Genomic DNA, 139,743 nt, shown 5'->3' on the forward strand with positions numbered 1-139,743 from the left:
TTAATATACTTTGTGGCGTTGCAGGATCGCAAGGGCCAAAGCTCCCAGAAAAATATAAAGAACAACTCAAGGTAGGGATTTTTGATTAGTGAGGTAATGATGCTAATCTGTACACTGAAAAGACTGTTTAATTTCAGCTGTGCTGTAGGAAAGCAAACAGTTGCAACTCACTAGTACCTTATCAAGGCGAAAAAAAAAAAAAGGCCGCGCGTGGTGGCTCACGCCTGTAATCCCAACAGTTTGGGAGGCCGAGGCAGGAGGATTGCTTGAAGCCAGAGTTTGAGACCAGACATACCGAGACCCTGTCTTTACTAAAAATAAAATTGTCAAGTGTCGTGGCGTGCGCCTGTGGTCCGAGCTACTCAGGAGGGTGAGGTGGGAGGATCAATTAAGCCCAGGAGTTCGAGGCTGTAGTGAGCTATGATCGTGCCACTGCACTCCAGCCTGGGTAAAAGAGCGAGACCTTATCTCTGAAAAAAAACCAAAACGAACCAGGTTCGGCCTAATGCGGAGGGAAATCCGGAGCAATCCCCAAAGTCAACGTCTTGGAAAGGAACGCCCTGGGTCTCAGTACCCCGGGCCACGCGCGTCCTGCCGCTCGCTCTCGGGGCGCTCCCACCTGCATCGCCCTCATCCCCAGCCCCAGGCCGGATACTCAAGACCGAGGTCCAGGACCGCACCGACCAAGCCGCGGGCGATCCCTGGCGGCCAGCTACGGCCATTGACCGCTGGGAGCCAGAGGGGCGGGGCGCAGAGCGAGCGCGGGGCGGGGGTGTGGTCTTCTCGCGTGAATTGATGGCGTCATCGAAGCGACGGCCCGGAAGGAAGTCGCGTGCTGAGGGGTGTGACGGTTTTCTTGCTCGTGGGCTCGGACGAGTACGGAGCGCCTGCAGGGACAGCCTGGTACGCGGCCCCCGCCCCTTCGTGTGCGCGCTGGGCCTAGCTACCGCTCCGGGTCGGGGCTGACCCGTCACCTTCGGGAACCTCAGTCCCAGCAGCTTCTCTCCCTCAGCCGGCCCGCGCCTGGAGAGAGACAGAAACCCTTTTCTGTCGCGTCCTCTCCTTGCGAGCCGCAGGGGTACCGAGCGAAGGCTATTGGAGCCGCAGCCCCAGACCAGGGCGATTGACCCTCTCTCGGAACGGGGCGGGGAAGGGGCGCGAGTGACCTCGGGGAGGGAAGGGCACTGGCAGGAAAGGACGCAACTGCAGATCGGTAGCCGGAGGCCGCCACGGTAAAATAAGCGCCTCGCAGATGTCCGCGCCCCGGTGACGTTAGACCTGGGAGGCAGAATCCACGCCCTGCGCTCACGGGCCCACGCACGCACAGCTGAACTTTGCAGTCAGTCACGATAGTTCCAGATCATTCAGCGTTCAGGATCCAACTCCTCCGCGTCCTGGTGCCGGAACGCGGTTGGACCCAGGAGCCCAGAGGCTCGCAGTTTGGGACATTGCCTTTTTCTCTGACCACGGGCTTGGGGATCTGTCAGGTGCAAAGTGCCAAAGTATATGGGGGGGAGTGTGGCTTCAGGCTTGTTCAGAGCCCTGTCCTGTTTAGGGCCAAAGGAATAACTGGGAAGGTGGATGCGAGGCCGGCGAATCCTACCTTGAAACTCTGCTCGCCTGCTGGCTCTGCCACTGTAGCATCTGAAAGGAGTAAATAATGGTTTCGTTTGAAACTGCAGGCAATTAGAAGTGGGAGACTCTGACCAGAATTACATAGCCACAACTGCCTGTCATTTGGCATCCTCTGTAATTTGGGCCAAAGTACTGCAGCTGCCTCTCTTCCTACTTGTATGAAAGGTTCAATGACAGCACATTCGTGTTCACAGGAAGACAAGGCTGTGTTCTGAACCCTACCCAGCTGGCACGGGTTCTCCCTTGAGCAACGGCTGTATCCGGAGCCAGTGCTTCCTCAGTGCGGTGGGGGCTCTAATTTTACCCTTAAAGAAAGGCGAACGTTGACAGAGAACGAGGAGGAAGCGAGTTGTAGATCTAGCCTTGTGTTCACACGACACCAGGCTGGATATGAATCACTCGCAGGGAGCTCAGCTTGGTGAGGTCCTCTCGCTGTTGTGGGCTTTTCTCCTGCACGTTGGACCACACACGTTTTCCCGTGTCTTTTCCCTAGGATAAAGGCTCACTGATGGCTCAGTTGGGAGCAGTTGTGGCTGTGGCTTCCAGTTTCTTTTGTGCATCTCTCTTCTCAGCTGTGCACAAGATAGAAGAGGGACATATTGGGGTATATTACAGGTAAGGCAGAGACAGGGAGAAGCCGGCAACTTCCTGTTAAATAGCTCCCTTTCCTGGTCATTGCTTTCCTAGCAGATTCTGCTGAACATCTCTGTTTATATTTCCTTGAATAGGGGAGCCTTTCAGATGGAACTTTTTATGTCAGTAACCATGGGAAAGAGAATACACACACACACATATATATATATGTAAATTTAGAACTTCGCTTAGTAGTCTAAGATGATGCCATGGGTGGTGATTAATAAATGTGTATATAGATTTAGAGACAAAATCTAAAGGAAACTGGTGCTCCTCATTGATCATCCCGAAAATACTGTTTTCTCCTACATCCCTCTGGCAGTCTTAGCTCTACACTGCTAGGTTACCTTTACAAAAGCCAGCTGAGTCTCAGTTCTTGATGGCAACCTGAGAAGGTAGCCTACTGTGCTAATTTGGGATGCTCTTTTAAAATTAACATTTCAGCCAGCCTGGGTCACATAGTGAGACCCTGTCTCTAAAAAAAAAACAAAAAATAAAATTTTAATTGGCCGGCTGTGGTGTCACACACACGTAGTCCTAGCTACTCAGGAGGCTTAGGTGGGAGGATCACCTGAGCCCAGGAGATTGAGACCAGCCTGAGCAACATAGTGAGAGCCCATCTCTACAAAAAGTAAAAAATTAGCCGAGCATGGCGGCACGTGCCTGTAATCCCAGTTATTTGGGAGGCTGAGGTGGATCACTTGAGCCCAGAAGTTTGAGGCTGCAGTGAGCTATGATCACACCACTGCACTCCAGCCTGGGTGACAGAGCAAGACCCTGTCTCTAAAAATAAAATAATATTAACATTTCAAGAAAAATGAAACAGGCTGCAGGTTGACTTATGACAATCAAAGCAAGCCTTAGGATAGTGGTTCCTACAATAAAGGAGCCCATTATGTCACTGTTTATTTTATTGGTTTTTTTTTTTAATTCTTTGCATAATATAAAGCAAAGAAGCACTTATAAGTCTTGGGTTGCTTTCTTTTTAGTAACCTCCATGACCAAGTGTTCTGCTTTATGTCTTTATGAACTCTTCTTATATGTGCTGTTGTGATGCTTATTTCTGGATTGCTAACAGCAAGTTCTAAAACTCTGATTGGAATTCCTGTCTCCTTTAATTCTTTCTCCCCATCATCTGCTTACATGTTCCCCAAAGAGGCTTTTAACTTTATCATTTACATATAACTTGATTAGAAAGGTAACTCTATTGCCAAAACATATATTTCAATTATTTATAAAGTACTTCAAATTATTCTTTGGTTGGTCATGTTATTGGACTCCAGCATTAGTGCAGGTAGTTGATAACCATATTACTGGACTTAACTGCCCTAATGGATTGCCACAAGCCCAACAGATATGACAAAGTAAAACAGACTTCCTCTTATCTTTTTTTTTTTTTTTTTGAGACACAGTCTCACTGTGTTGCCCAGGCTGGAGTGCAGTGGTGCGATCTCGGTTCACTGCAACCTCCGCCTCCCGGGTTCAAGCAGTTCTCTGCCTCAGCCTCCCAAGTAGCTGGGATTACAGGCGCCTGCCACCATGCCTGGCTAATTTTTGTATTTTTAGTAGAGACGGGGTTTCACCATGTTGGCCAGGCTGGTCTTGAACTCCTGACCTCATAATCCACCCACCTCAGCCTCCCAAAGATTACAGGCGTGAGCCACCGCACCTGGCCAGACTTCGTCTTATCTAAGTATACCCATGGATTCTGCTGTCTTTTTTTTTTTTTTTTTTTAGACAGATTCTCACTTTGTTGCCCAAGCTGGAGTGCAGTGGCAGAATTATGGCTCACTACAGCCTCAACCTCCCAGGCTCAAGCAATTCTTACATCTCAGCCTCCCAAGTAGCTGGGACTGTAGGCATACGACCACCACACTTAGCTAATTTTTTTCCTTTTCTTTTTTTGTAGAGACGGGGTCTCAAACTCCTGAGCTCATGCAATCCTCTCACCTCAGCCCCCCAAAGCGCTGGGACTGCACTAGTGGATTCTGCTGTCTTTATTCCATTTAGCCTGTGTGCCTATTTTTCTCCTTGCAAAAGCATGAACAATGGTTTTATGTTTTACCATCAGGCTTCCTAGAATATTAGGATCTAGCTGAGAGGAAGAAAGGGATCTGTGGCCATGGCTCCAGCACATGTCACTCTCTATTATATGTTTATAGTGCTGAAGGGAAAGTTGACCCTCATGATATTGATCTAACAAAGCCTTCTTGCCAAACTGAAGCTGCCTCTCTCTTCCCCCTCCTCTGCAGAGGCGGTGCCCTGCTGACTTCGACCAGCGGCCCTGGTTTCCATCTCATGCTCCCTTTCATCACATCATATAAGTCTGTGCAGGTATGCTTGGCCTCTGTGGTATGGTTGGACAACTGCAAATTTGGGCTGTTAACTAGTGCATGATTTGAAATTATTTAGCCATTGGATGAGTAAAGTGCCATTCTAGAGAATGATACAAGGATAATATATATATTTTATATATATATATATAAAATGAGGCTGGGAATTATTCCTTCAAGATAAAGCCAGAGAAGAATCTGTTCTGAGTATATGGAAAGAAAAGTCAGGGTTTATGTGTATGTTTTAAATCACAAGCTACCATGTTAGATGGAAAGAAAACGTAGTAATTTTGCTGATTCTTACTTGCATTCAGAAATATGAACATAATTTTTGCAGCAAGTGGGGAGGAGTTAAACTAAGTGAGGGGAAGTGACATCTAAACTAGGAGTGAGGTTAGTTGTGGCAGATCTAAAGCCTGGCTAAGTTAGACTTGCCATCTCTGAAGTATGTCCAGCTAAGAAGAATAACAAGATTTTACACTTTACACTGACCCAGGAGAATGTCTTGGGATACCTGCTAGGCATTTTCCCTGTAAGTTTCGTGTGCTGTTTACCGGGCTTTGTGGCTTTCAAACTGCATTCAGGTACATTGTCTCATTTGAGTCTCGTAGTAATCCTGAGAATGGGCTGAGCATGTGCTAGGGTCTGAGACAGGTTAAATAAGTAATCTGCTGTTTCAAAACTAGTACAATAGCCCTCCCCCTTATCCACTATTTCACTTTCCACAGGCTCAGTTACCCACAATAAACCATGGTCTGAAAACAGGTGACTACAGTACAGTAAGATATTTTGAGAGAGACCACCTTCAAATAACTTTTATGACAGTATATTGTTATAATTGTTCTATTTTATTATTGTTGATCACTTACTGTACCTAATTTGTAAATTAAACTTTATCATAGGTATGTGTTATAGGGTTTGGTACTCTCCCCGGTTTCAAGCATCCACTGGGGGTCTTAGAACATAAAGCGGTGCCTACCATAAATAGAAGAGGTAGAAGCAAGTACAAGTCTTAAGATGCCCAATCCAGTTCACTAAACCATTGTTACTCAGCTTGTTCATGTGGTGGTTCACTTATAGTGAGGCTGGGGCAGGGGCCTTTGCTTGGCTTAGCAACCCTGTGAGGAAGTAGGATTAGGTGGGGTAATCATGTTTAATGAAGGCAATGCTCAACCCAAACAGTTATCCCAGGACAAAGGCATTTAGGATTCTGAAAAGTAAGTTACTTTGTCACTGCCCATCTTCTAGCACTTTATGTTTCCTCTGTTTCCAGACCACACTCCAGACAGATGAGGTGAAGAATGTACCTTGTGGGACTAGGTAAGGTACCCAAAATAAAGCTTTTAAGCCCAAATAAGTCAGAGAAAAGGCTGTCTGGCTGGCTGCAGGAAGAGACAGTGAAAAGGGAGGCACCCTTTCTTGGTTAATTCCCTGTTTCATAGCTCCCTAAATTGATTTGACCAGGTGATGGAGTGCAGTAGAGGAATCATAGAAGGTTCAGGAGGGGCTAGAATGCTGTATGTAATAAGGAGTTTGCACTTACTGTATTAGAAGTGAGGATCGGCCGGGTGCAGTGGCTCACACCTGTAATCCCAGCACTTTGGGAGGCCAAGGCAGGTGGATCACGAGGTCAGGAGATCGAGACCATCCTGGCCAACATGGTGAAACCCCGTCTCTATTAAAATACAAAAATTTAGCCGGGTGTGGTGGTGCACGCATGTAGTCCCAGCTACTCGGGAGGCTGAGGCAGGGTAATCACTTGAACCTGGGAGGCAGAGATTGCAGTGAGCCAAGATCACGCAATTGCACTCCAGCCTGGCGACAGAGCGAGACTCTGTCTTTAAAAAAAAAAAAAAAGAAGAAGAAGAAGAAGTGAGGATCACTATTCACAATAACAAAGACATGGAATCAACCCAAATGCCCATCAACGATAGACAGGATAAAGAAAATGTGCTACATATACACTATGGAATACTATGCAGCCATAAAAAGGAACAAGATCATGTCCTTTGCAGGGACATGGATGGAGCTGGAAGCCATTATCCTCAGCAAACTAATGCAGGAACAGAAAACCAAACACCACATGTTCTCACTTAGAAGTGGGAGCTGAATGATGAGAACACATGGACACATGGAGGGGAACAACACACACTGGGGCCTGTCAGTGGGTAGGGGGTGGGGAGAGGGAGAACATCAGAAAGAATAGCTAATAGATGCTGAGCTTAATACTTAGGTGATGGGATGATCTGAGCAGCAAACCACCATGGCACACATTTACCTATGTAACAAACCTGCATATCCTGCACACGTACCTCTGAACTTAAACACTGGAAAATAAAATAAAATTTTAATGTTAAAAACAAAGAAGTGAGGATGCACAAAGGTTTTTAGCAGATAAATGACCTGATACAAGAAGATAACTTTTGCATAACTAAAGAGAATGTCATAAAGGTAGGGGAGACCTTCAGGGCAAAGAGATCCGAAGAGAACACTGCTACAGCGGTCCCACTGGAAAGCAAAGAGAATTTAAACTGGGATAGAGTAACAATACCACAAAGAAACACTCTGACAAATCTGGAATTGGAACATTCCACAAGATCACAGGCCTGATCTCTTCACAAAGTGGTTGTATTTAGAGGGATGCTGGACTGGACAGAGACTTAAAAGAAACATAAACAGAAGCAAGGGTGAGCATTGATTAGAACCTGGTTCAAAATTAACAGCTATAACAGATACGACGGGAACTGTGTGAGTCCACTCAGGCTGCCATGACAGAGGACTACACACCAAAGGACTAAAATAATAGATATTTTCTCACCATTCTGAAGGCCCAAAGTCCAAGATCAGGGTAACAGCAGGGGTAGTTTTGGTGAGACCTCTCTTTCTGGCTTGCAGGTGACCACCTTTTTGTCATATCCTCACAAGGCCTTTCCTCTGTGTGTGCAAGAAGAGAGAAAAAGGTCTTTGGTGGATACCAGACCTTTTGGATCACAGCCCACCCTTATGACCTGTTTAACCTTAATTACCTTCTTAAAGGTCTAATCTCCAAATACAGTCACATTGGGGGTTAGGGCTTCAACATATGAATCTGGGGGCGAGGCATACACAGGTCAGTCCCTAACACAAACTGTTGGGGAAATCCAAATAAGGACTGGGTATTAGGTGATATTACAGAATTATTGCTAATTTTCTTAGGCTTGGGAATGATATCATGAGTGTGTAGGAGAATGATTATTCTTAGACAGTGCTCACCAAAGTAAAGGAGTAAAGTATCCTAACTGCAGCTTACTTTGAAATGTTCAGAAAAAAAAAGGTCAATAAATAAGGTAAAATGTTATCAGTGTTGAATTCAGGTGTCTGGATATGGATGTTAGTTGTACTATTCTTTCAGCTTCTCTATGTTCGAAATCTTTTTATAATATTTGAGGGCAAAGGGCGTGTGACACTAAAGTAATAGTGAAGACAGTTTAAGAAACATTGCTCATAACATTCCACAGTAACCTTCTAAGTTCTGAAAACTTCACCTTGACTCTCCTTAGTCTTTTCCGTGCAACTGATTAATCAAAAGGCATTGCTGATTCCAAAGATATGAGTTACTCTTTCGTACTGGTCCCCAAAAGTCTCACTTGTGTCTTTGTAGAGATGTTCCTAGGCAGTGTGATTTCTCAGGAGAGTATGTTGTTGCCATGAGCCCTGCAGAACCTCCCACTTGGAGATCCAAGCTGCCTTCCAACTTCCCATGAACTCTTCTACTCCTTTTCTGCCAAGCCCCATATCTTATGCCATCGTCCTGGGGGACTGCACCATATTCTAAGGCTTCCCAGTGACTTCTTGTCCATTCTCCTTCCAATAGTGGTGGTGTAATGATCTACTTTGACAGAATTGAAGTGGTGAACTTCCTGGTCCCGAACGCAGGTACGTCTTAACAGTTTATTCCCACCACCAGCTCACTTTCCCCAGCATGCCACTCCTGTGTCTGTTGTAGCACTTTGGAAAAGCAGAGCTGCTGTGTCTGAGGGCATTTTGAGTCTTGCCTTTTCTTATGTCAAGCCCTCTCCTTCCCTCTCAGTGTATGATATAGTGAAGAACTATACTGCCGACTATGACAAGGCCCTCATCTTCAACAAGATCCACCACGAACTGAACCAGTTCTGCAGTGTGCACACGCTTCAAGAGGTCTACATTGAGCTGTTTGGTAAGAAAGTCTCTCCTGAGCATGCCATGCTTAAGCAGGGTTCCTGGAACCCCGCGTCTCTCCACTGCCTAATGCCTGGCTGCCTGCAGGGTGTGATGGTCACTTATGGACAGGAAATGTTAAAGAATCTTGTGCTCAGGAGCTGGTCACAAAGGAGTTCCTGGAGAATGCTGATGGCAATGCAACAAGATCCTTAGAGGGCTGGAGCTTTGGGCACAGGGATCACAGTGGAGTAGAGTATTCACTTCTCGCCTCAATCAGAGGCTGGAATGGAAATGTGTTCCCACTGTCCCTAAACTATCATTCTATAATGAAGACAAGGTCCATTCTAGAAGAACCGCAGAGATTGTCTAGATCAGCATCCTCATTTTAAGATGAGGGTACCGTGACCCAAAGCAAGAAAGTCGCAGAGCCAGGTGCCAGTTAGTAGTGGGGCTGAAACAGGAGCCCTCCTCTCCTGGCTCTTACTTCAGCATTCTTCTCACCATGCCACACTGAACGGAGGGCCCCCAGGAATGGGTGATGAAAAAGACATGATTCGTAGTTAATTCTAGAAGTGAAATGAGAACCATAGCTCCTTCCAGTTCTCAGAACCTTTGTGATTATTTTTTTTTTACTCTGTACCTGTAGCAACGAATAGAAAAACACTTTAAACAAAAAGATTCCACATGCCTAAGTAGATATGTTTTGTCCTTTTTACCTTTTTCAAAGTAAAGGCAACCTGACTTAGCAGCAAAGGAAGGACACAGTTGGCTAACTGTTATAACTTGTTTGCAGTCAAGTATTCTGTTTAAACTCACTGCCAGAAATTCTCTAATAGCCAATGCCAAAAGTAAATGAATTTTTAACCAATAGTATAACTGTTCTTGACACTAGGACTGGAAAATGATTTTTCCCAGGAATCTTCATAAAAGGGACCCTGAGCAAGAACATTTTTCATAGCAGACAGGAGGTCTCATCCACATTGCCAGCAATCATAATTAAGCAAATTGCTTTTTGCACCATTTAAGATTTAGGAAATCATCCAAATTACTTTTAATGTTTCTGCAGTAGAAAATGAATCTAAATTCATTTTATAGGGTTTGTAGTCTTTTATCGGTTTTGGATTCACTGTGCTTTTAAGAAAAAGTTGGTAAATTTGCCACTGATTTTTCTTTTTAACCTCAAACTAATAGAATTTTATAAAATATTAATTTTCTGTAGCCACTGTCTTAGGACTTGTGACATTACATGAACATTTCAAAGCACTGAAAAAAGACAAGGATCCCTAATGTCCCTGAAGAGGAAATTAAAATACAAAGTTGTTTTTCATTAGAAAACTTATTACTTTCTTACAGCTAAACTTGGTAGCTTAGTGAAGTACAGCTGCTTGTATGGAGGAGCTGGGGAAATATATTTGCTTTGAAACTTTTTTATTTTTACATCTCAGTCTTGCTAGCAAGCACTACTTGGCTTAGAATCTGTCATATCCATAAAGGAGAAGCTCATGTCTCTAGTCCTGGCCCTTCAACTCAAAAGATTCTTCTATACTTTCCTTCTCCCAGGACTCTCATAACCCAGACTTTAAACATGAAGCTGCATAATTTTCATCACTTCTTACTCTGCCGCATCCTCTTTGCCCATGTTGTTAAAGTATTATCTAATACTTTGAAGTTTACCTGAAGAACCTCTTTGTGTGTACTTAGTAACACAACTTTTTTTCCTGTCCCAACACCTTTTAATACAGTTGAATGGATAGAAACATGGATACAAACACATGGATATAGGTATCACTGAAGCAGTGTGACATAAAATAATACCGATGTATACAACACTCCTCTGCAAATAGCAAACGTAAACTAAAAGATACACAACAGATCATTTTGTTTATCTCACTATCATTTATTAATCTATATGTCTCCCTCCCATGTATCCATGCAAGGAAGCAATACTAGCTGCCCTACTAGAGGGCAGCTCTCTTGGGTTACTTATTCAGACCCCATTTTCATTGGGATCTGTCCTACCCCCTCACTGCAATTTGGCTTTTCCTTCTTTGAATATAAAGTCTGACATGGGATGGCTCACCTATAGCTTCAGTGTGTTAAGTAAAGAAAGCTTTATGCAGATTCTGGCTTTTAATGGGTCTCCTCTGACAGTAGAAAGATTCAAACCACAGCCAATTCCAAGAACCCTTCTAAGAACAGAGACAGAGTCACTTCAAAGGATCTGACTTGCTATACCTAAATATAATTCACACTGCTTTTCTCTATGACACACCATAATATTTTGTCCAAAAATCTTGAAACATGTTATTAACTTTGAAGAAAGAATAAAACCAGCCACTTTAGAGACCAGAGACTCTCAAGCACTGATCTATTCATAAAGTTTCTACATAGCTGAAGAAGTTTGCATCAAATGGACAAAAAATAGTAAAGAAAACCTAAATACAGAAAAAATTAGAGAAAAATCCATCTCCTAGAAAGCAGGTCAAATGGACTCAGTTAAAGACCTCACTGCATGTAGGAGAATCAGTGGGAAGCAACATAAAGCCTTCTACTAGGACATAAATAGGAACCAGTCTATGTGATCAAGAAATTACTTTGTCTCCTGATCTACATGCTTGCCTCCAGTCTAGGGCTCAGAAAAAAGCCTGGTTATTTGAACTGGTTGTCAATCAAGGTCCCCTTCATTTTCACTTTCTTGGCTTCCCATTCAGCCAGCTCTTGCAGTCGCCTCTTGCTCATGCCTTTGCGCTCCAGCTGTTTTTCAATCACTTTGGCGTTCTGTGCGTACGAGTCAGCAACTTCCCTAGCCTCAATCTCCTCTTCCTCTTCATCAATGGTAGACACAGTGACAGAACTGAACTTGCCCATGTCTTTGGTCCGTTTGGTCATCATCACCTTTTTAGGAGGCTCTTGTTTCTGAGTATATATGTTCGTTTTCCCAAAGCCCTGGCCAAACTTGACTACTGCTCCATCCACAATGAAGGTAACGGGAGCATTCTTCGGCTGGGATTGGTAGAAGAGCAGCAGTCCACACTTTGCACATTTCTTTCTGTACTGTAGTTCAATGCCTTCAGGTCTCCGCAGATACATAGTCTCTTCGTCTTTTGTGTTACAAAACTTATGGGCATGTTTGGCGGCATCAATTACACGGGACCGGTCCCGGGGCCTCATGGGCAATTTCTCTAACTGACAGTCCAGCACTAGGACCACCTGGCCGCACAAACAGTAGTACACATGGAGGGGCTTCTCACCGTCGTCATATTCCTCCCGGTCCCGAGTGTCAGAGCAGACTACTGACCGAGACACTACTTTCGGCATGGTTTCCAGGAGCAACCAAAAAACTACGCCAAGAAGAGGGTCGCGCCGAAATGACGTCACGAGCGCGCCTTGCGCCTTTTCCCTGCGGCTACCTTAGTAATACGATTTAAATGGCATTTATCAACATTTCCATAACATATAAACATCAATATTACTAAAACAACTTGAAAAGTATTTCTTTCACATTTTTCCGGTAAGCTACTAGCCCAGGGCCACAGGTTTCCACCTTGACTGAGATATAATTTGGTCTGATGAATGACGTTATTAACTTATGGAGAACACGGGCCATTTAAAGTTTGGTTGGTATTCTACTTAAAATATGAAATGTAATATTTAGTTCTAGTTGTTAAATTGGTTGACCTCTAGCAGGTGTGAGGTGCCGACTTGATGGCATTTCTCCTTCGGTGCTCAGAGGCTTGTGAGAGCACATCCTGTATGTAGAAACGTTACCGTCCCTTGTTTACTGATAGTACTGTCTTAAAATCCTAATAATCAAGGCCCACCAGTTAAACAAGCTTGTTATTTTTGCTACTAGCCAGCTTCCATGGGCCTCCGTTTTGGCATCGTAAAGGACGGAGACTTTCCCTTCCTCAGAGGCTCTTATTTGAGCGCAGGTGACCACGAAAGGACCACTTAAAGCAGATGGCAGCTGACAGCAAAGGAGAGATGCAGTGTACAAGTCCCAGCCTGATTTCACTCGGTCTTTTTCTCTAAGCCCCTCCGGGATCTTGTCGAGGATCTCATGGGCAAAAGGCAAGGAAGAGGATTCTAAAACCTGAGAAGCCCAGGCCAGAGAAGGCAGATTTGGTGCTGCTGTTCTGAGATTGCAGCTGGAAAGGAAGGCGGGGTGGTGGGGGGGGGGGCGAGTCAGTTACGGCTGTTTCTACATTTGTCTGTGAAACAACTCCTGTGGATTCCATACAAAGAAATCAGGACCAAAGCAAACAGCACATCAAAAGCCTGGGGCTCGCTTCCAGAACTGTAAATTTTAATTTTCCTTTTGTGTTGTTTGATGGAGTTCCTAATAGAAACAGTCTTCCTTGGGGCTCTCCTTGACGTCAAAGTCTGTTTTTCTTTTAGAAACTTCTAAAATTACTAGATTTAATGTGCTCAGCTCTTTCCACAAAACCTAAATAGCCATTCCACCTTCTTTCTCCGTGGAAACTGTGAACCTTCCTTCTGTTTTGCTGCTATTGTCTAGGGAAAGGCTGCTGCCTCGCGCAAGAAATGTACTAGAATTGTTTGTTCTTCCTTTTTTTTCTTTTTAAGCTCTCACCCCCTGTAGGGCATGGTTAGTATTTTCAGAACAAAGGTTGAGTTTTATCTTGAGGCACAGAAAGAAAATGCCCTTGCGTTCACCATTTAGAGGGCTGCCTGCGCAGGCTGCTTCAGAAGTTGGGCAGGGGATCTTTAGATTTGTGGGCTTTGATAAGCACACTTCCTTGGGAAGGTACATTCTTGAGCTGGTGATTGAGCTTGCACTTTACCCTCATCCTGCCCTCCCTCATCTAGAAAGTGTAACAACTCCTTTTTCTCCATTTTTTCTTTATTCCAGATCAGATTGATGAAAATCTCAAACTGGCTTTGCAACAGGACCTGACCTCCATGGCCCCTGGGCTGGTCATTCAAGTAAGCATTGCTGCATGGGAGCAGCCCCTCTCTCTCTGACACTGCTTCCCCTCTCCCAAGGGATGTCCATTTTATTCAGGAAGATCAAGGCCCAGTGGGAGCTGCATGTGTCCCTCACTACCCTCACTTTCCCATCAGCTGCTGTTTTAATCTCTCTCCAGGCTGTGCGGGTAACAAAGCCCAACATACCAGAGGCAATCCGCAGAAACTACGAGTTGATGTGAGTATACCCTCCGCCTGGGCTGTGACCACCAGTGCCTCCCACCTCCCACCTCGTCCCATCCCAGAGGTAACCGAAGCTGCCAGGCTTCTCAGTTATCCCCTTTCTGGAGGATTTGCCACAGCCCACTGCACTGTAAGATTGGGCAGGCGAGTCAGGGCCACCACTGGGGCTCCCTGCCTGTGATTGAGAACCCCAGGATGATCCCTGTAAAGCAGCGATGTTTTGAAAAGGGCCAGGAGGCCTTGTTTGTGTTCAGTGATTCATGCCCAAGGTGGAGACAGGAGCAAGAGACCAGTAAGTGGACAGGCAGGTGTATTTTACTAAATTATGTTTTATTTCCCACAAATGAGTTATTTGGGAGGAGAAGAGCTATGTTACTGTCGACAACAGATCAGCTTTTACCTGGGCCATGGAACAGCCTTCCAGGAGGAGTAGGAAATGGGAGTTTGCCTCTCTTCAGCAGAAGAATTTGACTTTCATGGGGATAGTGAAGCTCCTGAGTTTTCCATAGCTGCCTCATGGCTTTTTCTTCTCTTCAGGGAAAGCGAGAAGACAAAGCTTCTCATTGCAGCCCAGAAACAGAAGGTGGTGGAAAAGGAAGCAGAGACAGAACGGAAAAAGGCGCTCATTGGTCTGAATGTGGTTCTGTGATCCCCCTTTCCAGGCAGAAGGGCTGGGGGTGGTGGGAAGATGCAAGGAGGCTGAGGCCTGGTGAGACCCCATGGTCCTCCAAACCACTTCCACAGCGCAGGTGTGGCAGGTGGACTCCCAGAAGCAAAGTTGAAATTGTCAGATCATGGCCAAGGGTAATGAGTTTTTTGAGTTTCCACTTACCTCTTAAATGAAAGAAGCCCCACCTGTTAATTCTTTTTTTTTTTTTTTCTTTTGAGATGGAGTCTTGCTCTGTCGCCCAGGCTAGAATGCAGTGGCACGATCTCAGCTTACTGCAGCCTCCGCCTCTCAGGTTCAAGTGATTCTCCTGTCTCAGCCTCCTGAGTAGCTGGGATTACAGCGGGTGCCAGCATACCTGGCTAATTTTTGTATTTTTAGTAGAGATGGGGTGTCACCATGTTGGCCAAGCTGGCCTCGAACACCTGACCTCATGATCTGCCCACCTCGGCCTCCCAAAGTGCTGGGATTACAGACGTGAGCCACCGTGCCCAGCCTGTTAATTCTTAATAATAATGGCTAACAATTAAGCACTTACTGTGAGCCACATACTTTTCTAACCACTTAATATGTGGGTTAAGTCAACCCTCACAACCACTGTTTGAGGTAGGTACTATATTATCCTTAACCTCATTTTATCGAACCAAAGCACAGAGGGGTAAAATACCATGCCCAAGGGCATATGTCAAGTAAGGGGTGGAACTGGGGTTCAAACCAAGGACACTGACTCTAGAAGCTATGTTCTAAGTCACTGCACTGTATTATCAACAACCAACCTGACCTGTCTACAGTGAAGGGCCAGGTAGAACCCTACTAGAATACTTCAGTCTTACAGAATATTCCTTTGGGAGAAGTTCCCTTATGAAGTTAGGGCTCATGCTTCCTATGTTGGGCCCAGGTCTCCTCGGTTACCATCTCACACTGATGGAAGGGGACTGTGCTCACTGGCATATCCCACTCTGCCCTTGTGTGTCCCCACAGCTGCCCTCTGGGGGCTCTCCAGCCAAGCTGGCCCACCAGGACACTCAGCTCGGGTGAAAGGTGAAATTAGTCAAACTCTGAAATGCCAGAACCGTAATCCTCACTATCATTTATTCAGAGGCAGAAAAAGTGGCCCAGGTGGCTGAGATCACCTACGGGCAGAAGGTGATGGAGAAGGAGACTGAGAAGAAGATTTCAGAAATTGAAGGTAAGCAGAAGGGGCAGTCATGCCTGAGTCCTCCTCAGACCCCGCCCTGTGGCCAGTGGGTCGGGGAGCCATTGTCTTTGCCCTTTAACCGTGCTCAAGGATGTCATGATCTCTGTGCAACAGCAGCTTTTCTCCATGTGGAGACTTGAGTTTTGAGGCGATTGTGGCCAGGCTAGCATCTGTTTTCTACTTCAGAGAGCATTTGTTCATTCAGCAAATGTGGCTGGAGTGCCAGTATGTGCCCAGGATTTTGTTAGGCATGAGAAAAAGGAAGTCCCGTAGACCCTGCTGTCTTGGAGTACCCAGGCTAGCAGGGCCTTGGAGCGGTGGGAGTGTACTCTCAGCAGTTGGCTCTCCCCCTTGCCTTAGCTACTTCTGCTCCAAAGTTGGTCAGCGCCACGGTTTTGGGCTCAAAGTCTGTTCTCCAGGTCTATGCAGATACTAAGCCAGGTTTGAAGAAGACAGATTTTCAGCACCTGTCAGACAGGAGCTGGAGAGAAAGGTTTTCTTTGCTGGCTTTTCTGAATATCATTCACCTTCTGTTCCTGCTCCTAACCCTGCACCTCCTTCCCACTGCCCACCTCTTCTTGGGGTGGCTTATTTCAAGCAAATTCCAAGGCACAACTGGGACCTCAAGGGCCAGCTTCAGGCTACAAAGTGTTATGTCTAATTATACTCATTATTGGGCCTGTCAGGCTTTGCAGGGGCCCATAGAAGAGCCAGTTAGGATTTCACAGATCAGTGGCTCCTCATTAGGGAGCTCTTAGCAAAGCAACACGTTTTTATTTCTCACAAATACATGTCATCAAGTGCTCAGGCCCGCTGAGGGGGCCCCACAGCAGCCATGGACTGCAGGTTCCTTCCACACGGGGTCACACTGCGGGCACTCAGTGAAAACCCACCCACAGACTGACCTTTCTCCAAGACATGTTGCTACATATATTACTCACATGAGGCTGGCCCGTTCCCAAGACAAGGAGGTAAATATCAAAAATTTTCTATCAGCTTGACAGAAAGCTAGTCTCAGAGCTGATTAGGGAAGAATATGGCTTGCACAGAGGAATTAAATAGGTCTTAATCCAAACACGTGTTGGTCTTGACCATGGCATGTAATTCTCTCTCAGAATCACACCAGCTTAATCACTGATAATTAGGACCTTTTTGAAATGATTGATGGAAATAAAAGGGAATTGAAGTTGGAGAGAGACTGAACTGTGTTATGTTCACGGCATTCAGTTTTAGGGTGGATCAACCTCTGGCCGTACTTAGAGCCACCTTTGAGCTTTCCTGCTTTTGCTGTGTAGCACAAGAGGGAGGAGTGGAGAGCTCTGGCCTAGAGCTTGAGGCAGGGTCCCACTGCTGTGCTTCACAGACATGGATCTCCAAAAGAAGTAAGACAGGAAGCGCTTCTGGCTAACACTGCTTTCTTCCGTAGTGCTGTCAACATGTATGTTTGGGCCATAGCCACAGACTTGCTGTCCTTGTCATAGGGAGATGCTTTCAAAACACTTTTTCATCTTAGGTGATCCTTACAACAACTTGTACAATAGGGGAAAATGCACGTAAAACACAGAGGAAAAAGCAGTCTCCCCCAAGTCACAGAGGCAATCGGGGCGAAGTTCCAGGGACCAGAACAGAGTCTTCCCATAGCCTCTGCACTTCCTACAAAGAACTCGGTTTTAGCACTTCACCAAGTTCACTGCACTCCTTCCCCCTCAGATGCTGCATTTCTGGCCCGGGAGAAGGCAAAGGCAGATGCTGAGTGCTACACTGCTATGAAAATAGCCGAAGCCAATAAGGTAAAGACCCCGCACAGCCTGATAAAAAGGAGTCTTTGGGTCTGGGTCTGTATTGCGGGAGAGTTTCCAGTGTTGAGTGCCTGCCACCACCCAAGGCCCTTCATGGGCAGAACTGAGGACGCCTGTGCTGTGTGGTCCAGGTACTTTCCTTCTCCTTGGACATGCCTTGACAGAAGTTTAGTTTAATTTTGTGTTAAACATGGAAACGTTTAACTTTTGCACCTCTGCTCCAAGATCTGAGATGACTGTCTCTTACAGAAATGTAACAATGAGACCACAAAAAGTAGGTAGGGGCATAAATATAGGAAAATTGAAGGGGCACCACCCCCCACCCTCTCTAATGTGGTTCAACCTAAGTCTTCCATACTTTTTTTTTTTTTAACAGCTGAAGCTAACCCCTGAATATCTGCAGCTGATGAAGTACAAGGCCATTGCTTCCAACAGCAAGATTTACTTTGGCAAAGACATTCCTAACATGTTCATGGACTCTGCGGGCAGTGTGAGCAAGCAGTTTGAGGGGCTAGTTGACAAGCTAAGCTTTGGCTTAGAAGATGAGCCCTTGGAGACGGCCACTAAGGAGAATTGAAAAAAACTTGATACAACTGCAAATGATACTTAAGCAGATCTTTATTTTTTAAGATGAATCAGAATGTTCCTCCCTCCCCCACTACCTTCTCTGACTGTCTTCCAGTTACTGTGGTGAAAAAGAAGAAATGAACTTAAATCCACTTCCTTTCCAGGGAAGGGAGGGTGGGGACTGATGATGGGGGGTTTTATTTCAGGTAAGCAGTTTATATGACTTCCAATAAGAGTTGTAAACCATGGGCTTGACCTTTGACCTGTAGACACTAATTTTATCCTTTAAGGCTGGCTTAATTAGGGATGCTATCATTAAGGAGAGGGAGAAATGTAGAGTGTTACTTCCAACTCATTTGATTTCCCTTACTTGGGAAAATGCATCCAGTGTTCTCACCTCTGCCTCCGAGGTGGGAGATGTCTGTGGGTGAGGCTCAGCAACTGAGCAAATATGTGCCTGTGAGTTTGCCAGTAGAGCTGTGAAGAAACAGCTGCAGAGAACGTTCAACCTTCCTGGCATTCTTGTCTGCATGTGTGTGAGTTATTTTAGAGGCGTGCTTTCTTGAGTCCTCATAAGGAAGTACTGGTGCTAGGTTTTGCAAGATTTTGTATACACTTTGCTCCTTGCCCTAGGGCTCAGAGTGGCGGTTTCTGACTACATTTCTAGAGTCAGAGCTTGATCACCACCACTCAATTATTTCAGCATCTTTTCACCTATCCTGTGATTTGTTTTTTTTTTTTTTTCTTCTCAAAAATTCTGTTCATTGGTTCCACTCAGCATCAAGAAGACAGGGACAAACAACTCAAGTGTCTTAACAGCTGCTGGAGTGGGATCCTTGTTATCTCTTAGCCACTGCAGGACCTGCCTGACAGGTTATGTGTGCACCTCGAGATGAAGTGTCTTTCTGTTATTGTAGAGATTCTGCAGTGAAGAGGTCTGACACCATGTGTGGAGGAGGAGGAACGATCGGTCAAGAGATGTCCTGGTCTTAATGCCTGTGGCTTGTGCTGGGAGTGGGTCTGACTTAGTGATAAAAGGACTCTATTCACTAAGTAGCCTGTGTTTTTAAATCCAGGGCTGCAGGCAGCAACACAAGTCAGGCTGAACATCCAGTCTCCAGAAACAGCTGTGTGGAGCAAGTCAGAGTTCATGCCCAAGTCCCCGGGTTGGAATGACTGTGCCAAAATCCATTCAAAGGGTTTTCTTTTTCATTACTAGGTCAGAACATTTTGAGTCACCTTGGGAGATTCAGGATGGGGAGAGCAAATTTGAACAAAAGGTTTTTCTTATATCCTGAGATTGAGGGGTAGGGGGTGTCCAACCTGTATAGCCCATGGGTTGTATCTAGAATTAAGTGGAGGGCAGCTCTCTGGAGTTAACTTGCGAGCATATTGGTGCCCTCCATGACCACCTCTGGCTTAGGACTCCAGCCCTGTTATGAGCTGAACCCCCCTCCAACTCCTGTACCCCTCTTCCCTAGGTGAATCTGTGAATGTCCTTTCTGGCAGCAATCCCTGCCTTCTTTTTGGGCCCATGCCCAGACTTCTGGTTTAAGGAATGGTCCCAGAGCTTGGGCCAGCTTGCTCAGGAGTTTTGGGAGCATTAAGCCTGCCTAGAAAGATACAGTGTTAGCTCCCCTTACTTGAAAGTTGCCCTTCTCTGTTCTGACTCCTGGGACTTCCGGTCCTGGGCACACTTTTTGCAGGCAACAAAATGTGCCTGGGAGTGATGGATTTTAATGTGCTCCACAGTCCTTTCAGAAGGTGGTCATTTCCCTTGGCTGGGCACGGTGGCTCACACCTGTAATCCCAGCACTTTGGGAGGCCAAGGCAGGCGGATCACCTGAGGTTAGGAGTTCGAGACCACCCTGGCCAACATGTGAAACCCTATCTCTACGAAAAATAGAAATATTAGCTGGGCATGGTGTCAGGCACCTGTAATCCCAGCTACTTGGGAGGCTGAGGCAGGAGAATTGCTTGAACTCGGGAGGCAGAGGTTGCAGTGAGCCAAGATCATGCCACTGCACTCTAGCTTGGGCGACAGCGAGCCTCCGTCTCAAGAAAAGAAGGTGGTCATTTCCCAAGACTAGCATAGGGAGTATCCATTTAAAATACATTCGTCTTCCTCCCATTTCCATGCTGTTAATCACTTGTTAGAGCAACACGACATGCCCAGCATCCCACTTCCCAAAAATGTCTACTCCTTCTACTCTGAGCTCTTGTTGCCTAGACCTCAGAAAACACCAGTTCACCACAGTAGAACCGGGAGCAGGGATAGCTCAGCTCTGAATAGCACACTTTGCTCAGGTCTTAACTTGAGGGCCTCTCCGGTACTAACATCCTGCGATAGCTTGTCCCATGACCACAGAAGAGCCTCAGTGGAGTCAAGTCCTGCTGCAGCTGCCCCGCCCCAAGTTTCTATCATTTCCTCTTTAAACAAAAAATATGTTATCCTACACATTAGTGTCAATCCAATGGTTGTCTCTTATCTGTCAAAATAGCAAAATCATGGAAATCAGCTGCTTTATTTGCATAGGACAACTAACCCATCTGTCTGTGTAACTTTGTTTTTATTTTAACTCTTACTAGAAAATCTGATCTTAAAACATTTGAATTCTAAACATGTAAAATGTGACAGCCTGCAATTTTGTAGACAGTGAAGTAATGGCTGCTATTTATAAATGGAACGTCTATCAAAATAAGTAACTGTTTATAAAATTCAGTTTTTGTAGGATTTTCCAAGGAAAAATCACCTTGGTTGAATGTTTCTCACTCATTAAACTTTGCAGAAGTGATTCATATTCAGTACTGTTTTTAATCACTTTTTAAAATATAAGGACCGAATGTTTGCAAGGAAACCAAAGTTTATTAATAATTTTTATATAACTAAAATAAAATAGATGTGGAGGGATCTGTGATTATATAAAAAGGGAGGGTTACTGAAAGAATTGTAGCAATATATTGATTCAGGAAAAGGAGCTGTTTTATAAATGATGATTCACTGTTCCTATGGTTCTATGTATCTTTCAAAACCGATAATATCTTTACTATTTAAAGAGTAAATAGTGAAAGTAAGATGGTCATACTTACTGACTTTATCTATTTAAGTTTGATGGAGATAAACTATATCTTGGCTAGTGGCTACTGTGTCTGTGAATGTAACCAGTACTTCTTTAAGCTCTATTCAGTAGGGTTCTAGCCACTGCTTTTTTGTTGTTTCTAGCCACTGTTTTTTTTTCTTGTTTCCTTATAAAAGAGGTAATAACCAATCATTTTGTGTTTGTATTTCTATTCCTTTCTATTTCTGCCTTTGTATAGACTGATGATTAGGTAGTCAAACTACTTCTACTTTCAAAGAGCCCCAAGGGCTTAATGACCCCATTTGTAACTGAGAAATGATTCTTGTTTTAGTAATCATTCTATAAATGATACTGCTGGATTGATTGCCGTGGGTTGATAGCTGGAGGAATTGTTTTGGACAATACTAACAGTCCCATGTGAATTTATGTCTTAGTTTTATTTGCAGTCTTGCTAAGTAAAATGAGTCTTTGTATCTACTTTTTTATTAAAGTGAAATTTAGCAATAGTTAATATTAGGTGACATAAAGAAATAAAACATCCCCGACTAGTGAGTTAAGTACAAGATCTCTCTAAAAATAAACTGAGATGAAAATCTATCCCCATTATCGATACAGAATTTGTGAACGTGGCATAATTCTTGGGTAGTGCTATAGAGATTTATCATTTTAAACAATTCACACACCACTGCAATTCTGCTCCAAAGGGCAAAGATATTTTCAAGTGAACCAAAATTCATTTTGATATCAGTTCAGTGGACGAACTCCCAGTCTTCACTCTGGAAAGCTGCCCAGCTTAGGGTTGCCAGATAAAACATAAGATACCTAGTTAAATATGAATTTCAACAATGTACAATTTTTAGTATAAGTACTATATGTCCTAAACACTGCATGAGACATACTCATACCAAAGTATTTGTTGTTTATGTGTAATTCATATTTAACTGGGTATCCTGTATTTTTACTTGTTAAGTCTGGCAACACTAGCCCAGGCTTTCTCAGGTTTTTTTTAACAGGGATCCCAAGCTTTTTCTATTGGTTTGAGAGCCTGCTACACAAATAATATGATCTTAACAATTGAATAGTTACATTAAGAGTGTAGTTACTGGAGTTAGACTGCCAAATTTCAAATCACTGCTCTACTACTTCTTAGGTGTGTGGTCCTGAATAAGTTTTTTGACCTCTCTAAGCCTCAGTTTCTTCATTAATAAAATGAGTTGCGTGGCTTATATGAAATAATGCATACGAAGGGCTTTCACACTGTTCCTTGCATGTATGTATTCAAAAACTTCAATCTGGAGAAACGGGCTAAAAAACAGACAGCTATTAAATGGGAACCACTAAGTAGAAAGCCAAACATGTGAAAAAAATGGAGTAAGATTACAAACGGGATAGCACATAGAAGAAGGGAATGACATTGCAATGCAGCAAACACAGTATTGAGGATACATACCTCTACAAAAATTTTGTGTAGAAAATAACCTGGTTTAAAGAAAGAAAAGAAAAGAAGCCAGGCACGGTGGTTCACACCTGTAATCCCAGCACTTTGGGAGGTTGAGGTGGGTGGATCACCTGAGGTCGGGAGTTCGAGACCAGCCTGACCAACATAGAGAAACCCCATCTCTACTAAAAATACAAAATTAACCGGGCATTGTGGCGCATGCCTGAAATCCCAGCTACTTGGGAGGCTAAGGCAGGAGAATTGCTTGAACCTGGGAAGTAGAGGTTGCAGTGAGCCAAAATCACACGACTGCACTCCAGCCTGGGCAACAAGAACAAAACTCTGTCTCAAAAAAAAAAAAAAAAAAAGGAAACAAAAGAATCTGATTTGGCCCTGTTGAGAGGAACTGTCCAGTTGTGGGCTCCAATTTTAAAAATGAAAAAAATTTGAAGAAGCTAGAAAGAAAATGTTAAAACCAAAAAGAAAAAAAAGTAATTAAGAAATAAAGCTCATAGGTTGATGCCAGAAAAGGCAGAAGGGACATTTAATGACTTCACGATTATAAAAGTTACATAATGGTAGCTAAAAAGAGGAAATTCGCTTGAATAAAGGAGGATTTGTAAAGAATTTACTTAAGGCTTGCTAAATTTTCAAATGGGGAGGAGTAGTTACTTGCAAATAGAAAATAAATATTCTCCTCTGATGGTCTTCAGAAATTGTGAAGACTCTGTGCTGTTTGGAATGGTTTAAATGTCATTCTTTCTGTATGAAACCTCCCTAAGTCTTCCCTAGGTCTAGGGTTCTACTATCTATATAGGCATTTCAAAGGCCAGATGTGATGGCATGTTTGCCAAGAGCTTGCTTTCATGGGCTACTCTACCTGAATTCATTTAAACTGGGATGGGACATGGGCATTATTTCTCCATTTCTCTTTAGAGCTAAGTAACCAGGCAACAGTAATTTTCTATTTTACTTTTTTATCCCCCTAAAAGACTCACAGTAGGCTCAGAAGTAAACAATTTTTAAATCCATATATGTTTTTCTCATAATTTGGATTTATTCCAGACTTTGAGGGTGTTTTAAAAGCTTGATGGCATTGATGGTGAATAAGTATACTAGATTTTAGATTATTTATAAAATCTGTTTCTCTGGGCATTTGGCTTTTTAATCTTTCTCTTTTCCCCTTTGTCCTTGCAAATTATTGGAGCAATTTAAAGATAATTACTGGTGATGAAATGCTTTTGGACTTGTATTTTTCAAGGATTAGGTAGTAGGGGAGGATGAAAGGTTAAATTGGATGGTTGATGTCCCAGGAAGAGGAAGAGAAGAAATTTAAAAAGCAAGTAAGGAAAAAAAGGGAAAAAGTGAAATAAAATTAATTCAAAAGTGCAACTAAGAAGAAATTGGAATGTGAAATGACCATGGGACTGGGGGCACCATGATCTTTTTGTCTCCATTTCCATTTTCATAAGACCACAGAATGTCAGAGATGAAAAGCATATTGGAAGTAAATCGGCAGTAAAGCCTGTCTTAGCCTGGTCTCTCAGGGTTCCTTTACAGAGTGACGCCTCAATAAATGTTCACTGAATGGATAAGGGGATGGGAGGATGACCTTGCCTTGTAGTTCAAAGAATAGAGGTCCTTGGCCGGGCACGGTGGCCCACGACTGTAATCCCAGCACTTTGGGAGGCCAAAGCAGGTGGGTCACGAGGTCAGGAGTTCGAGACCAACCTGGCTAACATAGTGAAACCCCATCTCTACTAAAAATACAAAAATTAGCCGGGCGTGGTGGTGCACACCTGTAGTCCCAGCTACTCGGGAGGCTCAGGCAGGAGAATCACTTGCACCCAGGAGGCAGAGGTTGCCATGAGCCGAGATCGCGTCACTGCACTCCAGCTTGAGTGACAGAGCGAGACTTCGTCTCAAAAAACACAAAAAAGAATAGAGGCCCAATCTAGTAAATGAAGCTACAACTACTTGTTGTCATAGTGACCTAACCCCTGGCTAATACATTCCCTAGATCTGTGAGGTATTTATGGTTTTAAAATGTTTTCCAAATAGCACATTATTTGAAGTGTTTCATCTCACCCAATCCTTCCTCTACACATCCCATCACCGTGATCCCCTCTGTCCTCCCCATCACTCACTGCTGGCTCGCTCCTTCCCACCTGTGTCTCTACAGCAAGCATCTATACTCACACCACAAAGGGCCATTCTGGTCATTTTAAATTTTTTTTATCATTTTGGTTGGAGTACAAATGTATCAAGTCCAGAGACATTTTATTTGAACACAATTACTCCTAATGTCGGCAGTCTTAGTTTGCAGATAACCCAATTAATCTGTACCAGGGTAAATGACCAGAGAATTCCCAAAAAGAAGTCCCTTATTTTAAGGATGTGAGGTTCTGCCTAATGTGATTTTCCCAGAGCAGTAGATGTGAAATTCCATCTCTGTTCCTGGGAGTCTGGGGAAAAATTGTGAGAGGAGAGAGTAAGAATATTGCCCCTTCTTTCAGGAAAGCTCTAATAAACCCCATCACCTCAAGACAAGACCACCTGAAGAACAAACATTAGCCATTTCTCTAATATAATAGCATCCCACTTCATTAAGTTGAAATAATGTTTGAAAATCTTTCAACAGAAATTGCAGCCAAGAGTGCTTTCCTTAACAAAATTGATCTCCTTCTCCTTGCCCATAGCACCTACTATTTCACCACCTGACTATGTAGCATTCTGTGTTAATCTTTGTATGGCCTGGCTCCTCATCCAGTTTATAACCATATTGCCCACAGAAGGGGACTCAAGAATCAAACTCGGCGTTGTGGCGCGTTTGTAGTCCCAGCTATTCTGGAGGCGGAGGTGGGAGGATTGCTTGGGTCCAGGAGTCTCAGATAGTCTGGGCAACATAGTGAGACCCCATCTCAAAAAAAGAATCCAACTGAATGTGCTGAGCTCCTGCTAGACCATCTAAAGCTGTCTGTGGGCTGGGCGCGGTGGCTCGCACCTGTAGTCCCAGCTACTCGGGAGGCTGAGGCAGGAGTATCACTTGAACCCGGGAGGTGGAGGTTGCAGCGAGCCCAGATCAGGCCACCGCACTCCAGCCTAGGTGACAGACCGAGACTGTCTCAATAATAATAATAGTAATAATCATGCTGCCTGTGTGCCCTGATGAGACAGCACTGGCCGCAGATGGCCGTTAACCTCTTGAAATAGGGATGGCCCGAATTGAGGCATATGCAAGTCAACACTACACCGGGTTTCAGAAACACATACGATTTTCAAAAGAATTAAAATATCGCATTTAGTTTTTCTATTGATTGCATGTTTAAATCTTACTTTGGATATATTGGGTTGGGTTAAATAAAGTATATCATTAAAATTTTTAAACTTATGCGCCTATAAGAAACTTCCAAATTACACAGGTAGATGGCGTTATATTTCTCTTGGACAGTAGTGGTCTGAAGGATGACAAAAATCACGATACGTTTGAATCACGCCGTGTCTTTAGGGAAAAGAAGAAGAGTTTCCTTTCGTATCGCTTAGGGGTTCCTCGCAAGAACCATCTGACAGAGAAAAGCCCCGGCTCCCGCCCCAGTGGCTTCTAATTCTGGTCCCCGCGCCCAGAAAGCCGAGAACGGGCAAGCCCGGAAAGGCGTTTTGAAAGGGAACAGGATCCCCCGAGTACAGGATGCGTTTTTGCCTCACAAAAGTCCCTTGGGGGTGGGGGGACGGCAGTGGCTGAGGCGCAGGAAAGAGGAGAGCACACAGGGAGTGGCCCTTGGAATCAGGCGCGCAAAACCTCGGCCCGTAGGCTCCATTTCCAGCTTCGCGGGTGACCTCCCCAAGATGGCCGCCGCCTGGGGGCGGGCCTCCGCGCTGCTCGGGTGTTGATTGGGTGAGACGACTAGATGGTGAGCAATGATTGGTTCACACGGGACAAGCTGGGCGGAACCGGAAGATGGTGTGAGCTCTGAGCTGCAGGGGGCCTGGGGCTCGGCGTCGGTCCCCGGGGGATGTGGAGAGCTGGCAGCATGTCTGCCGAGCTGGGAGTCGGGTGCGCATTGCGGGCGGTGAACGAGCGCGTGCAGCAGGCTGTTGCGCGGCGGCCGCAGGTGAGGAAGGAGGCTGCGTGGGGAAGGTGGGCAGCCGCCTTGAGAAGAGGGACACCTGCGTGGGAATGGGTCGTCATGGTGACGCAGAGGGGTCTCCCAGAGAGGCGGGACCGGTCGGCCGCCTAGGGCCACCGAAAGGCTAGCGAAGGGTTTCCCCAGCCTCCTTATCCTGAGTCTTTTAGGTTTTCTGGAGATTGGCTTCGTTGGAGCAGAGGGCACCGCCACCTCGGGAAAATGACTTAATGTCGAGGTATCGTGGCCACTTGCGCACCGCGTCGTTTCGGGGTCGATAGCCTTGGCGGATGCGAGGGGGGCCAGGCCTGTGCCCACGTATGGTAAGGGGAGACGGGAGTACAAGAGCACCCCGCGGAGGCCAGACACGCCCGAGATCGCGTGTGTGGCAGTGTCTCACCTGCCAAGTGCCCAAGAAATGCCAGTGCCGCCCGGAGGCCGAGGTGAGGGTGGACTGGCCGGACTTCGCTGGCATCAGAGCGGCACTTGTTTGTGGGGCAGGAGGGAGTAGTCCAATCCCAAGCCGGTTAAGGGGAGCTTTCGTCTTTTGTGTATAAATATATTACCTCCTCTTGGACTTTGATTAGACCAAGAGTCAAAATCTGCCCACCTCAGTGCAAGTTTAAGCTGAATGGTGTGGAATGAGACGGACCTTAACAGAGAGGTCACGGGTTTCTCTGATCGAGCATTAATGCTGGCTGAAGACAAGACCTGTATTATAGTCTTTCCTTGACTATTCCTTAGACGTTACCTTGAACAAGTCAGGTAACTATTCCGGCCCTCAGCTCTGAAAGCTCTGAGATCTCTTCTGATGTTAATATTCTATGATTCTTGGTGATTCTCCAAGGAAAAGCTAGGGCTTCCCCTAATAAACATCACCCTGGAGGTTCTCTCAGGGGAACTCTCAGGCAGATGGGCTGCCTGTTTGGGTAACTCTCTGGAAAACGTCAATCATCAGCATACTCCCAGTAGTCACTACTTGGACTCAAACGAGGCTGGTTATGCATCGCTGTGGACGGAAGGAAGAGGAGACATTTTTCTAATTGATCTGACTCCGTCACGTCCTTGAGAACATTGTGATTCTGTGAAAACTTCAGGGGGTGATGGATACAAGAAGACTGAATCGTGCAAGGATAAATGAATCTCTTCAATTACTGTTTCTATGTGGATTGGGTGGCAGCAGAACGTATAGAACCCCTGCTCTTTGTATAGTGGTCGTGAGAGGATGTCACACAGGTCTGATCCTGAATCCAGAATTTTTTGTGTCGCAGTCTTAGTTCTGCCACTGGTTCTTTTCTTTCTTTTTTTTTTTTTTGTTTTTTTGTTTTTTTTGTTGTTGTTGTTTTGTTTTGTTTTGTTTTGTTTTGTTTTGTTTTGTTTTGTTTGAGACAGAGTCTCACTCTGTCGCCCAGGCTGGAGTGCAGTGGCACAATCTTGGCTCACTGCAACCTCCACCTTCCAGGTTCACGCAATTCTCCTTCCTCAGCCTCCTGAGTAACTGGGATTACAGGCGCACACCACCACACCCGGCTAATTTTTTGTGTGTTTTTAGTAGAGACAGGGTTTCATTATGTTGGCCAGACTTGTTTTTTGTTTTATTTTGAGACGGAGTCTCACTCTGTCACCCAGGCTGGAGTGCAATGGCACAGCCTCAGCTCACTGCAACCCCTGCCTCTGGGATTCAAGCAATTCTCCTGCCTTAGCTTCCCAAGTAGTTCGGATTACAGATGCCCACCACCACACCTGGCTAAGTTTTAGTATTTTAATAGAGATGGGGTTTCACCATTTTGGCCAGGCTGGTCTCGAACTCCTAACTTCTGGTGATCCACCCACCTCAGCCTCCCAAAGTGCAGGAATTACAGGTGTGTGGCCCACCTGGCCATGCCACTGGTTGTTAATTCACAGATTGAATAATCAATTACTTAGCTACCTATGTGGGCCACTTTTAGAGTAAATGGGGCAGTGTTATTATGGTGTAATGATACACCAGGACCCGAATGAGTCACCAAAACTGCTAACGTTTGGGTTTCAGAAGCCAGAAGTGATCTCTCTTTTACTTAGAGTGCAGCCTTCTATTAATGAAGTGATTCTTAAGCCTGCAACATTAGTATGTCTTAGAGTCACCTGGAGAGATTGTTAAAAAGGAAATTCTCCGCTGGGCACAGTGGCTTACGCCTGTAATCCCAGCACTTTGGGAGGCCGAGGCGGGCAGACCACCTGAGGTCAGGAGTTCGAGACCAGCCTGACCAACATGGGGAAACCCTGTCTCTACTAAAAATACAGAATTAGTCAGGCATGGTGATGCATGCCTGTAATCCCAGCTACTCAGGAGGCTGAGGCAGGAGAATCACTTGATCGCTTGAACCTAGGAGGCAGAGGTTGTGGTGAGCCGAGATGGCACCATTGCACTCCAGCCTGGGCAACAAGAGTGAAACTCTGTCTCAAAAAAAAAAAGGGAAATTCTCACCCAGGTGATGCCGATGCAGTTGGTCAAAGATCACACTTACAGGAAATACTGCTTTAACTTGCCCAGCTCTCCTGAGAGAGACATTTCTTCTGCTAAATATTGACATCGCTAACATATTAGATTGAGATGCCATGCGCCTAAAAAACATTTGATCATGATCACCACTATTTGATATTGATCTGCCTACAGTGTTGAAAAAATGGATCTTACCTAATGCCAAGTTGAGATCAATGCCTGTCTATCCTACAGGATCTATCCTGTGGGATTCATTGGGATACGGTTCCCAAACATTCACTCATATGGCTCTTTCCCTCTTGGCAGGGTCTCCCATCCATCCAGCCCCGGCTAGTGGCGGTCAGCAAAACCAAACCTGCAGACATGGTGATCGAGGCCTATGGACATGGGCAGCGCACTTTTGGCGAGAACTACGTAAGAGCCCTTTCCTGAAGCCCTTTGGAAGCATCATGATTGCCAGGCTTCTGACTTGTTCTGTTTTGACCTTTTAGGTTCAGGAACTGCTAGAAAAAGCATCAAATCCTAAAGTAAGTAGATAGCTGAATTCTTTAATTCGTATCTAAATCTTGGCTCTTTAGTTGAAAATTAGACCCATCCTGGTGGTTGAGTTGCACAGCAGTTTTAGGGTGGTTGACTTTAGATTGGGCCGGGGATAGAAATGTCAACTTTCCACCTTGAGCCCCAAGTAATCCTCAGCTAGATTTTTCTCTTTGTTCAGACTGTCATTTTCTCCTTGGTGGCTGTTTGGAAATGGTGGTTTCAGGAGCTTGCTGTAATCTTGGATCTTTTCAAGATTTGAAACCTTGAATCAGTTCATCCCGGATGGGCAATATCTGAAAGATGGAGGGAATTGATGGGAACAAGGAAGGAAAACAGAACAGAAGCCTTAGATTTTTCTCTATCCTTTTACCTCATTAGGAGGCCAGGTGAAGATTGTGATAGTTTATTACATTTAAGGAACAGACAGTGGATATGAAAGGTGACAGGGAGTGCATGAGGCGTTTGAGCCAGCAAGACCTCTATAAAATCTGAGTTACACATGGTTACCTTTTTCTCTTCAGATTCTGTCTTTGTGTCCTGAGATCAAATGGCACTTCATTGGCCACCTACAGAAACAAAATGTCAACAAATTGATGGGTAAGATAAAATTAAATGTGAAAACAAAATTGTCCTGTCATTGTATTGCTTCTACTACCCTTTGTGGAAGAGAGAGCAACTTTTAGAATACCCCCAATTCACCATTTGTTTTTGCAATTTCTTTAGGAAAGTCTGAGTTCTTAATAAAAGGAGAAAACATCATGCCAAGAACAGAATGAATTCACCATTTTCTGGGTTATATATACTTGGAAACCTACCCAACCTCATGTTTATTATTATTTGGTGGTCTTTCAGAAAAATTAAAAAGAATTGTAGCCCATAAATTTTTTTAACTAGCAAAAGAGACGTTTCTGTTCTTTTTCCTTTAAATAAAAGGCTACAGTAAATAAAATACAATACAGTAAAGTAAAATTAAGAATCATAGTAAAGTAGGCCAGGCGCGGTGGCTGATACCTATAATCCCAGCACTGTGGGAGGCCAAGGCGGGCGGATCACCTGGGGTCAGGAGTTCAAGACCAGCCTGGCCAACATGGTGAAACCCCAACTCTATTAAAAATGCAAAAAAATAGCTGGGCGTGGTGGTGCATGCCTGTCAAGTCCCAGCTACACAGGAGGCTGAGGCAGGAGAATCGTATGAACCTGGGAGGCAGAGGTTGCAGTGATCCAAGATCACGCCACTGCACTCCAGACTAGGTGACAGAGCAAGACTTCATCTCAAAAAAAAAAAAAAAAAAGAAGAATCATAGTAAAATAAAATTAAGAAAGACATGGAGATCTTGAGTAACTGAACTTATTTCCCTTAAGGTATAAAAATTTAAATAACCTGTATATATTTTGTAACAGCTTTATTAGGGGGTAATTGACTTAAAATACATTGCACATATTTAAAGTATAGAATTCAACGAGTTTTGGTGTATGTTTGCACCTGTGAAACCATCACAACAAACAGTGAGCATATCTATCACCCCCAAAAGTTTCCTCCTGTCCCTTGGTAATCCCTCTCTTACCTGTCCCACCTCTCTCCTCAAGAACCACTTACCTGCTTTCTGTCACTGTTAATGTACGCTAGTTTACATTTTTTAGAGTTTTATCCAAAGGGAATCATGAAGTATGTACGCTCTTTTTGTCTTCTTTCATTCAGTATAGAGATTCATCGTGTTCATACCTGTATCAAAGGTTCATTTCTTTTTATCATTCAGTAGTATTCCATTGTATAAGTATATTACAATTTGTTTATCCATTCACCTGTTGATGAATGTTGGGTTGCTTCTGATTTTTGGCTGTTGCAAATAAGTTGCCATGAATATTTGTGTACAAGTCTTTGTATGGATATATTTCCCTTTTTCTTGGAATAAATATGTAGGAGTAGAATGGCTGAATCACAAGTTAAGTGTTATGTTTAACTTTTTATAACTGTGATAAAGCAAACATAAAATTTACTGTCTTGATCTTTTATTTATTTATTTATTTATTTATGTATATTTTTGAGACGGAATCTCGCTCTGTCGCCCAGGCTGGAGTGCAGTGGCGTGATCTCGGCTCACCGCAAGCTCCACCTCCCGGGTTCATGCCATTCTCCTGCCTCAGCCTCCCAAGTAGCTGGGACTACAGGCCCCCGCCACGACGCTCGGCTAATTTTTTGTATTTTTAGTAGATACGGGGTTTAGTAGAGACCGTGTTAGCCAGGATGATCTCAATCTCCTCACCTCGTGATCCGCCAGCCTCAGCCTCCCAAAATGCTGGGATTACAGGCGTGAGCCACTGCACCTGGCCTGTCTTGATCGTTTTTAAGCATACAGTTCAGTGGCATTTTGTAGTCACATTGTTGTGTGACCATCACTACCATCTATCCACAGAATTCTTTTCATCTTGCAGAACTGAATCTCTGTATAATTATGTATGTTTAACTTTTTAAGAAACTACCAAAATTTTCCAAAGTAGTTGTGCCATTTTACATTTCCACCTGCAGTGTTCAAGTTCCTCCACATCCTTGCCAACACCTAGTATGGTCAGTCTTTTAAAATTGTAGCCATTCTTTTTTTTTTTTCCACTTTTTGAGATGGAGTCTCACTCTGTCACCCAGGCTAGAGTGCAATGGCGCAATCTCGGCTCGCTGCAACCTCCGCCTCTCAGGTTCAAGTGATTCTCCTGCCTCAGCCTCCCAAGTAGCTGGGATTACAGGCGCACATCACCACACCCAGCTAATTTTTTTGTATTTTAGTAGAGATGAGGTTTCACCATGTTGCCCAGGCTGATCTCGAACTCCTGAGCTCAGGCAATCTGCCCGCCAGCCTCCCAAAGTGCTGGGATTACAGGTGTGAGTCACTGCGTCTGCCCCAATTTTAGCCATTCTAATAGGTATATGGTAGTGTCCTTGCATTTCCCTAATGCCTAGTAATGTTGAACTTCTCATGTTTGCCATCTGTATATCTTCTTTGGTGAAGTGTCTATTAAAAGTCTTTTGCCCATTTTCTAATTGGATTATTTTCTTACTGTTGAGGCAAGAGAGTTCTTTACATATTCCAGATATGAGTTCTTTATCAGATATGTGCTTTGCACATATTTTTCCTCAGTCTATGGCTTGTCTTTTGAAAAGCGAAAGTTTTTAATTGGAATAAGCCCAATTTATCAGTTGTGGGTTTTTGGTTTTTTGTTTTTTTTTAAAGAATGTGCTTTTGCCATCATGTCTAAGAAATCTTTCCCTATCTTAAAGTCACAAAGATTTTCTCCTATGTTTTCTTCTGGCAGCTTTATAGTCTTAGGTCTTATTAAGGGTTCATGATCCATTTGGAGTTAATTTTTGTATATGGTACAAGATACGGATCCAAGTTCATTTTTTTGCACATGAATATCCAGTTGTTCCAGAACTGTTTGTTAGAAAGGCTATCCTTTTTCCATAGCACTGCCTTTGCATTTTTGTCAAAAATCAGATATCCTTTGATGTATTTCTGGACTATCTGTTGGTAGTGATCTCCTCTGTTAGTGAGTGATATATTTATCTACCTTTATACCAGTAGCTTGCTACTTTGATTTACTGGAGCTTTATAATAATTATTGAAATCACGTGCTGTTAACCTCCAACTTTGTTCTTTTTCAAAGTTATTTTAGCTATTGTGGGTCTTCTACATTTCCATATAAACCAGCTTTTCAATTTCTACAAGAAAAAAAGAAAAGCCTGCTGGATTGTATTGTATCTTAGATTAACTGGGGAACATTTTGACATATAAAAATATTGACTCTCTTAACACATTAACAAGGTATACCTTAGTACTTATTTATATCTTTAATTTCAGTAATATTTTATAGGTTTCATTGTATAGATTTTCCACATCTTTTCTCAGATTTATTCCAAAGTTTTTATATTTTTTATGCTATTGTAAATGTATTTTTCTATTTCAACTTCTGATTATTGCTAGTACAGGTTATAGGCATCCCAATTTCAAATTTCTGAAAATCAAAATGCTCCAAAGTCTGAAACTTTTAAGCACTGACATGACACTTAAAAGAAATGCTCATTGGAGCCAGGCATGACGGTTCATGCCTGTAACCCCAGCACTTTGGGAGGCTGAGGCAAGCAGATCTTTTGAGCCCAAGAGTTCGAGACCAGCCTGGGCAACATGGCGAGACCCTGTCTCTACAAATAGTACCAAAAAATTAGCTGGGTGTGCTGGCACGCACCTGCGGTCCCAGCTACTTGGAAGGCCAAGGTGGCAGGATCGCTTGAGCCCAGGAGGTTGAGGCTGCAGTGAGCCGAGATCTCACCACTGCACTCCAGCCTGGGCGACAGAATAATACCTTGTCTCAAAACAAACAAAAAAAAAGGCCGGGCACGGTGGCTCACACCTGTAATCCCAGCACTTTGGGAGGCCAAGGTGGGTGGATCACGAGGTCAGGAGATCAAGACCATCCTGGCTGACACAGAGAAACCCTATCTGCTAAAAATACAAAAAATTAGCTGGGCGTGGTGGCAGGCGCCTGTAGTCCCAGCTACTCGGGAGGCTGAGGCAGGAGAATGGTGTGAACCCGGGAGGTGGAGCTTGCAGTGAGCTGAGATCGCGCCACTGGACTCCAGCCTGGGGAACAGCAAGACTCCATCTCAAAAAAAAAAAAAAAAGAAATGTTAATTGGGCCAGAGGCAGTTGCTTATGCCTGTAAGCCCAGCACTTTGGGAGGTCAAGGCAGGAGGATCATTTGAGCCCAGGAGTTCAAGACCAGCCTAAGCAACATGTCAAAACCCCGTCTCTACAAAAAATAATAAAATTAGTCAGATATGATGGCTCGAAGCTGTAGTCCCAACTACTCAGGAGGCTGAGGTGGAAGGATTGCTTGAGCCTGGGAGGTCAAGGCTGCAGTGAGCCGTGATTGTACCACTGTACACCAACCTGGATGACAGAGTGAGACCCTTCTCAAAAAAAAAAAGATTTTGGATTTCAGAATTTCAGATTAGAGATGCTCAACTGGTTTAGTATATGCAAATATTTCAAAATCTGAAAAAATCCCAAATCTGAAATGGAAACATTTCTGGTCCCAAGCATTTCAGATAAGGGATACTCTACCTGTATATAGAAATATACTTGATTTTTGTATGTTGATCTTGTATCCTGCAACCTTGCTAAAATTACTTACGTTCTAGTTGCTTTTTTGTAGATTCCATTGAATTTTCCACATAAATAATCATGTCATCTATGAGTAAAGACAGTTTACTTCTTTGTATATTTCCCTGTTTAGTTCTTTATGAATAGAAGTGCTGAGAGTGGACACATAAGGAGGAATTTCCCTTCTAATTTTAGTTTGCTGAGAGATTTTATCAAGAATAGATGCTGAATTTTGTCAGATGCATTTAATGTATCAAGTGATCATACGGTTTTTTAGTTTGTTAACATGTTGAATCACATTTATTGATAATTCTTTTTTTTTTTTGAGATGGAGTCTCACTCTGTCACCCAGGCTGGAGTACAGTGGCGTGATCTCAGCTCGCTGCACCCTCCACCTTCCGAGTTCAAGCGATTCTCCTGCCTCAGCCTCCCGAGTAGCTAGGATTACAGGCACATGCCACTACACCTGGCTAATTTTTTACGTTTTTAGTAGAGACAAGGTTTCACCATATTGACCAGGCTGGTCTCGAACTCCTGACCTTGTGATCCACCGGCCTCGGCCTCCCAAAGTGCTAGGATTACAGGCGTGAGCCACCATGTCCGGCCTATTGATTTTCAAATGTTAAACTAACCCTGCATTCCTAGGATAAATCCTACTTGAAGGCTGGGTCTCTATTATCTTATTATATGTTACATAAACAAAATAACTGTGTTACGGGATTTATAACTATGTAAAAGCAAAATGCATGACAATGATAACAGAAAGAAGGGGATAAGCAGAGGCACACTATTGTAAAGTTCTTAAACTGTGTGAAGTAGTATAACACACCTTGAAGGTGGACTGTTGTAAGTTAAACCCCAAAGCAACCAACAAAATAACACAATAAAGAGTTATAGCTAATAAGTCAACAAAGGAGATATATTGGACTCAAAAAATATGTGAAATGGTATCTCCTTATGGTTTTGATTTTTTTTTTTTTTTTTTTGAGACGGAGTCTCACCCTGTTGCCCAGGCTGGAGTGCAGTGGTGCAATCTCAGCTCTCTGCAATTTCCGTTTCCCAAGTTCAAGCATTTCTTCTTCCTCAGCCTCCCGAGTAGCTGGGACTACAGGCGCCCGCCACCATGCCCAGCTAATGTTTTTGTATTTTTAGTAGAAACGCAGTTTCACCATCTTGGCTAGGCTGGTCTCAAACTCCTGACCTCGTGATCCACCCGCCTTGGCCTCCCAAAGTGCTGGGATTACAGGCGTGAGCCACCGCGCCCAGCAGTTTTGATTTTCATTAATAACGAATGATGTTGAGCATCTGTTCATGGGCTTATTGGCCATTTTTATGTCTTCTTTGGAAAAATGTCTAGTCAGTCCTCTGAATGTTTTTAAATTGAGTTGTCTTTTGATTATTGAGTTGCAAATTCCAGCTAGATTAAATAATCTAACTTGAAAATAAAAGCTATAAAAGTATTAAAATAAAATGCAGGAAAATATTTTTATATTTTTGGGCTTTTCTAAGCAAGACATAAAATCTGGAAACCACAAAAAAACAACTAGGCCAGGCTCAGTGGCTCACGCCTGTAAATCTAGCACTTTGGGAGGCCAAGGCAGATGGATCACTTGAGTCCAAGAGTTTAAGACCAGCCTGGGTAACATGGCAAAACCCTGTCACTACTAAAAATACAAAAGATTGGCTGGGCATGGTGGTGTGTGTCTGTAGTCCCAGCTACCTGGGAGGCTGAGGTAGGAGGATCACCTGAGTCCGAGAGGTTAAGCCTGCAGTGAGCTGTGATTGTGCCACTGCACTCCAGCCTGGGTGACAGAGGAGACCCTATCTAATAATAATAATAATATTAATAATAAATTTTAAAAGAACAACTAGCAGATTTGATCACACAAAAATTAAAGCTTTCTGCATGTCAAAGCAAAAGGGAGGCACAGAGTGGAAGAAAAATAATATTTTTGAAGAGGGAAGAGGTTAATATCCAGAATACATAAAGAGCTACAAATCTTTTTGTTTAATCTATAGGGGAAAAAAAAATAGGCAAAAACTGAGGCAGTTTACAAGGGATAAAAATACAAAAGGCCAGTAATCAAATGAAAAATAATCATCCTCAGAGAAATACAAAATCACTAATCAGATTTGTGAAAAATCAAAAAGACCGCTAAGATCCAGTGTTTTGAGGGAGTGAGTAAATGAGTACTCCTTTGTCTTACCAGGAGATTCTAAAACCATGGAGTCTTGGAAAAACATAAAGATTCCACCAAAAAACTATTATACCTGAAAAACAAATTCAGTAACATTGCAGGATACGAAATAAATATACAAAAATCAGTAGCATTTCTATATGCCAACAGTGAATGATCTGGAAAAGAAATCAGGAAAGTAATCCCATTTACAATAGCTACAAATGAAATACCTAAGAATAAACTTAACCAAAGAAGTGAAAGATTTCTACAATGAAAACTATAAAACGCTGATGCAAGAATTTGAAGAGGACGTGAAAAAATGGAAAGATATTCCATGCTCATGAATTGGAAAAATCAGTATTGTCAAAATGTCCTTATTACCCAAAGCAATCTACAGATTCAGTGCAGTCCCTATCAGAATACTAGTGACATTCTTCACAGAAATAGAAAAACATAATCCTGAAATTTATATGGAACCACAAAAGACCCATAATAGCCAAAGCCATCCTGAGCAAAAAGAACAAAGCTGGAGGAATCACATTACCTGACTTCAAATTATGCTGTAGAGCTATAGTAACCAAAACTAGCGTAAAAATAGACACATAGACCAATGGAACAGAATAAAGAACCCAGAAATAAATGTGTACATCTACAGAGAACTTATTTTTAGCAGAGGTGCCAAGAACATACATTGGGAAAAGGACAATCTCTTCAATAAATGCTGCTGGGAAAACTGGATATCCATATGCAGAAGAATAAAACTAGACTCCTATCTCTCACCATGTACAAAAATCAAATCAAAATAGATTAAAGACTTAAATCTAAATCTAAGACCTGAAACTACTAAAAGAAAACATTGGGGAAACTCTCCAAGACATTAGTCTGGACAAATTTTGTTGGTTGGTTTGTTCGTTTGTTTGTTTTGAGACAGGGTCTCACTCTGCACCCAGACTGGAATGCAGTGGCATGATCTCGGCTCACTGCAACCTCCACCTCCTGGGTTGTTTGAACCCAGAATCGCTTGATTCTCCTGCCTCAGCCTCCCAAGTAGCTGGGATTACAGGCACGCCCCACCATGCTGGCTAATTTTTGTATTTTTGGTAGAGACAGAGTTTCACCATGTTGGCCAAGCTGGTCTCGAACTCCTGACCTCAGGTGATCCGCCCACCTCAGCCTCCCAAGGTGCTGGGATTGCAGGTGTGAGCCACTGTACCCGGCCATGTTAGAAGTATGTAAAGGTGATGGGAGGAGGGAGGGGGGAAGGAGCCAGCAGGCATAGAAGGGGCAGGAAAGCCTAACAGAACTGTTGTTTTAGTGCCATTTTCCCTTCTGGATGATACATTACACTCATTCAGCCTCACGGCTCAATTCATTTCCATAAAGGCTTCTTGAGGCCAGATGCAGTGACTCACACCAGTAATCCCAAAACTTTGGGAAGCCAAGGTGGAAGGATCACTTGAAGCCAAATACATACATGTATATTTCTTTCTTTTTTAGGCTAGTCTTGCTCTGTCATGAGTGCAGTGGCATGATCCCGGCTCACTGCAACCTCTGCCTCCCAGGTTCAAGGAATTCTCCTGCCTCAGCCTCCCCAGTAGCTGGGATTACAGGCATGTGCCACCAGGCCTGGTTAATTTTTTTTTGTATTTTTAATAGAGACAGGGTTTCACCATGTTGGCCAAACAGATCTCAAACACATGGCCTCAAGTGATTCGACCACCTCGGCCTCCCCAGGTGCTGGGATTACCGGCATGAGCCACAATGCCCAGCCACCTCCGGCTAATTTTTGTATTTTTTGGTAGAGACAGGGTTTCACTGTGTTGGACAGGCTGATCTCGAACTCCTGGCCTCAAGTGATCTGCCCTCCTCAGCCTCCCAAAGTGTGGGGATTACAGGTGTGAACCACTGCGCCCAACCTTGACAAAGATTTCTTGAGTAAATACTCCAAAAGCACAGGCAACCAAAGCAAAAATGGACAAATGGGATCACATCGAGTTAAAAAGCTCTTGCAGGCTGGGCACAGTGGCTCACGCCTGTAATCCCAGTACTTTGGGAGGCCAAGGCCAACAGATCACGAGGTAAGGAGTTCAAGAACAGCCTGGCCAACATGGCAAAACCCCATCTCTACCAAAAATACAAAAATTAGCCAGGTGTAGTGGTGGGCGCCTGTAATCTCAGCTACTTGGGAGGCTGAGGCAAAAGAATAGCTTGAACCTGGGAAGCAGAGGTTGCAGTGAGCCAAGATTGTGCCACTGCACTGTAGCCTGGGCGACAGAGCCAGACTCTGTCTCCAAAAAAAAAAACAAGCTCTTGCAGAGCAAAGGAAACAACAAAGTGAAGAGACAACTCAGAATGGGAGAAAATATTTGCAAACTGCCCATCTGAAATACTTTTACATAGCACCAAGTTCTATATCCAAGCTTTGTTTTTGTAATAAAAAATAAGAAACAATCTAATGTCCATTAACAAGAGGAATAGTTATGTAAACTGTGCTAATCTGTCCTGTGGATTGCTGCAGTTTTTTAGTAGAGATGGGGTTTCACCATGTTGGCCAGGCTGGTCTCAAACTCCTGACCTCAGGTGATCCACCCACCTGGGATTACAAGTGTGAGCCACCGCACCTGGCCAGTGTTAGGGTCACTGTGATGTCCTTGTTGGATAAGAATACCCTCATCCCAGAAAGTTGAAGAATGTGGTGCTATGCTGGGGAAGCATCTTGGCTTCCACTGGTCATCCTTTCTTCATTGTCATCCTGACCTGTTTCTCTCAGTTTGAACTGAGACATAGATCAAGCCTTTTACTAGGAATCTGTCCGTTGCTAGCTTCTTGAAGCGTATGGATATATGTGCTGCCTGATCATGTATGTCAGCGTTTCCCTTATTTACCTTTGCTGATTAGCCAGGGATGGTCTGACATTTGAATTTGTATCTAGTAAAACTGTCACATTTGTGTTCTTAGAGGAACTGAGATTTAACCGTGTTTTTCTTTTCCTGGCATATTTTTTCCTCTAACAAGTCAGAGATTTGTTGCATGTTACTTGCTGCAATAGAGCGAATAAGGAATACTACCTTGCCTCTGTCTCATTACAGCTGTCCCCAATCTCTTCATGCTGGAAACAGTGGATTCTGTGAAGTTGGCAGACAAAGTGAACAGTTCCTGGCAGAAAAAAGGTTCTCCTGAAAGGTTAAAGGTTATGATCCAGATTAACACCAGCGGAGAAGAGAGTAAGTGACCAGACCTGAATTGTAGATTTTTCTTCCTTTAGGATGGTTGAAGCTTAGGGAGAATGGGTGGGCCCAAGTGTCTGATGGATAAGGTTATAGAAACAAATCACAGGATCACAGGCCTCTAAGTTGGCTGTTTTATGTGTGATCTAGGTAGCATAATGACATGCAAAGCAGTCTATATATCATTCTTTACTAAATCGTGGTTCATTATATCTTAATTTTAGGGGAAGAAGAATGGATGGGGAGTTCAAGAAGGGGATTGTGACTTCGTTTTTTTTGTTTTGTTTTTTTTTTTTGAGACGTAGTCTTGCTATGTCACCCGGGCTGCAGTGCAATGGCGCGATCTTGGCTCACTGCAACCTCCGCCTCCCGGGTTGAAGCAATTCTCCCACCTCAGCCTCCCAAGGAGCTGGGACTACAGGCGTGCACCACCACGCCTGGCTAATTTTTGTATTTGTAGTAGAGATGGGGTTTCACCACATTGGCCAGACTGCTCTCGAACTCATGACCTCTCAAGTAATCCGCCCATCTCAGCCTCCCAAAGTGCTGGGATTACAGGCGTGAGCTACCGCGCTCAGCCCTTTTTTTTTTTTGAGACAGAGCCTCACTCCGTCGCCCAGGCTGGAGTGCAGTGACACTAGCTCAGCTCACTGCAACCTCCGCCTCCTGAGTTCAAGGGATTCTCCTGCCTCAGCCTCCCGAGTAGCTGGGATTACAGGCACGCACTACCATGCCCAGCTAATATTTGTATTTTTAGTAGAGGCGGAGTTTCACCATATTGGCCAGGCTGGTCTTGAACTCCTGACCTCAGGTGATCCACCCACCTCGGCCTCCCAAAGTGCTGAGATTAAAGACATGAGCCACTGCACCCGGCCTGGGATTGTGACTTTCATCTGAAAATCCCCAAAGGTCACCATCACTCCTACAAAGAGTATTTTAAATTAAGACCTAAGAGTATATAAATACTCTTAGATCTTAAAAAAATTACTTAATGTTGCATTGGGAGAGAATGGAAGATAATTACTGTGAGTGGGCCAGGTGCGGTGGCTTACACCTATAACGCCAGCACTTGGGAAGGCTGAGGCAGGTGGATCACCTGAGGTCAGAAATTCGATACCAGCCTAGCCAACATGGTGAAACTTCATCTCTACTATACATACAAAAATTAGCCAGGCATGATGGTGTTCGCCCGTAGTCCCAGCTGCTCAGGATGCTGAGGCAGGAGGATCCCACTCCAGCCCAGGTGACAGAGTGAGCCTCCATCTCAAAAAAAAAAAAAAAAAAATTACGGTGAGCACCAGTCAATGAATATCTTTATGGGGCTTGGATTAACAGTGTAACATAGTGTGAACAGAAGCATAGGCTTTGAAATCAGACAGACCTTGGGTTTCAGCTACACTACTTTCCAGTATTGTAACCTTGGATAAGTTACCTAATCTCTCTGTACTTCAGTTTCCTTTTCTGGCAATGGTATAATGAGAATGCTTACTTCAGAGGGTGTGGTTAGGACTGAATGTGATAATCCAGGCAACGTTGTTAGCACAGAACCCTACACATGTTGTTAGCTATTCGTGAAGAATAAATGTATACAGATCAGGCATTTGACTGCAACCATCAAAGCACCAGTATTCACTAAATCTTAGTATGCAGGAACACAGTAGAGGCATCTGTTTTCTAGATAATGTCCTAGAGTTAGACTGCCTGGGTTTAAATCCCAATTATCAATAGAAATCTGAAATCAACTATAGGTCAAGTCTTTATTGTATCATTTCTTGATAATTAGCTATAATATGCCCTAAAGACTGAAGTAAATGTTACTAGCATCTCCGCCTAATAAATGGGGGCAAGACAATATCAATAGCTCTTATAACTGTATAACAAATAATTGCTTGCTGCAGATTTCTCCTCCAGTTGTTAATTAGAAAGTTCAGTTAAACTTTGCAAATATATAGCCAAAAATATTTAACATGTACTTTGTTTTAAATTTGTTGCAACTCCATTAAATTAATAAAACTATAAAAATTCTTGATTTAGAAAAGTAATTCTCAGGTTCATCTGGCATTTTGGCAATGCAAATCTTCCTGGTATCCCAAAAAAGCAAGATTTTTTCTTTTCTATGTTTCCTAGCTGTTTTCAGCTGAAATCCTGAGATGGAGGAAAGAAAATCCAACTGATAGCTCTTTTCTTGAGAAATTTAGAACCTGACCAGAAGCAGAGCAACATAGAAAACCCCAAGTATAAAGTTACTCTTTAGGACTTGAGGCTCTTTCAAGAGGTTCTCTTGTTGGGGGTCACCTCTTCTGTCATAAGGAAGGGAGGAAAATGGAGCCTTCCTCTGGCCATTTACCCTTGCAATATATCTGTTTTCGGTTTCTTTTCACGAAGGTAAACATGGCGTCCCACCTTCAGAGACCATAGCCATCGTGGAGCACATAAACGCCAAGTGTCCTAACCTGGAGTTTGTGGGGCTGATGACCATAGGAAGCTTTGGGCATGATCTTAGTCAAGGACCAAATCCAGACTTCCAGGTACTGGGGGGTTGGGGAGATTGCTCATGTGCTGAAGAAGCAGGGTGCTGGAGTGCTATTGCGGGGCTGGCTGCAGTGGGGATTGCAGAGACATCCTAGACACTGCCTGTTGAGTGTTCTAGCCCTCTTTTGAACTCTTCTCAGAAGGAAAAGGGAAGAACAGGTTCCCAAAGCCCCACAAACCTTTATCAACTCAACTTGAACTTGGCTAAAACATAGTCTTTAGAGAATATGAGATTTCTTCCTCCCCAGTGACTAATAGTTTTCTCGAAAGTGGGATAGTTTGCAAAAAACCCTTTCAGTAACTTCTGGCGATTTTGACAGGCCTTGAAATCATAAGGAATACGTAACTGTTGTCAGAGAAGTTCAGATTCAGCCACTTTTGGGCATCGTTAGAGAAGGCAGGAATAAAATAGGTGTCATCTCTTTCTGTCAGCTGTTATTGTCCCTCCGGGAGGAGCTGTGTAAAAAGCTGAACATCCCTGCGGACCAGGTTGAGCTGAGCATGGGCATGTCCGTGGATTTCCAGCATGCAGTGAGTGTCCTGCCAGTGCCCTGTCTGCCTCGAGGGGTGGGTGTAGGGGGTCTGAGAGGCTGACACAAGAGCAGATCTTTGCTGTAGAAGCCTTGGAAATGCCTTGGGATGGCAGTAGGGTACCCAGTCTCAGCTATTCCAGCATCTCCCATTCCCCACGCCCTTTCTTTTTTGAAAAGAGCCGGGTGCGGTGGCACACGCCTGTAATCCCAGCACTTTGGGAGGCCGAGCCGGGCAGATCACGAGGTCAGGAGTTCGAGACCAGCCTGACCAACATGGTGAAACCCTGTCTCTACTAAAAATACAAAAATTAGCTGGGCGTGGTGGCGCGCGCCTGTAATCCCAGCTACTCAGGAGGCTGAGGCAGGAGAATCACTTGAACCTGGGAGGCGGAGATTGCAGTTAGCCAAGGTCACGCCACTGCACTCCAGCCTGGGCAACAGAGCAAGACTCCGTCTCAAAAAAAAAAAAAAAACAAAATAGGAAAGAAATGTATAGAAATTATAGCCTGACATCTGAACTTTTAAAACAAAATATAATTTCATAAGTGTAATCTAAAGGAAATAAAAAATTAATTATAAATCTAATTCCATAAATTATAAACACAATTCTGTAAGTGTAGTCTAAAGGAAAATAAGAAATTATGCTATAATTTTTGGAAAGGCATTTTATTACATAAGTGCGTGGGCATGGCTGTATCACAGCAAATCACGATGAAGCAGCCTAAGGTTTCATGTTTTTTGTTTGTTTTGTTTTTTTTGAGACTGAGTCTCGCTCTATTGCCCAGGCCGGAGTGCAGTGACGCCATCTCAGCTCACTGTAACCTCCCCCTCCCAGGTTCAAACGATTCTCCTGCTTCAGCCTCCCAAGTAGCTGGGATTACAGCTGCCTGCCACCATGCCCAGCTAATTTTTGTATTTTTAGTTAAGACAAGGTTTCACCATATTGGCCAGGCTGGTCTCGAACTCCTGACCTCAGGTAATCCACCCACCTCGGCCTCCCAAAGTGATGGGATTACAGGCATGAGCCACTGCACCCGTCCCAGGCTTAATCTTATGTATAGATTCACCAACAATCTTACGTGTACATCAACAGCTGTAAATATCAACTGGTACAGGTGTGCTAGATTGGCAACGCAAATACATGATTTTCTGAAATAGCAAATAACTTGATAAAGTTTCAAAAATCAAAATATAAACTTGCATTCCTAGAAAATTGTATTTCTTAAAACAGTACAAAAATACATTGCATTGATAAGTAAAATGGAATTTGATCAGATAATTATAAGGATATTTTTTTCATCTACCTGACCGTGGCACATTGGAAAGGTAGGTGGGCTGTGCTGTGCGGCTGCGTCCCACACTGGACATCTAATGTCCTTGACCCCCTCCTAGCTGAGTGCCAGCCACACTCCCCAACCACTGGAAATCCAGAGAAACCAAACTTGTTTGGGTTTCGTCCTCAGAGGCAATTTGACCTCTGAGGAGAACAATCATCCTGAAGCCATCTTCGGCTGTGTTATTATTCATAGAAGGTGCTGTTTTTTTTTTTTTTTTTTTTTGAGATGGAGTTTCGCTCTTGTTGCCCAGGCTGGAGTGCAATGGCGTGACCTCTGCTCACTGCAACCTCCACCTCCCAGGTTCAAGCAATTCTCCTGCCTCAGCCTCCTGAGTAGCTGGGATTACAGGCATGCACCACAATGCCTGGCTAATTTTCTATTTTTAGTAGAGACAGGGTTTCTCCATGTTGGTCAGGCTGGTCTCGAACCCCCGATCTCGTGATCTGCCCACCTTGGCCTCCCAAAGTGCTGGGATTACAGGCGTGAGCCACCGCGCCTGGTCCATAGAAGGCTCTTGAGAGCCAGAATGGGGGCACAGCTTCAGCACTGGCTCCATTTTATTATTTTAAACCTGGTCCTCGATACCTTCTCTTTTTTCCCACAGATTGAAGTAGGATCTACAAATGTCCGAGTAGGAAGCATGATTTTTGGAGAGCGGGATTACTCAAAGAAACCCACCTCGGACAAGTGCGCAGCAGACGTGAAGGCCCCGCTGGAGGTGGCACAGGAGCACTGAGCCAGGAAATACTGAGAGCACTAACTATGCACTAACCTAGATTTTCATTTCGATATTCCCTGTGTCCCAGCGCAGTCCTGCTCTCCTGTGACCTGTGGAGAGCACTAATGATCACGTGTGTTGATGGAAACCATCTGTGCTTAGTCTCTGACACAGGAAGCTTGCTTCAGGTAGTGGCTTTGGATTGAGTTTGAGAAATTCAAACATTTCTGCAGAACAGATACCAAATCAATAGCTAGGAGTCGTGTTCAATATTGAATTCTGCCCGGGAGCATGAACTGATCCATGAATGCCTTTTCCAGGTTAAAATTTGGTCACTGATGCCTATAATCGTGGAAGTCAGAGGGATTCCCCTTTTTCATCTCATTTTAATAGGAAATTCCTTACGGTTAACATCTCCCTACAAACTCCTACTATATCGTCTAAGTTGCTGCTCTCTAATAAGGTGATTTCTGCCCCTAGATTCTTCGCTAGCCGGTAGATACGTGAAGATATTCCCAACTGTGGAATGGCAGTATAGGTAGCTTCAGGAAATGGCTCGGGTTAATTCTCAAAACACAAATTGTTGCTGGCCAGGCATGGTGACTCATGCCTGTAATCCCAGCAATTTGGGAGACAGAGGCGGAAGGATCACCTGAGCCTAGGAGTTCAAGACCAGCCTCAGCAACATCAGGAGCTCCCCTGTCTCTACAAAAAAATTTAAAAATTGCTCTCTCCGGTCCGTGCCTCCAAAATGACAAAGAAAAGAAGGAACAACGGTCGTGCCAAAAAGGGCCGCGGCCACGTGTAGCCTATTCGCTGCACTAACTGTGCCCGATGCGTGCCCAAGGACAAGGCCATTAAGAAATCCGTCATTCGAAACATAGTGGAGGCTGCAGCAGTCAGGGACATTTCTGAAGCGAGTGTCTTCGATGCCTATGTGCTTCCCAAGCTGTATGTGAAGCTACGTTACTGTGTGAGTTGTGCAGTTCACAGCAAAGTAGTCAGGAATCGATCTCGTGAAGCCCGCAAGGACCGAACACCCCCACCTTGATTTAGACCTACGGGTGCTGCCCCACGTCCCCCACCAAAGCCCATGTAAGGAGCTGAGTTTTTTTTTTTTTTTTTTTTGTTGTTGTTGTTGTTGTTGTTCCAGTTCTTTATTAGGCAAAGAACAGTTGTTTTTTTAGCAGGAGCTGAGTTCTTAAAGACTGAAGACAAACTATTCTCTGGAGAAAAATAAAATGGAAATTGTACTTAAAAAAAAAAAAAAAAAATTTTAAATTAACTGGGCATGGTGGCTGAGGTGGAAGACTCACTTGAGCCCAGGAGTTTGAGGCTGCAGTGAGCTATGATTGCACCACTGTACTCCTGCCTTTAAAAAAAAAAAAAAAAAAAAAAATCCCAATAGTCCATCAAGGCTTTGATCTCTTGGGGAGTTCTTCATAGATGCTGTCACATTTCTTAAAGCAACCTTTAAATATGCAGATAATACCCCCCACCTTTTTTAGAGATAGCCTCTTAAAAAAAAAATTAATTTGGTAGTGAGAGCTTGTGTCACTGCCATTCTGTGGTATCCCTGAAATGAAGGGATAACATAAGCAGGACTTGGGTCTTTCTGACATCATCCTGAAGAGACAGGACTTTGCGTTTTTCCTCTGGGACCTACAGTGATGAGAGTTTAATGATTATCTCCTCCACTATAATCCTCTTTAGAGTGATTTTTTAAATCAAAACCCAGTGAATCTCATTACTCCTAAGAAACGAAAGATTCCTTCAAAGCCTTTTCAGGCACATGGTTTCAACAAAGCCTGGCTTTGACGTTCCTTGTCCTGAGGAGCACTTTCCAGGCACAGTTACAGCTTCCCCACTGTATTTACAAGCCAGAATTGTGCAACTCTTCTGGATCATTAATAAAGTAGCAAGATCTTCAAAAAACCCCAAAACACCATTCTCTAATAGTCATGACAAATGGCTTCAGTATGGCTTGTTTTTTATTTTCCAGATGGCTTTTTCTCTTATTTTTTCAAGCCCCAGTCTTTGATTTTACAAGTAACTTTCAAAACATGCTGCTGCTGAATATACTTTTGTAAACTTAAACATTATGATTCCTGTATTATTTCAGTGAGAGCTATAGTGTGATATTTCAGTCTATTAAATAAAAATGTGAGTTTGAATTATACGATCTGTGCCAATTACAAAGCAATTAAAAGATTTATTTTTTGTGATCTGGTGTAGTGAGTGAATATAACGGGAGGGGGCATTGGAACCGACAGGAAGCAGCTGTGCTGGTGCCTTGGCATTGTGCCAGCCTGGCTTTGGAGGAGGGCTTCCCTGGGGTCACAGATGCAGCCAAAGCTACACCATGGGTGAGAGGGATTCTGAACTTAAGGGCAAGAAAAAGGACATTTCAGGAATTATAAAAATAGTTACCCCTTGCTGCAAGAGACTTTTGAATTGCCTCTAGATGGCGACATTGGCTAACCTGAGGGACAAGCACGGGCTCTCCACTGTCAATAGTTTACCTTGTGAGGGACTTCTGGTTACTCAGTCTGGTGGAGGCCAGACAGGACATGACTCTCTCAAGTGATAGTGTGACTTGCAGAGCCTCGGGTTCGATACCAGCCAGCCTGGGCAACATGGTGAAATCTTGTGTGTACCAAAAATACCCCCCCAAAAATTAGCTGGGCATGGTGGCACGTGCCTGTGGTCCCAGCTACTCCAGAGGCTGAGGTGGGAGAATTGCTTGAGCCTGGGAGGAAGAAGTCACAGTGAGCTGAGATCGCACCACTGCACTGCAGACTGGGTGACAAGATGAGACCCGATCTCAAAACAAAACAAAACAAAAACAGCGAATAAGGAGGAAAGCCAGGGAAGGCTCAATCAGATCTAGATAAGGGAAGGACACCAAAGTGTGTCCAGGGTGTCCCCAGCAGGATGGGATATTTTGCAGAGAGAAAGTTGAGCCAGGTTGTGAGTTTGTCTTTCGTTACGCATGATGGGTGGCAGGTTCGGTTTCTTCCAGATTTTCATGAAAGCCAGTTCCTGGAGTTTGGATGGCTTGCTCGCCTGGATTGGACCCACCTGTGCAGCCTCACAGTCTCTGAAGGCGCTGGGCCCTTGTCTTCCCTGAAGCCAGCCTCAGAAGGCTTGAGACGCCACAAAACCTCCCAATAGTCCATCAAGGCTTTGGTCTCTTGGGGAGCTCCTCACAGATTCTATCACAGTTCTTAAAGCAACCTCTTAATACTCAAATGGTACCCCCCCTTTTGTTTAACATTGATGGCATATTCAGCTCTGTTCTCTATATTCTCTCATTTCACCATCACAACAGCTGGTAGACTTGTGTAGGCTGATAGGCAATGTCCCTTTGTGGATGGGGCACTGGGGCCCAGAGAAGGTTCCGTGTTCTCCTTGTCTGAGGTCAGAGTGAGTTAGTGGCAGGACAAGAAATAAACTCAGGACTTGGCTTTCTGGCCCAGAACATGGTCAGTACTCCACACTGGTATCTTCTATCTCTACCTTTAATAATTGATAAGTGGCATATTCTTAGATGTGCAGCTTTCATTTAAATGAGCCTTATTACCATAAAATAAGTGTGTGTTTCTATTCCAGTGGAACAGTTGAGAATTGACTCATCTTAATGCAGAATAAACTTTGAAACCACAGGCAGTGGGGGTGAGAAGGAAGGAGAGCATTAAACCCAGCCATGAGTGGGATTGGCCTCCCCTCTCGTCATCCCATCTCCCTCCCAAGCTCATTCCTCATGATTCAAGCTAATCTCACAGGCTGCAGGGCTCAGAGTGTGCAACCCTGTGCCTTCCCCCTGAAGCTGGACCAGCAGTGAATTCTGTTCCCCAAGGCTAGGCACACAGGAATGAGGTCAGACAGGACATTCTTAAAATCCAGGACATCTTCATCCTTCGGAAAAGAAGTGGCCGTGTGCATCCCACCAAAGCTTTGAAGGAGGAAGGACTCGCTTACCAATTCCTGAAGGGCTGCAGTAGGAGTGGAATGTCACCAGTGGTGCAAGGGGAAAGAATTTCTCTGGGAACTGTGACTGTCTTTACCATGAAATCAGTTGAATGCTATTACATCAGCCTCATGACTAAGGACAAAAGAATCCAGACTGTCTACCAAAATGTTTTACTAATCTGTCCTCCCCTCAAGGAACACATAGGTAAAGAAAAGGGCTTCCTTTTCCACCCAGTTTGCACCAACGTGTGTAAACTATGGCTCTGTGTGGTTAAGCAGCTACTTACAAGGTAAGGGTCCTTAAACTTAAGTTCCTCTTCTATAATCATGTTGAAGCCTCAAGGGACTGCAGAACTAATGCTTTTTTTTTTTCCTTTAAAGTCCAGCACAGAGCAGCTGAAACGGCACACAGTGGGGACAGCAGGAGGGGCTTTTGGCACTTTTCTTGTATTTAAAATAAATTTTACAAGCCCACACTCCTGAGCCTTGAGATCACAGGGAGCAGAGGCCACTCTGAGTGCTGGAGTGCCTTCTCAAACGGTCCCATCTGCACCAGCTGCCTGGAGACACCGCCTGCTAGCTCCGTGCTGTTCCAGGCTAGTGTCTCCAGCACCCGCCTTCCTAGCAGCCGTACCGCTCTCCAGCCTCAGAGCTAAGCCTGACCCAGCTGCCAATCTCCAAAATAAAATCAGTGTGTGACCTTATTCACCAGATGTACCGAAAAAACAAGCACAAACGAAGGCCAACTTTGAAGCCAAAAAGGGAAGATGAGAAGTGGGAGAGAGAGAGAAAGAGGAGGGGAAAAGAAACTTGGCTAGACATGAAAGATGTCTTGTCTGTCTGTTCCCTATTAGGCGCAATTCTCTTGCAATCTGCAGCCTCCACATAATTCTCTTGACCAGAAACTCTCTGGAGAGATAGTGTCAGAGGAAAAACAAACAGAATAGCATCTTCTGACAGCAAAGTCACTTAAAAACCTATTTGGGAGGGAAGAAGAGAGATGTCAGCACCTCAGGGGAGGGCACTCCTTCACAGCAGGCCACATGTGGAGTTACATTTGCCCTGGGATTGGTCAAGGACAGGCAGGGGCCCAGGAGAGGGTTGATGTGCGAGGGCAAGGCAGTCCCAGGAAGCAAAAGCCCAAGGCCTCTACCCTCCCAGCCCCTCTGATGCCCAAGATCTACCTCTCTGTGGATGGCACACTAAATCCCACAGTGCAGGGCTTTCTACAGCCCCATGGCACACTCAGAGGAATTCAGAAGAACTGCCTTAGAGAAAAGTGGTTCCTTGGCCAGACGTGGTGGCCCCACGCCTGTAATCCCAGCATTTTGGGAGGCTGAGGCGGTAGGATTGCTTGAGGCCAGGAGTTCAAGACCAGCCTGGGAAATGTAGCAAGACCGTGTCTCTAAAAACAATTTAAAAATTAGCTGAGTATGGTGGTGCACACCTGTAGTCCCAGTGACTCAGGAGGCTGAGGCGGGAGGATCGCTTGAGCACAGGAGAGTGAGGCTGCAGTGACTGTGATCACACCATCACACCAGCTGTGATGCACTCTAGCCTGCGTGACAGAGGGAGACTGTCTGTTAAAAAAAAAAAAAAAAAAGGAAGAAAAAGAAAAAAAAAGGTGGGGGGTTCCACTTTGTCAAAACTCCACCTTCCCACTGCTGCTGGGCAGCCACCAGCCAGAGGCTGAGAAGTCAGCTATTGCTGTAAGCCTGTGAGCCAGCAGCCAACTCCCCAGGCAGCAAAGGCCTCTTCTCCTCAGCCCCTTTGACCCGCCTTTGAGCTAAGCAGTCTAGTCCTGGGAAAGCCAGGCCCCAACCCCCCACCCAACAGGAGCCCAGTGGGGAAGGTTCTGGAGGAGTGAGGGAAGCAGGGCAGGAGAGGGTGGCCTTCTGTGCTCAAGTTTCTGGGGCAGGCATCCTGTTATAGGAGAAACTTTTTTTTTTTTTTTAAAGGAAGAAAAACTAATCAGAAGAAAGAAGCAAGCAAGAGCTTTTCCCTGCCTTTCGGACTTGTTTATTACCAAGATATCTGATTTCAGCAAAGGAAACCGGCACTGGAGCAAGGTTTTTATTGGCCGTGAGCAAGAGGAATTCAGGGTTTGCCTTTGATTTAGGCTTCCCTAGAACATGAGGCACTGAGGGCTGCTTGCTGCTTTGATGGAGCAGCCCAGGACTTTGGGGCCCCTCAAATTCCCTGTTTTCTGCAGTGTTGACTCAAAGTCCGGTTGGAAGCTGAGGGTGGAGCAAGCAGCAAGAGTGGAAGGCGGCCTCAAAAACGTTTCAGAGGGATCAAAATAGAGGACAGCAGTTGCAAAGTTCTGAAACTAGAGCCTGAGCAAGGGCCCTGGCCCGCCCTCCCTTCCCCAGGAGTGAGGGGCTGGAGGAGGCCAGGTCTGGTTTGCATGAAAGCGCCATGTTCCAGACTTGTCTCTGACCCACGGAGCTAGGCAAGCTGCAGTCGCAGGGCCGGGGCCTGATGGCTTCAATGTGTGGGGAGGATAAAGCCAGAGATTTGCAGGAGCGGCCTCTGACAGCAGCGCTCCTCAGCTGGGAGGGGCAAGGGCTCTGGGGAGAGGTGAGCAGCTAGGCCACCAGCTCACAGAACTGCAGCTGATCCTCCAGGGCCCCCAGACACCGTCGTACAGAGAGAGCTGCTGTGCAGGGCCTGGAACCCCGGCCAGCCCATCTCTCCCTCAGCTGTGTGGCTGCCTTCCTCTACTGGTTTCCCCGGGAGCATCTCCTGCACAGAGGAAAGGGGAAGGTGCCCTCCTATTTGGGACACCTTGGGTGAGCCTCTCTCTCTTGTTCTCTTTTTTTTTCTCTTTGTATCCTGTCTCTATCTACTTTCCCTCTCATCGCCCTTCTCATCCACCTCCCACAAACTACTGGTGACAGTAAGATCCCCAAACCAAAGAGCTCTAGGTGGCCCTGCGTCGCTTTACTGCTCTGGCCAGCCAGGAGTGTGAGGCAGGAGCTGCCTGAACCCCAGGGCGGCCAGGACAAGGGGCTGGGACTTTGGGGACTGCGCCATTGTAGAGGGCAGCCCCTTGGCAGAACCCTCTGGTGGGGGACGGTGCTGCCTGCGTACAGCTCCCGTCCTGCTCCAGGTTGGTGAGTGGGAGGCCAGGCCTGAAGGAGACACCTCTTCCCCTCCCAGGGTGTAGGGCTTCGCAGGCAGCTGTGTGTGCCCCCTTGTGACCAGTCACGGGCCTGTCTCCAAGACTGCTCACAGGCCCCAGCAGCGCAGTGTGCTGTCCCCGCTCAGCTGTGAGGCCCAGGCCCACGCTGGCAGCCAAGGTGCTGGTTGGGCCTCTGAGCGGAGGCCCAGGGCCTGGGGCAGGGGTGGGGATGGGGAACAGGGCTCTCACTGTGTCCCTGTCAAGGAACCAGTCATCAAAAGGGCTTTATGCAGTCACTTGGAGAACACGTTTACAAGGATAAGGGCTGCAGGAATAAGGAGGTAGCCTGTAAGGGGTGTGGGGAGCTGCTACACACACACACACACACAGATATACACACATACAGATACACACACAGATACAAAGATCCAGATACACACACACAGATACACAGATACAAGTATACACACAGATACAGATACACACACAGAGGTACACACACAGATACACAGATACAGATACACACACAGAGATACACAGATACAGATACACACACAGAGGTACACACACAGATACACAGATACAGATACACACAGAGGTACACACACAGGTACACAGATACAGATACACGCACATAGATACAAAGATCCAGGTACACAGATACAGATAAACACACACATAGATACAAAGATCCAGATACACAGAGATACACACACACAGATACAGATACACACACACAGATACACAGAGATACACAGATCCGGATACACGATATACAGATACACACACAGACACACACATAGATATACACAGATACACAGATACAAATACACACAGAGATACACACAGATACAAGCACATAGACACACACAGATATACACACACAGATACAGATATACACAGAGACACATATATACACACAAAAACACATATGCACACATACACAGACACACACATACCTACACATACACACACATACACAAATATACACAGAGACACACCTACACACACACCCATATATACACTCACACACACACGTACACAAATACACATACACATACAGCCACACACATACACAAATATACACACATACACATGTAGTCACACATATACACATATACACAGAGACACAGCCACACACATACAGGCACACATATACACATACATGCAAACATATACACATATGCACACACATATCCACTTTGTCCGGCTTTGAATCTCAAATCTGTAAATCTGTTCTTTATCAGACAAATTATCTTAGGCCAAATACTTAGCCACTTTGGTGCCTCAGTTTCCTCCTTTGTGAATAGGAGTGATCTTAAGGGTAACTACTCATGGCATTGCTGTGAAGATTAAATGTGGCCATACATGGAAAGTGCCTCACACAAAGCCTGGCGCTGGTGAAAGTTCAGGTCGGCTGTTCTGCTGGCCCCAGCTGTGTTGGGCTTTGCAGTCAGCTTGAACCTCCCTGGAGAAATGGGGTGGAACTCTGATGGCCCAAACAGATAAGGACTGTCAGAAACACTGCTGGGCCTTCAGACATGAAACCTGATCTTCTAAGGCTGGGGAGGAAGGAGGACCCTCCACAAGGCAACTGAAACTCCAAGTCCTCAAGCCAAGCTGCCTTCATGGCACTCACAGAGCCCCGCTGACATAACCAGCCTGGACACGGAGAGGGGGAAAGGCCCCGCTTTTCCCCTTAATGCTGCCCAAACATGGACATCCAAGCCTTCCTGAGTGTTCCCCAGCTTTCAGCTAAAGACCTAACTAAAGACTGAGGCCTAAAAACAGCAAAATCAGCCGAGAGTGAAACCAAAACCAAATACCCTGGCTCACACGCCCTGGGCATCCAGACTCCAGCACACACCCAAACTCCTCAAAGTGCAGGCACAGGACAGGGGCCTGGACAGAGGGGCTCCTCTTGCTTCCCACATCTCTCCCAACCTCAACCCAGGCCTTCCAGGGCCACAGGGCAGCTGACAGGGCTTAGGAAATAGAGCCCACAACTGCCTGCACAGAAGCCTGGCCTTCTCCTTCTGGGTGAAGACCCAGGGCCCCCTGAGGCGAGAGAGAGAGAGTGTGTGTGTGAGAGAGACAGAGAGAGAGAGAGAGAGCAGGAGAGGAAAGGAGGAAGGAAAGCACCAAGCAAGGTGAAGGAGCGGGCGTGGTGTCTCACGCCTGTAATCCTAGCACCTTGGGAGGCCGAAGTGGGCAGATCACCTGAGGTCAGGAGTCCGACAACAGCCTGGCCAACATGGTGAAAACTTGTCTCTACTAAAAATACAAAAAATCAGCCGGGCATGATAGTGGGCACCGGTAATCCCAGCTACTGGGGAGGCCAAGGCAGGAGAATTGCTTGAACCCAGGAGGTGGAGGTTGCAGTGAGCCTAGATGGCACCACTGTACTCCAGCCTGGGTGACACAGCAAGACTGTCTCAAAAAAAAAAAAAAAAAATGTGGAGGAGAGAGGGAGATGACAAAAGAGACACACACAAAAGGACCAGTGTGTCCCACACGGTGGCTTACACCTGCCATTCCAGTGTTTGGGAGGCCGAGGCAGGAGGATTGCTTGAGCCCAGGAGTTCAGGACCAGGCTGGGCAACATAGCAAGACGCCTGTCTCTACACAAATTTAAAAATTAGCCAGGGTTGGTGGCACATGCCTGCAATCCCAGCTACTCTAGAGGCTAAGGCAGGAGGATTACTTGAGTCCAGGAATTGGAGGCTGCAGTGAGCTATGATGGCGCCACTGCACTACAGACTAGGTGACAGAATGAGACCCATCCCTAAAAAACAAAAAAAAAGGTCAGCCCTAGCGAGCCATCAAGAGTCCAGCTGCTGCTAGGAATTGAGGTTCTGTGCATGGATGGACTTTTCCAGCAAATTAAAAATCCAAGCTGCCATCAGCCTGGGCTGTGTGCTAATGAGGGCACTTCTCAGGCTGCAGCATGACAGGGGTTGGGGTCCAAGTGCTCCAGGGTGGGTGGAGTGGTCTGTGGGAAGAAGGCAACAGTGACTCCGAGAAGCTGGTGGGAAATCTGCGGAGAGCCACAGCTCTGAAAACCAGGAGGCCTGGTGGGCAGCTCCTAAATGCTGGATTGGAAAACCCATCCTCAGACAGGGTTGATCTCTCAGGGCACTAAGCCCGTTCCGTGACTGCTTCAACAAAGAGCAGAAAACTCAAAGCAGAAACTGTCCAACTCCACCGCCTCTGGGGAGCAGGACTGGGAGGGCCCGCGGCCTTTTCATCACAAGCTCTTCCAGGCTAGTCCACGTTTTAGCCACATGTGTGTGTTGCTTCGATAAAAATGAGTTTCTTAAACAGTGGTGAGAGCTGGAGGCAGGCACACTTTTGAGGTTGGCCTCAACCTCAGGCTCCCCGCCACAGGCCCGGCAGAGGGGGCTCCCACCCCTCACTCGCACCAGCCCCCACCTGGCCCAGTGCCCTGGGGATGACCCCAAACGCTCCAAGCTGCCCGGGGTGTTCCCTACCCCTCCTCCTGCCTGGAAGAACGCCTGCAACTTTCTCCACCAGCCGGCTCTGCGCTCCTCTCTGGTTCCCTTCCATGGCGGTTCAGGCCTCCTGCGGGGTATGGGGGTGCAGACGGGTCAGCGGAGCAGAGATCTGCACCTGCCAACACTCACCCACAACAGGGCACCGCAGCAGGGGGCATGAGCAGGGTCATCGGGGAGCAGCAGCCATCGGGGAGCCCAGGCTCACCCCAGCTCCTCCATCAAGTGACCCCATTCCATCACAGAAAGAAGCGAGACCAAATGAAGCCCCCACCCAACACATGTGCACGCATGCACGCACACATGCACACACCCTCTCTCCCCACCCCAACACGTGCACGCACGCACACACACATGCACACATCCTCTCTGAGTGCCAACGTCCTCATCTGTGAAAGGCAATAGCCACATATGGCATGGTGTGAGGGTTAAACCAGACACCACACGTGATGGGCCTTACGGCCTCTCCCTCATCCTCTATATTTTCTTTTCTACAACATGAAAGCCACACATCCACACACCTGTGCAAAAATGCTGGCCTCATAACCCCTACTCGCCCCTCTGTCGCCCCCTCTCCCCACCCCATCCCCCATGCTCGCACACACCCTTCTCTTGGCCAGAGCCGCCTCCATCCTTCTGAGACCTGAATGTCTAACCCCATGGGGCTCAGGGAAAGGGGTGCTGGCCTGCGGCGGGTACTCATCATCTTGGCTGCCTCTGGGGAAAAAAGGCTGGTGATGGAGCAGCCCCTTGCATGGGCCTGGAACAGGTTATAGACCATGCCCCCAGGAGCCCTGAAACCAGATGGGAAGCCAGGCCTGCATGGGCATGGCTCCCTCAATTCCCCGAAAGGACCCTCCCTGTTGTGGCCTGGTAAGGCTGCAGATGGGAAAGCCTCCTGAGTCCTTATCCATCCATAAGACCCTGGGCAAGAGAGAGCCACACTTTCCCCTGAGCTCCGAGGAGCCTGGGAGCTACCAGGGGAGGAACAGGAGGAGGAAGGGAGGGTGAAGGCCGGGCCTGTAGCCCTCAGCGGCTCTCTCCCTCCTTCTCCCCTGTACTCCCTCCAGCAAGGCAGATCTTGCCTCTGTCTAAGGTGCCAACTTCTTCCCTGCCCAGAGTTTGGGAAGGCTCCCTGCTGCTCTCTTTACCCAGCTAACGCCTGTTGATCCTTCAGGTCAGCTTAGCCATTACATCCTCAGAGAGGCCTTTCCTGATCCTCATGGAAACAAGGCTTCTGCCCCGATCCTCTAATGCCCCCTTTCCCTTCACAGCACTGACACAATGTCGAATTATAGTCATATGTGTCCGTGTTTGCTCAATAACTGCCTCTCAGGGCAAGGCGCAGTGGCTCATGCCTGTAATGCCAACACTCTGGGAGGCCGAGGTGGGAGCATTGCTTGAGGCCAGGAGTTTAAGACCAGCCTGGGCAACATAGCGAGACCCCATTTCCACACACAAAATTTGTTTAATTAACCGGGTGTGATGGAGTGTGCTTATACTCCGAGCTACTTAGGAGGCTGAGGCAAGAGGATCACTTGAGCCCAGGAGTTTGAGGTAACAGTGAGCCACGATCACACCACTGCACTCTAGCCTGTGAGACAGAACAAGACCCTGTCTCTAAAAAAAAATAATCAAATAGCTGCCTCTCCTGGACTGTCAACTCCACAAGGTCAGTGACTGTGTCTTTCTTGTTTACCATGAAATCCATAGCACCTAGCAGAGCGACAAGTCAAACTCTTTGATTTCCTCCCGAAATCTTACCCTTCCCGAGTCTTCTCCAGCTTAAGAAATGGTCATTCTATTCTTCTCATGGCTCATGCCAAACACCCAAGAGGACGTTCTTGACCAATGCTTCTGACACCCCTCTTCCCATGTGTTGGAAAATCCTGTGGGACTCCACCTGCAGGCTACATCGGGATCCAGCCCCTTTTCACCTCCTTCCCCATCCCCTTTGTCCAAGAGACCTCCACTGGCCTGTGGGCCTGGCCTCCTCACTGTCTCCTGTTCCCCCACTGGTCCCATCACTCTTGATCCTCCACAGAGACAGCACAGAGGCCATTTATTTATGTATTTATTTGAGACGGACTCTTGCTCTGCCGCCCAGGCTGGAATGCAACAGCACAATCTCCGCTCACCGCAACCTCCGCCTTCTGGGTTCAAGCGGTTCTCCTGCTTCAGCCTCTTAGCCACTGTGGTCATCGTGCAGGAAGTAGTCCTCATCAGCAGGACTGCGAGAAGATTTCACTTAAAGGATAAATTGGACTTTAATAGAGACAGAGATTATGACCCTTTCCTGCAGGAATGTCTGAATTATGCTGAGGTACCTTGTATGTGGTGGAATCAGATCACCAAAGAGAAGCCTTCACAGGCCTAAATATTTATATACATAGCATCCAACAGTTCTGATTCATTCCCTCATGAGTTTTTCTCCCTCATGAACACCCAACAAGGTGTTCATGCTGCTCCAATAGGACCAGCAGCTCAGCTGTCCCCACAGGGAGGTGCAAGACAGGAACAGAGCTCAGAGGAAGCCCCAGAGAGCCATCTTGCGAGGGAGGTGGGGGCAGGGGGTCACCTTGTCATTCTGAGCTAATGGAACCCTGGAGAAATGCCACGTTTGCGTTCTCGAGCCAATTATGGGCCATTGTCTCAACCACTGCTGACCTGAGTCTGATTGTTAAAATCTGAAAAACAACAAGGCACAGAAGGAAATTAGAAAACCTTAGCATTAAACGGTAAGGCCAGGCATAGTCTAGGCACACGCCTGCAATCCCAGCACTTTGGGAGGCTGAGGTGGAAGGATTGCTGGAGCCCAGGAGTTCAGGGCTGATGTGACCTCTGGTCACAGCACAGCACTCCACCCTGAGTGACAGAGCAAGACCCTGTCTAAAAAAAAAAAAAAAAAAAAGGTGAACAGCCTTGGTGAGGCCCTCTGACACACCACAGAAGAGAAGAGGGCCTGGTGCTGGGAGCTTGTTAGCTGTTGTCACCCCCAGCACCTCTGCATGCTTACAGTCTGTATATTCCTCTTTTTTATTTGTTTGGTTTTTTTTGAGACAGAGTTTCACTCTTGTTGCCCAGGCTGGAGTGTAATGGCACGATCTCAGCTCCACCTCCTGGGTTCAAGCGATTCTCCTGCTTCAGCCTTCCAAGTAGCTGCGATTACAGGCACGCACCACCACACCCACTAATTTTTTTTTTTTTTTTTTTGAGATGGAGTCTTGCTCTGTCGCCAGGCTAGAGTGCTGTGGTGCAATCTCGGCTCACTGCAACCTCCAACTCCCTGGTTCCAGGGATTCTCCTGCCTCCACCTCCCAAGTAGCTAGGATTACAGGCACGTGCCACCACGCCCGGCTAATTTTTGTATTTTTAGTAGAGATGGGAGGTTTCACCATGTTGGCCAGGATGGTCTCGATCTCCTGACCTCGTGATCCGCCCACCTTGGCCTCCCAAAGTGCTGGGATTACAGGCATGAGCCACCATGCCCGGCAGTCTGTGTATGTTCTTTATCTACCCATTACTTTCTCCTAGCTTAGTAGTGAAGTTCCTTCAGGAAGTTTCTCCATTCCCAGACTCTATTAGGGAAAAAGCCAAGTGTGTCTTGGTTCTACTACCAGCTATGGGTTAAGAGTTGACATCTCTAAAGGTTTTGCTCAGAGAAGGCCAGAGAATCAAAGTTAAAAAAAAAAAAAACCACAAGGGGTGCCAGGCGTGGTGGCTCACACCTGTAATCCCAGCACTGTGGGAGGCTGAGGTGGGTGGATCACCTGAGGTCAGGAGTTGGAGACCAGCCTAGCCAACGAGGTGAAACCCCGTCTCTACTAAAGATACAAAAAATTAGCCATGCATGGTGGCGTGCACCTATAATCCCAGCTACTCGGAAGGCTGGGGCAGGAGAATGCTTGAACCCGGGAGGTGGAGGTTGCAGTGAGCCGAGATCATGCCATTGCATTCCAGCCTGGGTAACAGAGCAAGACTCCGTCAAAAAAAAAAAAAAAAAAAAAAAAAAAAGGGGGGGAAGTGAAACTCTTGGGAGATGACAGAGTACAGCAGTTAAAAATTTTGTCTCTAGGCCAGGCACCATGGCTCATGCTTGTAATCCCAGTACTTAGGGGGGCCTGAGGCAGGAGGATCACTTGAGGCTGGGAGTTTGAGACCAGCCTGGGCAACATAGCGAGACCCCATCTCTACAAAAAATTTAAAAATTAGTCGGGCGTGGTGGCACATGCCTGTGGTCCCAGTTACTCAGAAGGCTAAGGTGGGAGGATTACTTGAGCCTGGGAGTTCAAGGCTGCAGTGAGCTATGCTTGTACCATTGCATTCCAGCCTGGGCAACAGAGAGAGACCCTGTCTCAAAAAATTTTTCGACTTTGGTTCCAGGAGTCCATATCTTGGTTCCGTTACTTACTAGCTATATATTCTTGGGTGAGGTACTCTTTGGGTTCCGTGATCCCAAACTTTGGAGGCTGAGGTGGCGGATCATTAAAGAGCCCGGCCAAATGGCCAAACCCCTCTACTAAAAAACCATGGTGGCGGGCAGCTAGTTGGGAGGCTGAGGCAGGAAAATTGAACCTTGAACCCAGGAGGTGGAGGTTCCAGTGAGCCAAGACCATGCCATTGCACTCCAGCCAAGAGCGAAACTCTGACTCAAAAAAAAAAAAAAAAAAAAAAAAAGGTCCTCACTCTGTTTTGACAACTAAATGAGCTAATTCTTTTTTTTTGAGATGGAGTCTCACTCTGTCCCCCAGGCTGGAGTGCAGTGGTGCAATCTCGACTCACTGCAGCCTCCGCCTCCCAGGTTCAAGCAATTCTCCTGCCTCAGCTTCCCAAGTAGCTGGGATTACAGGCGCCCGCCACCATGCCCAGCTAATTTTTGTATTTTTAGTAGAGACAAGATTTTGCCCTGTTGGCCAGGCTGGTCTCGAACTCCTGGCCTCAGGTGATCTGCCCGCCTCAGCCTCCCAAACTGCTGGGATTACAGGCATGAGTCACCGTGCCTGGCTAAATCAGCTAATTCTTATGAAATGTACTCAACAAGCGCTTAGCACATAATAAGCACTCAGTGGATGTCCACGTTCCTTATGTGCCTCCCACGGTAGCTCCAATCTGCTCAGTCTCAGAGAGATCAGCTAGCAGCTAGCTCCCGGCAAACTTCTTTCGAGAGGGAGATGGCAGATATGAGCCCCTAGACTCTTAGGGGAATAAGGTCTCATAGAGTCCGGTAGATTACATTCTTGCCCAGATTAAACGGACTCTTTCAGAAAGTCCCCTCTCCCTTGCTCTGGTCGGACTTAATTCAGCCTTGTCTCTGTGATCACCACTGAAGAACTTATCACCTCCCATCAAGGTGTGTTTAATTGGTCAGGCTCCCTAGCAGATTTTTTGAGGTCTGGAACTAAATTCGAGTCATTCTCCTATCTCAAACAAACCTCAAAACAAAAAGATTTTGATGTGGGCAATTCATTCACTCCTTCCTGCACTTCTGAGGAGAGGTCTGCAGGAAGCTTCCCAGGGGAAAGGCTCCCTCTGGCTCAAGAAGAAAGCACTTAAAAAGGAACCATGGCTGGGCACAGTATACTAGAAATAAGAACAAAAAAGGATTAAAACATGCTCATGGCAGGTTGCGGTGGCTCACTCCTGTAATCCCAGCACTTTGGGAGGCCAAGCCAGGAGGATTGCTGGAGTCCAGGAGTTTGAGACCAGCCTGGGCAACATGGCGAGACCCCCATCTCTACAAAACATTAAAAAAAATTAGCCGCGTGCAATAACACACCTGTAGTTCCAGCTACTTGGGAGGCCGAGGTGGGAGGATTGAACCCAGGAGATCGAGGCTGCAGTGTTCCTGCCACTGCACTCCAGCCTGGGTGATAGAGCCAGACCTTGTCTCACACGTACACAAAAAAAAGGAATCAGAAAATAAGTTCCTACCCTTGGACTCCAGTCTCAGTGACTCAGTTTCTTCATCCATACTTGCAAAATAAGAAAGTAACCTTCACTTCATCACCTCCCTGGGTGGGTTAGAAGTCAAATGTGGTGACCCTCAGGACAGGCCAGTGTTTTGTAAATGTCTCCATCAGACATTTCATTCCTAGTGGTGGGGAAGCCTCGCCTCATTAAATGGCCTTTGGCCTCTGTTCAGCCTCCAGGAGTGGGTGTTCCAGTAGAATTCCTCTTTAGACTTTGAGTGTCTTCATTTAGCCAAAGGAAATCACAGAAAAGCTATATGACCCAGGCCAGAGATCTCAGAGTCTTCCTTGCCTGTGAACAGGAGGGCTGCACAGCCCTGCCTATGGGCTGCGGCTCTGCTGTCAGCTCTTTCCTGAGGAATGCAGCCTGGGCCACCGCCTGCGAGGGTTCCTGCTGGGGGAGTCCATTCCCCTTCTGCCTTCCTCCATTTGCAGTCACTATTTATTTATCTTCGGAAGTTCAAGGAACCAGAGAGCCTGCAACTGGGGGAGATCTGTGGAGCCAGGGAGGGAAAGTGAAGAGGCCAACGTCTAGGCCCCTGCCTGCCACCAATGCCAACGGGCAAGAGAGAAAAGCCACTTCCCTGCATAGTCAGGGTAGTCTTGGCTGACAGGCACAGGCGCCCTGGAAAAGGCACCACCGCACACCAGCAGGGCTAAGCTCACTGAAGAAGGTGGCGCTCACCTTGGGGACCGCTTGGGTCATAGACTGAAGGAGGGGGAACGGGAGTCCTGCCCCATCCTGGCAGCTCTATTAAGCAATAGAAAGGTGAGCCTCTGTGGGGAAACAGAGGAAGCAGACCCCTGGGCTGCACTTCTTACTGCCTGTCCCCAGCCCTGGTTCTGGTGTACTGCAGGCCGTTTTTTTTTTTTTTTTTTTTTTTTTTTTTTTTTTTTGAGACGGAGTCTCACTTTGTCACCAGGCTGCAGTGCAGTGGCACGATCTCAACTCACTGCAACCTCCACCTCCTGGGTTCAAGCAATTCTCTTGCCTCAGCCTCCCAAGTAGCTGGGATTACAGGCGCCCACCACCACTCCCGGATAATTTTTGTATATTTAGTACAGACAGGGTTTCATCATGTTGGCCAGGTGGATCTCAAACTCCTCACCTCAAGTGATCCGCCTGCCTCGGCCTCGAAAAGTGCTGGGATTACAGGTGTCAGCCACCGCGTCCGGCCTGCAGGCAGCTTTATACCCACCACTAGTTGTCAAGGTCACCCCTGCCACTACCAGTCCTCTGCGTTTGGAAACCATGTGCCCCTCCCCCCCCACCACACTCTCTTATTTTAATGCCACTATTTACTGGGCATCTAATGCCACTCTATAAACTGGGCAGCAGGCAGAGCCCCATTTCAACCCCAGAGATCTGCTACCCCAGCAAGCTAGGGACTGGTCCAAGGTCAGACAGTAATAAGAGGCAGAGCCGAGTCTGGAATAGGGGTCTCCAGACTCACTGTGCAGTGCTGTTTCCACATCCTGCTGCAAAGCCCTGCTCCACCTCATCTACTTTTCCCTTGTCCCACTCACTGTCCCCGAAACACACACACACACACACACACACGCACACACACACAGCGTTGTGGAAAATGTAGGAGGCCCAGTCTAGCCTTGTCTGCCTTGGCCTTTGACCTCTCCTTGGCCGAATGACATGCACACCCCGCTGAGCGAGGTCACCGCAGCGGCGGAGGGTCTGCTGCCTCCTCATCTCGGCTGCCATCCTCCTGCGGCTGCCTCCACCGGAGCTGGAGGGAGAGTGAGAGCCGACTTCCAGACTGATCATCGTGTCAGGGGCCAAAGGAAACCTCAGAGCCTTCCACCAAGTTCAACCCAAAACAGGGCGCCCCAGACGTCTCTGTCCAAGCCCGCGGGTCCAGGAGGGCCCCAGCAGCCTGGAGGTGCAAGCTGCACCAGCACGGGCGAGGGAAATTTTGTGCAAGGCGGTGGTGGTCGGCTCAGAGGTCTGAGATAGGTTGCGGAAAGGAAGGGTCCTGGCCCGGGGCGCGGGGACAAGCGGGACAGGAGTGTTGGTGCAGGGCGGGCGCGGGGACCAGAGTCCTCAAGCCAGCTGGCCCGCCCCCACTCGGCAGAGGGCCTCGGCCTGGCCTCGTGCCGGGCGGCGCTAGGGCCCCGCGGAAGGCCCGGGCGGGCGGGGACCGGCGGCGGGAGCGGCGCGGCGCGGAGCAGCCTCCATCCATGGCACGGAGCGGCGGCGGCGGCGGCGGCAGCAGGAGCCCAGTGCGATCCGCTAGGTCCCAGCCCAGCGCCCAGCGAGCAGGCGACGCGGAGGGGCCGGGCCTCCAGTGGCCCGAGGGCCGAGCGCTGCGACTCCGGCCGCGCAGCCGGGGGTTGCCCGCGCTGCGCTGACAGCCGCGCCCGCGTCCTCCCCGCCGGGGCGCTCGCCGGACATGCCCCCGGGGCGCGGCGGCGGGGACCCCGGGGCTCGCCTCCGCCCAGGGCCCCCCTCCACGCCCTCGGGCGCCCCGGGCCCCCGCTGAGCACTCCTCCCGCACGCCTGGGTCCCTCCCGCCGGCGCGCAGCCGGGCCCCAGCGCTGTGGGTCCCCGCGGGGCGATGGGTTGATGGGCGCCGGGGGACGCAGGATGCGGGGGGCGCCCGCGCGCCTGCTGCTGCCGCTGCTGCCGTGGCTCCTGCTGCTCCTGGCGCCCGAGGCGCGGGGCGCGCCCGGCTGCCCGCTACCCATCCGCAGCTGCAAGTGCTCGGGGGAGCGGCCCAAGGGGCTGAGCGGCGGCGTCCCTGGCCCGGCTCGCCGGAGGGTGGTGTGCGGCGGCGGGGACCTCCCGGAGCCTCCCGAGCCCGGCCTGCTGCCTAACGGCACCGTTACCCTGTGAGTACCCTACCAGGCCAGTTCCGCCCGAGCCGGGACTGGGGACGAAAGGAGGCGAGACGGGAGGAGTGGGAGCAGGGGGAAGGGGGCTATCCCCCCACTTCAGAGAGTCCTGGACAGGCCTGAGTTCAGGCCCCCAGAGGGGAATATTGGAGGAGCAGGGGAGAGACTGGGGCTCCAGGAGTGTGGAGGCGGGAAGGAGCTGCGGGGGACAGGCGCACCCCAGAGAAAGGCACCGCAGGCGCCCACTCACCTGCACAGGTGAAGTGGAGGGCACGCCTGCAGGGAACCCACGCCCCGGATTTCCAGCCTGGACTAGGGTTGCGGACTTTGGGGACCTGAGAAGGGTGAGAGCGGGGAATACTCAGGAAAGATCGACGCCCGTGGCCAGGAGGGGGCTGTGGTCCTAACCACTACGGACGCGTCCCGGACTGGGCTGGAGGAGTCTCCGGATTTACCTGGCTGGCCTTGTCCCTTCAATTGGGGTCATCCCATCCATGCACCCTGGCCTGCCAGCGCCGCTTCCAGCCGGTCTCCTTAAGGCAAGGGGAGGCTGGTCTCGGAAAAGTCGGCCCTTGGAATGCGGGCGCTTCTGGGCTGCAGGAGACCCTAGCGTCCCCATCCCTCTAGAGGCCCCTCTCCCGCGGCGCCGTTCGTGCTGTGAGCTCAGTACTGGGTCCCGCGTCCTTGCCTCTCCTTTGCCTCCCCTGGAAGTAACTCGAGCTTTGGCTGTTTCTTGATTGACTTTGCGCAAAGATTGCGAAGAAAGAAACGCGGCTGGGGAAGCAGGGTTCCCTCACCGCAGCCCACCCGGGCCTCCTTCGGCGACTTCCCTTAGTCAGGGCCTCAGTACGCCTTTGCTTTGCTGGCAGCGAGCGCGGCAGCACCGCAACCCGACCCCAAGCCTCCTGCAAGGGGGTCGCAAGTCCCAGCAGCCGCGCGAGCATTGGCGACCCCTCCCCACCGCAGAGATTTCCTGCGCCGACCACGTGCTCGCAGCTCCACGCACGCCGTGGACTTGAGGGTTGGGCCCCCGCGGCCGCCGCTTCCTTTCCTGTCCCAAATCCAGCCTAAGAGCCTCTTCCCTTTCCCTGTCCTCCTGACCCCAGTGGCAACCGTTTCTCCACTGCCCCTTGCCCGGAGTCCGGGCTGGCCCAGTCTTTTCGATTGTGTCCAGAACAATACAGTAACGCCTCTGGTTGGGTGAGTTCAGAGGCTGCCCGCTTCCTGACAGGACACAACTGGTCAGCCTCTGACGCTGGCCGCCCGGCCTGCATTTTCCCCGGCCCGGGTGTGTGTGTGCATGTGTGTGCCTTAGGGGTGGAGGCGGTGTGTCTGCTCGCTGCCGCCTCTCTGCTGCTCAGGGTAAGGCCGTGGCCAGGGAAGGCACCTGTGGCTGTTTAGGGCAGCTCTCTCTGACTGTCCGCTGGGGTTTGAGGGTCCAGGCAGGCCTGGGCATTCCCCAGCTCACTTAGTTCTGGAGGAGAAAAATGCTTGCTCTGCGGAATAGTCGGTAGCGTCTGCGTAAGTCCCAGCTGCATAAGAATTCAGAGCTGAGGCCGGGTGCAGTGGCTCACGCCTGTAATCCCAGCACTTTCAGAGGCAGAGGCGGGTGGATCATGAGGTCAGGAGTCCAAGACCAGCCTGACCAACATGGTGAAACCCCATCTCTACTAAAAATACAAAAATTAGCCGGGCGTGGTAGCGCGCGCCTGTAATCCCAGCTACTCAGGAGGCCGGAGGCCGAGGCAGGAGAATCGTTTGAACCCAGGAGGCGGAGGTTGCAGTGAGCCGAGATCACGCCATTGCACTCCAGCCTAGGCGACAGAGCAAGACTCCGTAAAAAAAAAAAAAAAGGAATTCAGAGCTGAGAGTTGTGCGTGCATGTGTGCACGCTCTTGTGTCTGCTCATGCACATATGTGGGATGTGTGTTCTCTGTGTGTCTCTGTGTCAGGGTTAGGGGATCCTAACATATCAAAGGCAGAAGGAAGTGGGGGAGGCCATGGATAGAAAGGCAGTTTTGCAATACATCTTAGAATGATCAGACCATGGTTAATTCCTATCCACGCCACTCCACGGAGAGAGCTGGGCCAGCTCTTGGTAAGAATACATTAGAACCGGATGGCAGCAAAGGTGACCCCTAGCTCACCCTCCAATCCCAAATCCTCCCAGGCCACTGACCCATCAGGCTTAGGACAGGATACCCTTTAAGGAGCAGGAGCAGCCCCCCGAGCCTGGCTCTGGATGTCCCCACAGGGACACAAACAGGGCAGGCCAGGGACGTCCCGGAGAGCCCACGGGTCCTTCAGCCTGGAGGGTAATGGAATCCCCAGCCACAGACTTACTGCTTAGCTCTCCCACCAGACTTCGCATAATCCTCATCCTCATGGCACCCCCCAATCCCCACCAGCTGGCTTTGAAAAGAAAAAGAACCCAGGCTCTCCTTCAGCAGAAGCTGGGCAAAGGTTCCCTCCTCTGAGGCTCAGTCCCTCCAGCACCCCCACACCCACCCCAGGATGCATCTTGAGGGAGGGAGCAGGAGAAAGTCTGTGTAGGGGCTTAAAGGGGACGATCTGTCTCCTCCCCATCGGGAAGGGTTACAGCCAACAGCCCTCTAACAACAACAAAAACCCCAGGTTAACAAGAGAAAAGCATAACTCATGTATTACTGTTACGCACACACGTGTGCACGGGAGTCAATAAGGCTGAAATGCTCTCTCCACAGAGGAGAGATGTATGGACTGGGAGGTGGGAGGTGGCTGGCAGGTGATGGGACTCCGGAGAAGGTGAGCTGCACAGAAGCAAAAGGTGGTTTCAATATGCGGATTTATGCGGATCACACCTCTCAGGTGATCTCTCAGAGCTCTCCGAGTAGATGAGAAGTCTGGGTGCAGTGACGATTCCCAGACTCTTCTCCTGCTCTGTCTTGGTTATTTGCTGAGATCTCTAGGGAGTAGGTATTTAGACCATTGCCTTTATTTCGGGGAGAAGTTTTCTCCATCAGATAAGGGAATTCCAGGGAGAGTGCCCCATCCCTGTGCAGGGGGAACAGGGGACAAGATAAGTTAGGAGGATCTTGGTTCTGAGCTCCAAGTTTTGAGGCCCCTAAAGTCTCTCAGTGTGTCAAAGTGTCTGGTCTTTGGGGTATCGCTCTCTGAGACCCTGCATCTGGGAAGGAGGGGGCTGCCGCTTCTTTTGCCTAGCAGCAAAACCAGAGGACAAGATCTGAGAGCCGCCCCACGCAAATGGCCAGACTCATTTCCAAATTCCTCCTTCGTGCTTTATTTATTTTTTTTCCTGCCACGAACATTTTCCTTTTCACCTTTTAGCTTGTCACCTGGTGCAAATAAAACTGGAGCCATTCATTTTTGTGTTTTGGCTTTATCCTCCCTCCCCATCTCCCCCACATTCCCGTGGAAGACCTTTTTTTTTCCTCCAAGATGGGGCCCCAGGGCACTCAGGATTGATCCTTGGGGAGTCTGAGTGCTGGGGGCTGTTCAGGCATGAAGGTGGGGTCCCTGTCTGCGGAGAGCCTCCTCCTGCACTCTGAGAAAGCCTTCCTGCAGTCAGAGGCGACCCCGTTCACAGTCCCGTTTACCGCATGGAAAGCCCTCCTGCCACCTCCACCCATTATCTCAACTCTGCCTTCTGTTTTTGCATCCCCCGTCTCCCCCATCCTTTGCATTTTTTTCTCTAGTGGATTTTCATTCGCAGTTTTCCAGGAAAGCTGAGCTCTTGGCTTCCTTCCTGATCCCTCTGTCCCACCCCACCCCCCAGGCTCCCAGCCCAGTCTGCAGGGCAGCTGTGGGCACCCATGCTTCTGAACAGAGAGAGCAGGAGCCTTTGTGGGCCTCCCCCAGGGAAAAGGTCCCATGGGGGGTGGCTTATGACCGGGAGAACCTGGGTGTGGGAGGAAGGTGCAGACCACTGTGAGCCCCACTATTACTCGAGAGCAGCTGAGGGCTGAGGTTGTCAGCTCTGGGAGTGAGTGAGGGGGAAGGGGGCTGAGGATAAGGAATTCCAGGAAAGGACTGTTTGTAGATAACTCCAGAAGGAAATCTATGAAGACCTCCTAGGACATCTGAGCAGGCACTCTGAGGATACCAGCCAGTGTCATAAATTCCCAGACAGCCTGGGCTCCAAAGGATCTTAGCGATAAGGAAGTCCAGTCTCACATCTTACAGCTGAGCAAACCGAGGCCAGGAGAAGAAGGGTGCCTTGCTGACAGTCACACAGCCGGCTGGGGCTGGCGCCGGGATGGGCATTGCATTCCTGCCAGGTGAGGGCCTCGCTGCTCACCTGGCTGAACTTGGGACCCATTAGACACAAAAGACGCTTAAAAAAACCCAGTTCCTTCCCAGCAGGATCTGAGCCCTCTTGACCTGGGAACATTCCAGGCTGGGCAAGGAGAGGTCACTTTGAATTTCCCCAGAACAGGCAAACCCTCAACCTGCTCGGCCTCCCATTCAGGAAAGCGGGGGTGCCCACCACGCAGGCTGCCCACCTAGGGGAGAAGAGGCTGTCTGCCGCAGGTGTGCCCAGTACAGGCTGGGTTCTTCTGCTGGGAGTTCAGTGGTCTTGGTGGGGGAATTTGAGGAAGATGGGCCTCAGGGAAGTTGTTCTTGAGCACAGATCTCCCTCTGGACCTCCAGCTGCTGGCTGGGACTCACTTCAGGGCCCCTCGTTACAGCCACCAGGATCCAGTTAGGGGAATTTGGGCAAAGTGTGCCAAGCATCGTGCACATGGCCCGAGGGCAGGACAAGGATGCTGGTGGAGGGGCAGGCCCAGGCCGGCGCCCCCACCCCCTTCTCTTCCACCAGCTTTCCCCCATATGGTTCTCATAAGGTCTGGGCGCAGAGACAGCAGCCAGAGGAAGTGGCTGTGTACAGAGAGCTTTTGTGAGAGAAGAGGGGGAGGGGGAAAGAGCGAAGAAAAAGAAGGAAAGAAGAGAGGGAAGAGGCCAGAGACAGAGAAGGCCAGGGCAAGCCCGGAGACTCCAGCACCCACTCCCCTCCCCACCCAGGGGTGCAGCTCTCAGCTGCGGCACCCCCACCTGGGCTCCGGGACCTCGCCAGTTCAAAGGGAGGGGCCCAGCAGAAACCTCAGTCTCTCCTGGACTCTTCCCCACCACCCACTGGAGAAGCTGGAGGTCGCTAGCTCGGGATCCAGGGATTCCACCCATCCATCCTCTGGGGCCCGGAAGCCCCTCCCCTGAGGGCTCCCTCTGCTGCAGGATGTTAGAGTCAGGGTCCCATCCTAGGGAGAGCCCTGGGCAGAGCTCAGAGCTCTCTGGGGCTCACTGGTTGAATGAAAAACACTGCAGAGGCCATCATGCTGGCTCCTAAGGGGGCACTTGTGACTCCGCCCCCAGTGGGTCCAAGACCCCGAATGTGTTATTTGGCCGGAGTTACTCCTGCATGTGCATGAACCTAGCCACTCCTGAAGCCACCGAAGTCCCCTCCTGCTGGCTACCACCGCTCTCCCCTCTGTGATTAGGGAGGGGGAGTGGCAACCCCCGTCCTGGGGGGGGGGAGTGTGAGAATTTCCCCCAAAGGCACAGGCAAACCAATGTAATTTGAACCTAACCATAAATTGACCCTTCAATGCGGGGTCATGTTTTTAAAGAAAGAGAGTGTTTCTAAGTTTATCCCACATGGGAGTCATTGGGAGAAGAACCCTTTCCTGATGGAGAATAAATTCCAGCCACCTCTGAGTTGATCGCTGTCCTTCCACTCCATGGAGGCACTGGCTGCTCCCCTCAGCAAAGTCCAGAGAGGGGAAGAGAGTTCCCGGACGCCACACAGCCTGGACCCAGACACCGCTATCCTCCCCATCACCCCAGAGGTAGAGGCTGCCCCAGCCTCCCTGGGAGCAGCCAGAGAGCAGGGGCGGGGAGAGGAGGGAAATGGCCCCAGACTGGGGGACCAGAAGGAAGATCCGGTAACCGCTAGGAAGGGCTGCTCAGAGGGGCTGTTTATTTTCATTCCCCCAGCCCAGCCGCTCTGTTCTATTTACAGCTCAGACACTGACAGGACAAAGCTGCCTCCTCCCCTTCCTCCCTCCTCCGGGGGCCCCCATCCTTCCCAAACTCCAGAACATTCCTTTGCTTTCAGGACTGGGTTATGGGGGGAGGGGGCAGAGAAGCCACTGAGCGTAGGTCACTCCAGCAGACTCCCAGGACACTCTCAGCTCTCCCAGCCCTTTCCTGGGAGCCAGGGAGGTGTGCAGGATGGATGGGGCCAGGTGAGGCGCGGGAGCCCCATCTGTCACAGAGGAGCAGGCAATGGACAGGGTGGGAGGGCGAGTCCTGGGGAGGGCGTTCCAGCCTCAACCAAGGGGCCAGACATCTCCCAGCTGGGAAGAGAAGAGAAGGTCTCAGGGCCCCCTCTACCGCCTCTGTTCCTCCCTCTCCTCCTCCCTTCCCCTGCCAGGGCTCCTAGCCTTGCTGGGAATTATGTATCAAGGCAGAAACTATGACTTCAGGCTTCAGGAGACTCAGCGTCCAGGATGGGAAAGACCATCAAAGATAAGGTGTGGGGTCTCCAGTCTACCCCCAGGGAGGGGCCAACCTGCCCACGGTGACACACACACACACACACACACACACACACAGCTCTTAGCCAGGCAGCTCTAACTAGACCCCAGGGCTCCTGCCTCCCATCCCCTCTGCTGTTAGTCTGTGCAGGTGGGAACCCAGAGACAAAGCCACCAAGGGCAGCCACATCTCCAGGAGAAAGGGAGAGGAAGCAAGACAGACAGATCTGGAAACTCTGAAACTTCTCAGACCTCTTGAAAGCTTCACCACCCTCAGTCTCAAACAGTGACACTGCCCCAGCCAGCAGGGGCCCCGGAGGCCACACCTGCCCACTCTGCTGATGGCAAGGGTGTTTTCTGATGAAAACGCAGGCACGTGGGACTGGGAGTTTAAGGGGCCTGACCCCAAAAACAGTACTTCCTGACTTCACTTGAGGAGGGTTGCGGAGATATAGAATAGGTTAGCAGACGGGAGATCAAAATACAGGTTTATTGTTGATAAAAGCTGTTGGAAGACCTAGCTTATAGGTTCAGCAGCAATGAGTTTAGTCAGAGCTGCCCACCCAGGGGACATCCGAGTCCCATTCCCAGCCCCTCTGAAGGAGAGCCCCCACATTAAACAGCTCTGCAGGCAGGAAGGTCTGGGGCCTCTTTGCACACCGACCAATCAGAGGAGCCATCCCTGGAGATGGGACAGGGCAGATGCCCTAATCCGTTTTCCTCCACATGGATACATGAGCCAGGGAAAAGGGGCCCCCCCGACCCCCTAATGGCCTAACAAGTACAAGCGTATTCATGGGGTCCCTGTACAGAAGCACTGCATGGAGTATTTGAAATCAGTCTGACCCAGGAAATGTGCAACCCATGGTCTCTAAAACGCCCTTCCAACTGTTTCCTCTTCCTCTCTGGCACCACCTTGGGTAGCTTCAGACAATGTGACCCCTATGGGTGTGGCATCCCAGAAAGGCTGTACCATGGAGCCAGGCTCACTCAGAGAAGGATGGATGCTATCTCCTAGGTGCTGGGGAGAGAGAGGGAATTGGAGGTAGAAAGAAACTGCCATTTGGCTTGGGGAAACCCAGGGCTCAGCAGTGAACTCTCTGTTGACCAAACAGCCCCTCCATCCTGGAGCTCTGCCCCTGTCACTCAGCCAATGCCTACAGTGTATCTTCGCCCCATGGGAGGAGGCAAAAGACCCAGGCTCTGCCCTTCTGTCCTTACAGTCTCCTGGAGACAGGTACCAGCTTACAATGCCGGACAGGATCAGGGCAGCAAATAGAGCTTCTAGGGAGGAAAGGTCAAAGACGAGTATCTGCGTAGGTAGAAAAGACTGATAACTTCGATCCTTTTGGGTCTATTTGTATTTTAAAAGAGGTCTGTGCCGCGGGTGTTGGCCTTTCGCTGTAATCTCAGCTACTCTGCAGGCTGAGGCAGGGGGATCACTTGAGGCCAGGGGTTCAAAACCAGTCTGGGCACATAGAGATCCGTGTCTAAAATTTGTTTTTTCTTTTTTGGCCGGTCATGGTGGCTCACGCCTGTAATTCCAACACTTTGGGAGGCTGAGGTGGGTGGATCACGAGGTCAGGAGTTCCAGACCATCCTGGCTAACACGGTGAAACCCCGTCTCTACTAAAAATACAAAAAATTAGCCGGGTGTAGTGGCACGCACCTGTAAGCCCAGCTACTCATGAGGCTGAGGCAGGCGGGTCGCTTGGACCCGGGAGGTGGAGGTTGCAGTGAGCCGAGATCATACCACTGCACTCCAGCCTGGGTGACAGAGTGAGACTCCGTCTCAAACAAAAAACAAACAAACAAAAAACATTTTTTTTGTTAGCCAGGCATGGTGGCATACTAGCTAGTCCAGAGGCTGAGGCAAGAGGAGTTCAAGACCAACCTGGGCAACATAGAGAGACCTCCATCACCACCTACCCCTCAAAGAGGTCTGCTTTCTTCACCCAAAAGCTTGGCTCCCCCCGGGGGGCTTTTAGGTTGTGCGTGGAGGAAGTGTTTAAGGTCAATTGGGGGTAACATCCCAGCCTCCACAAAGCAGGGGAACACAGACACACACATAGATAAACATTCCATCCTGTTGGACACATCTCCCTCCACCTCCTATGAATGGAGGTTTACAGATATGCGATGTATGATTTATGTTTGTAGGACTAGCCTGTTACACAAGGCTGAGTGCACAGTGGCTGTTAGGTAGCTCTGAGCAATGAATGAATGAATGAATGGATGAATGAATGAATACCTAACTGTGGATGACTACAGCAGACTACGTTCCTTGTCCTCAAGCCAGGATGCTGTGACCCCCAAATCCCCATCAAGGTATACTGATTATCCCCAACGAATACCTGTAGCCCATTTTCATTTTCTTTTTCTTTTTTTCTTTTTTCTTTTTTTTTTTCTTTTTTGAGACAGAGTCGAGTCTCACTCTGTCACCCAGGCTGGAGTGCAGTGGCACAATCTTGGCTCTCTGCAACCTCTGCCTCCCGGGTTCAAGTGATTCTCCCGCCTCAGCCTCCCTAGTAGCTGGGACTACAGATGCGTGCTACCTTGTCCGGCTAATTTTTGTATTTTTAATAGAGACGGGGTTTCACCATGTTGGCCGGGCTGGTCTCGAACTCCTGACCTCAAGTGATCACCCACCTCGTCCTCCCAAAGTGCTGAGATTACAGATGTGAGCCACTGCGCCCGGCATGTAGCCCATTTTCTTAGGTTTCTGTCTCCAGGTTCTGTCCCAAAGCCACAGATTCCCTTCCCATCCAAGCCCCAGTTTCTTGGTTCCCCCTGCTCACCACCAAGTTGGGGTGCCCTTGTAGCGAGGGTAGATTAAAGAAAGGAGACCAGACGTATGAGAGAAGGCAGGGTGGAGCAGGACTCACTGCAGGTCTGTTTTCTCTCATGGCCTGGGCCTCCAGCCCTGCCTGGACAGCCCAGCTTCCAGGCTGCGTTCAGGGGCAGTCTCAGGACCCAGTCCCCTAAAGCCCCTCCCTAGGCCTCCTTCTATGGCCAGTCGGTGTTCAGGGCTGACCGGACAGGCGTCCAGCCCAGGGAAGGGTGGCAGGGAAGTGCAGGAGCGGGCAGGACACCTTACATGTCCTCCCCAACATTTATGTCCCTTGCAGTCAGGCTAAATGCATGTGAAGGCAGCCACGGAGGGACGGGAAGTCACAGGCCAGCCTTTCACCTGAGGTTGTGTGTTGAAACAGGGCCTGTGCACGGCGAGCATCCTCACTTTTGGAGGTCTTACTGTCGTATCAACCATACTAAAATGTACCCACATCCGTCATCAAACATAATAATTATTGCTAATGACATAGTATGACATTGGGTAATTATGTCATTAAGCATTGGTTAATTTCTGTCTTTGCAGCATCTATATTTTAGAGGCAATGCTTCTTTTTTAGGTTTTAGGCGTCTCTTTGGGCCCTGGAAATGCTCAAAGGCACAGCGCCTGCAGGGGAGGCTGAGAGCTCTGATTTCCGTGGGGGTTCGAGCCCCAGGGCTTTTTGGCATCAGCAAGCAGACCGCCTCCTACCCTGATGGTTTCCCTAAGACACGGCCAAGCTGCCAGTGGCAGGTGTTGGAGACGGGGCCTCCCAGACTCTAGGAACCTAGTGATGGCCTGAACCAATGGAGGCTTCAGGATCAGACTCCATAGGGAGTATGGATACCCCAAGTCCAGTGAGGAGCTCATTGGGTCTGAGTGGTTGGCAGGGGGCTGACACGCATGACTCTTCCCGCACATGTGAGAAACATTTAGTTCAGGCATGTGCTGTGTGCCCATGTGACTCCTGCAGGGTCATCTTTGATGTCGGGGTGGTATCTGGTACGTTCCTGCGGCTGCCCAGAGCCCACAGAGCCTCTCTGTAGACGCCAGCCGCTTGCTCCCTTGGCCTCCAGCCTCATTAGTGGGAACTCTGCTTGCTTCTCTCCCCCAAAATAGGACCCCAGCCGGGAGAGAGTTCTGGAATGGACTCGGTGTGCCCCCTCTCTCTGGCCAGATTTCAAACTCTGAAGTAGAGAACAGGAGACTCCAGGGACTGGCCCTCCTTCCTGTGAAAAGCTTGACATTAGGAGTGGGAGAAGGGTGTGGGAGGGAGGGAAGAAAGAAGCTGAAGATGCCTGGCCAGGCCAGCCAGGGCTCTGGGGCAGAGCTAGTGTGTGGTTGAGCAGGAAATCTACCTGGCTGGCCCCCGTGAGGTTTTAGGGCCAGAGGACGGAGCAGGTTGAGGAGGCGTCTGTCTTGTGGGGGTTGAAGAGGGCCTAGGCTGACCCTGTGTCTGTGTTGGATGGAGCTGTGGGTCCAACGCCCCCTCCTTCCCTGCCCAATTGTGACCACTTTGCCTGCTTTCCTCCCCGGGGGCAGCCTAGAATGGTGGGAACATTTTTCTGCCCATTGGATGAAGCTGTGTGTGTGTGTGTGTGTGTGTGTGTGTGTGTGCGCGTGCGCGCGTGTGCATGCATGTTCATCCCCATCAGCAGTGCTGTAATGCCCAGCTTCCTACCTGCCCATAAAAATGCCAGACCCAGCCAGGCACAGTGGCTCATCCCTATAATCCCAGCACTTTGGGAGGCTGAGGCAAGTCGATTTCTTGAGTTTAGAAGTTCAAGACCAGCCTGGGTAACATAGTGAGATCCTCATCTCTAGAAAAACTTTTTTCTTTCCTTCTTTCTGTCTTTTTTTTTTTTTTTTTTTTTTTGAGACAGAGTCTTGCTCTGCTGCCCGGGCTGGAGTGCAGTGGCATGATCTTGGCTTACTGCAACCTCCACCTCCCGGGTTCAAGTGGTTCTCCTGCCTCAGCCTCCAGAGTAGCTGGGATTACAGGTGTGCGCCACCACACCCGGCTAATTTTTGTTTTTAGTAGAGATGAGATTTCACCATGTTGGCTAGGCTGGTCTTGAACTCCCGGCCTCAAGTGATCCACCCATCTTGGCCTCCCAAACTGCTGGGATTATAGGCATGAGCCGCCTCATCTAGCCTCTACAAAAACATTTTTTTTTTTAATTAGCTGGTCATGGTGGCACATGCCTATAGTCCTAGCTCCTGGGGAGGCCAAGGTGAGAGGATTGCTTGAGCTCAAGAGGTGGAGGCTGCAGTGATTTGTCATCATGCCACTGCACTCCAGCCTGGGCAATAGAGCGAGACTTGTCTCTCTTAAAAAAAAAAAAAAAAAAAGACCAGATCCCTGCACTATCTGTCTAAAACTGCCTGCCCTCCTCTCCCCAGACAGACCCACCACAAGGCACCCTCTGGAGAATAGAACCAGCAAGCTCAATGTCACTGGAGGCCCCTCTCTGGATAATCTAGGTCTAGAGTAAACTTCCTCAGACCTCTCCAGGTTGTTAAGGCCAAAAGATCCAATGCTGGGTATCTGAGGACTCGAATCACACAGCGATCTGCCTGAGGTCTTTCCAAGAGCTAGAAATTCGGCAAGAAGGGGGCCCCTTGGAGGAGAAGGATGAAAAGGCCTTTGCCTGGTGCCTGCGTCTGCGAGTGGGTCAGAGGGTGGGGAATCAGGACCATGTTCTCTGCAGCAAGAAAATATCTCATTTCAAGACTTTCAGGGCTGGAATTGGTGCTGGGCTAGCCAAACCGGAAGCGTGGGCTGCAGCTGCCCCCCACTCAACTCAGCCCTTGCCTCCCAGCAGGCACAGAGGCTGCCTCAGAGAGAGAGGGGTGGGTGGAGGGAAGAGAGAGAGAGACAGACAGACAGACTGGGCCTGCATAAAGTCTGGGCTCAGGGCGGCTTGGGGAGGGATGGGAGCCGGTCTCAGAGATAAGCTATTCTGGGCCAGAGGCTCGTCCTTGCCCTCCTCTGGGGCAGGTCCCCGATCTGTCACTCTGCTCCCACCCTGCACACGGACACGAGTGCACTTGGTCCGCAGCTGGTCTGAATTGAGATGTGTTGGCAGAGAATAGAGTAGTAGGACATTCCAGAGTCCTAAGACTTTGTACCAAAATCAAAACGAAAGTATCTCATTAATAATTTTATATTGATTACATATTGAAATAATATTTTGGATATTGAGTTAGAGTTAGATCATATATATACATAAATATACATATACACACACACACACACACACACACATATATTTTTAGAAACAGGGTCTCGTGAGGTGACTCACGCCTGTAATCCCAGCACTTTAGGAAGATAAGGCAGGCAGATCACAAGATCAAGAGATCAGGACCATCCTGGCCAACATGGTGAAACCCCGTTTCTAATAAAAATATAAAAATTATCTGGGCGTGGTGGCATGCACCTGTAGTCCCAGCTACTTGGCAGGCGGCAGCAGGAGAATCGATTGAACCCGGGAGGCGGAGGTTGCAGTGAGCTGAGAGCACACCACTGCACTCCAGCCTGGCGACAGAACAAGACTCTCTCTCTCAAAAAAAAAAGAAAGAAACAGAGTCTCGCTCAGGCTGGAGTGCAGTGGTGCAATCACAGCTCACTGCAGCCTCAAACTCCTGGGCTCAAGTGATCCTCTTGCCTTGTCCTCCCAAGTAGCTAGGACTACAGGCAGGCCGCCATGTCTGGCTACTTTTTAAAAAATTTTTTGTAGACACAGGGTCTTGCTATGTTGCCCAGACCGGTCTTGAACTCCTGGCTTCAAGCAATTCTCCTGCCTCAGCCTTCCAAAGCACTGGGATTACAGGCATGAGCCACTGCACCGGGCCTAAATAACGTATGTTCTCAAAATGAACTTTTAGGCCGGGTGTGGTGGCTCACACCTGTAATCCCAGCACTTTGGGAGGCTGAGGCGGGTTGATCACGAGGTCAGGAGATCAAGACCATCCTGGCTAACATGGTGAAACCCCGTCTCTACTAAAAAAATGCAAAAAAATTAGCCGGGCGTGGTAGCAGGTGCCTGTAGTCCCAGCTACTCAAGAGGCTGAGGCAGGAGAATGGCGTGAACCCGGGAGGTGGAGCTTGCAGTGAACCGAGATCGCGCCACTGCACTCCAGACTGGGTGACAGAGCAAGACCCTGTCTCAAAAAAAAAAAAAAAAGAAAGACAAGAAAAAGAACTTTTATACTGTGTGTGTGTGTGTGGTTTTTTTTTTTTTTTTTGAGACGGAGTTTCACTCTCGTCACCTAGGCTGGAGTGCAATAGTGTGTTCTTGGCTCACTGCAACCTCCACCTCTTAGGTTCAAGAGATTCTCCTGCCTCAGCCTCCCAAGTAGCTGGGCTTACAGGCGCCTGCCACCACGCCTGGCTAATTTTTTGTATTTTTAGTGGAGATGGGGTTTCACCATGTTGGCCAGGCTGGTCTCAAACTCCTGACCTCAGGTGATCTGCCTGCCTCAGCCTCCCAAAGTGCTGGGATTACAGATGTGAGCCACTGTACCCAGCCAACTTTTTTTTTTTTTTTTTTTTTGGCGACAGTGTTGCTCTTGTTGCCCAGGCTGGTGTGCAATGGCGCAATCTTGCCTCACTGGAACCTCCGCCTCCCGGGTTCAAGTGATTCTCCTGCCTCATCCTACCGAGTAGCTGGGATTACAGGCATGCACCACCACGCCTGGCTAATTTTGTATTTTTTAGTAGAGACGGGGTTTCACCATGTTAGCCAGGCTGGTCTCAAACTCCTGACCTCAGGTGATCCGACTGCCTCGGCCTCCCAGAGTGCAGGGATTATAGGCGTGAGCCACCGCACCTGACCCAACTTTTAAACTTTTTAAATGTGGCTACTAGGAAATTTAAAATGGGCTGGGTGCAGTGGCTCACACCTGTAATCCCAGCACTCTGGGAGGCCGAGGCAGGCGGATCACCTGAGGTCAGGAGTTTGAGACCAGCCTGGCCAACATGGTGAAACCCCGCCTCTACTAAAAATATAAAAATTAGCCATGCATGGTGATGGGCACCTGTAATCCAGCTACTCCGGAGGCTGAGGCAGGAGAATCACTGGAACCCTGGAGGCAGAGTTTGCAGTGAGCTGACATCATGCCATTGCACTCCAGTCTGGGCCACAGAGTGAGACTCTGTTTCAGAAAAAAAAAAAAAAAGAAAAGAAAATTTAAAATGACATGCACTTGCAATGGTTTTGTTGTTGTTGTTTTTGTCATCTCTCTGTTAAAGAATTTGGGGTATTTGAAGTGGGTTAAAGGCTAAAGAGTTGGGAAAATGTGAGGAACCACCCCCACCAACACCACCTCTGCCCCACGCTGGGCAGAGCTCTCAAACTGAGATCTCAGGTTTTAATATTGAGGATTTGGGAGTTGCAGAATTTTTGGGGGTTTTTTTTTTTTTGAGTCTGGGTCTCACTCTGTTGCCCAGGCTGGAGTGCAATGGTGCCATCATAGCTCACTGTAGCCTTGAACTCCTGGGCTCAAGCAATACAATCCTCCTCCCTCAGGCTCCTGAGTAGCTGGGACTATAGGTACCATGCCACCAGGCCCAGCTAATTTTTTATTTTTATTTATTTATTTATTTTGTAGAGACAGAGTTTCACTATGTTGCCCAGCTGGTCTTGAACTCCTGGCCTCAAGTGATTTGCCCGTCCCAGCCTCCCAAAGTGCTAGGTTACAGATGTGAGCCACCGTACCCAGTCCCTTGTCCAACATTTAATGTAAACTCTGGGGTATAGGAAGGGCATGAACTGGGGGTGGAGTGAGGCAGGCTTTGACTTTAAAGTCAGAGCCTGTCACCTGCCAGGCATGATGGCTCGTGCCTATAGTGCCAGCTACTCAGGCAGAGGCAGGAGGATCCCTTGAGCCCAGGAGTGAGGCTGCAGTGAGCTCTAACTGTGCCACTGCACTGTAGCCTGGGTGATAGAGCAAGACCTCGTCTCTAAAAAAATCTTTTTTTAATTTCTTTTAAAGAGTCTGTCACCACTCAGAGGCCACCCCAGCCCCACCAGGGCCTGATGAGACCTTTAGAGGCCTCTAGAGGCCCTAAGAATGGCCAAGATTATGATTCATCACCAACACCCCATGTATGAAATGAAATAAAACTATCCTAACCCATAAAATGAGAATAATAAATAAAATAATAAAATGAGTTTATAGAAGGTCTAATATCCCATATAACGACTACTGTGATGTACTTTTTGACATATCAACATTGTGCATGTGTGTGTGTGTTTGTGTGTGTGTAAGCATTTTGGAAACTCAGCCAACCTACCCCCCTACCCATCACTTCCCACCAGGAAATGTCACCATTGGAGGGACCATTAGGCAGGGACTGGATGGGTGGGAGGGATCTATGGAGTGGGGAGAAGGAAGGAAGGAAATGAGGTCTCCACCCCTCCCATGGCCCTAGAAAGCCCCTTCAACGCTTTTCCATGCTTCCCTCCATCCTGGCCACTGTCTTCTCCACGAGCCAATGGAAGACAGAGCAGCTGGAATGTCAGCCGTCGGGGGTCTCCCCACTGCCCCTGGTCTGTTCACCCACCACTTCCAGGAAGCTTCGAGGCTCATCTCTTTGCCAGCTCTTCTTAGGGCTTGTTCCTTCCCACTTCCCCCTCCCTTCCAGTCCAGCCTGGAGGCCGCTCGCTCAAGGAAAGGCCCAGGGGCTGCACCTCTGGCCTTCCCAGGTCAGTTCTCTACCCTTGAGACCAAAGAAGGGAGACCCTTTGCATCAGCCCAGGGCAGGCAAGAGTTTGGGCGGAGAGGCTCATTAAAGCTTTCTAATAAGCAATTAACTGGGGGATGAGCCCTTTGGCTGGCCTGGATCTCCCTCCTCCCAGCAGGGAGCTTGGCAGAGAAAGCCTGAGTGGGTGGGCGGAGATGAGACACTCGGTCTCTCTCAGTCACTTGGGGCCCCTTTCCTCCTCCCCTAAATACAAACGAATAAATAAACAGAACCCGAGGCGCAGAGGCTGAGGCTGAGGCCTGGCTTCCCCTACACTTGGGGCTCCATTGGCTTTCTGCCAAGGCTTCAGAAGGCTTAGGAGGCTAGCGTGCGGCCACTGTGCGCTCAGGCCCTCTGAGATGGGGGCCCGTGAGGTCCTCCGCTCACAGGTGAGAGTATGCGAGCCTCCGAGGAAGGGCAGCTCCCGCCTGCCTCCGGACCTGCTGGGCATCCTGGCCCCGTGCAAGCCATTCTCCCCACCACTCTCCTCGGGATATTGGGTGAAGGGCTTGAGCAAGGATGGAACTGTGAAGGGCATGAGGGGGCATCGAGGGTCAGCCCTGTGGTTCCAGAGTGGAAACGGGGCATCACAGCGTCACCCCCACCTGCTAAGCCCACCTCCCACCTGCACACAGAGCCCCAGGTCAGAGCCAGGCTTGGAGGAGACTCAGGGCAGGAAGGTCTGACTTGGGGCTGGGTGGACCGTTGGCCAGCTTCTCCCTATAATCTCCGGAAGTAGAGGGTGGGGCTGCTGCTTTGCACAACTCCAGGGGGCGCCGTTGACACAGATGCAAGCTGGCCCCACCAGTGGTGAAAGCAGATGCCCAGCACGTAACAGCACCTTCTCCTGTCTGTGTTCTGTCTCTTCAGGCTCTTGAGCAATAACAAGATCACGGGGCTCCGCAATGGCTCCTTCTTGGGACTGTCGCTGCTGGAGAAGCTGTAAGTGCTGGGGAAGGTGGGGTGGAGGAGGGGGATGGCCATGATGGCAAGAGGTCACCCCAGGGAGGAGGAGGAACGCTGGTTGCTGAGTGACTCCAGAACCTGCCGGCCAAGCAGGGCCCGGAGTTAGACCCACTAGGACCCTGCCCAGGGCTTGACCAACAAGGAGAAGCCAGAGAGGCGCTGGTATGGAACGAGAAACCAGCTCCTCCGCCAGCCACGGCGAGAGAAGTGGGGAGCGGGCTCTGAGAAGCTCATTAACGCTCTTTAATGAGCAATTAGCTGTGAGGACCGAGCTCTCCACTGGCCTCCCCCTCCCAGCTGGGGGCCCAGCATAAAAGGGCTGAGGGCGGCTTAAAGCGACTGACTGCGGCCCTTTTCTGCCTTTCCTACAAACAAATCAACAAACAAAGCCCCAAGGTGGCTGAGGGTGGGGAAGGCCGATCGTTTCCAAGCCTCTCCCCCACTCCAGCCCACCCCACCCTGGTTCAGAGCCGCCTGGGCAGTGGCAGCCTTCAGGCTGGCCTTGGCCCTGGGGCTGCCAGGGCCCCGCTAGCCGGCTGGAACCTCATTCCCAGAGCTGGGGCCCCTGCGTCTGGTGGGGCCAGTGTGGGGAAGAGGGTTATCGAGGAGGAGCTGGTGGCTGTGAGTTGTTAGGGAAATGGGCGGACGCAGAAGCCCTGCCCTCTCCGCATGGGGAGAGTGTTCACGGGGCTCATGGAGAGGTAGGGTAAGCTCTGGGTGAGAGACCTCACTCAGCCGCTTGGGCCAGTCACTGAAGCTGCCAGACTCAGGAATGTAATCACCCTCCCTCTAAGTCCCCTGCTCCGTCAGTACAATCCAGGGACCACAGCCTGGACCACAGCTCTGGGTCCTTGCCCCTCCATAGAGGAAGCCTGGGCCTCCCACCTCCCCTACAGCCTGACTCTTGCTTTCTCTCTCATGCCCCCATCCCCTCTCCCATCTCTGCTCTCATCCTGCTAGGCGTTCCTAGTTCCTCCGACAGGGAGGACCCTTGGCCCTTCTAGCACTATTTTGCCCAAATGGGTCAGCGCAATGGGAGACACAAAAGAATAAAGGTGTGACGCCTGCTCAAAAACAGCCCAGGCGATTGCAGTCCAGGGGAGACCACAAACAATGCCATGTATATTAGAATTAAGTATATTGGGGTCTGGGCGTGGTGGTTCTGTAAATCCCAGCACTCTGGGAAGCCGAGGCTGGAGGACGGCTTGAGCCCAGGAGTTCAAGCCTGCAGTGAGCTGTGATTGTGCCACTGCACTCCAGCCTGTGTAACAGAGTAAAGGCCCTGTCTCTTAAAAACACACACACACTTAGGCCGGGCGCAGTGGCTCACACCTGTATTCCCAGCACTTTGGGAGGCCGAGGCGGGTGGATCACTTGAGGCCAGGAGTTCAAGACTAGCCTGGCCAACATGGTAAAACCTCGCCTCTACTAAAAATACAAAAATTAGCTGGGCATGGTGCTGCATGCCTGTAATCCCAGCTACTCGGGGGCTGAGGCACCAGAATCTCTTGAACCTGGGAAGCGAAGATTGCAGTAAGCTGAGATTGCGCCACTGCACTCCAGCCTGGATGACAGAGCGAGACTCCATCTCAAACACACACACACACACACACACACACACACACACACACACACACGGCTGGGTGCGGTGGCTCATGCCCATAATCCCAGTACTTTGGGAGGCCAAAGTGGGTGGATCACGAGGTCAGGAGTTTGAGACCAGCCTGGCCAACATGGTAAAACCCCGTCTCTACTAAAAATACAAAAATTAGCCGGGCATGGTGGCGTGCGACTGTAGTCCCAGCTGCTCAGGAGGCTGAGGCAGGAGAATTGCTTGAACCCGGGAGGTGGAGCCTGCAGTGAGCTGAGATTGCGCCACTGCACTCCAGCCTGGGGGACAGAGCAAGACTCTGTCTCAAAAAGAAAACAAAACACACACACACACACACACACACACACACACACACACGTAGATTAGGGCTCTTGTCAAGTTCAAAGGAGGTGTCAACAAAGTCCAAAGAAGTAATGGAGACACAGTATGGATGTGACATGGTGTTGACATCTCTCACCATGACAGCAGCCTCGTGAGGGAGCCTCCGTGACACCTATTCCACAGTGGAAGGGAAAGCCTCTGGCCCCAAGCCCCCGAAGCTGGGAGGAAAGAGTGATGGCCTGGCTGGGTTCCTGGGAGTGGGAAGGCACAAATCCCATATTTGGGCAGAAAGGTAGAGCAGGCTGTCTACCAATCTGGGACAAGCTGGGGATAGCAGGGGGACCTGCGATGGTGACAGCGACATTTGCACACAGCTCCATGACTAGGTCCTTCTGACCATCTGCTCTGTGGCTCACAGACAGAGTGGTCTTGATGCAGAGAAAGGGCTGCCACCAAGCTGCTATCTAAGTCTCCTTGGTGCCAGGCATGGTGGCTCACACCAGTAATTCCAAAGCTTTGGGAGGCAGGCAGATTGCTTGAGCTCAGGAGCTCAAGACCAGTCTGGGCAACATAATGAGACCCTGTCTCTAGAAAAAAAAATTTTTTTTTAATTAGCCAGGCATGGTGGTATGCACCCATAGTTCCAGCTACTCGGGAGGCTGAGGTGGGAATCGCTTGAGCTGGGGAAGTTGAGGCTGCAGTGAGCCATAATTGTGCCACTGCACTCCAGCTTGGGCAAAAGAGTGAGACCCTGTCTCTCTAAATAAATAAATAAATAGGCCAGGCATGGTGGCTCATGCCTGTAATCCCAGCACTTTGGGAGTCCAAGGCTGTCGGATCACCTGAGGTTAGGAGTTCAAGACCAGCCTGGACAACATGGTGAAGCCCTGTCTCTACTAAAAATACAAAAATTAGCTGGGTGTGGTGGTGGGTGCCTGTAATCCCAGCTACTCGGGAGGCTGAGGCAGGGAGAATTGCTTGAACCCGGGAGGCATAGGTTGCAGTGAGCTGAGATCGTGCCATTGTACTCCAGCCTGGGTGACAGAGCAAGACTCCAGCTCTAGATAAATAAATAAATAAATAAATAAATGTAAAAGTCCTCTTGGGTGCCAACAAAGAGGGAAAGCGGCTAAGCATTTGAGAGCTCTGTGTCCTCTGCTCAGCCCAGGCTTGGTCTTGGAGGCAGTCTTGGAGTCGCAGGAAACCAGATGTCCTTCCAGGGGTCTTTGGAGGAAGGCAAGCCGCAGTGGCCTCTTCAGCCCCTGCCCTGCCCCTCTCAGGCTGGCACCTCCTGCAGTGGCTCTTCCTCCTCCTCCTTAGCACACACAAGTGAGAAGGTGCTGCCCAGAGCCCCTGGTGGCCTCACTGACATCTCCCCTTCTTCAGCCTTGCCCCTGTCTCCTTGTCCTTCAGTGTCATGAGAGCACATTTTTCTGATGAAGATGAAAAGATGGCCTGTCCTTCTCCAGCGCCAAGACTATGGAGGCCGCATAGCAAGTGCACCCTGAGCATGGCAGGCAGTCAGAAGAACCAGGGCAGCAGCAGCTCACGAGAGGCAACATCTGGCTTGATGCCGAGTCGTGCGATGTAGGAGCAGCACTAGAGTGGGAATTCTAAACGCTGAGTCCCAGCTCCTGCTCTGTGCTGATCACCCTATCCATTCATTCTGTAGGTGCTCACTGAGCCCTTCTATGTGCCACGCTCTGTCCTAGGCATTGGGAGTGAACACAGGAGATCAGGTGCCTGCCCTCCCGGCCCTTACCTCTACTGATAGGACCCAGAAAATAGCAAATAGGTGTGTGGTGTGTCTGGAGGCCTAAGTGCAGCAGAGAAAAACAAGACAGGATAAGGAGGAGAGAAAGCAAGAGGGCCAGGGGTGCTATTTTATGTAGTGAGGTCAGGAAGGCCTTGCTGGTGACATGCCTGGGCATGAGACCTGAAGGGACGAGAAAGGAAGCCCAGAGCTCTCAGGAAGGATGAAGAGAGCAGGCATTGCCAAGGCCCCTGGGTTCAGGGAATGCCTGGGGAGTCTGAGAAACAGAAGGGCAGTGTGAGCTGGCAGAGCGAGCCAGGGGGAGGTGGCAGGAGACAGGTAGGATGTGATGCCAGGGTGGGTACTGGGGTGGCCTTCGATTCCTCATTGTCAGAAGAGCTAGGGTAGATGGGGTGATTTGGGAGGTGCATTATGGATCTAAAATTCTATGATCCTTGGATGTGTGTGGGACACCCACAGCGCCCATAGGGAGAAGGTGATCACAGAACCCAGTGACAGGGCCAGGCTTTCCAAAGGAGGGGCCATCTGGGCAGAAGGGTGTGCCATGGGCAGCAGGACAGGGATGGTGCTTGTTCAGGGCTGGAGGAGCTCAGGGTCTCCAACGTGGTCACTGATCACTGCTGTATTTATATATACAAATACTTGTTATTATTTTTTGAGATGGAGTCTCTCTCTGTCACCAGGCTGGAGTGCAGTGGCACGATCTCGGCTCAGTGCAACCTCTGCCTCCTTGGTTTAAGTGATTCTCCTGCCTCAGCTTCCCAAGTAACTGGGATTACAGGCACACGCCAAGACGCCCAGCTAATTTTTGTATTTTTAGTAGAGACAGTGTTTCACCATGTTGGCCAGGATGAGGATGGTCTCGATCTCTTGACCTTGTGATCCGCCCACCTCGGCCTTCCAAAGTGCTGGAATTACAGGCATGAGCCACCGTGCCTGGCCTTTTTTTTTCTTTTTTGAGACAGCGTCTCACTCTGTCACCCAGTCTAGAGTGCAGTGTCACAATCTTGGCTCACTGCAACCTCCACCTCCCAGGTTCAATTGATTCTCCTGCCTCAGACTCCTGAATAGCTGGGATTACAGGTACGTACCACCACACCTGGCTAATTCTTGTATTTTTAATAGAGACCGGGTTTCACCATGTTGGCCAGGCTGGTCTCAAACTCCTGACCTCAAGTGATCCGCCCGCCTCGGCCTTCCAAAGTGCTGGGATTACAGGCATGAGCCACCACATCTGGCCACGAAGATATTTTTTAAAAAGGAATTGATTGACATGATTGTGGGGGCTGACAGACCCCATATCTGTAGGGCAGGCCAGCAGTCTGAGAAGTCAGACAGGAGCAGATGCTGCAGTCTTGGGGCAGAATTTCTTCTCTAGGAAGCCTCAGTGTCTGCTCTTAAGGCCTTCAGCTGATTGGATGAGGCCCACCCACATCATATAGGAGCATCTCCTTCACATGAGGTCAGCTGATGGAAGATGTCAACCACATCTACAAAATACCTGCACAGGGACATCTAGATTCATGTGTGATTAAACCACTGGGTACTATAGCCTTGGTCAAGCTGACACAAAACTAACCATCACAACCACTATCCCCCTAGAAGGAGAGGGCCCTTGGGTAATACAGATGCTGGGCCTCCCTCCTGGAGATTCTAATTCATCTGTCCCATGGGGCCTGGGAATTTTTTACATGCTATGCAGGCAATTCTCATGCTCATCCAGGTTAGGTGCCAGTGGGCAAGATGACCCCTAGACTGAGGGCCTATTCATCAGGAATAAGACTCCACGGGCTGGCATGTAGTTGGTGCTCAGGAAACACTGATCCCTCTGTCCTGTCAAATTCAGATGTCTAGGCTTGGGCGGCTGAGGCCATGGCAACTTGACATCCCACAGTCTATGAGCAGCACGTCCCGTGGGAGGGTTGGGGCCCAGTCTGCTAACTGAAACGGAAGCTCCAGGCTGTTGCAGAATGTGCGTGCATGGCCTCCTTGGCTGAGAGCCCCTTGGGCCTTTGCAAATGGGCTGTGTGTACGTGAGGGGGTCGCCTTGTTGGGCAGGAGCTGGAGTAGATCTGTGTGGTATCTGTTTTGCAATGCAGGGTCCTGAGGCCAGCATGGGCAGGGTGGGCAAGGAAGAGGCCACAGAGCAGATGCCCAGTGGGGATATGTCAGAGATGATCGTCCAGAGAGGTTGGGGGTAGGGGTGGAGATGGGGGGCACACGCCTTTATCAGCCAGGTAGGATAGACAGGAAGACCTGAAACAGAGCCCCGCAGAAACACCTCCTGGGCCACCCAGGGAGTGTACAGAAGACCTGCCTTGCACCTCTGGGCCCTCTCTCTCCCCCACCACCCTCCAGCATGGCCAAGACTGTTTCTTGCCCAAAGGAAAGACTTTTGGGGCAGAGAGGAGCTGATGAAAGAGCACGGGACTCCATTTGGTGTGAAAAGCAGCCTGGAATGGAATCATCCCTCCTTCTTTCACCTTCCGGTGCCTCTCCCAGCCCTGGGTTACTCACCTGGAAAATGGGGCTATGAGGAGTTGTTACAGGAACAGAGGAAGAGTTCCTCACACAGAATGCATGGCAGCACAGGCTTCCAGTATATGGCAGGCAGTTGCCTTCCCCTCTGAAGGTTTCCCAGTTGCTAGATGTTACCCTGGCCGCCTATCATTTGCATAGATTTGCCTACAGTTCCCAGCCTTGAGCAGGCAATTGTGTAGCTGAAATATACATGCTCCAAGTACAGCTGGTGATTCATTCCCCGGGATCCCCTGCCAAGCACATGCAATGGGGAGCAGGCCGCAGGAAGACTTTTCTGGGGGGCTCTGAGGGTGTCAGTCACAGTAAGATGCCTCTAGACCAGGGACCAAGCCAGCTAGGGCAGACAGCCCGAAGAGAGGCCAAGGGAGCGAGACTACGTGCCTGCCAGCGTATGGGTCTGTGTGGACACCGGCCCCCAGAGGCTCGTGCACGGCTAAAGGAGTCTGGGGAGGGGAGCCCGGTCAGCCCCGGGATGATTTGTCATTACTTAATGAGATTAATGAGCCCCGGGGGCTGGTATGCAGGGGTGCTGAGGCGCTCATTAGAAGCAGATGCTCATGGGAACGAACGAAAGTGGCGGCCTGGGGGTGGAGTGAGGCTCGCCCCACGCCAGGTGGCTTCCATTAATCTGTGGGCGGGGCTGAGGGTGAGGCTGCTGGGCTCTGTCCCTCCTCCCCTCCCCATCCCCAACAACACCGGGGAGGAATGCCACAGGCAAGCTGCCTGGACTCTGGCACCACTGAGGCCCAGGAGGGAAGGCTGATGTGTTCAGGGACAGCCCTCTTGTTGGCCATGGTAGCCCCCATGCCTGGCATGGGGTACATGCTCAATAAATAACCTGTGGATTGTTATCAGAGACAAGAGGGGCCTGGAGGATGGGACTAGAACCTCTCCCTTCCTCCCCTAGACACTTCTATACCTGCAGGGTGTCCTGGCCCACTTCTCAGCCAGCCCCCACTTTCTAGTGAACCCTGGAAGTCTTGTAGGCCCAGGGAAGGCTGCTTTGTGGCCTCCGAACCTATAATTTGGTTTTCAAAACCACAAGCAGGGAGGTCTGTGGGGGCCAGAGGGAGTTGACTCTCTGCCACCCCACCCTGCCTGTATGTGGGTACACACACACACACACACACACACACAGACACACGGTCATAAAAACTCACATGCTCTTTAACAGCTCTAGTGAGATATAATTTACGTGCCATAAAAGTTCACCCGTTTAAAAAAAAGTGTGCAATCCAGTGGTTTCTAGTATATTTTACAGAATTGTGTAATCACCATAATCTAATTTTAGAACATTTTCATCATCTGCAAAAGAAACCTTGAATCATTAACAGTCACTCCTCATTCCTCCACCCCCTCTTCCCCCAGCCCAAGCAACCACTAATCTGCTTTCTGTCTATAGATCTATAAATCTGCCTGTTCTGGACATTTTCTATAAATGAAATCATGCAACAGGTAATATTCTTTCAGCATGGTACTTTCAGGGTTCACCCATGTTATAGCACGTATCAGCACTTCGTTCCTTTTAATGGCCAGATAATATTCCATTGTATGACTACACCACATTTTGTTTATCCCTTCATCTCTTGAATATTTGGGCGGATACTACTTTTTTTTTTTTTTTTTTGAGCTGGAGTCTCACTCTGTTGCCCAGTCTGGAGTGCAGTGGTGCGATCTCGGCTTGCTGCAACCTACTCCTCCCGAGTTCAAGTGATTCTCCTGCCTCAGCCTCCTGAGGAGCTGGGATTACAGGCACGAGCCACCATGCCTGGCTAATTTTTGTATTTTTTAGTAGAGACGGGATTTCACCATGTTGGTCAGGCTGGTCTCAAACTCCTGACCTCGTGATCCGCCCGCCTCACCCTCCCAAAGTGCTGGGATCACAGGTGTGAGCCACTGCGCCCAGCCTTTTTTTTTTTTTTTTTGACAGAGTCTCACTCTAGCGCCCAGGCTAGAGTGCTAGAGTGCAGTGGCATGATCACGGCTCACTACAGCCTTGACTTCCTGGGCTCAAGCAATTCTCCTGCCTCAGCCGCCTGAGTATGTGGGACTACAGGCATGCACCACCATGCCTGGCCAATTTTTATTTTTGGTAGAGATAGGAGTCTCACTGTGTTGCTCAGGCTGGTCTCAAACTCCTGGTCTCAAGTGATCCTCCTACCTCAGCCTCCCAAAGTGTTGGGATTACAGGCTTGAGCTACCACATGTGGCCAGTTTCTACTTTTTGCTACTGCGCACAATGCTGCTGTGAACATTCAGCTATGGGTTCTTGTGTGGATGTATGTGTATTTCTCTTGGATATATACCTAGGAGTGGAATTTCTGGGTCATATGGTAACCCTAACTGTGAAACTGTTTTCCAAAGTGTCTGCACCATTTTACATTCCCACCAGTAATGTGTAAGGGTTCCAGTTCTCCACATCATCATCAACACTTGCTGGAGTCTCTCTTTTTTATTACAGCTGTCTTAGTGGGTGTCAAGTGGCTTTGATTTGCATTTCCCTTACTGCTGGTGATGTTGAGCATCTTTGCATGGGCTTATTGGCCATTTGTGTGTCTTCTTGGATAAAATGTCTATTCAGATCCTTTGCCCATTTTTTTCAACTGGGTTATTTGTCTTTTTGCTATTGAGTTGTAAGAGTCTTGTATATATTCTAAATAGACATCCCTTATCAGATCTGATTTGCAAATATTTTCTCTCATTCTGTGGTTCTCTTTCACTTTCTTGATGATATCCTTTAAGGTGCAATTTTTTTTTTTTTTTTTTTTTTGAGATGGAGTTTCACTCTTGTTGCCCAAGCTGGAGTGCAATGGCATGATCTCGGCTCACTGCAATCTCCGCCTTGTAGGTTCAAGTGATTCTCCTGCCTCAGCCTCCTGAGTAGCTGGGATTACAGGCGTGCGCCACCACACCCAGCTAATTTTTGTATTTTTAGTGGAGATGGGTTTCACCATGTTGGTCAGGCTGGTCTTGAACTCCTGACCTCATGATCTGCCCGCCTTGGCCACCCAGAGTTCTGGGATTGCATGCATGAGCCACCATGCCCAGCCTGCCCGTTTTTTTCAACTGGATTATTTGTCTTTTTGCTATTGAGTTGTAAGAGTTCTGTATATATTCTAAATAGACATCCCTTATCAGATCTGATTTGCAAATATTTTCTCTCATTCTGTGGTTCTCTTTCACTTTCTTGATGGTATCCTTTAAGGTGCAATTTTTTTTTTTTTTTTTTTTTTTTTGAGACGGAGTTTTGCTCCTGTTGCCCAGGCTGGAGTGCAATGGTGTGATCTCAGCTCACTGCAACCTCCACCTCCCGGGTTCAAGCGATTCTCCTGCCTCAGCCTCCTGAATAGCTGAGATTACAAGGCTCCTGCCACCACACCCGGCTAATTTTTTGTATTTTTAGTAGAGACAGGGTTTCAACGTGTTAGCCAGGCTGGTCTCAAACTCCTGACCTTAGGTGATCTACCTGCCTCAGCCTCCCAAAGTGCTGGGATTACAGGCATGAGCCACTCACCTGGCCAAAGGTGTAAAATTTTTAAGTTGTTATTAAGTCCAACTTAACAATCTTTACTTTGTTTCCTATTTCACCCCGTTTTGCTTTTTCTGAACTTTTATTAATCCGTTACTCCCTCCTCCTTTCATTGCTTCTGCTCACAAACTCACTCTTACACACTCAGCTCCCAAAGCCTCTGTTTTCCCAACGATGGCATGGGGCATGATTTGCTCCCAGGAATCCTCCCTCCACATCTGGCTTAGGGGAATCTTCCTCCTGCATATTGACAGAGATACATGGAAGGGGTGGCCTGGAGTCAAGGGGCAATGGGTAGCAGGGAGGGGAAGCGCCATCAACACCCTTCGTCTTTACCAGGTTCCAAGGACAGGGCTCTGTGGAAGCATATCTGCGCATGCTTCCACAAGCTACTCTAGCTTCACCTGAGAAATGGAGGGTTCAGATCAGACCATCCAGCAAAGGGCTTCTATCATTTTTTTTTAAGAGTCTCACTCTGTCGTCCAGGCTGGAGTGTAGCAGTGTCAAGATCTCAGCTCACTGCAGCCTCCACCTCCCAAGTTCAGGCGATTCTCCTGCCTCAGCCTTCCGTGTAGCTGGAATTACAGGCGCCCGCCACCACACTCACTGGCTAATTTTTTTTTTTTTTTTTTTTTAGTAGAGACGGGGTTTCACCATGTTGGCCAGGCTGGTCTCGAACTCCTGACCTCAGGTGATCTGCCCACCTCAGCCTCCCAAAGTGCAGGGATTACAGTGTGAGCCACCGCGCCCAGCCAGGGCTTCTTAACTTGGGCTCTACGCCCCCCTGGAAATTGTATGCATAGTGATGGGTGTAGTGAGTTTTTCTGGGGCAGAAGTTCATGGCCTTCATAGGTCTTCAAAAGGATGTGCTAAGCAAGAAACGCTCAAAACAACCAGGCTATAGGAGACTTGCTGGTCCCAAAAATGTCCAAGTCTTATGGCAGCATTTCTCCTGCCCCGAGGGAGGACATAGCTTCTTACCCAGAGGGACCAGGCAGCATCGGCTTCCCATGGGTCCTTCAGGCTCTCAGAGCTCGGCCCAGGGAGCCGAGACAGGCCAGCTCCCAAGAACACTCCTGGGGGCTGCCTTGGTCACCCCGAGGCTCCTCCCCAGGCGGGCTCGAGGCAAGGGAGAAGGCATGCCCACCCTCCGTGGAGGTGGAGGCGCCCTCTCCAAGACCCCAGCATGGCTGGGCTGCAGGAAATCGAGGGCAGGAAGAGAGGCTGGGGCCTGGGTGCCGCCTCGCTCCCATCTGCAGAGCATCAGTGGGGCAGGCTGGTGGGGGCTTTTGAGGGGGGCCGGGGAGGAAATGAGAATAAACACAAGTGAGTGGGGAGGGAAGGGGGGCTGTGCCTAAGCCCCTTGGCAGCCCATGAAGGGAAGTGACACAATGAGGAATGTGTTTCTCTCTGCCCGTCCCCGACGTGGGGGTGGGAGGCTGAGCCCTGAGAATGGCCAGACCCCAACAGGGGCCAGGGGGCACAGGCTGGGACAGCCCCAGAGGGGCAGGCGGTGAGGATGGGGTCTGGCGGCAAAACGGTGGGGGCTGGGCCGGAGGGGCACCCCTGGCAGCCAGGATACTTATCCTGCATCCCTCTCCCTCAGCCAGGGGCCTAGGATCAGTGTCCTGGCACAGTCCCTGTGTGCGCCCCACTGGGGGGCACCTCTCAGCACACCCCAGCGTGGAAGCCATCCCTCCTCTAGGGAACTGGCCCCTTCTGGTGGCCCCTTCCCTTCCTTCTCCAGGGACTTGGGGTCATGGAGGCTGGCTGAGTCCTTCGAGTCCTTCCTATGGGAAGGAGCTGAGGGTGAGGGCTCCCCTGGCCGTGGGAAGGGCTGTGCACAGTGTTTCTGTCCCCAAGCGGGACTGTGCACAAACAGGCCCCCTGGTGGGACAGTACGTCCCCGTCCTGAACACCCATTTCCTCTCCTCCCAGCGGGCAGCCGGCTTGGTTAACCCCCTCCTGCCCAGTAATCCAGAGACGTTGATGAGGCTGTGGTGGGCAGGGCCAAGAGCCTCCTCAGCCCCCACCCCTGACCCCCTCCTCCATCTGGGCTGAGGGGTGGCAGGGCCTGGGAAAGCAAGTGGGCCCCAGAAATCTCTGTGGCTCTCCTGTCTTCCCGCCACAGCCCCTTCAGACAGGGGTCCCCAACCCTTGCCTGCTGCCTCACAATCTCATGCCAGTGGGTGGGAGCCAAGAGGCCACTCTCTCCATCTCAGACCCAGGACAGGGAGGCCTGCTGGGCTGTGAGCCCCATGAGCTCTATGGAGCCTGAAGCCTGTCCTGGTTTAGCTCAGGAAAGAGCCAGCTGGCCTTTGAGTAGGTGGGCAATTGGCCCCACCCACCCTGCCTTCTAGGCATCTATCCCTGGCTGTGCAGGGCACAGAGGACAGGGTGAGGGAGAAGGCCAGTGAGCAGGCACCCACCTTGGTCATCTGTGGTCCTGCCTGCCCCAAGAGCCCAGGGGCCTGCCCTGGCAGGTGTGGGGTTGGGGCAGGCAGATACCCAGCAGGTCGCCTGTGGGTGGGCACTGTCTCCTCAGCCCTGTCCCTGCAGCCCCGGGGGCAGGTGAGGAAGGGGGCAGAGAGTTGTGCCCAGGCCATGATTGAATTTGAGCCACAGACTCAGGGCTGGAAGGCTGCGGACTTACCTGCCGCTCACTCCTCTAGGCCAGGTTTGGCCCCTGGGATCCCTGGGGGGTCACAGCCCCCTTCTGTCCTGTCTCCCGACACTGCGGGCTCCTGTGGAGACCCATGGAGAAGACAGGACTGAGGACCTTAAACAAGCTGTCACCTCCCTGGCTTCCTCATCTGAAGGAGGAGGCTGGACAGGACTTACACCCCTGCCCTGGCGAGGAGCCAGGCAGAGTCCACCTGGGCCTCGTCCAGCCACCTGACCTGTTTCCTCGCCTGTCAGACAGAGAGGGGCACAGGGATAAAACAGCCATAAAAATACCCCCCTTGGCTGAGTGCGGTGGCTCACACTTGTAACCCCAGCACTTTGGGAGGCCCAGGCGGGAGGATCACTTGAGCCCAGGAGTTCAGGACCAGCCTGGGCAACATAGTGGGAACCTGTCTCTACCAAAAAAAAAAAAATTTTTTTTTAATTAGCAGGGTGTAGTGGCGCACACCTGTGGTGCCAGTTGCTTGGGAGGCAGAGGTTGGAGGATGGCTTGGGCCCAGGAATTTGAGGTTACAATGAGCCACGATCACACCACTGCACTCCAGCCTGGGTGACAGAGAGACCCTGCCTCAAAAACAAAACAAAACAAAACAAAAAAACTACCCCTCCCATGTGCCCCCTCCCCTGCCCACAAAGGCCAGGCTCAAGAAGCTTCTACCTTTGTATAGCAATTTACAAAAGACCATGACACCTATTTTCAAATGCTTCCCAGGGCAACCCCGGAGACCTGCAGGGCAGCCCGGAGGTGGGGCAGGGTGGGAAAGGAGGCCTCCTAACTCTCAATCCAGGGCGCTTTCCGTGTCGTCCGAGGCCCTTGTGATCCCATCTCTTGGCTTCTTCATCCTCTCTCTGTTCTGACCAGTGCCCCCTGATGGTAGCCAGGGGTGGTTCTTTTTTTTTTTTTTTTTTTTTTTTTTTTTTTTTTTTGGCTTTGTTCTTTTTCGGTGGGGGGGGTGATTTCCCCTTTTATGGAGATGGAGTCTCGCTCTGTCGCCCAGGCTGGAGTACAGTGGTGCGATCTTGGCTCCCTGCAGCCTCCGCCTCCCGGGTTCAAGCAATTCTCCTGCCTAGCTGGGACTACAGGTGCATGCTGCCACGCCTGGCTAATTTTTATTTTATTTTATTTTTTTTTATTTTTAGTAGAGACGGGGTTTCACCATGTTGGCCAGGATGGCCTTGATCGGGGTGGTTCTTTAATCCCACCTCCCACCCAGTGCTGAGGAGAGCAGAGGTTTAGCAGGAAGTCAAGTCCCTGAGAAACCCAGCAACAACACCACGGTGACAGTGAGGACCCCTCCCAGGGAGCAGGGCAGCTCCAGTGGGGAGAGGTGTGAGGGCCTCTGCACTTGCCTCTGCAGGGACCTGAGGAACAACATCATCAGCACGGTGCAGCCCGGCGCCTTCCTGGGCCTGGGGGAGCTGAAGCGCTTGTGAGTGGCATGCCCTCCCCTGACCCCCACCCCTCCCCTCCTGAGGGAGAAAGTCACCCCTCCTGCTCCATGCCCACCCCTTTCCTCTCACCCACCCACACCTGCCCCTCCTTTCCGCTCTGGTGCCTTGGCTGGGGTCAAAGGAGCCGGCATTTCCAGTCCAGCTGTGGCCTGGCCCCAACCTCATCTCCTTGTTCATCCCACCCCCCACCCAAGCCCCGGCCCCACCCATGTGTTCCTCACAAGTGGACCCGCGTGCTGCCACGTGGCCGACTCGCTGAGGCTGCCTGTGTCTCTCTAGAGATCTCTCCAACAACCGGATTGGCTGTCTCACCTCCGAGACCTTCCAGGGCCTCCCCAGGCTTCTCCGACTGTGAGTGATGGGGTGAGAAGTGGGGAGGGGAGGAGAGGGAAGAAGTGCATAGGAAGCAAAATGTGGCCCCCAACCCGCCCATGGACACCCTAAGACCCCATCTCAGTTGTCCCCTGTCCCCTGCAGAAACATATCTGGAAACATCTTCTCCAGTCTGCAACCTGGGGTCTTTGATGAGCTGCCAGCCCTTAAGGTTGTGTGAGTATCTCTTCCTAGTGCGAGGACCCAGACCCCTGTCCCTTTCTCTGCCCAGGAGGGATGTATAAGCATCATGACCACCAGGACCGGCCTCACGAGTGGCCACAGCAGACAGTGCCTGAAATGCCCCCATGATCACCTTCCCGCAATGGCCCGGGGCAGAGATGGTGCACATAGACCCGATTCTGCGCCTCCTACCCTCTCCAGCCTTGTCCCTCCCTGGGGCCCCAGGCCACCCATGAGCCCACACTCCCTCTGCTCTGCTCCGTGACCCCTCTGCCCACCCTGCAGGGACTTGGGCACCGAGTTCCTGACCTGCGACTGCCACCTGCGCTGGCTGCTGCCCTGGGCCCAGAATCGCTCCCTGCAGCTATCGGAGCACACGCTCTGTGCTTACCCCAGTGCCCTGCATGCGCAGGCCCTGGGCAGCCTCCAGGAGGCCCAGCTCTGCTGTGGTGAGCAAGTCCCCCCAACTACACATCTACCAGGGACCCTGCCTCTCCACCAACCCAGGGCCCAGACACGAGCCTCCCCTCAGACCCACAGATTTTTACCTTTGTATTGCAATTTGCAAAAGACCACGACACTGAGTCCTGCTCTTGCATTTAGGGAGACCTTATCTTTATGTATAAATCACCATCTGAGATGTGCTGCCCAGCACAAAAAGGCTTTTCTGTGCTCTCTTTCATTACAGGTTTGCAACAGCTATCCCACAAAAAGAATCACATTTACTATCCCAGTGACCCTCCCTGTGAGGCAGGGCCGGTGTTATTCTCCCCACTCCGCCTATGACTGTGCGCTGGGCGTGTCCTCCAGGGCATCCCCTTTCCCTCGGTGTCCTGGGGTCAGTCCTCCATCAGCTTTTCTAAGCCCCCTTGGGACTGCTTGTTTATGTTTTCATCTGGCCCCACCTCTTGGGGTAACACGTGTGCTGAGAAAGGAGCACTTTTCTTTGTCCAAAAACCGCCTGTCCCTCCCCTTTACCCTTATCCCTGGAGACTTTCTCTTGACCCCTTTTCCTTCCCAGCTGGAGCAGGCTACAGGCCAAGGGCCCCGTCCCACCCCGCCCCATCCTGCTGGACTCTCCCTCACATGTGCAGCCTCACATGCGTGTGCACTCGGGCCTCACGCCTGGTGTCTCCTCCCACAGAGGGGGCCCTGGAGCTGCACACACACCATCTCATCCCGTCCCTACGCCAAGTGGTATTCCAGGGGGATCGGCTGCCCTTCCAGTGCTCTGCCAGCTACCTGGGCAACGACACCCACATCCGCTGGTACCATAACCGAGCCCCTGTGGAGGGTGATGAGCAGGCCGGCATCCTCCTGGCCGAGAGCCTCATCCACGACTGCACCTTCATCACCAGGTATGAGCCCCGCTGCCCCTCCTCAGGCCTCAGCATGGGGTTGGGGGGCCTACCCTACCCGTCACCACCCTGCAAAAGAGCTGCCCCCAGATGTGTTCCTGGGAGAATGTGCGTGTATATTTATGGAAAGCTTGGACTAAGTTATCAATGGTCTAGATAGAGGCTAGAAATAAATATCTGATAGAACAAAATGATGATACTTGACATCTCTTTAGTGCTCTTACACTGTATAGAGTGGCTCCTATCTATGGCACCAGATTTAATCTCTACAGTAGACCTGCAAGAGAGATACTATCGGCTCCATGATAAGGATGGGGAAATCGAAGCTCAAAAAAAACAGTATCATAAGGCCAATCAGAATAAAAGGAGTGCGTACTTGCATTCCTTGTTTCATTAAAGAAAAAAGGACCTGCAGCTAATGTCGTAGGACGGTGCTGAGGGAGGGCGACGTGGCTGGGCCCAAGGGTGACTCACGAGCTAGCTCCGCCTGCCACCCGCAGTGAGCTGACGCTGTCTCACATCGGCGTGTGGGCCTCAGGCGAGTGGGAGTGCACCGTGTCCATGGCCCAGGGCAACGCCAGCAAGAAGGTGGAGATCGTGGTGCTGGAGACCTCTGCCTCCTACTGCCCCGCCGAGCGTGTCGCCAACAACCGCGGGGACTTCAGGTTTGGCCCGCTCCACCCTGTAGAGGGCTGCCCAGCCCCCAACCCCACCCTTGCACCTGACATCACAGGTGGCCAGAGTTTCCCCATCCGATGTCTCTGTTGGGTCCTAAAGATGGAGAAGACACTTCCTTTTGTCATTCAGCCTGAAGCCTTGCTATCGAATAGATAGACTTTATGTATAAACTTACCATCTGAGGCTGGGTGCAGTGGCTCACGCCTACAATCCCAGCAGTTTGGGAGGCCAAGGCAGGCGGATCATCTGAGATTAGGAGATCAGCCTGGCCAACATGGCAAAACCCCATCTCTACCAAAAAGCACAAAAATCAGCCAGGTGTGGTGGTGCGCGCCTGTAATCCCAACTACTCAGGAGCCTGAGGCAGGAGAATCGCTTGAACCCGGTAGGCGGAGGTTGCAGTGAGCCAAGATCGCACCATTGCACTCCAGCCTCAGCCTAGGAGACAAGAGCGAGACTCCATCTCAAAAACAAACAAACAAACAAAATTACCATCTGAGATGTGCTGCACAAAAAGACTTTTTTGTTTTTGAGACAGTCTCATGCTGGAGTGCAATGGCATGATCTTGCTGCCTCAGCTTCCCCCCGGTAGCTGGCCTGTGCCACCATGCCCAGCTAATTTTTGTATTTTCAGTAGAGGGTTTCACCATGTTGGCTAGGCTGGTCTCGAACTCCTGGCCTCAAGTGATCCACCCGCCTCGGCCTCCCGAAGTGCCGGGATTACAGGCTTAAGCCACTGTGACTTTTTTAGACAGGGTCTTGCTCTTTCATCCAGGCTCCAGTGCAGTGGCACAATCATACCTCACTGCAGTCTCGAATTCCTGGGCTCAAGCAATCCTCCCACCTCTGCCTCTCGAGGAGCTGGGACTACAGGCGCAGCCACTATGCCTAGCTTATTGTGTTATTTTCTGTAGAGACAGGGTCTCACTTTGTTGCCCAGGCTGGTCTCAAACCCCTGGGCTCAAGCACTGTGCCTGGCCACAAAAAGGCTTTTATTTGCTTCCTTATATTCATAGTTTGCAAAAGCTCGCCCACAAAGAGTATCACCTTTTAAGATCCCAGTGATCCTCTCTGTTGTGCAGGAAAGCTATTATTCTCCCCACTGTACAGCTGAGAATATTGAGGCCGAGAAAGGATAAATACTTTGCCTTAAGCCATAGCAAATAAGTGGCAGAACTTGAATTTAAACTCAGAACTCTAAAGTCCAGCCCCCTATCGCCTGTGACAGCCCGGTCAGAACAAGGAGAGTGGAACTTGGGAACCCCTGGAAGGCTGGTCTGAACCCCGCTCCTGGATCCCTCCCCAAGGCCCCAAGGAGTCCGGCCTCACAGTTCTAAAGTCGGGAGAAAGGCTGTTGTTCTGAGAAGCCTGGTTCATCGGCAACTTCCTGCCTCTGCCCCCAGGTGGCCCCGAACTCTGGCTGGCATCACAGCCTACCAGTCCTGCCTGCAGTATCCCTTCACCTCAGTGCCCCTGGGCGGGGGCGCCCCGGGCACCCGAGCCTCCCGCCGGTGTGACCGTGCCGGCCGCTGGGAGCCGGGGGACTACTCCCACTGTCTCTACACCAACGACATCACCAGGGTGCTGTACACCTTCGTGCTGGTGAGGAGAGGCTGGGGCACCCCACCAGCTCTGCTTCGGGGGCACAGGGAAGGGAGAAGCCAACCTAACGGGCAAGGGGAGCCCGATCTCTGGGCCGCTGGGCTGTGCCTCCTGTCCCTGCCTGTGCAGAGCCGGGAGTCGGCTCCTCTCCTCTAGCCGCCCTCTGCTGGGGGATTCAGACCCACTGAGGCCACAGTGGGGAAGGGCACCAGTCCTCTGTCCCCATCCGGCCACCTCACGCCCCTTTACTCACCAACGCCAAAAGCAGAGTCCCACTGTCCTTACACCAGGGATGCTGGCAGTGGTGGCCTTGGGCTGTGATAGTCTCAGCCTCCTCTGCCCTCCTAGCTTGATGAGACCCAGCAGGTAGGCTGGACTCCTGTCCCCAGGCACTGAGCACTGGCACAGAGCAGAGGGTCCCCAGGGGCAGTTTGGGGGCAGAAGGAACAGGCGAGATGATCCTCTCTCTTCCCCTAATCCCCAGATGCCCATCAATGCCTCCAATGCGCTGACCCTGGCTCACCAGCTGCGTGTGTACACAGCTGAGGCCGCCAGCTTTTCAGACATGATGGACGTAGTCTATGTGGCTCAGATGATCCAGAAATTTTTGGGTTATGTCGACCAGATCAAAGAGGTGAGACTCAGCTGGACCTCAGGAGCTCGGAAAACGCCCCCATCCCTCATTTGCTCAAGCCTCTCTCTCACTCCAGCCCCTGAGTCCCAAGCCCCGCCCCTGCCCTCAGCAACTTCCCTGTCCCCCCAGCTGGTAGAGGTGATGGTGGACATGGCCAGCAACCTGATGCTGGTGGACGAGCACCTGCTGTGGCTGGCCCAGCGCGAGGACAAGGCCTGCAGCCGCATCGTGGGCGCCCTGGAGCGCATCGGGGGGGCCGCCCTCAGCCCCCATGCCCAGCACATCTCGGTGGTAATGGGGGTCAGCATAGGGGGTGGCCCTGGCATGCAGAGGAGGGAGGCGCTCCCTCTCATGCATGCACTTGCTGTGCCCCAGCTAGCAAGAGCAGCAGACGTGACAAAGTTTTGAGCCATGGGGTTCACTTCCAAGTTGTCAGGGGCAGTGCTAAGGAGAGATGGCCAGTGACCCTGGAGAAGTGATGCCAGACTCCGTGGTGGGGAACTGAGCCAAAGGGCCAGCCTGACGGGAATAAGCAGGAGGAAGAGTGAAAGGAGTAGAAGGGATGGGAGGAGGGCTTGGTGGCAGGGGGGACTCGGGATTGAGTGAAGAGTAATGGAAGTTCCCTGAGAGAAGGTGAGGGCTCCAATCCGATAACAACCACAGTACAGCATCGTGTATGTGCAAGATACTGTGCTAGGTAGGCCCTTGGGGCGATGCAAAGGGGCGAGACATGGAGCCTGCTCTACAGCTGAGTCGGGCAACAGAACTGGCATACTTAAGAGGTGAGCAAGAGGCCGGGCGCAGTGGCTCCACCTGTAATCCCAGCACTTTGGGAGGCCGAGACAGGAGAATCTCCTGAGGCCAGGAGTTGGAGACCAGCCTGGGCAACAAAGAGAGACCTGGTCTCTACAAAAAATACAAAAGTTACCCAGGAGTGTTGGCATGCGCCTGTGGTCCCAGCTACTCGGGAGGCCAAGGTGGGAGGATCACCTGAGGCCTGGAATTTGAGACTAGCCTGGGCAACATGGTGAAACCCCATCTCTAAAAAAAAAGAAAATGCTTTTAATTATATGGGCATGGTAGCATGCCTGTAGTCCCAGATACTCAGGAGGCTGAGGTGGGAGGATCACTTGAGCCCAGGATTTGTAGGCTGCAGTGAGCTGATTGTGACACTGCACTCCAGCCTGGGTGACATAGCAAGAACCTGTTCCTCTAAAAAAAAGAGAGGTGGCTTTGAAAAAACTGAGGATTGAAGGGCAGGACTACAGCCTGAGCAGACCCATTGAGAGAGATGTGCAGTCCCAAGCAGAAGGCCACCATCTCAAATGGTGGGATGACAAGGTCCCTGTCCCCAGAATGCGAGGAACGTGGCATTGGAGGCCTACCTCATCAAGCCGCACAGCTACGTGGGCCTGACCTGCACAGCCTTCCAGAGGAGGGAGGGAGGGGTGCCGGGCGCACGGCTAGGAAGCCCTGGCCAGAACCCCCCACCTGAACCTGAGCCCCCAGCTGACCAGCAGCTCCGCTTCCGCTGCACCACCGGGAAGCCCAATGTTTCTCTGTCGTCCTTCCACATCAAGGTGGGCGCTGGGGGAGGGTGAGGGGGTGGGAGAAGGGAGGCACTCAGATGCAGGTGCCTGGTGGGGGCAGTGAGAGGAGGTGGGAGGAGGGGGCTGCAAGACATCAGTGCTCTAGGGGGTCCTGGTTTCTCTGAGGAGCTCCTATGTCCCCCCAGAACAGCGTGGCCCTGGCCTCCATCCAGCTGCCCCCGAGTCTGTTCTCATCCCTTCCGGCTGCCCTGGCTCCCCCGGTGCCCCCAGACTGCACCCTGCAACTGCTCGTCTTCCGAAATGGCCGCCTCTTCCGCAGCCACAGCAACACCTCCCGCCCTGGAGCTGCTGGGCCTGGCAAGAGGCGTGGCGTGGCCACCCCTGTCATCTTCGCAGGAACCAGTAAGGGGCTGAACTCCCCGCCCTGCCCGGGGTGCCCCTCGTGTGTCCGCCCTGTTCCCCTTTATCCTGCCCTTCCCTAGCCCACAGCCCCCCAGTGCCCTAGTGGAACCGACACAGGATGTTGGGTCTCTCACCTTTTCCCAACAGGGCAGAGGGCAGAGATACCCCATAAAGAAAGGGTTTGGAGGAGAAAAGCCTCAGGAAGACATTGCGTTCTATATCCCAGATTTGTTCAATTTAAAGAGGGCTATGAGCACAGCCCCTCCAACACACACACACACACACACACACACACACACACACACCCCACGGGCCCAATGCAGACAAGTAATGCTGAACGGGTGCCTGCTAGAAACAGCACTGTCACTGGTGCTGGAAGGAATAAAAACATCTAGGCCATGGTCCCTGCTCCCAGAGGCTACCTAAGCAGTAGAGGGCGAAGTAACCTCCCAGGGCAGCCATAGGAGAGGTTCCAGGCAGCTGCTGCACAGGCAGCCCAGGTGAGAAGCATTCTGAAAAGGCAACAGGGCTCCAGCTGTCGTGGCGGAGGTGGGACTGACACAGATGGGCCTTGAGGGATGATCAGGAGTTTCAGAGACACCAAGGAAGGGCGGAGACCAGGGCGGAGACCAGGGCAGAGGAATAACAACATGAGCAGAGGTGTGGGGGGTGGGAGACACCAGGTGTCTGACTCGCCACCCAGCTGGGGGCCTGGCACCCAGAAAGCAGATGGATCACCTGCAGTCTCCCTCTTATCATTCCATCTCTCCCCCGGGACCAGCAATCCCCACACCTGCCTTCTTTCTGCCGGTGATTCCACTGTTGCTCCCACCATCCACGCTGACACTAGCCCATCTCTGGCCCCCACACCTCCACCTTCAGTCCATCCCTCATGCCGTCACCAGATTCACCTTCTGCAAACTGCACTTTGCACATCAGAGAGCCCCTTCAAAATCTTGGGTTGTTTCCCACCATCAGGACATCTGCCTCCCTCCATGAGCCCTCTAGGGTCCTAGCAATGCCGCTGTACCCCCTTTGCCCAGCCAGAAGGCGCTGCCACCCCACCGTGGGTTCCATCCTGTTCCTAGCACAGACTCTTGCTGTCAGGTCTTGCGTTCTGGCCGGGGACACTCACTGAGTATCTGGCATGTGCCAGACTGTGCCTGAGCTGGGACACACTTGTGCACAGACAGTTACGGCTTTGTCCTTGAGGAACACACCCTTCAACAGAGAGGACAGGCAGTGGACAAGTCATTGTAAGTGCAGCTCGTTGTAAGTAAGCAGCAGTGAAGTTGAGCAGCAGTGAAGTTGAGCAGCAGTGAAGAGCAGCTCGTTAAGTGAGCAGCAGTGAAGTGTTTTGGAGGGCACAGGGATGAGGGACCACCCAACCTAGTTGGAGGCCAGGGAGGCCTTTCCCGAAAACCACTAAGACTTAAAGGACAAGTAAGGTGGCCTGAGGAAGGTGAGAGCCCTGTGTCCGCAGCCGCATGGGCTGTGGGAGTGTGTGGGTTGAGGCAGGTGGGTGAGGGGTCTGTGGAACCCAGGGCCTGCTCCGGGAGCCCCTCTCCCACTGGGAACGCCTCCTCCTAGTCCTCCCTCCATGTCGCCCGCCTCCCTCCTCCCTTCACCTGGCTTCTGTTCCCTCCATCTGCATTTCTGTGTTCTTGTCCCTGAGCGCCCCCAGCCTGAGTCCTCACCATGGAGCATGACATCACTGCTCATCCAGCACTCAGGGCGGGCCACCACAGAGGGCTCACATTTTCCACCATCATCCGCACCCACCCCCTCCAGGGTCCCCCGTTAGACTGAGGCTGTCCTTGGCATCTCACCACGTGCCCCCAGCCCAGCACTGTGCCCTGCCCGGCAGGTGCCTAGTACACACCCTGTCACTGCTGCTGCTGCTGAGTCCCAGCTGAGCCCACCTCCCTGACACCCTGTGTGTGTCTATGTGGACGTCCCTCTCCCCCTGTAGGTGGCTGTGGCGTGGGAAACCTAACAGAGCCAGTGGCCGTTTCGCTGCGGCACTGGGCTGAGGGAGCCGAACCTGTGGCCGCTTGGTGGAGCCAGGAGGGGCCCGGGGAGGCCGGGGGCTGGACCTCGGAGGGCTGCCAGCTCCGCTCCAGCCAGCCCAATGTCAGCGCCCTGCACTGCCAGCACTTGGGCAATGTGGCCGTACTCATGGTGGGTGTGCGGTGGGGTGACAAGTGGGGGGGGGGGGCAGGGACATGGGCTGGGTGGAAAATGGGGGTGGGTGTACTCTGACCACTTGGGACCATGGAGAAACACAGAAAGGACAGCAGCCCTATTGGGCCCCATGAGTGGTGGGATGTGGGGAAATGGCCCTTTGGCCTCTCCCACCTCTCCATCTATCAGGAGACAGGGAGGTCTGGCCTCCATGCCTATATCCAGATAGTTTGATCTGATGGATCTGGAACTCCTGATGGATCTGGAACTCCCTAGCCTGGCCTTCACATCCCGCACTTTCTGAGACCAGATTTTTTTTTTTTTTTTTTTTTTGAGACGGAGTCTGGCTTTGTCGCCAGGCTGGAGTGCAGTGGCACGATCTCGGCTCACTGCAACCTCCGCCTCCTGGGTCCAAGCAATTCTCCTGAGTCAGCCTTCCAAGTAGCTGGGATTACAGGCGTGTGCCACCATGCCTGGCTAATTTTTGTATTTTTAGTAGAGATAGGGTTTTGCCATGTTGGCCAGGCTGGTCTCAAACTCCTGACCTCAAATGATCCGCCCGCCTCAGCTTCCCAAAGTGCTGGGATTACAGGCAGGAGTCACCGTGCCCAGCCGAGACTAGATTCTTACAAAGAAGAAAAAAATAATCTGGGAACCCTTCTCCTTCCTGGTCACCCCCTCCCTCGTGGCACGTGGTACTGCCACTCTCCAGTCCTGCAGGCCTGCTGCTGGTCACAGGCAGCACCTGCTCCCTTTCTCCTCATCTCTGGTCTTTCAGGCTGGGGGCGTGAAGAGTCCCCAGCAAAGCAGGACCAGAGGCAGGGAAGGGGCCGCAGTAGCTGGCTCCATAGGGCTGGCTTCCTAAGCTGTCCAGCCTGAAGCTTTCCTCCCTGCCCAGATGAACTAAGCACCAAAGTGCAGGACCAAGGCTGACGGGGCCTGGGAAGAGGAAAGCTGGCCTGGGGGCCTGGCAAGGTGTCCACATTCCTCACGTCCTCCTTCCTGCCCTCTCCCAGGAGCTGAGCGCCTTTCCCAGGGAGGTGGGGGGCGCCGGGGCAGGGCTGCACCCCGTGGTATACCCCTGCACGGCCTTGCTCCTGCTCTGCCTCTTCACCACCATCATCACCTACATCCTCAACCACAGGTGGGTGCTCCTGCAGGAGGTAGGGCATGGTGGGCAGGCATGGAAGGGTCCCCCACCCTGTCCGCTCCCCGTCCTATGCTCTGGTACATACTTTCAATTCCAGCTTTGCGATGGGGGAGGGACTCCGAGACAGGTGTAGGAAACCTCCCAGCGTGGGTGCAGGGTGGACTCATTGAGGACTTGGCAGGGGTTTTTTCCCCAGGTGGGTCCACATGACTTTCTCAGTCTCTCACCCATTGGCGTTGGAATCACTTTGAGGGGTTAAGGACTCCCTACCCTATGGCCTCTGTCACATTCCCACCCATTCACACACGCAGATATGTGCCTGCCCCCTGTGGCTCTCCCAGTGGCCTTGAGACCCCATGGGCCTGACCTTGGGTTGGACGGCCATTAATTCGAGACTGTTTCCGGGCAGCTCCATCCGTGTGTCCCGGAAGGGCTGGCACATGCTGCTGAACTTGTGCTTCCACATGGCCATGACCTCTGCTGTCTTTGCGGGGGGCATCACACTCACCAACTACCAGATGGTCTGCCAGGCGGTAAGCAGGAGAAGGGGCTCTGGGGGTGGTGCTCCGAGATGAGTTCTGGCACCTAGGCATAGAGTGGGGAGATACACTGGAAGAAAAAGGCTGGTGCTCATATTCCACGGCTCCATGGCTTCCTCTGTGGCAGCCTTGGAAGGCAGGGATGGTGGGTTGTTGAGAGTGAGAGTAGGTGGTGGTAAGAACCAGATCAGAGAGAATGGGAGATGGGCTTCAAAGTGGAAATGGAGACCTGCAGTGGTGGGGAGGTGGGGGATCAGCTGGATAGCCATATCAGGGTCATGGGAAGCCCTGCAGTGGGAGAGAACCCTGGGGTGGAGGCAGAGGGTGGCAGCAGGGATGGAAGCTTGGCGAGTGTATGGGGAGTGGGCTGGGTAAAGTAAAAAAGCTGGGGGCCGGAGGCTGGAAGCCTGGGAGGACATCAGCAGGGCTGAGGCTCTGGGAGGTCCAGTGGTAGCCCCCACATCCCCAGCCTCCATGCCTTGACCCCGCAGGTGGGCATCACCCTGCACTACTCCTCCCTATCCACGCTGCTCTGGATGGGCGTGAAGGCACGAGTGCTCCACAAGGAGCTCACCTGGAGGGCACCCCCTCCACAAGAAGGGGACCCTGCCCTGCCCGCTCCCAGTCCTATGCTCCGGTACATACTTTCAATTCCAGCTTTGCAATTGGGGAGGGACTCCGAGGCAGGCGTAGGAAACCTCCCAGGGTGGGTGAAGGGTGAGTTTAAGGTCCCTGGGAGATCACTCTCCAAAGACAGGAGAGGCTAGGCCCTAGACTCAGCAGATCACACAAGACCATGCAGTGGGGGACATCCTGTGGGCTTCTGGGGCATGACAAAGCCAGGGAAGGAGATGACTCCAAATGTCATGGCAAGGATCCTGGGAACCTGAGTGGCACCCCTGACTTCTGCACTGTTTAGGGTGAGAGAGCAATTCTGGCCTCTGCCCCTTAGAACAGTCATGGCCAAGTCCAAGTAGTCCCTGCAGGGACCTTGCATCCCTGGCAAAAAATTCTGATAATTTAAAGGGAAAAGAGGATGGGACAGAGACACCAAGCAAAGGGCTCTGAGCACCCAGTTCTTCCCTTCCCTTTCCCCATCTCTGGGACCCCCAATCCCTCATTCCCTCCAGGTTCTATTTGATCGCTGGAGGGATTCCACTCATTATCTGTGGCATCACGGCTGCAGTCAACATCCACAACTACCAGGACCACAGCCCCTAGTGAGCACCCCTCCCTCCCGCCGCAAGCCCACCTACCTAACACCAGATGCCTTCCACTCCACTGGCAGGGCCATCTGCCAGGTCCACCCAGCCATAACCCAACCCAAACCCATGCATGCTGACCAAGCCATCCTTGTCTCCGCACTCGCCATATCCTGTCTCCCCAACCACCCCGGCCCCCAGCCATGCCCCCTGTCCTCATCATTGCTTCTGTGTCTCCTGCAGCTGCTGGCTGGTGTGGCGTCCAAGCCTTGGCGCCTTCTACATCCCGGTGGCTTTGATTCTGCTCATCACCTGGATCTATTTCCTGTGCGCCGGGCTGCGCTTACGGGGTCCTCTGGCACAGAACCCCAAGGCGGGCAACAGCAGGGCCTCCTTGGAGGCAGGGGAGGAGCTGAGGGGTTCTACCAGGCTCAGGGGCAGCGGCCCCCTCCTGAGTGACTCAGGTTCCCTTCTTGCTACTGGGAGCGCGCGGGTGGGGACGCCCGGGCCCCCGGAGGATGGTGACAGCCTCTATTCTCCGGGAGTCCAGCTAGGGGCGCTGGTGACCACGCACTTCCTGTACTTGGCCATGTGGGCCTGCGGGGCTCTGGCAGTGTCCCAGCGCTGGCTGCCCCGGGTGGTGTGCAGCTGCTTGTACGGGGTGGCAGCCTCCGCCCTGGGCCTCTTCGTCTTCACTCACCACTGTGCCAGGCGGAGGGACGTGAGAGCCTCGTGGCGCGCCTGCTGCCCCCCTGCCTCTCCCTCGGCCCCCCACGCCCCACCCCGGGCCCTGCCCGCCGCCGCAGAGGACGGTTCCCCGGTGTTCGGGGAGGGGCCCCCCTCCCTCAAGTCCTCCCCAAGCGGCAGCAGCGGCCACCCGCTGGCTCTGGGCCCCTGCAAGCTCACCAACCTGCAGCTGGCCCAGAGTCAGGTGTGCGAGGCCGGGGCGGCAGCCCGCGGGGAAGGAGAGCCGGAGCCTGCGGGCACCCGGGGAAACCTCGCCCACCGCCACCCCAACAACGTGCACCACGGGCGTCGGGCGCACAAAAGCCGGGCCAAGGGACACCGCGCGGGGGAGGCCGGCGGCAAGAACCGGCTGAAGGCCCTGCGCGGGGGCGCGGCGGGGGCGCCCGAGCTGCTGTCCAGCGAGAGCGGCAGTCTGCACAACAGCCCCACCGACAGCTACCTGGGCAGCAGCCGCAACAGCCCGGGCGCCGGCCTGCAGCTGGAAGGCGAGCCCATGCTCACGCCGTCGGAGGGCAGCGACACCAGCGCCGCGCCGCTTTCTGAGGCGGGCCGGGCAGGCCAGCGCCGCAGCGCCAGCCGCGACAGTCTCAAGGGAGGCGGCGCGCTGGAGAAGGAGAGCCATCGCCGCTCGTACCCGCTCAACGCCGCCAGCCTAAACGGCGCCCCCAAGGGGGGCAAGTACGACGACGTCACCGTGATGGGCGCGGAGGTAGCCAGCGGCGGGTGCATGAAGACCGGACTCTGGAAGAGCGAAACCACCGTCTAGGGTGGGGCGGGCGACGCGGTAGACGGGCTGGCCACGCGGCTCGTTCCCCCCCTCCTCGGGGCCCTCCAAGGCGTCTCCGTAGTCAGCAGGTTGGCGGCGGAGGAGCTGATGGCTGGAGGAAGCCCACAGGCAGATGTTCCCCACTTGCCTAGAGGGCATCCCTCTGGGGTAGCGACAGACAATCCCAGAAACACGCGTAATACATTTCCGTCCAGCCCGGGGCAGTCTGACTCTCGGTGCCCTCCCAGGAACGGGGAAGGCCTCCGTCTGTGTGAAAGGGCACAGCACATCCCAGGTGGACCCTCCCCAAGTACTCCCACCCCGCCTACTGTCCATGCGGCCTCACTGGGGGCCATCAGCCTCACCAGCAAAGCAGAGATGGGAGCGTGGGAACTGTGTTCTTTCCTCCCTGCCCTCTACTGATTTCAGCTCAGCCCCTGCCTAGATCCTAGGTCCCTTTTCCTCCCGGGTTTGGCTGGCACGAGAGCCAGCCCAGCACATGAAACAAGTGATGTTAAGTCACAAGGTGCTGCTTTTCAGATCCACTATGCAAGAGAGGAGGGCGGGGCCACGTGATGGGAAGCTCTAGACATCAACCAGTCCTGGGGGAGGGGAGTGGGAACCGGGCACAACTAGGAACAATGCCACCATTCCCACAGGAGTGGTACTTAAACCAGACAGCAGGGTTCAGAGGTGGCACACCGGGACAAAGCCGAGGCCCTGCACCTCAACAGCCGACCGCCAGGTGCCTGTGGGTGAACTGAGGGGAGTAGAGGGAGCCGGCAGGTGGAACTAGGGCAGAATCTAGTCATACCCTAAAGCTAGTCCTGTAAACAATGGCGCTCCAGAAAGCTGCAGGTGGTGTTTGGAGAAGCAGTTACTTTTCAGTTACAAGACCCACCTCCCTAGTCTCAGCCTTACAACACCAAGGGACTGAGGAAGAGCACTTCCTTGCCTCCATGAGGCCAGAGGAAGAACCATCCCAATCATTTGATCTCCAGCTCCACAGTAGAGAGAAACCTACAAAATGTCAAACCAGCTTTCCAACTCCCAGGAGCTCAAGCCAAGCCCAGAGGCAGTGGCTGGGGTCCCTGCAGATCATGAGGGGCCTATGCCTTTACTCCTTTTAAACACCAGCACCCATCTTTTCCCCAACCTAAAACCAACCACCAGCATTTCACTACAGGACCAAATGGAAACAGAGGGAACCCTGGGTCTTGGGAAGAGCAACAGGAAACCAAGGTCTGACCTAGGGTTCCCTCCCAATCTTCACATCACCCTGGCCTCATCACCAAGGTGACAGAGGACACAGGGGAGGGGGAAAACCCACACACACTCCTTGGAATGGGTCCTGTTATTTATGCTTGCTGCACAGACATATTAGAAGAAAAAAAAAAAAAGCTTTGTATTATTCTTCCACATATGCTGGCTGCTGTTTACACACCCTGCCAATGCCTTAGCACTGGAGAGCTTTTTGCAATATGCTGGGGAAAGGGGAGGGAGGGAATGAAAGTGCCAAAGAAAACATGTTTTTAAGAACTCGGGTTTTATACAATAGAATGTTTTCTAGCAGATGCCTCTTGTTTTAATATATTAAAATTTTGCAAAGCCCTTTGAGCTACTGCCTTAGTCTACCCACTGTCCTTTTGTTATGAGGTAGAGGATCTCATGATACCATACACACAAACCCACCAATGCCTGTGAATGCACGTAGGGCCAGGAATTCCCCAGTTCCCGCTCCTCTGAGGGTTGATACTGCTGGGAATGCCAACTGCTCCACAAGCAGAGGGAAGCCCCCTCAGGCCTGCAGGAGGAGCCGCAGCAGTGTGTCCAATTCAAACCAGCAGCAAAGAGCCTGACATTTTCCCATCCATGAGGAAAGCCATCTCACAGAACATGGACACAGGCAACTTGCTCTCCCACACCAAGGGATGGGAATCTCTCCTACCTATAGTCATCCCTGCACTCCTGACTTTACTCCAGGACCCGGGGTCCAACTAATGGCAGAGCCCCTCTTAGTTCCTTCAAACAAGAAAGGCAATGCCTATGGACTCATGTACACTTCCGTCCTTGGTTATGACAGGACTGTTATCAAGCTGTCAGAACAGGATGAAGAGCTCCCAATGGATATCCATCAGGGAGGGTTAGGGACACTCGTGGCAGCCTGTCTAGCAGCCTGGGCTCTCTGAAAGTCCCTAACTTCCTGAGGGGTACGCAAATACTGTTCTATTTCACTATCAGAAATGTTCTCATCTCCAGTGACAGTGGAGACAGGGGGTGCAGGGCAGATCCGCTTTGGGGACTTCAACATGCAGGGTGGCAGGAGAAGGGCAGGACTGGCCGGCCGCTTCCCCTGGGGCAAACCTAAGGAATTATTTCCCACCTCCCCTTCTCCCTGCCCCTGTCCCCACCCCGGTGGCTCCTTCTCTCGGGTCTCCACTTCTGCTGTCCCATCCCGAAAGGCCGAGCGGACCAGTGACTGGCGGTGCTGGAGAAGGTCACCGATGTGCTTCACCACAGACCGTTTGTCAAGTCTCAGAACTCGTAACCAGGCCAGCTGCTCAGCCATCTGCAGCAGCACAGCCAGCAGCTCCTGCAGGCGGGAAGACGCGGGGTAGGGCAGGTCCACATTTGCCAATTTACAAAATCGGGCAAGGGAACATGAAAGCCGATATGCAGGCTGCAGCGACTGCCAAGCCAGGAAAGTCGCAGCAGTGATGACGGGCAAGGGATGCCGCCCAGTCACCAGCCACGTCTCATTTGCCAGCTCCACCAACTGCAATGTTCGAGACAGCATCTTCTCTTTGTCTTCCACGTATTTGGCTGGCACAGAAGGTGAAGCTTGGAACAGTTTGAAGCTGAAACAACCAAAATGAGGGTTGGATCTTAATGATATGGGGGCTGCTCTCCCACAGTGAGGAAAGGCAGCCCACTCAAGATGGGGAAGCTATTCTGCCCTCAGGAATACTCAAGCTCACTGGGCAGCAAGTTAATAAAGGTAAGTGAGAGAAAATAGGGCATCTTCCGCTTGTTAGTGGAAGGCAGAGGGATGCAGGGGACCACGAACATTTACTGGGCGCCTCCCAGTCGCCATTATTCTGAGTGCTTTACAACGTTCTCATTTAATCTACGTGCATGTGCACCATCTTATGTGCACGTATAGTTAAAAAACTTTCCCACAGTCATCCAGCCAGGCAGTAACCAAGCTTCAAATACAAGGCTATTTGACACCAACAGCCTCTGCTTTCAATATTATTTATCAGAAAAAAGAAAAGAACTTAGCTACTTCAAATGAGAAAAGAGCCAGATGCAGTGCTCACGCCTGTAATACCTGCATTTTGAGAGGATCAGGTGGGCAGATCGCTTGAGCCCAGGAGTTCCAGGCTGCAGTGAGCTATGATGGCGCCACTGCACTCCAGCTGGGTGACAGAGTGAGACCCTGTCTTTAAAAAAACTAGAAAAGGCTTAGCTTCTAAGCCCAGTTATGTCATTAACTAATATCCTTTCAGCTTCCTCTGCAGATGATCCTGCTGAGACAGAGCTGGGCATTCAGCCACAAAGCCCATGGCACAGCTCACCTCTAGGAACTGCCATGCACAGAGCACATGAGTGGTGCAACTCAGCGGCCCTGTGCCAAGACTCAGACCTATCTTCCCCACGTCATTAGGTTGCTGTGAGGGCAAAGGGGTTTGAAAATTACAGCATTCTTTGGCGGGGTGCAATGGCTCATACTTGTAATCCCAGCACTTTGGGAGGCTGAGGTGGGTGGACCGCTTGAGTCCAAGAGTTCAAGACCAGCCTGGGCAACATGGCGAAACCCCATCTCTACTAACAACAAAAAATTAGCCAGGCATGGTGGCATGCACCTGTAGTCCCAGCTACTTGGGAGGCTGAGGCACAAAAATCACTTGAATCCGGGAGGCGGAGGTTGCAGTGAGCCAAAATCATGCCACTGCTCTCCAGCCTGGGCAACACAGCAAGACTTGGTCTCAAAAAAACAGAAAATTATAGCATTCTAAAAATGTAAAACAATATTAACCTTATTAGTACAAGTATAAACTAAAGATCTTTCTCCCACATCCTTTTACATGGGCTTTGGTAAAAAAAAAAAAGATGGCCAAGGCTGGGTGCGGTGGCTCACGCCTGTAATCCCAGCACTTTGGGAGGCCGAGGTGGGCGGATCACCTGAGGTCAGGAGTTCGAGATCAGCCTGGTCAACATGGTGAAACCCTGTCTCTACTAAAAATGCAAAGAAAAACAAAAAAATTAGCCAGACATGGTGGCAGGCACCTGTAATCCCAGCTACTCTGGAGGCTGAGGCAGGAGAATAGCTTGAACCTTGGAGGTGGAGGTTGCAGTGAGCTGAGATCACGCCACTGCACTCCAGCCTGGATGACAAGAGTGAGAGTCCGTTTCAAGAAAAAAAAAGAGATGGCCAAAGGTCAAAGGATTCAGGTCTAAGGACCCATCCCATGCCATCCTACTGTCTCCCACCAGGGACATACCTGCTGCAATAGGTCTTCACCAGTTCTGCCAAGCACAGAGATGGCACATCCAGTCCCAGGAGCTTCACTATCTGCATGTAAGTGCTAGAAAACACATCCAAATCTGCATACAACAGTGTGCAGATGGCTCCCATTGTTAGGGGCCAGTTATGCTGTCGGCAGGTGATTAAGACACAGCACCCAACCAACACCTCCTTCTTTTGCAGCCTGGCCGCTCGGATGCCAGAGTGCCGATATGCCTGTTGGTAGTAGGCAACCGCGGTATCCTCAAATGGTGGTGGCAACTGCAGAACTCGACAAAGGTCTCTCACTCGCCGGAGACCTAGGAAAAACCCACAGCAAGAGTTAGAGGGGTCAAAGGAGCTATCGTGCAACTCCTAGAAAATTCTGCTAGGACTTACTTAGATCTGCTAAACTTGCCTCAGATATCAGATGCACAAATTATGTACCTTTCTGCATAGACAGGAGTGACACTTGGTATAGTCATCCTAAAGACACAAAAACATTTGTGTAAAGAAGTCACATTTCAGCCCACCAGTTTTTGCAGGCTGGTTTGATTCAGGGCCAAGCCAAAGTTTTATCCAGACTCTTAGAGGCTACCTCAAACATACGTCTGATCAAACCCAAACCTTATACTGAATTGCTGCCTCTCTCAGAACCATCCCTATTTATTTTATTTTATTTATTTTATTTTATTATTTTCTGAGACAGAGTCTGGCTCAGCTGCCCAGGCTGGAGTGCAGTGGCGCCATCTTGGCTCACTGAAACCTCTTCCTTCTGGGTTTAACCGATTCTCCTGCCTCAGCCTCCCGAGTAGCTGGGATTACAGGTATGCACCACCAGGCCCAGCTAATTTTTGTATTTTTAGTAGAGACAGGGTTTCACCATGTTGGCCAGGCTGGTCTGGAACTCCTGACCTCAAGCGATCTGCCTGTCTTGGCCTCCCAAAGTCTAGGATTACAGGTGTGAGCAACCATCCCGATTTTAAATTCCTAATTACCATTCTCTTCTACTCTACCTCACACCAGCAATGCTGAAAATAGGAAATGTGAAAAGCTGGGCTAGGCCACCAGGATAGTTTTCTTTTTTTAATTATTATTTTTTTGAGATGGAGTCTCACTCTGTCACCCAGGCTAGAGTGCAGTGGCGCGATCTCAGCTCACTGCGACCTCCACCTCCCAGGTTCAAGCGATTCTCCTGCCTCAGCCTGCCGAGTAGCTAGGACTACAGGTACATGCCACCATGCTCGGCTAATTTTTGTATTTTTAGTAGAGATGGGGTTTCGCTATGTTTGCCAGGCTGGTCTTGAACTCCTGACCTCAGGTGATCCACCTGCCTCGGCCTCCCAAAGTGCTGGGATTACAGGCATGAGCCACAGCAGCCGGCCAAGGATAGTTTTCTTTAAAGCCACTGTGTTGTAAAAGGTCAATTCTCACCTCGTTGCTGGCTGCGACTAACTTGTTCGTTTTCCCCTGTGCTTCGGGAATATGTTACCTCTGTAAGATAATAAACAACAAATAGTGTGCTTAGCCTTTATTCATCAGACCCCTGCCCTCCCACCACACAAAACCAGAACGCAGAATTCAAATCACTGAGCATCTGCTGCTGCACAGTTAAAGGCCCCATCTGGTTTTCTATGTCTACAAGCGGTTCTGAATACACAGAGACTGGGAAAGGTTAGGACTGCATTAAAGCAGCTCCAAGTGTTCCAAATTTCCAGTCATCCTTCCAGTACATTCCACACAGGCAATTTTCCTAGTAGCAGATTTTGTTGTTTGTTTAAGGAGTTTCCCTCTATAGTCCAGGCCGAAGTGCAGTGGTGCGATCATAGCTCATGGCAGCCTTCAACTCCCAGGCTCAAGCAATCCTCCTACCTCAGGCTCCTGGGTAGCTGGGATTACAGGTGTATGCCACCACACCTGGCTAATTTAAAAAAATTTTTTAGGCACTTGTCTGGTTACGTTACCAAGGCTGGTCTCGAGATCCTGGGCTCAAGCAATCCTCTCGGCTCTGCCTCCCAAAGCGCTGGGATTACAGGCGTAAGCCACCCCACCCAGACAGTGGCTGCAGATTTTGAGGGCTGCATTGGTCAGAAACTTGGAAAGCAAAGAAAAGTGATATTTTGCCAGTTTGTGCTTAAAACTATTTCAGGGTAATAATACCTGCTATAATCATATCGGCAATCCTTCCACAATGACCAGACATGGCAAGATAAGTGGAACTTTGTTTCTGTTTCACTTATTCAATATTTATTACACGCACCATCTATGCCCGATACTAAGTGCTGGGAAAACACAGATGAATGGCAGACCCCATCTCCTTCAGCTCCCTCGCTCACTTTAGGTCATTTTCTCTCAAATTAAGTGGTGCGTTTCAGTTAGGAGTATGGGGGGAGGGGGGAGACAAAAGGAATCTGATGTTAATCCCTCCACCGCCCCAGGCTGTCCCCTGGGCCACAAGTACCTCGGAGATTGCCCTCGTCGCTGAAGGTAGTGGTAAGGACCCCCTCGGTGACCACGCAGCCGCAGTCGGAGCACACCAGCTGGCTCTGCGAATAGTGCGAGTCTTCCACCAGCTCCGTGGAGCCGCAGTCGGGGCAGCGGCCTCTGCCTGGCATCTCACAACCGGCCCCAAAGCCGCAGAAGCCTTCGGAGACTCCTGGGTCTGCAACAGCAACCGTGAAGCAGCAAGAAGTAGGAAGGGACACTTCAAAGGGTTGCACCCCCGTCTTCCGGCCAGTGCGGCAGCGGCATAGGCGGTTCCCTCCGCGGGGAAGCTGCGCGCTATTTCCGGTCTGTTCCTCCGCGGGCTCGGGTAGAAACGTGAGCTAGGAGAGGAGGTTCCTGGTCTGAACTGTAGCTCTCTGGTTTCCCTTCTCTCTGTAGTTAGTTTTTGGGACCTAGACTGGGGTTGAATTTGGGACAGTTTTTGCCTACATGGACACGTATAACAGACAGGAGATTGTTGTCACCCCTGAACAACCCTCCTTTTAAAGTCCTAAGGGAATCGCACGTTGGTAATGAATGTTTAATTTGGCCATAGAAGAAAGTATATTTTTTAAAGGGAGAGTGGTGGAGAGAGAGCGGGAGCAGGAAACTGTCTTCTGCTTTCCAGAGCTGCTTCCTAAAGCAGGTTCCTTCCTCTCTTTGCCTCCTGTTTTTCTCAACTGTAAAATGAGGAAGTTGAAATAAAATCCAGAGAGGCAAACCCAAATGCTTTTGGAGGCCAGGCAGGAATGGCTAAAGGAGTTTGGAGTGAAAGAATATGGAGTGATGGAGCTTTTGGCAACCTGGATCGGCGCAAGCACGCAGATTCAGATGTTTTTTAAAAAACCTTGAGCTAGCCGGGCGTGGTGGTTCATGCCTGTAATCCCAGCACTTTGGGAGGCCGAGGCAGGTGGATCACCTGAGCTCGGGAGTTTGAGACCAGCCTGGGCAAGATGGTGAAATCCCGTCTCTACTAAAAATACACAAAAATTAGCTGGGCGTGGTGGTGCACGTCTCTAATCCCAGCTACTCAGGAGGCTGAGGCAGGAGAATCGCTTGAACCCGGGAGGCGCGGGTTGCAGTGAGCCGAGATCGCGCCACTGCACTCCAGCCTGGGTGGCAGAGCGAGACTCCATCTCAAACAGAACAAAACATACCTTTAAGAAGGGTCAGTCCCTTCTTTTCCACACCCAGTTTTAACACGTGATATCCAAACCTAAAGACACCATCCCTTCCCTGAGAGACTGCTTTCTCAGAGTGTGAGAATCACTACTCCTTTTCAGAGACATCCCATCCATTCCCATGGGGCTTGATCACATTGGAGGGCAAAGGGACACAATAATACCCAACGGTCCTTTCTCTTCAATTTGAATTACTTTAGTATCATAACAGAAGGGGGCTTCAGCACATTAATCATGGGTGGGATCCGGCAGTTCAAACCCCCCACCCTTTTCTAGGCCTCCCCACTAGCGTGAGATACAGGATGAGAGCTTATTTCTGGCTGACAGTTAAATATTAAGACACATTTGCACATGCGCACCCTCACACACACACCACTCAGAGACATCCATTAGTTTTAGTGTGGTTGACATTCTTACTTGGACGAAGAAAGTGTCCCTGAAAGCGACATAAGTTGCACTGGGAACAGTTCCTTGCATGATCACACAGCAGGGCATCAGACTCCCCTCATCCCCAGTTGTGTGGAGATCTTGAACCTACCTCCACTTTTTTTTTAAGCCGGACTTTACAGAGCCCATCTACCTACGACAGAAGCCTTGAAATCCTGCCGGACCCAACCCGATTGATTGTAAAGTGGAAAAGCAGTTTTATGACCCTGCAGCCAGCCACGGAAGGAGAAAGCTGGTTGTCTTTCCCAGTCACACATGTGGGATGTACTTACTGGGAGCCTAGGAGAGCCTGGTCCTCGGGCACACACAGGCTGGGAGGGGGCAGGGTCCAGGCCAGAAGGTGGCGCCCTCTACTAAGCTGTGTAAGTTTGGGGTTCTGCACTTTCTCAGGAAGGAGTCCATTTATTTGAGAAATGTATTTGCCTTGCTCCAGGAAATCTGGACAGACGTGGAAATCATCTCGGTGCCCTCTCCACTGCTCCCAACTCTTCTAAGAGTTATCATTCCTGGTAATGATTATCTTTTTATTTTATTTAATTAATTTATTTATTTATTTATTTATTTTGAGATGGAGTCTCACTCTGTCGCCCAGGCTGAAGTGCAGTGGCACAGTCTCAGCTCACTGCAGCCTCCACTTCCCGGGTTCAAGCAATTCTTCTGCCTCAGCCTCCTAAGTAGCTAGGACCACACGCGCCCACCACCATGCCTGGCTAGTTTTTGTATTTTTAGTAGAGACAGGATTTCACCGTCTTGGCCAGGCTGGTCTCAAACTTCTGACCTCAGGTGATCTGCCCACCTCGGCCTCCCAAAGTGCTGGGATTACAGGCGTGAGCCACCATGCCTGGCAGTGATTATCTTTTTAACAGATGCCCCGAGTGCCCAGGGTGGGCTTGGCCAGAGCAGAAAGCTAGTCGTCGGGAGGCCATTGAACAGAAGCCCAGCTGTGGTCCAGATGTATAATGCTGATGTTGAGGCCAGAGTTCTTTCTAGAGGGGAGAGTAGAGAAAAGCACTGAGGAAGAGGAGGATCTGGCACCTGAATGAAGTCCTCTGCGCATCCTCCCTCGGTTGGCTGTGTACATTCTAGTTCGTTGTTTGTCTTTGGATGGAAGTCTCTATGGGAACAATCTGGCTTTCTCATCCTTGTGTCCCCAGGAGTACCTCCTAAAGTGAGGGCTGGCATTCAGTAAAGAGAAGTTCAACTCCTGTGAATTCCTGTCCTAGGTGGGCCTGTCCACAGCACCAAATAGGCCGGGAACGTGGCTCATGACTGTAACCCTAACACTTTGGGAGTCTGATGTGGGAAGACAGCTTGAGGCCAGGACTTTGAGACTGTCCTGGGCAACATAGTGAGATCCCACCCCCTCTCAAAAAAAATAGCAGGGTATAGTGGTGTGCACTTGTAGTCCCAGCTACTTGGGAGGCTAAGGCAGGAGGATCACTTGAGTCCAGGAGTTAAGAGGCTGCCATGAGCTATGATTGCACCACTGCACTCCAGCCTGGGTAACAGAGTGAGACCCTGACTCTTAAAAAAAAAAAAAAAAGATGAAGAAGAAGGAGCACCACATAGACCCAGTTCCTCCAAAGCAGGCCCATTTCCATCTAGAGCAAGTGACTGCTGAGAGCAGGCTGCTCTCCAGGCCTGCCTTCCAGCCTCAGCTCTGGGCTCCTCTCAGCTTAGCTGATGATGCTTTGCGACCCTGACCCAGTTTCACCAAGCCCTGAGTACAACTCGCACTGTGGCACTGGGCCTGGCAGTTGCCTCAGGCCTTGGAGCCTTTCTGACTGGACTTCCTTCCCACTGCTCTTTAGTGGGCACTTCCCGATGAGATAGCCTCAGGGCAGAGCATGGCCAGGGCTTCCCAAATCCCCGTGCCAAGCACCTTTCCTCACTCATATGCAGCTTCCCCTCTGCATAGTTTAGTCTGCCCCTCCCAGCCACTTCTCTCTGGGCTAAAGATTCACACGTTCAATTTCTTGAACTCCTAGGAACAAAGGCATCTGGTAACTCCAGGAAGGTGGTCACAGCACAGACTGGGTGCACTGCGTAGGCCAGGACAACCTGACCTGGAACGCCTCTCTGCTGGGAGGCTGAGGCTCATCTGGCCTTATGGAAAGTCCTGAGAGAGGATTGAGTCATATGGCCTCCATTTTCCTTGCCTGCTCCAATCCTCCACAATTCCAAGTGAATGATAGAATGTTATATTCCTGCCCCTCAAAGCGATCCTAGCCTACGGATTGGCAAACTTATTCTTTTCTATTTTTAAAAAATATTTTTAATTAAAAAAAATTTTTTTTTGTAGAAACTGGATGTCACTATGTTGCCCAGGCTGGTCTCAGACTCCTGGGCTCAGATGATCCTCCTGCCTCGGCCTCCCAAAATGCTGGGTTTACAGGCATGGGCCACCACACCCAGCCATCAGACTTACCCGGCCATCATATTTTTTCTATAAAAGGCCAAATAGTAAATATTTTGGGTTTTTTGAACAATAGATACTCTGTTGCAATTACTCAACTCAGCTGTTGTAATGTGAAAACAGCCATAGACAGTTACATAAACAAACAAACGGTCATGGCTATATTCCAATAAAGCTTCATCTATGGGTGCTGAAATTATTCTGGCGAAATGGTCTGTTTTCAACCTTTCTATCCATATTGAACACAATGATGTTGAGGTAAAAGGGGTCATTTCTTCGTCTTCTTCTTTCTTCTTCTTCTTCTTCTTTTCTTCTTCTCTTCCTCCTCCTCCTCCTTCTTCTTCTTTCTTCTTCTTCTTTTTTTTTTTGAGACAGGGTCTTGCTCTATTGACCAGGCTGGAGTGCAGTGGTGCCATCTCGGCTCACTGCAACCTCCATCTCCCGGGTTCAAGCAATTCTCATGCCTCAGCCTCTTGAGTAGCTGGGATTACAGGTGTGTGCCACCACACCCAGCTAATTTTTGTATTTCTAGTGGAGATACGGTTTCACCATCTTGGCCAGGCTGGTCTCGAACTCCTGACTTCAAGTGATCCACCCACCTCGGCCTCCCAAAGTGCTGGGATTACAGGCGTGAGCCACTGCACCCAGCTGAGAGACCCTTTCTCTAAATGAAAATACAATACTTATCCTATGTACTTCTGGAGGGCCCAGAGATGTGGAAGTCATGTATTCGTAAGAATCATATTAAACAATCTTTATTTGAAAAATAGTACCAATAGTACCATACAATCCTAATGCTATCTAACTTTAATAAGAGCAATTTCGGCATCAACTAGTGAACAGTAGTTAAACTAACAGAGATCAGTCAGAAGTGCTTTAACAGGAGCAGCACTGGCTGACATTCTGCTGGGTCTCTGGGTGTTCAGGACCCAGGGAAAACAGAATCAAACCGGCAGGGGTGAGAGCTGAGAGCTGAATGGTCACGTTAGAAAGGCAGCACCCCGGCCTCCAGCAATGAGCAGAGTGACTCGGCCTCCATCTCCCGTCCCGCAGGAGCACAGTGAGCTCCCCAGGACCCACTTCTCAGCTTCCCTTCACCAGACTCCCACCAGATCCCCACCAACGTTGGTGGTGGCCTCTCTGGCCCTGCTGGGGACTGGGAGCAGGGAAGGGAGGGGCGGCCGATGGGCATGAGGTGAGCAGGCAGCCTGTGGTCTCTGAGTGCAACCTGGTCTGGCCAAGGCGCCTCCTCAGGGCCCACCCCTGCCTTGCTACAGGCCTCTATATTTTTTTCCCCCAAGAGGGAAGTTTCGTTGTGTCGCCCAGTCTGGAGTACAGTGGCATAATCTCGGCTCACTGCAACCTCCGCCTCCTGGGTTCCACCAATTCTCCTGCCTCTGCCTCCTGAGTACTTGGGATTACAGGTGCCCACCACTATGCCATGCCTGGCTATTTTTTTTTTTTTTTTTTTTTTGAGACAGAGTCTCTCTCTGTCGCCCAGGCTGGAGTGCAGTGGTGCGATCTCGGCTCACTGCAAGCTCCGCCTCCTGGGTTCACACCATTCTCCTGCCTCAGCCTCCCGAGTAGCTGGGACTACAGGTGCCCACCACCACGTCCGGCCTTTTTTTTTTTTTTTTTTTTTTTTTTTGTATTTTTAGTAAAGACAGGGTTTCACTGTGTTAGCCAGGATGGTCTCGATCTCCTGACCTCATGATCCACCTGTCTCGGCCTCCCAAAGTGCTGGAATTACAGGCGTGAGCCACCACACCCAGCCTAATTTTTCTATTTTTAGTAAAGACGGCGTTTCACCATGTTGACCCGGCTGGTCTTGAACTCCTGACCTCAGGTGATCTGCCCACCTCGGCTTCCCAAAGTGTTGGGATTGCACACGTGAGCCACTGCGCCCAGCCCTCCGTATAATTTGTATGTGTCATGAAATACTGTTGTTTTGGTTGTTTTCTTTATTTTTTGGAGACAGGGTCTTACTCTGTCACCCAGGCTCCCTGCAGCCTTAAACTCCTGGGCTTATGCAGTCCTCCCTACTTGGCCTCCCAAGAAGCTGAGACTATAGATGTGCACCATGCCCAGCTTATTCATTTTTTATTCTCTATTTTGTAGAGATGGTGGCAGGGGGTGGTCTCACTATGTTGCCCAGGCTGGACTCAAACTCCTGGGCTCTCAGTATTGTGCCTCAGCTTCCGAAGTGCTGGGATTACAGGCGTGAGCCTCTGCACCCAGCTGATTTTTTTTGAAGCATTAAACAAAAAAATGTAAAAACCATTCTTGACTTGAAGGCTGTACAAAAACAGGAGACAGGCTGTAGTTTGATGACCCCTGTTCTAGGCCTGCAAGTCAGACAGGTTATAAGATCGAATCCTCTCTTAACAACTCACAGTGTGACTTAGGCAAATGAGAGTGCTGCTGCCTCTCTGAGTCCGTTTGCTGAGCTGCACAATGGAGACATTGACCTGGATGAGAATTATTAAAAATAGTACACCTCAGTGCTTCAAGAAGCAGGCCTTCCTTTTGCAGTCAAGGTTTAGCCTGAAGTGAGCAGTCCGTAAGGACAGAGGCAGCTTTTTCTCAACTCTGTGAGAGCCATATCATGTCCCCAAGGCGATTCTTTCCCAGGCTCAAGACACAGGTTTCTGTGTAAAGTAATAGTCGAAAGGCCAAGTAAGGACATATCCCCTCAGGAGGCTTTTTGGCATTGGGAAACCCTCCCCTCAAAGGGCTCAAGGAAGCCAGTTTCGAGTCAGAAGTGACAGTTCATGACATCCCAGTAGGGGAAAACTGCAGGTCCCAAAAGCTGACACCTGCAGAGCAGCCCAGGGGCAAGCTGCCTGTGTTGAGAGACTGGGTCCAAGGGCTAATGGAGGCTGTTGTGCTGACCACTGGCCCCAGTAAAGAATGGTAACCACGCCCAGTAAGTGACTGTTTTCCTGGTTGGGAGTGGGCAGGATGTCCCCCGGCAAGTCCCCACTCTGATCCACAGGCGGCTACGATTATAGCCTGGGCCGGAAGGGACCTAGATTATCTTTGTGACTGCTGCAGCTTTTATTTTTTTTTTTCTTTTGCCAAGGGGAATTGTTAGCCAGGAAAGGTTCTCCTGGGAATCCTATCAGTCCTTGTCGCAGAACACACATAGCTGCCAGCTACCAAGTCATGGAGATACGTTCAAAACAGTACAGAAGGTGTGATCCTATCTTCCTTGTAAAGTGTGGCTATTTATATGAGAGGAAAAATCCTGAGACAAGTCAAAACTACAGTGGTTACCTCTTGGTAGTGGGGAAATTAGGACTTTTTTCTTTTCCAAGAACAAACATGTTATGCTGTTACTTAGAAAAATCTAGAGTGAGGGCCGGGAGCAGTGGCTCATGCTTGTAATCCCAGCACTTTGGGAGGCGGAGATGGGTGGATTGCCTGAGGTCAGGAGTTCGAGACCAGCCTGGCCAACGCGGTGAAACCCCATCTCTACTAAAAATGGAAAAATTAGCCAGGCGTGGTGGCGGATGCCTGTAATTCCAGCCACTCAGGAGGCTGAAATAGGAGATTCGCTTGAACCTGGGAGGCAGGGGTTGCAGTGAGCTGAGATTACAACATTACATACCAGCCTGGGCGACAAGAGACTTCATCTCAAAAAAAGAAAAATCTAGGGTGAGTGAGCAGACGGGAGTGGAGGAGGGGAACAGCGTCTATTGCTCCTCCAGAATGGAGCACAAGGGAATTCAGGTCACCTAAGAACAACTGGGGCCACCTAGCCAAGTGGCTGGGCGCCTCTACACCTTTGGGGCTTGACTTCGACTCAGAATTCTGGATTTGGGAAAGTTCACCTTTTATGTTGTTCATATATCCTATAATTATTTCCCTTATTTTCTTGTTTTTTGTTTTTTTGTTTTTTTTTGAGGCAGAGTCTCGCTCTGTCACCCAGGCTGGCATGCAATGGCGTGATCTTGGCTCACTGCAAGCTCTGCCTCCTGGGTTCAAGCGATTCTCCTGCCTCAGCCTCCCAAGTAGCTGGGATTACAGTCATCCACCACCATGCCCGGCTAACTTTTGTATTTTTAGTAGAGACGGGGTTTCACCATGTTGGCCAGGCTGGTCTTTAACTCCTGACCTCCGGTGATCCATCCGCCTCGGCCTCCCAAACTGCTGGGATTACAGGAGTGAGCCACTGTGCCAGGCCTGTTTTTTTTGTTTTGTTTTGTTTTTTGTTTTTTGTTTTTTTTTAAGCTTTCCATTACTAGCTGCTGGGCTAAGGGGACTCAAAAGAAAAGATGTTTGTGTCTCCCTCCTTGGGCTGGAATTTGAAAAATTCAATAGCCTGGCCCCGAGGGCTGGGTTTGGTGACAATAGCAGGAACCAAACAGAAAGAACTCCAAAGCAAGGGGAATAAATCTGAGAGAGAAAAGTTGGGGTCATTTGTGTAATTAAACTTCCTTCCTTGAAGACCTTCCATTTAGAGGGTTGTTTTATTAAGAGATTTAATAAATAAAATAAAATTTATTATTAAGTGTCTTCATGTCACTACACATGGCAATCGATGTCCACTTGGAATCAGCAGGCCTCTCCACCAAAACCAGGGAGGCGTTCAGGGAAGCTCCCAGATCCCAGCCCAGGAGTCTCACAGGCACCGCCTGCCTCTGTCTCTCTACAATGTGACTCATCTCTAAGAGCAAAAGCATCGCCTCCATTCCAAGAGGTCTGGGACCTTGGAGTGTGGACCACGTGCATTGCTTGCAGGGCAGGCACACCTCTCACCTCCTCGGGAAGGCCCGGGGTTTGGAGAGATGAGCTCCAGGAGACTCCTGTGCATCCCTAATACCCTCTATTCACACATGGACCAACTAAGTCAATCGAACAAGGACCTGGTTCCCAGATGGGGCAGTTGAGCCCAGCCTGAATTCAACTCATGCCCCCAAAGTGAAGACATCGCTCTGTGGGAACCTGTGTGTGTGGTAGCGGTGGGAACTGAGGAAAGACCCTGTCCATATGCTCAGCCAAGGGTACCGGCTGCAAAGGAAAAGGGGGCAGCATGTTCCAACTCAGTTTCTCTGGCCAGTACCATAGTTCCTCAGGCCAAGATGAAGGGTGCATCCAAAGGGACCAGACATGTCCGTCCTCTTTGAGAAAAAGGGCCTTGGGACTCCTGGGCACCAGGCAAGATGGCAGCAGCACAAATCCCAGTGAGAGACCCTCGTGGGATGAGAAACACTGGTCATCCCCCCACCCCCACCAAGAGAGGTTTTCTAGGAAGACAGAATAAATTTTTATTGCACCCATACCAAACTACAGACACAAATCTTTGAAAGGTAAGTACCATTTTATTTAGTGTTGTAGGAAATGTTGGGTTACTTCTTAAAAACGAAACCAAAGAAATTCAAAAGTCCCAAAGAAAGAAAGCAGGAAATAATAATTCTATAATCCAAAAACGGTGGGCAATCCTTCAGTTGGAGGAAGGGGGCATCAGTTAAATAGCTCACACAATAGATACGGAGACACCGCGGAGTTAAGTTTGGTGGATACTAGGAATTAAGTTCTCCACCTGAGGCAATTAATTTTTCAGCCATGAGAGATAATTAGTAGTTCTAGAAAAAGAAAAAAAGTTGACTGGGAGAAGGGACCCAGGGAGGGAGGATGGTGTGTCATTTAACATTAAATTGCCTCTCTCTACAGTATGTGGATGAGCATCATGGACCTTCCTCCCTCTGTCCCGTTGAGCTCCCACTGTCAGCAAAACTGAGAAGCACACGCCTGTATCTTCTTCATACAGGCATGTGCACACACATCTGTATCTCCTTCATACAGGCATGTGCACACACATCTGTATCTCCTTCATACAGGCATGTGCAGAGCCCTCACCAATCGGGCCCACAGCTGTTCAGTATGGCAAAGGGCAGACTTGCTCTTTCATCCACTCTGCTGCCTTGATGAGGTGAACACACTGGAATAAGATGGAGGGCAGGATACCTGCCAAAGCCTGAGGAATGAGATGATCTGAAACAATTGGGCAAAGGCTGGACATTTCAAAAAGCTGACCTCCAACTGCAGTTTACGGGTATAGAATTTGATGCTTCCCTCAAGTCCTGACTGCTCTTTCTGAGGCAGCCAGTCAAGGCCAAGAAATGAGCTGCTCCGGCTTCTCCAGAGCACAGCAGCCTCCCAGGGCCTGTCAGCATCTGCAGCAGCTGGAAGGAGGTCCCAGCTCTTCTGAGACATAGTCCATTTGTAGGATTCTCCAGTGCTCCAATTCACTAATGTCTCCTAATGGCTCAGAACAGGCTAAAGCTTCTCCCAGATAACCCCTCCCCCAAAACTGAGTCCTCAGGGACAGTTGTTAACTGAATGACCTCCAGGTTATCTACTTTGGGAGGTGCAGGAATGCTATAAACTGAATTTTTTCCCAGCAGCAGCAGAAGCCAGGCACCCTTGAGTCAATTCTCCTTCATTGTCCAGAGCTCCCAAGTGGCATTTCAGAGCACAGGAATTCACTCCTCCACCCAGATGTCCCTCTCATATGAACTGAGTCACACACCCCAGGTCCTAGCAGCAGACATCTCCAAACCAACATCCTCGTGAACACTGCAGATCTCTACACCAGCTCTCCAATGGAAGAAGAACCACGCAGAGCACACCTACCCCCCAGTGCACTTGGGCTATCACAGTAAAAATACATTTATATCAAGTAAAAAACATAATGCAGGACAAATATATACATGTACATTTTCTTTCTTTCTTTCTTTCTTTCTTTCTTTCTTTCTTTCTTTCTTTCTTTCTTTCTTCTTTCTTTCTTTTTTCTTTTCTTTTCTTTTCTTTTTTTTTTTTAGACAGAGTCTCGCCCGTTGCCCAGGCTGGAGTGCAATGATGTGATCTCAGCTCACTGCAACGTCCGCCTCCCTGGCTCAAGCGATTCTTGTGCCTCAGCCTCCCGAGCAGCTGAGATTACAGCTGTCTGCCACCACACCCAGCTAATTTCTGTATTTTTTAATAGAGATGGGGTTTTGCCATGTTGGCCAGGCTGGTCTCGAACTCCCGACCTCAATCAAGTGATTCACCCACCTCAGCCTCCCAAAGTGCTGGGATTACAGGCGTGAGCCACCGCGTCCAGCCATACATGTACATTTTCAGAGTTCAAGTGAATATACAGTTTTCTTTATAAGTATGTAAATAAATTTCATAGCACTACAAAAATACAAGTCATCTGAGAAGTTGACAGTGGTCCCAGTACTGTAGGAGAGAATTAAATAAAATAAAATAGCTGTAGATAATTAAAAGCTAATTAGATAAATCAAGTTACGTATCATCCTTCAGATTAAAGTGCTCTGATATAACCAATGCCACAGCAAACGAAATCCTGGAAAGGGATTGCACTGCCAATGATTTTGCCTCTTAACCTCTGTGTAACAAGGACATACATAAAAGAGATTCCTGATTTGATAACTGCTATCATCTTCACCCCCCGCCCACGCTATTAGCCTGTGATATTCTTCCCCTAGGAGAGATGTCAAGATTAGATGAGATTCTATCATAGCCAGGGAAAAAAATGAGCAATACCAGAAACATTCTAATTCCAGTCTTAAGTGAGTAACAACAAAATTACCTGAAAAATCTCAACTGGTGCTTTTAGCTAAGAAGGAAGCAAGTGTCCTAGTTAAAAATAATAATAATAAAAAAAGTCTATAAATCTAGTTTTAAAAATACAAATTCAAAAATAAGTATCATCTTCTTGCTCTGCACAGTTTTATAACAAGGGGGTAAAATGCTGGTGAGTCTATTCATGAGGGAAAATGGAAAAAAAGCAACCATTTGAAGGCTGAGGCATCTCTGTTTTCTACTGACTTTTAACTTTTATTAACTACATTAAGCCCTTCATTACAATTTCCCCAGTATCCCACAAATAATTTGGGTTTCCTTTTGGGCAGGGAGAGAAAGTTTTCAACGGACAGACATGCAGACGCAGTTCAATCCCTTTGGGGTCCAATCCATCGTCTCCTGTCCCCTGTACAGTGAAGGGGCTTCTTTTTTCTTTTTATTTTTTTTTTTAAGACGTAGTCTTAAAAAAATTGCCCAGGCTCTTTTTTTAAGAGTCTTAAAAAAACTCTTCCCCAGGCTGGAGTGCAGTGGCACGATCTTGGCTCACTGCAGCCTCCATCTCCCAAGTTCAAGCAATTCTCCTGCCTCAACCTCCCGAGTAGCTGGGATTACAGGCACGCACCACCATGCCAAGCTAATTTTTGTATTTTTAGTAGAGACGGGGTTTCGCCATGTTGGTCAGGCTGGTCTCGAACTCCTGACCTCAAGTGATCCACCCTCCTCGGCCTTGCAAAGTGCTGGGATTACAGGCATGAGCCACCGCGCCTGGCCTGAAGGGGCTTCATCATCTTGGGGAGTTGGTGGACCCTGTCTCTGCCCCTCACAAGGAGTGTTGCTGAGGAAACCAGGGCACCGAGCAAAGGCACAGGGGGAAAAGGCCAAGCAATCCTATTGACATCATTCCACACCTGGAGAACTGTATTAGCGAGTGCTTGGGCCACCCAATCCCCTAGCAAAGCGCTGAATAGGCTGGTCCAGCCAGCAGGAACCTGGCTGTCATAAGAGGAGGGGCTTTCACCAAGTTCCTCAAATTGAATAAAGAGGAATTCTTTTAATTCCTGAATTCTACTTTTCCTGTCTCCAGTAGAAGGGCCCTGGATCTAAGCAGAAGATATTTTAAGGCTAGAGAGTAGTAGAAGCTGATGTTTAGAAAAGGCCGCTTGTTCAAAATCTGAAAGGCACACTCAGAGGCTTTCTCTAAACACCTCTGCCCCCATCAAAAAACAAGACCCAAGTCTGAGAAGCTGGGTAGGTTTACATGGTATCAAAATTTAACATCTGCAGCCAAAAGCCACACCTGAGCTACTCAAAGGCCAAGAAAGTATGTGTATGTAACACAGCACCAATCGCATGGTCCTTTTCTCATTTAAAGCTTTCTCAGGTAAGCTTTAAGAGCTGGAGGATACATACTGAAAAAAATCTCAGTATGAAAGAAAGAAAACCCCGGTGTTAAAATACATGAATACTTCCTGTGCCATCTGAATCTCTAGCTCAGGATCAGATCTTATGACCACATCTCTGGTGGGCATAAAATATTTACAACCTAGTTAAAGGCACAGTGGCATTTAAAACTAAAGCCTTGGGAATGTACAGTAAAAGATTAATTGTAATCATTAACCTGGCTTCCATTGGTAGAATTCACTCTTGCCGGATAACACGTGAGGGAAATGGTGATTCGGAGCCTGCTGGCTGGTTATCAGGCAGGGCAAGTCCTTGACCCCTGGAGCAGGTCAAAGTGAAGTCACAGAAACATCTCAGTGTTTTTCTTTGCTGATTTACATCTTTCCTGCTTTTTTGCCAACCTGAGTCGGGATGCGGAGGATATTGGGGGTTTCTTCCATGACTCTGACAAGCAGGTTGTCAATGTAGTCTTCCAGCTCGCGGACCTGGAACTCCTTCTTGCTTATCGTTTCCTTCTGTTTGAGGACCAGTTGGATCAGCTCATCGTGGGTCAGCTGTGCGTACGCAAATGCAGGGTCCGAGGGGCTGTATTTCTTTGGAGAGGAGGTAAAAGTTGGGCAAAAGGAGTTATAAAATCAGCACAGAAATCTAAAACCTAAAAGAAGTACAAAGGAGGAAAAAGTGACTAGTGATCTGGGTCTCTTGGGATCCATTTTCTTTCGTTCTTTTTTTTTTTTTTTTTTTGAGACTGAGTTTCACTCTGTCACCCAGCCTGGAGTGCAGTGGCGCGATCTCGGCTCACTGCAACCTCCGCCTCCTGGGTTCAAGTTATTCTCCCACCTCAGCCTCCTGAGTAGCTAGGACTATAGGCGTGCGCCACCATGCCTGACTAATTTTTGTATTTTTTTAGTAGGCACGAGGTTTCACCACGTTGGCCAGGCTGGTCTTGAACTCCTGACCCCAGGTGATCCGCCTGCCTCAGCCTCCCAAAGTGCTGGGATTACAGGCATGAGCCACCGTGCCCAGCCAGGGAATCTGTTTTCAATTTACAGTGAAAACAGGTTGTTGATTGATGAAGTCTTATGGAAAGGGCCAGATAGCCCATATTTGAGCCTTTGTGGGCCACAGACGGCCTTTGTTAACATGTTCTTCCTTGGTTTTTTGGTTTGTTATGTTTTGTTTTATTTTGTTGTATGAACTTTTAAAAATGTAAAAACCATACTTGCCTCACAGGTCGAGGACCTCTGGACTTGACTCTGGGTTTGGATTTTAAGCAATGCCATCATGGGAGGACTCAGTTCTCCAAATGAGTGCTCACTCCTCTGGGAACACTAGGAGCTCACACAACCAAACACCAGTGCAGAGCTGGAGACGACCCCCAAGCCAGAGGGGGCCCAGGAAGACACAACTGTGACAGCAGGTGCAGGGGGCAAGGGCTCTCCTTCCAGGGCAGCAGGTCAAGGTTCAGCCCAGACTGTCTGCTCCTGCCAAAGCTGCACTCAGAAGGACTCAATGAGCAGGTGGATGCAGAGGACACCCAGGGACCCCACTTCACATCACTTCATACTCAAGAAATATGCGGAGTCAGAGCCAGGTGCCACCATGCCCCGTCCTCACCCGTGGCCATCTAGGCACGCCCTTGGGTACACAGCGGCCTGTCCCAGAGCTGAGTGTTCCACTCCCGAGGAGAGCACACACCCTGCGGAGTCACTGTGCTTTATCAGCATTTATGATCTGGGGCCCCTGCAAGCCCAAGCAGCCTGAACCAGGAGGAGACGCAAGGTAAAGCTTAAATGAAAAGTCACATGCTGTGCAAGTCCCTAGTAAGGAAAAAAAAGTGACTTTTCCTGAAATCTGTAGCCTGAGATTTACATGTTTAAAGAATCAAGATGATTTTGCTGGCAGAGCTCTGAGGCAGGAATAGCTTTATTGCCCTGAGGGTCTAACGGTTTCACTGCCTACCAGGAAGGCCAAGAGACTACCTTCTCCAAGAATCAACGTCGCTCCTCAGTGACATGATAGGAGCCCCAGTTCAGTCAGTGATGCAAACTGCCTGGACACGAGCCAGAAGTCAAAGGAGGGATCCCAGCCCTCCCATCCTGGCCAGGAACAAAAGCACGATGATGGCGGTACTAACTTAGACACAACACCAACGTTTCCATAGACAGAGCGGGTTCAACCCCGCACAGGCTGCACATTCAGAGGTGAGACACTGGACTGCTTTTCCAAAACCTGCTTCTCCCCTAATCTTTGTTTTTTAAAACTTTGAAGGCATGCATTCACAGTGCACCTCCTCTGGACCTCAGTCACTGTAGATGTGACTTCCAAAACAATATTTCATTGAAAAGTTGCAAGACTGAAAAAGAGCCCTAGCGATTGGTTGCACAACAATGTGAATGTACTTGATGCCTTTATTTTTTATTTTTATTTTTTTCTCCATAGAGACGGGGTCTCACTATGTTGCCTGGACTGGTCTCATACCCAAGCTCAAGTGATCCTCCCACCTTGGCCTCCCAAAGTGCTGTGATTACAGGCATGAGCCACCACACCCAGCCTTACATTTTATATCAAGAAAAAAGAGGCACCTTTGTAAATAATGGCAAAGAATGCGTCCTCAAGGGATTTCAGATTATACCTCTGTCATATAAGGATCTTATTTATTTATTTTTTTTAAAGTCTCAATATATAAGATACTCTACATGGAGTTTGAAAGAGAGACGGATGCAGAGGCTGACACCTGTAGGGTGTCATTTAATTAATTCCAACACCTAACATTTGGGTCTCTTTATTTTTCCTGGGATTCTTTTTTTATTTCTTTTTTTGAGACAGAGTCTCACTGCGATGCCCAGGTTGGAGTGTAGTGACACGATCTCAGCTCACTGCAACATCTGCCTCCCAGGTTTCAAGTGCTTCTCCTGCCTCAGTCTCCTGAGCAGCTGGGATTACAGGCATCTGCCACCACATCCAGCTAATTTTTGTATTTTTAGTAGAGACAGGGTTCCACCATGTTGGCTAGGCTGGCCTTGAACTCCTGACCTCAAGTGATCCGCCCGCTTCATCCTCCCAAAGTGCTGGGATTACAGGCGTGAGCCACCGAGCCCAGCCTTCCTGGGGTTCTTGATGATATGTTTTATAATGTCAGCCTCATATAAAATAATAGTTTTACAGCTTTTTACTATTTAGTAAGCATTTTTTCCATCATAACATTTTAGCAAAACCTGCTTTTCTAATGGATGCTTAAAATCTCATTATATTTTAACTATTCCTCTATTGCTGGATATTTATGTTGTTTTCAATTTGTACAATTATATATAACATTTTTATCAAAATGCATGAACATAAATCTTTGGCCATATCTCTTAAGTACTTCCTTAAGATAAATGCCTAGAATTGAAAATGTGTGCACACTTACGGTACCTCATACGAAACGTCAAACAGCTATTTAATTTGGATTCTGTAATTCAAAGGGAAAAAGGATATAAAGGACTTTAAAATCATTAGAAGAGCCTAGTTTTGCAATATTTAAAAATTATAAAACAGGGCCAGGCACGGTGGCTCACATCTGTAATCCCAGCACTTTGGGAGGCTGAAGCGGGTGGATCATGAGGTCAGGAGTTCGAGACCAACCTGGCCAACATGGTGAAACCTCGTCTCTACTAAAAATACAAAAAATTATCCAGGCATGGTGGCAGGCACCTGTAGTCCCAGCTACTGGGGAGGCTGAGGCAGGAGAATCACTTGAACCCGGGAGGCAGAGGTTGCAGTGAGCCAAGATCGTGCCACTGCACTCCAGCATGGGCAACAGTGCAAGACCTCATCTCAAAAAAAAAAAAAAAATTATAAAATAAGCCAGCATCATAAAAGTGAGTAATGGCCTTGGAGAAGAAGAAGCACAGAGAAAATACCCACAAATGCAAGAAAGAACGGTGCCCATTGTCATGTATTTCTCACCAGGATTCTTACCCTGGACTTTTCCTTTTACATAGTTGTGATAATGACATACACTCAAATGTGCATCCAACTTTTTCCATATCACAGATGATTTTTGGATCTAGTTGGCTTTACTATTTTAAAACGGAAATGTTAAAGCCACCTGGGTAAATAATACACTCCCAGTTATAAATCATCTATAAAGGATGGAGGCCCTGTAACAACAACCAAGAAAAGAAAAAAAAATCACTGTAGTAATGATCCAGCTAGCATTTCATAACTTTAGCTATGCAATTTCTTTCCCTTAAACCTCTCTTACTTTGCAACATTCCTAAGAGTAGGTATCTTTATAAATACTGTCTTGTGCCTTAACACAAAGCATCTATCACGTGGCAGGCCAATAGCAGAGCCTCCAGGGTCAGTTGCCTTTGTTTTGAGCTAAGTTATTCTCTTGGGCCAGTAGATAAGCCCTTGAATTAAATGAGCTTTGAAGAGGAAATAAAATGGGAGCCAAAGGTCTTGCTAACTTCCCAGAAACAAGGTGTTTGTTTCTCTTTGGAGCCACACTGCATTCCACAGTAAAAGGAAGATGGATGGGAAGCTGCTGAATGACTCTTTTTTTTTTTTGAGACGGAGTCTCGCTCTGTCACCCAGGCTGGAGTGCAGCGGCGCAATCTCGGCTCACTGCAAGCTCTGCCTCCCGGGTTCATGCCATTCTTCTGCCTCAGCCTCTCCGAGTAGCTGGGACTACAGGTGCCCGCCACCACGCCCGGCTAATTTTTTGTATTTTTAGTAGGGACAGGGTTGCACCGTGGTCTCGATCTCCTGACCTCGTGGTCCACCCGCCTCAGCCTCCCAAAGTGCTGGGATTACAAGCGTGAGCCACCGCGCCCGGCCGAATGACTCTAATTTTCATTGATGTCCCTTTATGCTGTCTTTTTATCTCATTTCCTGATAAATATCATTAATTCCAGGAAAACAAGTGCTGCCTCATCTATCTGCAACACACAGAAGCCAGGCAAGCTGGTTGACATATTGTACATTTTTAAGCTAGGGCTGAAATGTAGTAGGTACACAATTCTGGCTGTGGCTGATAATCTTGAGACAATTGCTTACCACCTGCCCTGTCAATGTGTCCTACAAAGAAAGAGTGGGGTCCGGGCGCAGTGGCTCACACCTGTAATCCCAACACTTTGGGAGGCCAAGGCAGGTGGATCACCTGAGGTCAGGAGTTCAAGACCAGCCTGACCGACATGGTAGAACCCCGTCTCTAATAAAAATACAAAAAAATCAGCTGGGTGTTGTGGTGCATGCCTGTAATCCCAGCTAGTTGGGAGGCTGAGGCATAAGAATTGCTTGAACCTGGGAGGTGGAGGTTGCAGTGAGCTGATACCGCACCATTGCACTCCAGCCTGATCAACCAGAGCGAAAATCCATCAAAAAAAGGAAGGAAGGAAGGAAGGGAGGGAGGGAGGGAGGGAGGGAGGGAGGGAAAGAATGAAGGAAGGACGGAAGGAAGGAAGGAAAGAAAAAAGTGGGGCAAGACAGCAAGAAGATGCTATCTTGTTTTCAGCAATCATCAGTTATGATTACTTCGCTTCTTTTACCAAAAACTTGGACCTCCAGCTTCCTGTGAACCTTTATCCCAGCTCTTACTGGTAGACATGCAGTGACGCCAGAGGGAATAACAAGTACCCAGCGCTTGAAAAACACTTTCAGCTAAGCATGGTGGCACATCTGTAGTCCCGGCTACTTGGGAGGCTGAGGTAGGAGAATCACTTGAGCCCAGGAGTTCGAGGCTGCGATGAGCTATGATTGCACCTGTGAATAGCCATTGCCCGCCAGCCTAGGCAACAGAGCAAGACCCCATCACCATTTAAAAAACAAAACAAGGCTGGGTGCAGTGGCTCACGTCTGTAATCCCAGCACTTTTGGAGGCTGAGGCAGGGGGATCACCTGAGGTCATGAGTTCGAGACCAGCCTGGCTAACATGGCAAAAACCTGTCTCTACTAAAAATACAAAAATTAGCTAGGCATGGTGGCGGGCGCCTGTAATCCCAGCTACTCTGGAGGCTGAGGTGGGAGAATCACCTGAACCCGGGAGGTGGAGGTTGCGGTGAGCCAAGATGGTGCCACTGCACTCCATCCTAGGCAACAAGAGCAAAACTCCATCTCAAAAAAAAACCCAAAAAAGAAAACTATTCAATATCCAGAGTCCATGGGACTGTAAAATCTATGATGGAATGAAATTTTAGCTGCTCTAAACTAAAATAAAAACAAAGTTTTTTTCTATAGACTGCAGTTCCCAGTGTCAGTTGGGAAGTCCCTCTCTACATATTTGAAATACAATATATCCTTGCCCACTAAAGGTCACCAGTCCCTCAGTAAATCATTCTCTTCTAGTCCAGATAATGAGTTGAAGACCAGGGATTTGCAGCAAGGCAATATTCTAAATCCTTCAGATTCTAGAACCAGAAAGAGCAGGATGAAGACAATCCTGGGCAGAGTTCATCTGGGAGGCTGGTTTTGTTTTGTGGGGAGTTGTTTTTTAATATTAGCCCATACTTTTAGAGACCCTCCAAATGAGCAAGATACTTCCTGGAAATTTACCTTAAGGAAATAATCTAAAGAGAAGAAAAAATTCCATGTAGGAAATTGTTGACTATAATATTAATTCATACTGAAAAACAGAAAACAGGCTGTGCATCTTGCCTCACACCTGTATCCCAGCACTTTGGGAGCCCGAAGCAGGTGGATCACTTGAGCCCAGGAGTTCAAGACCAGCCTGAGCAACATGATGAAACCCCATCTCTACAAAAAATACATAAATTAGCTGGGCATGGTGGCGCTCGCCTGTAGTCCCAGCTACTTGGGAGGCTGAGGTGGGAGGATTGATTGGGCCCGGGAGGTCAAGACTATGATGAGCCGTGATCATGCCACTCCGCTCCAGCTTGGGCAACAGAGTGAGATCCTGTATCAAAAAAAAATTTCCTGATTTTGATGAATGTCCTTACTGTTAGGAGTATTTAGGGGTAAAAGGAGCATGAGGTAGGCCAGGCACAGGGGCTCATCCCTGTAATCCCAGCACTTTGAGGGGCCAAGGCAGGTGGATCGCCTGAGGTCAGGAGTTCGAGATGAGCGTGGCCAACGTAGCAAAACCCTGTCTCTACTAAAAATACAAAAATTAGCCGGGCGTGGTGGTGCGCATCTATAGTCCCAGCTACTTGGGAGGCTGAGGCAGGAGAATCACTTAAACCCAGGAGGGGGAGGTTGCAGTGAGCCGAGATTGCACCACTGCACTCCAGCCTGGGTGACAGAGTGAGACACCATCTCAAAAAAAAAAAAAAGTTCCCTGATTTTAATAAATCCTTACTGTTAGGAAATTACATAATAATTAAAGGATTTTAATAAGTCCTTACTGTTAGGAATTATATAGTTAAGTATTTAGGGTTAAAAGGAACGTGAGGTACACAACTTACTTCCAAATGATTAAAAAAAAAATTATGTATACACCTGCATGTGTATATCCAGAAAGAGAGAAGGTGGGGGAGAGGAAGCAGAGAGGATGAGACTGATGGGCAAATGTGGTCAGATGTTAACCACTAGAGAACTGAGGAAGGGTTTGTAGGAGTTCTTTGTACTGTTCTTGCAACTTTTTTTTAACATTTGAAATTATTTCAAAATAAAGTTACCAAAAAAGTATATCTACGCAATGATTGCAATTATCAGAATTTTACATTCTTGCCAAAGGAAAGGAAACATGAGGGAAAAAGAAAATACCTGACCTGAATGTGCCAGACTGTGGGTGACATTTTCTTCTCCTTAAAAAGAGGCACCAGGCTGGGTGTGGTAGCTCACGCCTATAATCCCAGCACTTCAGGAGGCCAAGGTGGGAGGATCACTTGAGCCTAGGATTTCAAGACCAGCCTAGGCAACATAGCAAGATCCCATCTCTATTAAGAAGGAAAATTTTTAAATAATTTTTTTAAAAAAGAAGGGCCAGTGTCAATCATGTTGCTTGAGACAAAAAAAAAAAATTAACAATAACTAAACAAGTATAAGGGAATAAAGTAATTATCCAATGGAATGTCTGGGGGCTTCCAAAGTTTACTCAAAGACTCAAGATGTATGACTAAGTGCTCCTGGCACCACCGGCTGCCCAGGGAGAGGTATACGATGGTGACTATGGAAATGGGTGTTTTGTCAATCCCTAACGAACGCACCAGCTTCTCAGAGGACATACCTTCATCATGGCCTCGTTGTTCAAGTTCTCACTGATGATGGTGGCAGTTCCCAAGCTGGAGTTAGCAATCTTGGTGGCTGTTGCATTCATTGGCTTCACAGGATGAAGTCTAAAGAGAAGGGGAAAAGGATCTTTAGACCCTCCGGTCATGGCAGAACTGAGCAACTGCCCACCGCAAAGATGGCAGCCAGTAAGCCAGACAAGGGGCAGGTGGGTCACATGCTGCCTTCATCTCCGGGCCAACTCACTCCAATGTCTCAGTTCCTGTGGAAACAAAAGCAGTCAGGACAGGGCTGCCACATGCAAGCCAGTAAAGCATGTCCTTGTCCAGATGTCCTGATAACTTCACGGGACCCTTGGTCTTGTTACAAACATCAGAACATTAAAGGCAATGTCTTATTTTTTGAAGTCAACTAGAGCCTAGGCATTCACTGTAAAACTCTGCAGAGGCTTCCGTCCCTCCACAGTAAAGACAGCTCAAAACAAACATACAAGCTTCACGTTGGGTAGTGCTTGAAGCAGTTTTTGACACTGCTAGATAAGACTACCACTCAATGCCAGTTAGTTCTGAGACTGTTAAGATACTGGTGGCATTGCGTTTCTGCAATGTGAGAGCTCCAAATCTGGCTGTGCAGAACAATTCCTAGGCTATATTTACAGACTGCTATTATGTTCTTGCTATAAACGCAGCAGTGTCTTGAGGTATTACCACCACAAGGGGCAGCCCTACCAGCAGGAGAGTGACAGGAGGGTTGTCACATCAGACGTCTGTGTGGTTAGAAAGCCATAACCTCTGCAGGTAGGAAGCAAAGGGGGACATTGCTCACATTTACATAGACGATCTCCCCCATCTCTCACCTGTGCTTGGCTGACCCAGTTCCAGCGCCTGGCTGAGCTGAGACTGGATGTGTCTCCGAGGGTGAGACCCAGGCCTGGAGGAGTGGCTTCCTCTTGCCAAAATTTTCAACTCTACCAGCGGAGCCCTCTGCTGTGGCTTTTTTTTGAGATTCTGCTGTGCTGGTGTGGTGAGTGTCAGAATGTGCAGAGCTGGGGAAAGAGTGTGTGGCAGGAAAGATCTCAGAAGGGGAGGGGCTGGGTACAGGATTGTCCAGGGACGTGCCAGGAGGCGGGCTTGGACTCCCATTTCCCATCGGTTTTTCTTCCTTGCCACCACTGGGGCCTGGCAGCTGTTTATCCAAGCTTGAGCTCTTGCCGAGATGTGGTTTGTGAATTCCGAACTCTGTGGTCTGCTCTGAAGGAGCTGTCACAGATGCCTGGGGTGCTTGCAGCCTGAAATCACACAGGTCCTCCCCCAGTGCCAACCTATCTGCCTCGCCACTGGGCCCCTTTCCCCTCTCAGGACAGGAGACTACCAAGCCCAAGGACGAAGCTCCTATGTCCAGAGTTGATGACTTTGCTGTCTCTCCGTCATCTTCAACCTGATCTCTGTCATCTTCAACCTGATCTATTCTTTCATCATCTGATGCAACTTCAGGAATGGAAGGAAGGCTTAAGTTCAGATCAGCAATGATTGGAGATTTAAAATCTGAGGCCAACTGAAGGTCACTCAAGGGGTCAGACAATAAACCTTCATGGTCACTAGCTTTGCTCTGATACTGAGTCACAAGGGCATCCTCTCCCTCCATCCTAAAGAGTGGAGTGTCTTTCACTGAGCTTGCTTCACTCATGGGGCCTTCGGAGAAACTCTCCTGGGAGGGGAGGAGAAGGTGATCCGCTGGGGAGGCTGGCGCACCGCACGTCGCTGGCCCAGGTGTGGTCACCAATTCCCTTTCTGAGTCCTCTGCATGGGGAGACTCAGGAGGCTCTCCATCAGATGCGTTTCCAGCAACAGCCCATGCAGGGGTCAGCTCCTGCGGACAACTGCTGTGTCCTTCCACCAGCGGGGTGGCCCTCTCCACCGCCTCTTCCGTGAAGAGCTGCTCAGAAAATGACACACGCTTCTTTGTTTTCTTCTGGCCCTCGCGGAGGTTCAGACCCATCTCTTCCAGCTTCTGCATCGTGGAATCAATGGAAGGCATCGATTCTCCCATGGGAAGAGGGGGCGCCACTTCTTCAACTGCATCCCTAGCTTTGCTCTCCACAAGAGACCCAGCCTGACTCTCCAAGTCTCTGTCTCCTCCTGCCACAAGCTCCCCAACGGGGCTCGCAGCTCCATCACTGCTGAGTGAAAGGGCAGATGGTACTTCCTGGGCCTCTTCAAATGATGGGCTG

At 49.6% G+C, this 139,743-nt stretch overlaps 6 protein-coding genes, 1 long non-coding RNA gene and 1 pseudogene across 18 annotated transcripts in view; 4 read left to right on the forward strand and 4 right to left on the reverse strand.

The window, feature by feature from the left end:
* The first annotated feature begins 753 nt into the window (after positions 1-753).
* ERLIN2 (ER lipid raft associated 2) lies at positions 754-20,980 on the forward strand. Of its 5 annotated transcripts, none has more exons than XM_032143581.2 (12): positions 795-903; positions 2,129-2,250; positions 4,521-4,602; positions 5,875-5,921; positions 8,455-8,516; positions 8,671-8,796; positions 13,654-13,727; positions 13,889-13,947; positions 14,490-14,581; positions 15,719-15,808; positions 17,528-17,607; positions 17,993-20,980. In XM_032143581.2, exons 1-12 carry the CDS (start codon positions 796-798, stop codon positions 18,191-18,193), a joined length of 1,143 nt encoding a protein of 380 aa, XP_031999472.1. In that variant the 5' UTR covers position 795; the 3' UTR covers positions 18,194-20,980. The 5 variants fall into 5 exon arrangements, with proteins under 5 accessions (XP_031999476.1, XP_031999472.1, XP_031999473.1 ...); XM_032143582.2 differs by lacking the exon at positions 795-903 and adding an exon at positions 920-1,232; XM_058433493.1 differs by lacking the exon at positions 795-903 and adding an exon at positions 1,264-1,653.
* LOC116461719 (STING ER exit protein) lies at positions 10,654-12,141 on the reverse strand. Its single transcript, XM_032143588.3, has one exon. The coding sequence runs from the start codon at positions 12,096-12,098 to the stop codon at positions 11,430-11,432; it is 669 nt and encodes a 222-aa protein (XP_031999479.1). The 5' UTR covers positions 12,099-12,141; the 3' UTR covers positions 10,654-11,429.
* A 5,690-nt stretch (positions 20,981-26,670) lies between the features above and the next one.
* PLPBP (pyridoxal phosphate binding protein) lies at positions 26,671-47,752 on the forward strand. Of its 3 annotated transcripts, none has more exons than XM_032143705.2 (8): positions 26,671-26,813; positions 29,614-29,721; positions 29,799-29,834; positions 30,369-30,444; positions 40,270-40,404; positions 42,793-42,935; positions 43,372-43,470; positions 45,414-47,752. In XM_032143705.2, exons 1-8 carry the CDS (start codon positions 26,715-26,717, stop codon positions 45,543-45,545), a joined length of 828 nt encoding a protein of 275 aa, XP_031999596.1. In that variant the 5' UTR covers positions 26,671-26,714; the 3' UTR covers positions 45,546-47,752. The 3 variants fall into 3 exon arrangements, with proteins under 3 accessions (XP_031999596.1, XP_058289563.1, XP_031999598.1); XM_032143707.2 differs by lacking the exon at positions 26,671-26,813 and adding an exon at positions 26,865-27,063; XM_058433580.1 differs by lacking the exon at positions 43,372-43,470.
* Positions 29,911-31,531, reverse strand: LOC131382300 (uncharacterized). Its single transcript, XR_009211651.1, has 3 exons — positions 31,445-31,531; positions 30,355-30,413; positions 29,911-30,140 (listed from the first exon to the last, which is right to left on the reverse strand). It is a non-coding gene; the product is annotated as an uncharacterized LOC131382300 (long non-coding RNA).
* LOC116461798 (small ribosomal subunit protein eS26-like) lies at positions 46,279-47,752 on the forward strand (annotated as a pseudogene).
* Positions 47,753-64,293: 16,541 nt separating this feature from the next.
* On the forward strand, positions 64,294-109,847 carry ADGRA2 (adhesion G protein-coupled receptor A2). 2 transcript variants are annotated; one of them, XM_032143634.2, is made up of 19 exons: positions 64,294-64,948; positions 81,933-82,004; positions 95,849-95,920; positions 96,222-96,293; positions 96,420-96,491; positions 96,783-96,946; positions 97,642-97,855; positions 98,356-98,520; positions 99,937-100,135; positions 100,620-100,769; positions 100,899-101,060; positions 102,125-102,349; positions 102,505-102,721; positions 104,694-104,902; positions 105,922-106,049; positions 106,465-106,588; positions 107,086-107,231; positions 107,725-107,814; positions 108,040-109,847. In XM_032143634.2, the coding sequence occupies exons 1-19, from the start codon at positions 64,683-64,685 to the stop codon at positions 109,307-109,309; spliced, it is 4,017 nt and encodes a 1,338-aa protein (XP_031999525.1). In that variant the 5' UTR covers positions 64,294-64,682; the 3' UTR covers positions 109,310-109,847. The 2 variants fall into 2 exon arrangements, with proteins under 2 accessions (XP_031999525.1, XP_031999526.1); XM_032143635.2 differs by lacking the exon at positions 107,725-107,814 and having other exon boundaries at positions 64,599-64,948.
* Positions 109,848-111,162: 1,315 nt separating this feature from the next.
* On the reverse strand, positions 111,163-116,509 carry BRF2 (BRF2 RNA polymerase III transcription initiation factor subunit). Of its 2 annotated transcripts, XM_058433564.1 has the most exons (5): positions 116,278-116,291; positions 115,251-115,310; positions 114,264-114,302; positions 113,815-114,136; positions 111,163-112,167 (listed from the first exon to the last, which is right to left on the reverse strand). In XM_058433564.1, exons 3-5 carry the CDS (start codon positions 114,271-114,273, stop codon positions 111,444-111,446), a joined length of 1,056 nt encoding a protein of 351 aa, XP_058289547.1. In that variant the 5' UTR covers positions 114,274-114,302; positions 115,251-115,310; positions 116,278-116,291; the 3' UTR covers positions 111,163-111,443. The 2 variants fall into 2 exon arrangements, with proteins under 2 accessions (XP_058289547.1, XP_031999528.1); XM_032143637.2 differs by lacking the exon at positions 114,264-114,302 and having other exon boundaries at positions 116,278-116,509.
* A 9,145-nt stretch (positions 116,510-125,654) lies between these two features.
* The window catches only part of RAB11FIP1 (RAB11 family interacting protein 1), a 41,599-nt gene continuing 27,510 nt past the window's right edge, over positions 125,655-139,743 (reverse strand). Inside the window, exons 4-7 of one of the 4 annotated variants that reach the window (XR_004246173.2) lie at positions 138,370-139,743; positions 137,512-137,620; positions 129,556-129,931; positions 125,655-127,571 (exon numbers count right to left, since the gene is read on the reverse strand). The exon at positions 138,370-139,743 is cut by the window's right edge and continues 525 nt beyond it. Coding sequence is in view for 3 of the 4 variants with exons in the window: in XM_032143589.2 (XP_031999480.1) it covers positions 129,713-129,931; positions 137,512-137,620; positions 138,370-139,743 (1,702 nt within the window). In the remaining variant the exon portion in view is untranslated. Of the gene's footprint in view, positions 127,572-128,169; positions 129,932-137,478; positions 137,621-138,369 lie in introns of those variants that run through there. The other 3 variants (XM_032143589.2, XM_032143591.2, XM_058433488.1) reach the window with 3 other exon arrangements.

Source organism: Hylobates moloch, unplaced genomic scaffold (assembly GCF_009828535.3).
Source record: "Hylobates moloch isolate HMO894 unplaced genomic scaffold, HMol_V3 SCAFFOLD_22, whole genome shotgun sequence".
Taxonomy (NCBI): domain Eukaryota; kingdom Metazoa; phylum Chordata; class Mammalia; order Primates; family Hylobatidae; genus Hylobates; species Hylobates moloch.

Coding starts and splice junctions, on each gene's coding strand:
- BRF2 (XM_032143637.2), bottom strand. CDS start 116,431: ATGCCAGGCAGAGGCCGCTGCCCCGACTGCGGCTCCACGGAGCTGGTG. Junction 114,137..115,250: donor TAGTCGCAGCCAGCAACGAG/GTGAGAATTGAC, acceptor GGTTTTTCCTAG/GTCTCCGGCGAGTGAGAGAC. Junction 112,168..113,814: donor GTGAAGACCTATTGCAGCAG/GTATGTCCCTGG, acceptor TGGTTGTTTCAG/CTTCAAACTGTTCCAAGCTT.
- PLPBP (XM_032143705.2), top strand. CDS start 26,715: ATGTGGAGAGCTGGCAGCATGTCTGCCGAGCTGGGAGTCGGGTGCGCA. Junction 29,722..29,798: donor GCACTTTTGGCGAGAACTAC/GTAAGAGCCCTT, acceptor TTGACCTTTTAG/GTTCAGGAACTGCTAGAAAA. Junction 40,405..42,792: donor TAACACCAGCGGAGAAGAGA/GTAAGTGACCAG, acceptor CTTTTCACGAAG/GTAAACATGGCGTCCCACCT.
- ADGRA2 (XM_032143634.2), top strand. CDS start 64,683: ATGGGCGCCGGGGGACGCAGGATGCGGGGGGCGCCCGCGCGCCTGCTG. Junction 95,921..96,221: donor CTGGGGGAGCTGAAGCGCTT/GTGAGTGGCATG, acceptor GTGTCTCTCTAG/AGATCTCTCCAACAACCGGA. Junction 98,521..99,936: donor AACAACCGCGGGGACTTCAG/GTTTGGCCCGCT, acceptor CTCTGCCCCCAG/GTGGCCCCGAACTCTGGCTG.
- ERLIN2 (XM_032143581.2), top strand. CDS start 796: ATGGCGTCATCGAAGCGACGGCCCGGAAGGAAGTCGCGTGCTGAGGGG. Junction 904..2,128: donor GCGCCTGCAGGGACAGCCTG/GTACGCGGCCCC, acceptor TCTTTTCCCTAG/GATAAAGGCTCACTGATGGC. Junction 8,797..13,653: donor GGTCTACATTGAGCTGTTTG/GTAAGAAAGTCT, acceptor TCTTTATTCCAG/ATCAGATTGATGAAAATCTC.
- LOC116461719 (XM_032143588.3), bottom strand. CDS start 12,098: ATGCCGAAAGTAGTGTCTCGGTCAGTAGTCTGCTCTGACACTCGGGAC.